Source organism: Eurosta solidaginis, chromosome 2 (genome assembly GCF_040869045.1).
Source record: "Eurosta solidaginis isolate ZX-2024a chromosome 2, ASM4086904v1, whole genome shotgun sequence".
Classification (NCBI taxonomy): Eukaryota; Metazoa; Arthropoda; class Insecta; order Diptera; family Tephritidae; genus Eurosta; species Eurosta solidaginis.
Window position 1 is genome coordinate 56,951,690 of NC_090320.1, and position 144,179 is coordinate 57,095,868.

The following is a 144,179-nucleotide window of genomic DNA, read 5'->3' on the forward strand; positions in this document are numbered from 1 at the left end:
ATGCTCCGACTACGAGCGATAAGTTGTGCTTCTGGATGGCTATGGTATTAGTTTTAACTTTTGCGATTGTCAACTAGATGTTCAATTCTATCGAGGAATATAACAATAATAACAATGTATATTTGGTGTTTGCTTGTCGCAAATAAAAGAATATGTTTTTATGCTGGTCCGGTGAGAACTGAACTAACTGGACTGACTGCTTTGCGTTTTCTTTTTACTAAGTCACGTCATATTTTTCAACGAATGGCGACGATGGAAAGCAAAAGCAATAAGTAAAGACAGAGCGCTCTCAACATCGTTTATTAAATTGTAACGGAGTGAATATTAAATGAGAAGTAAAACTAGTTCTTACAGTGGCCAAAGAAGATGAATTATAATTATAAAATAAATGTTTCGTTGTGATGCTGGAAGCACCACAGTACTCCCCGTTTAATGAAAACGTACGGGTTTGCTAATGAGGCGTCTTGGTCTCAACCTTTGGTGAGGCTGAGATTCTACTACGTGGGGTTGGACTGCTTCTTTTTCTATCGGCTGTTTATCTCCCTTTGTAGATGTCGGTGTCAACTGTGCTGGTTCGTCGTTTTCCCAAATATAGGCAGGTTTTAACCGGTCGATATTAATGTTGACTTTTCGTTGGTTGATCAAAATAGTAAAAAATTTTGTATTTCGTTGTATTACTTTGTGTGGCCCTTCGTAAGGCGTCGTTAGCGAAGGACGGATGGAATCGTTCCGAACTAAGACATGTGAGCATTTCATCATATCGGGATGAACGTAGCTTGTCGAAGTTGAGTGGAATTTTGTTTGCGTAGGACGAAGTTGAGTCATTAAATTTTTCAGATTTTGGAGAAATTCATAGGGAGTTTGCTCAGAATGAGCTTCCTCAACAAATTCTCCCGGTATCTTCAAAGTTGTACCGAACAGAAATTCTGCTGAAGATGTTTGCAAATCAGGCTTATACGCTGTTCGTAGAGAAAGCATGATTAATGGTAAATTATCTGTCCAAACCTCTTTTCCGGTTGCCAATATAGAAGCTTTGAATACTCTGTGCCACCTTTATATTATGCCATTAGACTGCGGGTGGTACGGCGTCGTTCTGATGTGTTTTGTTCCCAGAATTTTGAATAGCTCTTTCAATAGGTGAGACTCAAATTGACGCCCTTGATCGGTGGTAATGAACTGCGGACAACCATAGCGGGCTATCCACGTACTGACCAAAGCTCGTGCGACGTTATCCGCTGTCATGTCAGGGATAGGAACCGCCTCGGGCCAGCGTGTGAATCGGTCAATTAAGGTTAAACAATAGCGTTGTCCGTTGTGGATTGGCAGCGGCCCTATAATGTCAATGTTGACATGGTCCAGTCGTCGTGTAGGCGGTGTGTATTGTTGCAACTTCGATTTTGTATGCCGATTCACTTTCGACTTTTGGCATGGAATGCAACAGCGGGCAAAGTTTGAAGCGTCTTTTGGTACATTTAACCAAACAAAACGTTCAGTCACCATTTTTACGGTGGCTTTAATCCCTAGGTGTGAACTGTCGTGGACCTTCTTCAAAAGTAATGGTCGAAACCGCTTGGGTATGTAAGAACGTACCGTTCGAGATGATACATCGCACCATAATTCGTTAGTATCACCTGGAATTTTAAAGAGTTTAAAAATAAGCGAAGTTTTGTTACCTTTACGTAGCTCTTGAAGTTCTGAGTCCGTTTTTTGCGCTTTTGCTATTTCGCTGTAATCGATTGCGGAATTAATTTCGAAAATTCTAGAGAGAAGGTCAGGCAGGTGGTTGCTCGAACCGCTGATGTGCCGAAAGTCTGTTTTAAATTGACTGATATAGTCAAGTTATCGTGGTTGTCGTGGAGAAGCTTTATCACTGCTTTGTTGGTACGCATACGTAAGTGATTTGTGGTCGGTCAGAATGTGAAACGAACGACCCTCCAGCATACACTTAAAATGCTTAACCGCTTTATATATGGCGAGCAGCTCCCTGTCGTACGTGCTGTACTTTTGTTGCGTGGTCGTCAGTTTTTTAGAGTAATAACCAAGAGGTTGTGGACCTTTTTCTGTAAGCTGGGTCAATACGGCACCCACTGCACCGTCGGAGGCATCAGTGGCCAGAGACAGTTCGGCGTTTTGAAGAGGGTGCGCAAGTATGGCGGCGTTTGCCAGCTCCTGTTTGCACTTCTCGAATGCTGCAGATTGTTCGTCGCTCCAGGTTAGTGTTGTACGATCGTTGCGCTTATTACCTGGAATCATTGCTGGAAGTATCGATTGGTAAGCGGTTGCGCGCGGCAGAAACTTGCGGTAGAAGTTCACGGTTGCCAAGAACTTTTTTAGCTGATGCGCGAGTGTAGGTCTTTCGAATTTCGAAATTGCCTCGACTCGCTCTGGTAGGGGTTTAATACCGCTTTTTGTTATTAAGTGGCCGAGGAACTTAATCTCGTCTACGAAAAACTCGCACTTTGAAGGATTTATCGCTAAGCCGTACTTCCTTAGGCGCTCGAAAACCAACCGTAGATGGCATTGGTGCTCTCCGTGGTCAGTTGAGGCGATAAGGATATCGTCGATATAGGCGAAAGTGAAATGCAGTCCACGTAGAGCTTCGTGGATTAGTCTCTGAAACGACTGGGCAGCATTACGTAACCCAAAAGGCATGTACAGGTATTCGTAAAGGCCGAACGGGGTCGTTATGGCCGTCTTATGGATATCGTCTGGGTGTATTGGCAGTTGATGGTACGCCTTTTGTAGGTCTACTTTGCTAAAAATTTGTTTTCCTTCTAGTATGGAAGTGCAGTCTTGCAAATATGGTATGGGGTATCTGTCTGGCGTAGTTTGGGAGTTTAACTTACGGTAATCTCCGCATGGGCGCCATCCACCATCGGCCTTCCGAACCATATGCAGTGGGCTAGAATAATTACTATTTGACGGGCGAATAATACCTTGTCGTAATAATAACTCAAATTCTTCCTTCGCTATGCGTAGCTTCGCTGGATCGAGGCGTCGCGGTCGAGCAAAAACAGGCTGGCCGAATGTTTCGATTTTGTGTTGCGTTGCAAAGGTGTTTTTGCGGTCGGACGACAGGCTTGTAATATCTTGGAATTCTGCCAACAGATCAGCACATTTGGATGCCTTGTCGTAGGTTCTGATCACGATTTTTCTTACTTTTTGTACGGTGCACAGTGCGTATATCTTTGTCAGACTGTCGATCAGTTTATTATTTTTGAGGTCGATAAGTAAACCATAATGTCTTATAAGATCAGCTCCTATGATTGGCGTTCTTACGTTTGCAATGGTAAATGTCCAATCAAAGCATCTTCGAAGACCGAGATCGAGACAGAGACGTTGTTGACCGAATGTGTCAATTGTTGTACCATTAGCAGCGTAGAGCTTCACGGCGGATGGTGTCGTTGTATGTGCATACTGTCGTGGCAGAACTGATATGTCGGCGCCTGAGTCAATTAAAAAGGAAATAGTGGATTTTCGGTCGTTGATTGTGAGGCGGTTAACGCTGACATCCACTGGCAACTTTGCTCCAGCGACCGCTTCGATTCATTTTTGGCTGCGATCCCCTCTGCCCGACTCGTAGAGCTTGCACGGTGGTCTGCAGTTCTTGCTGCTGGTTCCAAATTTTTGGTGGTACCAACATTCATCTAAGTTAATGGCTGGGCTGTTTCTACGCCGGTCGCGGGATTGCTGGCGAGATCTTGGCCTTACACTTCTACGACCAGAATTCATGCGGTCAAAGCGTTGTCCAAGTTCGTTAATAGCACGTTGTAACTCACTATACTCGGTACTTGCGTTTGATTTTTCTGCGAACGTAGTGGGTTCAGGCGCGTGTCGATTTTTTCTGCGGAGCTGCTGTTTATCTGAACGCTGATAGTGTCGTTGATAGCGTCTGCAATTTTCAGGTACTCTTTCGGTGGGCCTGAACAGGCGGCTACCGCAGCTTGAGCGTAAATGGGCAAACGTTTTGCCCACAAGTTTTTTACTGCCGATTCGCTCATTGTGTCGCCGACCAGCCGCATCATTTCAGCAAACAATTGGCTTGGCCTTTGATCGCCCAACTGGGTTTCGTTGAGCGCTTGATTTAGGCGTCGTTGCTGACTGTCGGTGCAAAAAGTTATTAGTCGCTTTTTCACGTAGTCATACCTACCCTGGTCAGGGACTTCTCCTAACGTAGCTGAAAAATCCTGTAGCATGCGTGGCCCTAGTGCAGCCATCACCGTGTTGAATTTTTAACTGTCGCTTTTTATGTTCATAGCGGGAAACCAATAGTCGAGGCTTAGGAACCAGCTTTCGATGCTCCTGCGATCCATGGCAGGCATGTCGATTTTGATTGCTACGGCGTTGAGGTCTGTAGGTGCTGCAGACATTTTACCTGCAGGCATGCCGGTGTTGGATCTGTTTTCTCCGCAGGATCAACAGGATCCATATTTGATGATTAAGGTTTAAGTTGTTTTCGTGATCGTCTAAAAAAATTTTCTTACAGTTGTGCGCTAACTGTCGATGTAACGGATTTTGTCAGACGGGTCACCACTTTTGGTGTTTGCTTGTCGCAAATAAAAGAATATGTTTTTATGCTGGTCCGGTGAGAACTGAACTAACTGGACTGACTTCTTTGCGTTTTCTTTTTACTAAGTCACGTCATATTTTTCAACGAATGGCGACGATGGAAAGCAAAAGCAATAAGTAAACACAGAGCGCTCTCACCATCGTTTATTAAATTGTAACGGAGTGAATATTAAATGAGAAGTAAAACTAGTTCTTACAGTGGCCAAAGAAGATGAATTATAATTATAAAATAAATGTTTCGTTGTGATGCTGGAAGCACCACATATACATACGTCTAGGTTTAAACCAGTGGTCTCCAAAATGAAAACTGTGGTTGTATGAGTTTAAACCAGTGATCCTCAGCTAGTGAAATAAATATTGGCGCCACTTCACACGTATTATTTTTCTCTTTCGTCTTTATTCGTCTTTAGTTATCGCTGAACAAGCAGAGTAGCAACATTGGATGAGGCTATTGTTTATTTGCGCATTTCCGAAATAATATTTTGCAAACAAACGCTCATGCGCCATGAATGTTTTCATGGTTTAATGTTAACAATTTATTTTGTTCAAATTTTTCCTTAGGTTCAAGCAATAAAGTAGTATTTGTATGGCATATTTACGAATTCCTTTTTGTATGTTAACAAACTTGCGTGCATACGTCCTACCTCATTGATTTTTCATCTACAACTAAACCACTACCAATAAGATGATTTTAGTTTTACTCACACAGCCACAGTTTTCATTTTGGGGACCACTGGTTTAAACGTCCCGTTTATTCGTTAACCTCGTCTCGTTAATCGGCTGTTGTTTTACGTGAAAACACCCATAAGACATCGATAAAGATGTGGCAATAGATATGTAAAAATATATAGCTGCCACAGTTTTTATTAAGCTGCTTCATTGACTACGTATTGTAACGAATTTTGGGGAATTCCGCTTATTCCAAACCTTCTGCTAACGTTCGAATCGCTAAACTGTTGAATAAATAACTCCAATATTCAGTAATGCAAAATAGTCTTTATTAGACTACTTTGAGAGTACTTCACAATAACACTTATACTTCACAACCAATAGCGTGCTTAACTCAAAACTAATTAGTCATGCCTCAGCTTGCGCTTCTTTTATGCTCTCGGTTTCCACGTTCACCGATTTCTCCTAAGGTCTAGTAATTTCGCGGATTTCATGGGTTACCAGCCATATACATGTATATTTTTGGTTTGTAGCCATATGCGTTTGTATATGTGAGTACTACTTCCGCTGATGATTACATGTGTTCGTTGCCTTGTATGTATGTGTGTAAATGATGATTGATTTGCTTAGAGTGGCAGCTTGCTTTATTGTTGTTGTGCCTTTAGTTACTTAGTATCAGCATAGTAATGCTAACATTTGACACAGTATCTACATTTCTATATCCAAAACGTAAGTTGTTAAGTTAGTTTTCTTCGATTTAATTCTTAATTGTAGATACTGGGCTAAGGAAGAAACGGGAGGATATTTCACATCTCTTTGTTCATCATCATCATTAATTGGCGCTTAATCGCTCAAGTGATTTTGGTTGTTTCGTAAAAAGTCACGCCAGCTATCCTTGTTCCACGATAAATGACGCCAATTGGGAGTACCAAAGGAGGTCAAATATTCCTCCACCTGCCTCTCTCAACACAGTGGAAGTCTCCCCCTTCCTCTGCTGCCAAGCTGCGGTGTCAACTGAAATACTTTCTTGGCCGGAGGGCTTTCGTCCATTGTATAACAACCTAACAAGCGAAATATTTCGGTTTTTAATCATTGCACTATCTTGATATTTTCGTTAAGAACATACAGCTCATCATTATATCTTCTTTGATACTCGCCGTCGGCATCACATACCGGACCATAAATCTTCTGGAGAACTTTTCTGCCAACACTCCAAGAACCATCACATCTTCTCTCGCCACCGTCCATGGTTCCGAGCGATACATAAGGAGGACAGGCAGGATGAGCGTCTTGTAGAGCTTGGTTTTTGTACGTCGAGAGAGGATTTTTCTATTCAATTGCATGTTGCCTGTTTCATTTCTAAGCTGACATTTCTGTTGCTGTTAAAACTGCTCACCAAATACAAGAAGTGCAGTTTCGAATTTATAACCGTAACAGTGAGGTGGATGCCAAAGCGCGAATGCGCCGATTCTTTCTTGTATGACAGCTAGTAATTTATCTTGTCCACATTAACCGCAAGGCGTACTTTCTTTGCCTCTTTATTAATCCAGACAAGGCAGGTCTTATGACGCGTTTGTTAAGCTCAGCAATATCAATATTATCAGCATAGGTACGCCAGTACTTGTAGCTCTTATAATAGACTGTACCATCATGGATAAGTTCTGTTGTTAGAATTATCTTCTCCAACATTATGTTAAAGAAAACGCACGAAAAGAAGCGCCTTTGTCTGAAGCCTCGCTTGGTTTCGAATGGCTCGGAGAGGCCCTTCCCAATCTCTACGGAGCTAGGGGTGTTGCTCAACGTAATTTGGCAGAGCCTTATGAACTTTTAAAGAGAGCTTAAATTCAGACATAGCAGCAAACAACCAACTTCTTTTCGCGCGGTCTAAGGCTGCTTTCAACTTATCTAAAACTAAGTTTATTTGGTTAATTTCAATGGTTCAATAATAAATAAAAGTACCCAACACCGATAGATCCGAAGTAATGGACGGTGTAGGCTCTGCGGTATAATGCGCAGATCCGGAAATAAACAAATACTGCAAGCTTGGCATCAATCACTGTAACTTTTTTGCAGGCGGGTGTAGTAGACGTGATAGCCACGCAGCTATTAAGGCAATAATCTCTCATGTCAACATCTAATGTACTTATGCAATAGCTGGAAAGAATAGGAAGGAATATACATCTATAGTCAGTCCCTGGTCATATGGGAATAGTTCGAAATGAAAAAACGGATGAGCTAGCTTAACAGGACACATCGCTCGATGTTTCTACCGTAGACGTCGCAATCAGATTGGGCGAGATTAAAAGAAGAGAGAGCTGCACATGATCGACCAAGCAGTGAAGGCATGGAACCAAGCACGGAGCTGCAAATTATCGAAGATGATGAATAGGTATATCACTGAAAATATGGGACTGTAGGCTCATGATGGGGTTTTTGACTGGACACTTCCTCCTAGCGTGACATGCTTTTATATTTGGCATTGTCAGTGACAGCAGATGTAGGAAGTGCGGGTTGAAGGAGGAAACGATCGACCACGTTTTGTGCTTTTGTTGTTGTTGTTGTAGCGATAAGGTTGCTCCCCGAAGGCTTTGGGGAGTGTTATCGATGTGTTAAGGTGCTAGCCCGACCATCTCGGGAACGATTTATATGGCCACGTTAAACCTTCAGGCCATCCCTCCCTCGCCACCCCCAAGTTCCATGAGGAGCTTGGGGTCGCCAGAGCCTCGTCTGTTAGTGAAACAGGATTCGCCGCCGATAGGTAAGGTTGACAATTGGGTTTGGAGAAGCTATATATTGCGCTGGCAACCTGAAGGGTTGCGCTACACAGCCCCTTGAATTTGGTATTTTAGTCGCCTCTTAGGACAGGCATACCTACCCCGGGTATATTCTGACCCCCTAACCTGCAGGGGTACGTTTTGTGCTCATGCCCCGCGCTAGCCAGGCTAAGACTCCAGGTATTAGAAGTGATACAGCTATCACATCTAGAATTAGCAAATGGCATAAGTCCTAGAAAGCTTCTAGATTTTGCCAAGAGGACGGATATATTTTGCAACACAGGTTCTGGTTTTTGATAGGGATTTTCATTTTGGTCGTTAAACAAACTTCTGATAACACTATCGACTCATTCAGACTATGTGAGGTCCTTACGGACCGGGGAGTTCAACCTAACCTAACCAAGATAATCTGAGAACGTTTGCACCAAAACTAAAATAAATGTAATAATTCGGAATGGTATATTTTCAAGGAGATTAAGGGCTGATGATGCAAAAAAGTGCAGTTTTCTCAAACGCGCTCGGGGAATTTTTATAATTTTATTGCTTTGCTTATCTAGCTCACATCCTGTTATGTTAATACGCTAAAACTTCTGAGGTTGTATTATTTCCAGTTATAACATAGGTCAGACATCCAGTGGGGATTTTTCAGTGTGGTAGTTGAGCTAACTTCTAGTAACACTATGGAGTCATTCAGTCTATGTGAGGCTCGCATAAACCAGTTATTTCAAACAACCTTTACACAAACGAAAGCAGTAAAGCAAGTAGCTGTTTTTGCAGGCTGCTAAAAAATTTATTGTGGCACATATTTGCATCACTATGCTGTTAGTAAATAATCACAACAACAAAAACAGCAAGCAGCCCCACTTATGTACATATATATTCATTCATTTATTTAAGGGTTCGTTATTAGTACAGCAAGATAACAGAATCTTTTATCGTACAACCAAAGAGAGTAGATTATTAAGAGGGAGCATTGTAGAGTCGTTCATTCTCCACAAAGTGGGACGGCTGCACCAGGAATACACCATACGTTTTGCTCCTGCTTCGTTTTCACCATCTGGTTAAAAAAGTCATGAGCCTGGGCATTCGCGCAATTTTAGTGATGTAAATTGCATGGCGCCAGCGCCAATGAGGTTCCAGCTCAATCGTAGCTCATTGACGCAATGACTCCAAGCGAATTTTTGACGCTACTTAGTAGTGAGTGCGTAGTACATTTCACTTGCGCTATTGAGTGAAACGATTTTTGTGTGTCAGGCACGAGTTTGGTGTTATTGGCGCTACTGGCAATGATGACACTGAGCTGATGACGGTAGCGCTGGTAGTTCAGCTTTTGAATCAGAGAAAGAATTGACCGGTGTAAATTATATGGCTTTGGCTATTATTGGCTGTGACTTTGAACTAAATAAATGCTGCGAACAAAACAACCAGGGTCATTTTTGAGTTTTATATTTTAGATTTAATGTACAATTAATATGGGTGTGTTTCAGCAGCCAAATAATAACAGTAGTATTGCTAAAGTGCTGCTTAGTTGATGAAATGTCGCTAATTTCCTAGAGATGATCAATAGATTGTGAACATTTCGTTCAACGAACGCGCGAAATTGCCACATCTGCTCAAATGTTGCTGAAGAACGTTATCCGCTGTCATAAAAAGTAACAGTGCTGCAGCTCGAACACACCCTATATCGAGAAAGTAACAAATAGACAACTTAGCTTTTTTTTACAAATCGCTTGGCTGAGATTTTCATTTGTTGATTTAACTTAAGCTGTTATGCCAATATTTTTCATCCAGCTTATTTTCAAATAGGTAATTTTTCCAAAGGCAAAATAAATTACAGAGTTATACAGCCTTAAAAGTCAGCTATGTTGAGGCGGACAGCATAGCAAAAGGTATGGTGAATTCCTCGTACAGCCGTCCCACAATTTCCACAAAGCTTTAGAACTCTAAAATGTACCATCTTATATTTAGAGAGTCTTTGGCAACACTTAACTTGACTTAGAAGTCTGTTGAATTTTGATTTTCTATGTAAGTTCTAAGTGACGTTTACATTTTGAGATGCCATTTGTTTGTTTCCATTTCATTTTGACATTTTGTTATACAAATTGACATTTATTGATTATGATGCCAGATTGTATGCGCTAAGTGGAGTATAATCAAGGCTATGTTGCCAAGTTTACGCCAAGTCAAGTCAAGTCTATGCTAAGTATCAGTAATGGGGTCTAAACACGCACGCAAGTCATTTTCTGTCAAAAATGTCTCATGCACATACAACTTGTATGAGAGCAACCCAAATTGAATTTGCTGCGTGAAAACCTAACTCGATTTCCAATTTTTGTTCTGCGTGACATTTAGATTTGACGTTTGCACACATGCTTTACATTGTCGCAACGCATGCTTATTTGGGTTAGGGCAAAAACGCCGGTTGTTTGCGTGCGCTAAAAAAACGCAGTGCGGTTTTATTACACTAAGGTCGTAAACGTATCGTAATCAACCAATTGGTTTTTGGTTTTTCGCCATATCCATAACCTAAAAATATTTGAGTTGGTGAATTTAATAACTTTTTGTAGATTTTATTCTTTGTTTTGGATACGTTATGACTAAGAGACTTATTTTTTGTGGAATATGTTTGTAATTTTTTGCGTTTTCTTCATTTTTATGAAATTTTGACGATTTTTAGGTTAAGGCACCATTAATCGATAACAATGTATCGTATAGGGTTACGTTAGGGATACGACTACAGCGATACGACAAACGGCACCGATGACTCCGCTTTAACGAATAAAGTCACGATTTAACTGTTATTTCTGGACTCGAAAAATAAAAGCACTAACATAATGTTTTTTTATATAAAAAAGAAATAATAAATTTTGGCAAACAGGTTTTTTTAAATGCCTTTTATTTTAAAAGCATAAACTTTTAAGGCACCTATATTTCTTTTCAAATACATTTTTTCATATCTCTTATAATTTAAAATCATCACTTTTAATTATGCTAAAAAGACAGGTCCGTTTTGAAACACTCGGTTCAATAAAATATAGCAAAGCTTTGATTTAAGTTGTTCATTGTTCGGAAGGGTTCTTATTTCGTTTTGGTTTCGGTACCGGATTCCAATCAAGATTGGATGTTGTTGGCGATTGTTCTCTATAATCATATTGCACCTCCTTTTTTACTATACATTTCTTAAATACGTCATTATTGTTAAGCTTTTGTGGATCTTGCGCATACTCGCCGCCACCATCACCATTCATATTTACACTTTCATTCTTGGCTAAAGCTGCCGATGTTGACGGCAGTTCCTCATCATACACCGATGTGTCGACAAAGGCTGTGGCGTTGCCATTGTGCTCTTTGCGTTGCATTTCATCTAAATTGCGTTCAATCACTGTCGGACTACTAAACTTTCGGCGCATAATAGGCGTATCAGTAGCACTAGTTACAGTGCCTATCGACAGACTAGAATCATTATGCGCTTCATCTTTATGTGCTGCAGCATTTAGCAAACGTTGACTTCTATTGATAGATTCAATAATATCTTTAACCGATTTACGCTTTTCGGGTGGCACATTCATTTCGAGTGGTGCTAACGATGTTTGATTCCATTTCATATAGGATGTGTGTGGTTTCGGGCGATATAGCGACTCTAAAGCTTCTTCGCGCAATTCTATGGCTGGTTGCGTTTGTTGCGTCGTACTAGTAATATTTTTAGCTTTCGCAGCGTCAGCAGCGTTGACTGTCGTTTCAACTTTTTCTAACAAATTTTCATGTGACTCGGTGATTGTGAGCGCTGGGGCTGCATTTGTTGTGTTAAAAGTACTCGGTTTTGGTTTTATTGACTCATCCTCTAACTTAAGCTCAATCTCATTTGGTTGCGCGTTAAGTGTTTGTCTTAGTTTACTGCTGTGTCGTATAGGCGGCACTGGACTTAATGGCGCTTGTCGCATCTCTAACACAAGTGTGTCATCTCTAGCTACTCCGGCGGCTGCTGCTGCAGTTGTGCTTGTAATACCTCTAGCTGGTTTATGTATCTCAGCAATGTGTGGTTTAATTGGCACTGCGGGTTTCACTGTATCTGTTGTTATAGACGCCTTTGCTGCTGTGGCGTCTTCAGTAATTTTCAAGTCTTCCGTTTCGGGGAATTTCAGTGTCTCGGCATTTGGTAGTGCAACTCGCGCTTTTTTCGTAGAGCTTCGCCGTGTCGTTGGCGGTGTAGTAAGTGTAAATGAAGTTTTTGTGGTGATAACTTGCGGCACCGATGAGCGCGTTTGACTGCCTCGAAAACTTGCAAATTGACTAGGTTCGGCATGTTCAATGGGCGTGGTGCAAGTTCGAGCATTTTCCATGTGTACATGTATACATTCGACGTGGCCAACTTCCGTTTGATTGTCCTTTTTAGGGGCCAACACTCCGTTATCTGCAGATTTATTTGTATCTGCAACCGGATTCGTTTCAGTCACAACCGTTTGATCTATTTGAGGTTTTTGTGTTAAAGCTTTGTTGGTATTTGTTAGTTCACTCGAACTTGGTGACGTACTGGCGTGTTCTGAATGCGCATCACCATTTTGTTTCGGTGTAGCATGGTTTGAAGCTGCATCCTTCGCCGCGTGCTGCTTGACTGTGGTTATAGGATCCGACTCTGCTGCATCTGCGCTGGTCGTTTTTACAAAACTTTCAATAGCAGCTGTAAGATTTGCAATATCCATGCATTCCTCAATACGTAATTCAGGTAGCGGTTGTGGTTCTTGTGACGCATCGAGACTACAATCTGATAAGGTGATGGCCGAAGAGTTTGGCTATAAAAAGAAAGACATTTTGTTGAATCAAATTGTATTTCGCGTTTTCTTAAAAGATATTGCATGTACTACAAAAACTTGGTGCTCAGAAAGTTTCAAACAACTAAAATACGGCTTTTGATGGGTTCTTATTCCGCTATTTTGGTCCTAGCAAAGAGGAATACGGCTCGCTTTAATAGCCTTATTACACATGTAAGCCACTCTTAAGTACTTTCACGCATCGGGTGATATGAGGGACAAAGAGAGGACAGTTTGACCGAAAGTTTCAACTCCATGAGCGTCAGTTTAGACTGCCGCATACGCGACAAAGATGAAATTCTAAAATATCTGTAACACATATAGCTTTTCAGGGAAGAGATCTTTCTTCGCTTCTGTGGGTTGTCGTGACGAACGAGATTTTATTAGCACTCGTTAAATATTGTGACGAATATTAGCATCATTAAGTGATACTCACATCACTAAGGTTATTTAATAAAGGCACAACAACAATAAAGGAAGCTGCCACTCCTGTGTACGTAAACAAATCATTCATCATTTACTCACACACATACAAGGCAACGGAGAGATACGCACAAGCACATGTAATCATCAGCCGAAATAGTACTCACATATACACACGCATATGGTTACAAACTACAAGTATACCTGTATATGGCTGGTAACCAAGCATGAAGTTCGAATCAGTCAGAATCAGTTTCGATTTAAGCACGCTATTAGTTGCGAAGTAAAATTTAATTGTGAGGTACTCTCAAAGTAGTCTTAAAAAGACCATTTTGTAATACAGAATATTGGTGTGTTTTATTCAACAGTTTTGCTATACGAACGTTATCAGAAGGTTGCAAATAAGCAGGAATTCCCCTAAATTCGTTATAATATGAAGTGAATTTAGTTGCATATACAGATGATGTCGTCATCGCTGTATGACGTCAATTTCCTTCAGCATCAAGTGAATTACAGAGGAAGCGTTTTGTAGACTGCATGTCTGGCCTGTCAAAAGATGCTGATGCTGTTTAATAACAAAAACAAAATAACAAGGTTTCGGCCCCCTCCACGAGAGCTAAGATTCTGGGCGTCGATATAGGCAGCAAGCATAGTTGTTAAACTAACGTATATTAAGGAAGGGCTCAGCCTTAAATATATATATATATATTGGCCTGTATACTCTTGTCGGAAGACTGAGTGAGATGTCTTAAGGTATGGATATATTACGACAGTAAAGCAGCACTCATGGCGCCTAATTGACCCATCGCATCGTCCAAGGCCGGCAGTAACCGCAGAAGGATGCAGGGGAATTTCTGATGCGGTTGCCATGCATCATCCACTTACATCAACCAAAATAAGCATAAAAAGCAGATTCTACGAGATGACAGTTTCTAAATAGTAAGACAACCAAAGAGATATACGGATATGAAGCTTTTCAGCTGCCACTAATATTCTCCTGCTTTCCTGCACGTTAGGCCACAATAATGCCGGGCGGTTGGCGCAAGGGTACGGAAATGGTAGAACCAGAAACAATATAATATGGAGACATTGCATAGACGAAAAATCGTGTGAGGCAAGCTTCACAAAATTCTAGTAGGTAACATTCACCACTTACCACAGCAGAATTTGTTAAACTACCACTGTCTGTATTTGTTATTTAACAATTATTTGTACACTTTTTATTCAGCTAATGTGTTCAGAATTCACATTTTTACTCTCTAAAATTCCAATCAGTGTATTTCTGTGCTTAAATTATGTTAAAAATTGTGTTAAAGTTTTTGGTGTGGTGAAAGTGACCTACTAGAATTTTGTTACGCTCCGCTGCTTTTTTATATTCAAAAATTTTTGGTAGAACATACTATACAAGTATACACCGCTGGAAAGGGTTGCGTCTGCTGTTAACTGTATGGATCCAGAAATAAGTATATCTTACAGACTGTCAGATCACGGCAGCTTCTTTCAGGCGGAAAATGTAGCTGTGAAGAAAGCAGCAGAAAAGCAGCGTGCTGAACCAGCAGTCGCGTCAATATATACTCTCACGGATATTAGCATCACTAAGTTATCCCATCACTAAGGCGATGCTAAGGCCATGCCAAGCAGTATTTACGTTAATAATCAAATCAAGTATACTAGGCATGCTTAACCAACGAAACGATATCATTTCGTTACGATAATCAACGTTAATAAACGAAACGAAGTCATTTCGTTTCGTTTATTAACGTTAAGATCGTCAAATTAACGAAATGATTTCGTTTCGTTTTCTGCCATATCAAAACGAAATCAAATCGTTTATGTTGATTATTAATTTCAAACTATGCTGGCAAAGCTGATTGATGGCGGAGTCATTAAAGGTGAAAGCATTAGCCAAGCTGATTGCAACTTTTCTCATGAATTTTGACAGTACAAACATTTCTCAGAGTATTTTTGACATTACCACCAACGAATTACACAAACAAATTACATAGAGTTTGTGTGTGTATGTGCGCTCGTTGTTGCCACCTTACGGCTTCACCATGGCTATAGCATTGCCAGCACAATTCAAACATAAAGTATCACGTTTTTGTTAACGTTTTTAACGTTAACGAAAGCTTTTCGTTTCGGTTAAAAACGAGATACAATTTATCTTGATAATTTCTTTATCGATAATATTTCGAAGTGTTTCAACGGAAACGGTGGAAATTTTTTGATAAACGATTAGCTTAACGTTAAGGTGCATCCCTGAAGTATACACATATATAAGGCAGCCCAGAGAGATGTCACACACAGATGCATTTACTTATACGCCTATGTGCGCGCGAGAGACTGTAAACTACAAACATTCACATCAATAATTCAATCTTTATGTATCTACATAAACGAATAAATAATTGCGTCTACACATATGTACCATGTACGAATACGAGCAGCGGAGAGTCAATGCGCAAACACATGCATATATCTGAGAAGTTTGAAAGCTACTGGACTAGTAGATTCTGGAAGCGCCTAAAAGATGTATAAAATTGTGCAATTTTAGTTATAGCTGAGAAGTTTGAGAGCTCATGGACAATGCTAGTACATTCTGGAAAAATGCGAACGAGGAAACCAAAGGGTATAAAAGGCAACAGATGTAGAGGCGCTGCAATTCAGTTTGAGTTGAGCTATCAATCAGTTTGATTAAGCACGCGATCTGGCGGCCAATAGTAGAGTTTCATTTGAGTTATCAATCAGTTTGGTTATTAAGCCAGCGAGTAGCAAAGTATAAGTGTTATTGTGAAGTACTTAATAAAGGCCATTTTTCCATCATTCAATATTGGAGTTATTTATTCAACAGTTTAGTGATTCGAACTTAGCAGAGGATTGCAAATAAGAGGATTTGCAGCAAATTCGTTACAATTGGTGTCAGAAGAGGAATTTTTGAATAAATTCCAAAGGACAACAAGGACATGGCAAAGTTCAGTGAATTGAAGATCCAGCAACTAAAGAAGGAGTTGGAGACCCGTGGATTGAATACAAGCGGCGTTAAACTTGAACTTCAGGCACGGCTACGAGAGGCAATGGAAGCAGAAGGAATTGATGTGGAAGAGCATGTCTTTCATCTTGATGGCGAGGAGACAACAAAAATTGAAGAGAAAAACGAAACATCGCAAACGGTTACCAGCACAGACTTGAACGTGATATTGGCTGCAATATCTGCACAAACGTCGACAGTAACATCGAAAATTGAAGCACAAGAAACACGTATTTCAGAAATGTCGACACAGATTACATCCAAGATGGAAACGCAATTGGAAGAACAGAAGACATATATGGCATCCCAACTGGAATCGCAGGAGACACGCATAACATCAAAGATGGAAGAACAAGAAGAGCGCTTATCATTACAGGTGGCACAAATGTCTTCACAGTTAGAAGCACAGGAAGCAAGGGTAACATCAAAGCTGGAAGCGCAGGATGCAAAAATCGCTCAATTTCAGGCAGAAGTCGATGATTTGAAGGGTCGTATGGAGCAGTTACAATTAAATCGTCCAGCAGTTTCAGCGAGTAATCCAAAGGTAAAAACACCATCCTTTGACGGTTCTGTTCCTTTCCAGGTCTTTAAGCTACAGTTTGAGAAGACCGCAGCAGTGAACAACTGGAATGTGGAAGATAAAGTTGCCGCGCTCTTCGTAGCATTGAAAGGACCAGCTGCCGAAATCTTACAGACTATTCCAGAGTACGAACGGAATAGTTATGACGCATTGATGGCTGCTGTAGAACGGCGATACGGAAGCGAACACAGGAAACAGATATTTCAAATATAATTGCAAAACCGCTACCAAAAAGCTAACGAGACTTTGCAGGAGTTTGCTTCTGACATTGAAAGATTGGCTCATCTTGCAAATGCGGATGCACCCGTGGAATACACGGAAAGAGTGAAGATTCAGAGCTTTATAAATGGCATACGGGACGTCGAAACGAAGCGAGCCACATACGCGAACCCAAAGCAAACATTTTCTGAAACGGTATCCTATGCATTGACTCAGGAAACGGCGTCATTATTGAGTAAACCAGCATACAAAGCTCATCGTGTGGAAGTAGAAAGGCCAGAGTGGGTAGATACAATTTTGGAAGCTCTGAAGGGATCACAACAGAAAAATGCCGGAGTTATGAAATGTTTCAAGTGCGGTAACCCAGGTCACATTGCACGTCATTGCAGTAGCAATTCCAATAGTTCCAACAATGTGGGTGGCCGTAAACGCAGAGCTGAAGGAGACGAGCAAATCTCCAAATCCACTCAATCGTTAAACTAAAGCGAGTCAGCAGCAAGGGGCGACAGCTGACTCCCTCAATTGAATGCCCCATAATCTCTATCTCACAAATTGGAAGAAGGTCGAGCAATCTTACTGTCGGAGGACATGTGGATGGAAAGGAACGTTTACTGACTGTAGATACGGGTGCATCTCATTCCATCATTCGAGCGGATTTAGTCAACAAGAAGATAAGACCATTGCATGGAGCAATATTGCGTACAGCCACTGGAGAAGACACCCAGGTAATTGGAGAAGTAGAATGTGAAGTAGCAATTGGGAACGTCACGGTACTACACAATTTTATAGGGGCAGGTATTGTTGATGAAATCATAATTGGAGTGGACTTCTTAATCAACCAAGGCATCAAAATCGATATGCAAAGCAAGACGATGCGATATAAGAACATGGATGTGCCACTTAATTTCGGCTACGAGAGAGGCCACAGCAGTAAACGAGTGCTGGTGGAAGACAGTCAGCAAATACCACCAAAATCAGAAGCAGTCATCTGGGCAAAGGTTGATGGAGATTGTGGGACAAACAAATTGTGGGTTGTCGAAGCAGCAAATAAATCAGCACTGAACATACTTGTAGGAAAAACCCTGGCTATGACAAAACAAGATGGACGCATTCCGGTAAGAGTACTCAATGAGTTCAAGTCACCATTCAATTTGACCAAAGGAGCTATTTTGGGAAGATGCCAAGAGGCTGAAGTAGTTATTAACTGTGAACAGCTCCAGGAACACGTTTCATCTAGTAATACTGATCTTTCAAATGATATCACGGCATGGACGCATGGGCTAGAGGAAGCCTATCAGAGTAAGGCAAAACAACTGCTCATAAAATACGCGAACATATTTGACCAGGATGGTTCCAAACCAGGCCGCACCAATGTTGTGAAACATCAAATTGACACTGGAGATTCGAGGCCGATCCGTCAAGCTCCACGTAGTGTTTCACTGGCGAAGCGGGAAGTTGTGAGTCAAATCATACAAGAAATGAGTGACAGCGGCGTCATTGAACCATCAGCTAGTCCATGGAGCTCACCGGTAGTACTTGTAAAGAAGAAGGATGGAAAAATGAGGTTTTGCGTGGACTATCGAAAGTTGAATGACGTTACGAAAAAGGATAGCTACCCGTTGCCAAGAATTGACGACACTCTGGACTCGCTATCTGGTACGAAATGGTTTTCCACACTGGACTTGAAAAGCGGCTACTAGCAAGTTGAGGTGAAGGAGGAAGATAGAGAGAAAACAGCCTTCAGTGTCGGTGATGGTCTTTGGCAATTTACAGTGATGCCTTTTGGACTTTGTAATGCACCAGCTACTTTTGAGAGACTCATGGACTAGGTACTGAAAGGACTACATTGGAAAACATGCTTGGTGTACCTGGACGACATCATCGTATTGGGCAAGAGTTTTGATGAACATCTTAAAAACTTGGATGAAGTTTTCCAGAGAATAGCTGGCGCTGGTCTGAAGTTAAGTCCCAAAAAGTGTACGCTGTTTAAAAAGGAAGTAAATTATTTGGGCCACAAGGTAACGACAGAAGGTGTCTGTACAGCAAATGAAAAGATAGAGGCAGTAAAGGATTGGCCAAGACCACAGAATCTGCATGAATTGAGAAGTTTCCTTGGGCTGTGCACATATTACCGCCGATTTGTACCAAATTTTGCCAGCTTAGCCCATAGTCTCCACGAGCTAACAAGGAAAAATAAAGCTTTTGAATGGAAGAAGGAGCAAGAAGTAGCTTTCCAAACATTGAAAGAGCGGTTGTGCACTGCTCCAATGATGGCATACCCGATTCCAGGAGCAACGTTTATTCTAGATACAGATGCGAGCGGATATGCTATAGGAGGCGTTTTATCACAACTGGTCGATGGACAAGAGAAGGTAGTTGCATATTACAGCCGTTCAATTGGAAAACCAGAGAGGAACTATTGCGTTACACGGAGAGAGCTGTTGGCATTGGTAGAGTGCATTAAACATTTTCACAAATACCTCTACGGCCAGCGATTCCGTGTCAGGACAGATCACGCAGCGTTGAAATGGCTTCTGCAGTTCCGTAATCCGGAAGGACAATTGGAACGAAGACCATGTAGTTTGGAATGCAAGCACTGTTCAAAAGCCGAGGCTAAAGAAGACATTATAGATGTCCGGCTAATGAATATAACATGTACAGATGAATGGGACAAGGAACAGCTAAGAAAGTGCCAGCTAGAAGATGCAGATCTGTCACGTGTTATGCAAGGGCTCGAACGAAATGAAAGACCAAACAGAGAAGAGATGTCAGCAGAGAGTCCCATTGCGAAGTCATATTGGGCACAGTGGAACAGTTTAGAATTGATATCCGGTTGCCTTCATCGAGTATGGGAGAGTGAGGATGGTAAATACAAGAATAAACTGATAGTTGTTCCCAGAAAGAGGATTCCTGACGTGCTCAGCGAGCTGCATAATGCTCCAAGCGGAGGTCATCTTGGAATCACGAATACGCTCGAGAAGGTTAAACAGAGATTCTATTGGGTTGGTTGCCGTCAGTCGGTCACTGACTGGATTGCGAACTGCGAGGTTTGCAGCAGAGCGAAAGGGCCCAGAACACGAAGTCATGGCCAGATGAAGCAATATAACTCAGGTGCGCCATTTGAAAGGATCGCCATGGATGTTGCAGGTCCATTTCCTACTAGCAACCGCGGAAACAAATACGTACTGGTGGTTATGGATTATTTCGGTAAATGGCCAGAGGTATACCCAATCCCAAACCAAGAAGCAGAAACAGTAGCAGAAGTGGTTAAAAACGAATGGGTTGCAAGGTATGGTGTACCAATGGAGTTACATTCTGACCAAGGCAGGAATTTCGAATCAGCTGTGTTCCAGGAAATGTGTAAGTCATTGGTCATTCGAAAAACACGGACAACTGCATTGCATCCTCAATCCGATGGTTTGGTAGAACGATTCAATAGAACATTGGAGGAGCACTTAAGGAAAGTAGTAGACAAGTACCATAAAGAATGGGATACCCGCATACCATTATTCTTGATGGCTTACCGATCAGCAGTGCATGAGACAACGGGCCAAACCCCTGCAAAAGTAATTTTTGGCAATGACCTTAGACTGCCAGCTGATTTGAAGTTTGGGATAGATGCCAATGCGGAGAGAAATGTCAGGAAATCCACTAGTGATTTGGAAGAAGAGCTAAGAGAAATACATGATCTGATAAGGCAACGAACAAAGATTATGAGTGACAAGATGAAATCCAGATATGATAAAGCCATTAATTCAGAAGGTTTTCAGGAAGGAGATTTGGTGCTGTTATACAACCCACAACGTAAAAAAGGTTTGCCCCCGAAATTGCAGTGTAATTGGGAAGGCCCATACAAAGTTGTAAAACGGATCAACGATGTAGGGGACCGCATACAAACCATCGGTAAACCACGAACCAAAATGAAAGTGGTCCATTTGGAAAGGCTGGCAACGTTTAGATCTCGAGATTTGAGAGCTACTGGACTAGTAGATTCTGGAAGCGCCTAAAAGATGTATAAAATTGTGCAATTTTAGTTATAGCTGAGAAGTTTGAGAGCTCATGGACAATGCTAGTACATTCTGGAAAAATGCGAACGAGGAAACCAAAGGGTATAAAAGGCAACAGATGTAGAGGCGCTGCAATTCAGTTTGGCGGCCAATAGTAGAGTTTCATTTGAGTTATCAATCAGTTTGGTTATTAAGCCAGCGAGTAGCAAAGTATAAGTGTTATTGTGAAGTACTTAATAAAGGCCATTTTTCCATCATTCAACATTGGAGTTATTTATTCAACAGTTTAGTGATTCGAACTTAGCAGAGGATTGCAAATAAGAGGATTTGCAGCAAATTCGTTACAATACATTAGGGCGGGTCGATTTAAAAATCGTTCATTGCTCTGTGAAAATCGTATTCTAGGGATCAAAATAAGAAACCTTGCCGAAGGAACCATACCTCTAAAACGAATTCTGATGTCCCCCTCTTTGGGTCGAACTTTTGGGTAGGGGCAACTTCAATTCTACCTGCTGTGTCTTGTGGTGGCTTAAAAAAACGACACAAGCAATTTTACGATCTGCAATTGTGTCACAGTGATACCTTCATTTTTTAAAACGGTTGAATAAAAAACCCACACAACTATGTTAACGACATGCAAATGCATCACAGTGATGCCTTGGTTTTAAAAGGGGGTTGTAAAAACGCTAATTTCTAATAATTTTTTTAAATTTCTTTCCTATTACTAAGTTAAATTCATTTTTTCATTTACATATGTTCTGACTAAATAAATTTCTAAAGAGAAAAATAAACTCCAAAAATAAAAAACATAGGCATTTCTAAGTGGGATTTTTCAAAATTTGCCCCTACGACCCAAAGGGGGGGACATCAGAATTCGTTTTAGAGGTATGGTTGCTTGGGCAAAGTTTCTTATTTTGATCCTTAGAATATGATTTTCACAGAGCAATGGGCGATTTTTTTGCCTCCCCACAAATCGACCCGGCCTAATATACATATATTGATAGTGAGGCGGCGATAAAGGCAATAAGTGTTCTGGAATGCAGGCCGAATCATACATATATCAGTACAAGGTTCCCAGTCATAAAAAGATAGAAGGTAATGAAAAGGCCGATGAGTTGGCAAAGGAGGGTGCGGCACTCGTGGAATCGACGGCTCCTCATGGAACTTGAGGGTGGGGAGGGAGGTATAGCCTGAAGGTTTAATGTGGCCATATAAATCGTTCCCGAGATGGTCGGGCTAGCACCTTAAAGGTGCTGTGTTACCGGAGCGTACCGGATCTGTATCCGGCAAAGGACCGTCACATCGATAACACTCCCCAAAGCCTTCGGGGAGAAACCTTATCGCTACAACAACAACAACAACAATGGTAGTTGTATTATTAAGTTTGGGAGAAATCAAAATGAGACCAGAAACGCGGTGCTGTAAAATTTCTGAGATAATGTGCTAATTGGGCCCGGGCCCTTTAATAGCCCGGACAGCACATCAACCAACCAACCACATCTGTGCAGTTATAGATATCTCGATGATATCCTCTATATCGCGTCGGCGGAAGATAAGAAACACAATTATTATTTCTCTCTGATTGGTGCTTTTAAAGTTAGTGAGTTGAACTTGACCTTAGGTGGCACTGTTAGCTGCCTCATCTTTTGGACAACAAATAAAATGTGTAGGACTAAATATGTTGTACGACTTGAAGATACAGGATTTCAAACAAACTATTTCCGAAGAAGTCAGGGTAATAGTACCAGAGCGAATCGCATTAATTTCCGGAAAATCCTAAGCCAAATCCCTAGACAGGACAAAGTGTAATATTTTAACCAGCCTCTTACTGTGTTTCATTGGGTAGGACAATTACCTCACCGTTGTCTACAGTTAACCTCTTCTGGGGTGAGCTTACAACTTATCAGGTGTCTACGCACCACTTCTTCAGCAATAGTGTGCATTACGAAAGAGATGTAAACAACCGTTGGCGGCAGTAACTACGTCACTGAAGCAATAATCGCTTTGAATTGGGTAGAGCATCAAAGGTTCGTCCGGAGTTTATGTATTTCAAACAGTCAAAAGTCAATATAAGTGAGAATGTGAAAGTCTGAACTGTCGCTATAAGTATAAGATGTGTTGTCCCTCATGCCCATTTAATTTTTCATTTCATGAGCTTACTGTGTCGGAGAGACGATATGACAACACAGGCGGTGGATCAGCGTCGCTCGGAAAATGACATTCCACACTTCATTCGGCTGGTTCTCAGAGCATGAACAGCGCAAGGTGCTTGAAAACCTTGTACAGAACCCTCCTCTTCTGAACACGGTTGACAATGTTAGAGTATGACAGAGCCACAAACGCGCTATGAGTGGAATGTGAAAAAAACTGGTTAACTGAAGTTAACGTTATTGGGACGACCAGTTTGCTCCGAGGGCCAAAGGTTACAGGACCTTCTCTGGGAGAGAAAACTGCAGTTGACAGTGCTACTAAACGTCTACCATTCGTGGTACCATTCCAGAGTAGGTTAAGGCGAGGGTTACCGATTTGGACAGTATTTTGTGAGATGTGCGAACATTCTGTAGCTGACACGTAGCGGGTGTGAGTAATTTAACTATTCTTTAAGTTCTTTACGTTCTGCTCAAATGATTTTTGCAGTTAGAGTTACCACCAAACGCAAGGGAAAGCAGGATATTGATAGTGAGAAAGGTTTCATATTATTGGACAATCCATCGAGATAGTAGTCTCTACTCCTTGCTGCAGCAGTCACAGAGGCTGATATTGTCAAGCTGGAGCAGCATTGATGCAGAGTTCGACATGCAAATTCGAATTAGTTGCTTGAATTTAAACCTACCCCGCGCTCGTTAAAGAATCGAGCCATATTGGCGCGAAGTACTGGCTTGTAAAGGTACAGCATAAAGGGCTAGTTAATGGTGACTTATCCATAACCAGATAAAACACCTGATCGAACCAACCTTATGGAAATCAATGTAATCGATTAATGGTGCCATACCATAACGCTAAAGCCATAACCATAACATAGCCAACCAATTGATTTTTGGTTTCTCGCCGTATGCATAACCTAAAAATATTTGAGCTGGTGAATTTAATAACGTTTTGTTGATTTTATTTATTGTTTTGGATATGTTATGACTAAGAGACTTTTTGTAGAATATGTTTGTAATCTTTTGCGTTTCATTCATTTTTATGAAATTTTCACGATTTTAAGGTTAAGGCAACATTAATTGATCACATTGGAGATGATTATGAATATGGGTATGGTTACGACTATGACGTTAGGATTAAGGAAGTTTAATTGGCCCTTAAATGCTACTACTGCTGATTACACTTGCGTTACTTACCCCACGTACTGGTGGCGGTGGTGCACGTCTTTTTTTTCGGTGCATTTGTTTCTTAATGGGTGTTGAAGTTATCAGCTGTCTATCACCAGCTAATGAAACATCTTCATTATTTTCCTCATAATCGTCGTCGGTATCGAATGGATTTGTGCTTGCCATACTAATTTGCGATGATCTAATTGTGTGTTTGGCAAAAAAATAAAAAAGCGAATATAAAAAAAGAGAATTAAATGAAAATGTATAATTAACACTTTCACACAAATGCACATAAATATTAACATAGGTAAACTTAAACAAATATTTATTGTTGTGTGTGTAAAACATGTTTAGATATTTTTGTTGTTGTTGTAGTTTAGACACATTTGTTGGTGGGGTGAGATACACAAGTTGAGTAATATTTAACCATGAAGAATGCTTAGACGAATACAGTTAAACAATCACTATTACATATATAGGGTGTTCCACAATTTGATGGGATAAGCCGATTATTTTGATGTTTAAACATCTTTGCTGACTGCATGGGGGAATCCTGAACATTAGCGTAAAGTGTAAGTGTAAGTGAAGCGTAAGCGTAAAAGTAGTTTTTGTTGTTGTTGTTGTAGCGATAAGGTTGCTCCCCGAAGGCTTTGGGGAGTGTTATCGATGTGATGGTCCTTTGCCGGATACAAATCCGGTACGCTCCGGTACCATAGCACCATTAAGGTGCTAGCCCGACCATCTCGGGAACGATTTATGTGGCCACATTAAACCTTCAGGCTATTCCCTTCCTCCCTACCCCCAAGTTCTATGACAATTGGGTTTGGAGAAGCTATATATTGCGCTGGCAACCTGAAAGGTTGCGCTACACAGCCCCTTGATTCTGGTATTTTAGTCGCCTCTTACGACAGGCACACCTACCGCGGGTATATTCTGATCCCCTAACCCGCTGGGGGCGTAAAAGTAGTCCTTGTAAGTGGTATGCTATATGGGGATATATGAATGTAGAACAGTACCAGTACAATAGGCAGGAGAATTGCAATTGGATGGTTTACTTTGTTTAAGTATATAAAGTAGTATAAGTAAATAAATAATATAATGATTAATATTGCCACAAAATTTTTGTTTTCAAATTCAAAATTTTAGAACAAAAGAGAGCAAAGCTGTGCACGCCTATTATTTTATCCTTAAATGTACATACATTAAAGTCCCTGCGCATATACACTATATATGTGCATAGAAGTGCAAGAGATGTATACACTACTGTGATGATGAAAATGAAGTGCCGGGGATGTTATGACAAATATGTATGACCAAATGCGTGATTATAATTACTAATACACAAAATGTTTAGAAGTACTATGCACGTGGTTAGGTAATTAGGTTAAAGCTGAAATTTGTTTTTTATTAGGTTTTGTACATCCAACCAAAGGATTTATATGCAAAAAACAAAAAAAAAAAACAATATAAAATTTCATAAAATGAAATATATGAAAAGTAAAATAAAATATAATAAAATAAAGTAAGACAAAAAAAATAAAATGAAAAGAACAAAAATTTAATAAAGTAAAATAAAATAACAAATTATAAAATAAAGTAAAATAAAATAAAATAAATAAAAATTTAAAAAATTAAAATAAACTGTACTAAAGTAAATTAAATAAAATGAAATATATAAAAGGTAAAATAAAATATAATAACATAAAGTAAGATAATAAAATTAAATGAGAAGAATTGAATAAAGTAAAATAATCTGTATTTAATTAGTTATAAATATTGATATTCTCTAATATCAATAACAAAACAATTGTATAAAGCAATATGAGCAAGTCTCGCTAATTAAATATGCTGTAAACTCCATTGTTACTAAACTTTTAAATAAAGTAAAATAAACTTTACTAAGTAAAATAAATAAAATTAAATATGTATATAAAAGGTAAAATAATAAAAAAAAATAATAATAATACCATAAGGTAAGATAAAAAAATTAAATAAGAAGAACAAAAATATAATAAAGCAAAATAAAATAACACAGAATAAAATAAAATAAATAAAAATAAAAATTTAATAAAGTAAAACAAAATGACAGAATAAAATAATGTAAAGTAAAATAAAATATTAAAAAATAAATTGTAATAAAAAAAAATTTATTAAAATAAATTATAATAAAAAACAATTAATTAAAATAAACTGTACTAAAGTAAAATAAATTAAATGGAATATATATAAAAAAATATAAAATTTAATAACATAAAGTAAGATAAAAAAATTAAATGAAAAGAACAAAAATTTAATAAAGTAAAGTAAAATAAAATAACACCGAATAAAATAAAATAAAATAATTTAAAAAATGTAGGGTTTTGTGAGCTCGAGGCCTTGCTTTAAATAAAACACTGTGTTAGTATTCACACATTTATTTGGTCTCATTGTGCTGGCACTGGACATTACCCCGATTTCGAAAATGTTAGAATTCTCGATAAAGAAAAACACTACAATAAACGATATATTTTGGAGATGCTCCATATTATGAACACCCCTAATAGAATGAATTACAAGTCGGACGTAGACCAATGTACCTACGCATATAGGAATTTAGTTTCAAAGCAGCAACAACACACAGGGCAAATCACAAAAGGTTCATCGAGAGCGCCACAGCCCAGCAAATATCCCACTGCGAACGAGATTGGGGACAACAAGTAATGAAAGGGGGGAGGATATTATTCACATTTTGCTTTGTTGCATTTTGTCTTGTTTTTCTTAAAAATTTTTTTGTGTATGATTATTGTTGTGTAATTTTGTTTACTTATACGGTTCCTTAAAATTTGTTTATACTTGCGGTACTCTAATTGTTTACTTTCCTTTTTCCACCTTCTTCCTATTATTTTGTTAGAACACCTGATTAGTCGATCAGGCATTTACATGCAAGTAAGTCGATCTAGTGTTATAAATGTATATATGTATGTGATATAAATTATATATTTCTGTTTATTTTCTTTTCATGTTGTGTTTTTAAAAAAGTCTTGAACATGACTCCAGATTGAAGTCGAAATATCGACCAAATAAATGTGTGAATACTAACACAGTGTTTTATTTAAAGCAATGCCTCGAGCTCACAAAACCCTACATTTTTTAAATAAACAAGGCCATGTAAAATCAAAAATAAAATAATTTAAAATAAAGTAAAGTAAAATAAAATAATTAAAAATAAAATAAAATAATTGAAAAAGTTGAATAAAATAATATAAAATAAATTATAAAAAAAAATAAATTAAAATAAACTGTAGCAAAGTAAAATAAATTTAATCGAATATATTAAAAGTAAAATAAAATATAATAACATAAAGTAAGATAAAAAAATTTAATAAAGTAAAATAAAATAACACAGAATAAAATAAAATAAATTAAAATAAAGTAAAATAAAATAAAATAAAATAAATAAAAAAATTGTATAAAATAGAGTATAAAAAAGAGTATAAAATAATATAAAAAAATAAAAAAAAATAAAATAAACTGTAATACAGTACAATAAATAAAATGAAATACATAAAAAACAAAATAAAATATAATAACATAAAGTAAGATAAAAAAATTAAATGAAAAGAACAAAAATTTAATGAAGTAAAATAAAATAACACAGAATATAATAAAATAAATTAAAATAAAATAAAATAAATTAAAATAAAATAAATTAAAATAAACTAAAATGAAATTAATTAAAATACAGACCAATTCTAAATATTCTCGCGGAATTTTGTTCTGGCGGATTTTTTTATTCCCGCGGAAAAATTCCTCCAATTCTTTTCTCCTAGGGAGAAGAATAATTGGGGAATAGAAATTTCGAATTTTCGAAGTCAGCTGTTTTGTCAATTGAAATTTCGTTGCGCATTTCTTATTTTGTTTAAAAAATTGTAAAGTTTAATTATTGTTGCCAATTTGTTTGAAATTAAGAAATTAGGTATAAACAATGCACATTATTGCATTTCATGTGGTATTCACTGAAATGAGTAATGAATTGGTGCCACAGCAACATCAAGAGAGGAGCATAAGAAGAAGACCGGCGGGATAACACAAATCCGCCGGAGTTGCCTGCATTCATTCTGCAAAGCAATTTTCTGGCGGCCAAGTCGAGTTGAGTTCGCCTTTCGCCATATGCCAAAATTTATTTAAGCCTTCTGGATGGCTGCATCAAATATGCGAAGAGCTCTTCCGTTGCTTATGATATATTTTTCGACTTAAAATAAAGAATATTGTGGTTGTTGTTGTTGTATAAACAGTGAGAATATTGTGGTAGAATGTAAATACATATTTTAGCACAAATTTGTACAAATAAGTGTTCTTTCTTAAAATAACCAATTTCCTTTAACTATTTTGATGCATTCCCTTTAATTTAACTAGTGAAAAAACTCCTATGAAATGGCAGAGAAATCTCCCTCTCCCTCACATTCATAATACCTACTTTTCTCCCATAACCGGTTTCCGCTTTTTCGAACATTGTTCAGAATAGGAGGAAAGGGAGAAGTGAAAAAACTCACAAGGAATTTTTATTTAGAATACGAGGAATGGGAGAAGGGAAAAAACTCGCACGGAATTTTCGTTTAGAATTGGGCTGATAAAGTAAAGTAAAATAAAATAAATAAAAATAAAATAAAATAAAAAATTTAAAAAAAGTGGATTAAAATAATATAAAATAAATTAATATTAAAAAAAAAATAAAATATAATAAAATAAAATTAACCGTACTAAAGTAAACTAAATAAAATGAAATATATAAAAAACAAAATAAAATATAATAACATACAGTAAGATAAAAAAATTAAATAAAAAGAACAAACATTTAATGAAGTAAAATAAAATAACAGAATAAAATAAAATAAATTTAAATAAAATAAAAGAAAATAAAACAAAATAAATTAAAATAAAATAAATTAAAATAACATAAAATAAAATAAAATAAAATAAAATTAAACAAAATAAAATAAATTAAAATAAATTAAAATAAAATAAATTAAAATAAAGTTAAACAAATAAAAATTAAATAAATTGAAATAAAAAAAAATTAATAAATTAAAATAACATAAAATAAAAAATAAAATGTACTAAAATAAAATAATGTTGTTTGGTTTTACTGATCTGTAAATAATTAATTATTATATTATTCTGTTGTATTTTAAACAAATATTACAAATAACACTGGTTTACAGCCAAAATGCACTAGAGACGCCATTATGAAATTCCTATGTAAAATCACCCCCTGATTCCGAAAATCAAGATTATTATACCTTTATACTAAGTCGCTTTCATGTTTTTTAATTCTATGGTAATGTTTTTGAGAAATTTACGAATAACGTTTCTTCACAAAAAAAAAAAAATTTGGTCCACTTAACCATATATATATCTCAAGAACGAATTAAGCAATTCCAAAACGGTTTGAAGCTTTTAAAAGGTAATAAAATTTGCTATAAACCCTGCATACAACACTTTGTACCAGTAGGGTACTTAACTATTAAATGGATATATTTACTTGAATGCTTATAACTTTTGTATTAGTCAATCGATTTTGTAGAATGAAAGCTTATTTTTTTTTTGTAATAAAACAGGGCTTAGAGAGAAAAAAATAAAAAGTTTTCGACATCCTTCCTCGCAAAGAACACATTTTTTTATATTTTTACAATAAAATTTGAAAAAAATCAGTAATGATTGTTCGTTACCTTTGAATCTGCAGGGTGTAGCAAAAAGTGTTGTATGCACAGTTTATAGCAAATTTTATTACCTTTTCAAAGCTTCGAACCGTTTTGGAATTGGTCAATTCGTTCTTGAGATATACATATATGATTAAGTGGACCCAATTTTTATTTTTTTTTTAAACCCGATATTCGTAAATATCTTAAAAACGTTACCATAGAATTAAAAATAACCTTGGTTTTCGGAATCAGGGGGTGATTTTACATAGGAATTTCATAATGGCGTCTCTGGTACAGAAAAGAAATTGGAATTTGTGATTCAGTCTAATTATACACATAGAAAATGAGTAAATTAGAACAGAACAAAAATCCTAGAAAACACCTACGCTCTCGGCGACCTTTTTCAAAAATTTGTTTAGCAAAGTTGCCCTGATTTCGCCAAGAAATATATATATATATATATGTGCGTCTCGAACACAGTTGATCAAATAAGACGAATAACAGTGACTGTATTTACGAGTTTTTGAATGGAATTGGCGATTCTATTGTTTTTTAGTGTCTTCTGAATTCGGCTTTCGTGTCTTGCAGGAAATTGACGCCGCTTCATAAAACGATGAAGGAAATGTCAAAATTACTTGACTCCGACATTTTTTTATACAAGAAATAGATACGAAATTTTCCTTTAATTTTAAATTACTTTTTTTTGTGGAATCACCCCAGTATGTACTTGTACATATGTATATCCATACATACCCAGAAGGAATTGTAGATACAGATAACACATAAACATAAAAACATTTATTGGCTTTATTAAGATAATTATTTTCTCTTTGTATACGACCAAACCCGAAACCGAAACTCAACAAGAACTCACCCATGTGACATACCAACGCCTGCGCCGATATCAGTGTTACGGTATGGCTGTGGCGTCACAGATCCACCATAAACATACCTTCTTGATTGTTGCACCGGTGCTTTGAGTGAGTTAAAATTGTTGTTATTGTTGGATTTTGTGCCCATCACCTGTATTGTGCTGCGATACTGGTTATTTCGATTGAAATCCAAGCTTTTACTAGCATTATCCTGTAATATTAGATAAATCGTTAGGAAAAAATATATACATCTGCGGTCACAAGCGATAATAACCTAAGTCGACTTCAGACATACTTAAAATGCCTTATTTAAACTGAAGAATTTCATAGCAAAGATGTACGACAACTTATGACAAAGGAACAAAAAACTTGAACAAAAATATGAGAAGTAAAACTGTCGCCCCTTGAATCAATTTGGTATTTTAGTCGCCTCTTACGACAGGAATACCTACCGTGGGTATATTGTAAGCCCCCTAACCCGCTGGGGGTCAAATTTCCAACTTTATGGAAATTTCCTAAGTCGCCTTAGGTTGTTATCGCTTTTGACTACAGATATGTATATAGATGGATAGATAAGTTATGGAGGTTATTGTGGCTCATATTACTCCTAACTCGAAACCTGAAACTTTGAAACCGCATCTTACCTTAGCGGAAGCAACACTTTGTAGGGAACTTCTATACACCGCATTGCGCTGAAAACTTTCACTGCTCACAGGTGTAGAATAGCGCGTTCGATAGTCTGGAAAGCTAAGATTTGTGCCATTTTCCGTGTAATATTGATCGCGTCGCAATGGTGGTGGACTTTCCGATGTTTTGTTTATGCCCAGTGTGGATGATTTCTTTTTTAAACGAAATGACTTGAAAGCCCTGAAATTGTAAGAAGTAAAAATTTATGTAAGATTTGCATTCATCATAAGGAATTTCTGGTAGTTGAGTTGTCTCTTTGGGTCTCGGTGTTATCAGCGAAAAAATATCGGTCCAAATATTACACGATAAATTTTGAAGTAAGTTTATTTTGTTCCTCTAGTAAAAAGGTAATATCCTCCTTGGTGGGATTCGGATCTCTTCAGTGTTACAAGAGGAGAAAGGCAAAAGAAGAGTCACGAAGGGATTTACGCTCTTTTGAAATTTTCGCCAAAGGAAAAGCTGCTCCATAATTTATAAAACCATGGATCTTCGAGAAATAGTGAATATCCTTGTAAAATCACATTTCCGAACTGTAGATACAACAAAATAGGATCATAGAAATATATTGAGCGTATTGTAACGATTTTAGAGAAATTCCGCTTATTCCAAACCTGCTAACGTTCGAATCGCTAAACTGTTGAATAAATAACTCCAATATTCAATAATGCAAAATGGCCTTTATTAGACTACTTTGAGTCTACTTCACAATAACTCTTACTTCACAACAAATTGCGTGTTTAAATCAAACTGCTTAGTCATGCCTCAGCTTGCGCTGCTTTTTTACTCTCGGTTTCGCCGTTCACCCATTTCTAGAGATGGGAAAGGGGTAAATACCCAAAAATGGTAAATACCCGGTACAATCCCAACTCTACCCATTTCTCCTAAGGTCTAGTAATTTCGTGTACTTCATGCTTGGTTACCAATTAATTATTTTTACACATTATAACTTTACGTATACGGGCCTTCACCAATATTACAGACTCAATGGGTCTCCCCCTCTGGTGTAAAATCTATAAATTGTTAAAACTCAATATAAATTTTCTCCTAAATCAATAGTTTTTGGTATCTGGCACATACAGATCGTGATCTAGACAATTTTGGAAAAATGAGCAGCGGTACTTTTCCTCCCGCCATCCGCCCTCCATCAATTGTTTTTATTAGCACGCTTTTATTAGCTTTACCAACGTGCCTGCTGCCTTATTAACATGGTTTTATAATTAGCTTCACCTTATTTGTAATCCCGTTAGGGTCATATCGAGACCCTTCCGGGATCATTTCTGGATGGTTTTCGGGATCCGTCCGGGATCCCGCCGGGTTCATTTCGGGACTTATTCGGGACTATTTCGGGATCATTTTGGGACCCTTCCGGCATAATTTCTTTATATTTTTCGGGATCCGTCCGGGATCCCGTCGGGATTATTTTGGAACATTTTCGGGACTATTCTGGGATAATTTCGGAACTATTTATCGATCAATTGTGGACCCTTCCGGCATCATTTGTGGATGGGTTTCGGGATCCGTCCGACATCCCGTCGGGGTATTTTCGGGATAATTTGCGTACCTTTGAGAGATAAATTCTTTACGGTTTCCGGGATCACTATGGGACTTTTTCGGGGTCATTTTGGGTCCTTTCCGTAATCATTCCTGGATGGTTTTAGGGATCCGTCCAGGATCCCGTCAGAGCCATTTAGGGGCTATTTCGGGATCATTAGGGGTATCTTCCGGCATCATTTCTGGATGGTTTTCGAGATCCGTCCGGGATCCCGTCGGGATCATTTTCGGACTTTTTCTCGACTAATACGGGATCCTTTGGGGACCCTTTCGGCATCATTTCTGGATGGTTTTCGGGATCCATCCGCGATCCCGTCAGGGTCATTTCGGGACTATTTCGGGATAATTTGGGGTACCTACCGGCATCATTTCTGGATGGTTTTTGGAACCCGTCCGGGGTCGGGACTATTTGGGGATCATTTGGGAACCTTTCCGGCAGCATTTCTGAATAGTTTCCGGGATCCGTCGGGTCATTTCGGGACTATTAGGTGATCATTTGAGGACCTTTCCGGCATCACTTCTGGATGATTTTCGGTATCCGTTCGGGATCCCGTCGGAATCAATGCGGGACTTTTTCGGAATCATTTGGGATTCCTTCCGGCATCATTTCTGGATGGTTTTCGGGATTTGTCCGGTATCCCGTCGGGGTTATTTCGGGACCTTTTCGGGGCTAATACGGGATCATTTGGGGATCCTCTAGGGGTCGTTTCGTGACTTTCTGTATTATTTCGGGATCATTTTGGGACCCTTTCGGCATAATTTCTTGATGGTTTGCCGGATCCATCAGGGTCATTTCGGGACCATTTTGGGATTATTTGGGGACCCTTCCGAGATCATTTCTGGATCCGTCCGGGATGCCGTAGGGGCCATTTCGGGATTTTTTGTTACTTTTCCGGAATAGTTTTTGCACCCTTCCGGGATCATTTCTGTATGGTTTTCGCGATCCGTCGTGGATCCCCTCGGAGCCATTTCGGAACTTTTTCTGGAGTATGTCGGGATAATTTAGGGACCCTTCCTGGATATTTTCTGGATGGTTTTTGAGATCCGCCCGGGAGCCCATCAGGGTCATTTCGGAACCTTTTCGGGATCATTTTGGAACACCTTCAGGGATCATTTCTGTGTGGTTCTCTGGATACGTCTAGAATCATGTCGCTGTCATTTCGGGTTTTTTTGGGGCTATTCGGGGAACTTTTGGAGACCCTTTCGGGGCATTTCTGGATGGTTTTCGGGATCCCTCCGCAATAGCGTGGAGGTCATTTCGTAGCTTTTTCTGGATAATTTCGGGATCATTTGGGTTCCTATCAGGTTATCAGCTCATTTAGTTCTTTTTTTTACTCAATTACAAAAATAAAATGCATTAGACAGAAAACAAAATTTTAAACAGATAATAAGCAGGCTAACGCGAATAGCCCATATATTTAAATTTCTCCTTGCGGACGGGGCCGCGGGTAAAGGCTAGTATATTATAAATGGGAAAGTTTGGATGTTTGGATGTTTGTCCAGACGTTTGTCTTTGTGACTCAATCACGCAAGAACGGCTGCACGGATTTGGATGAAATTTGACACACATATAGCCAATAGTCTAGAAGGATCTACTAGCTATATTTTTTTGAAAAGGGGGGAGGTCACCGCCCCCTAGGAACAGTTATAATTTAAATATTGTATTTTTTCGTCTTTCTTTTTTTGCATAGTTTCTGGGATCCGTCGGGGATCTCGACGGGATAATTTAGGGACTACTTCGGGATCATTTCTACATAGTTTCCGGGGTTCGTCCGAGATACCGTCGGGGTCATTTCGGGACTTTTTCTCGACTACTACGGGATCATTTGGGGACCCTTTCGGCATCATTTCTGGATGGATTTCGGTATCCGTCCGGGATCCCGTCAGGGTAATTTCGGGACAATTAGGGGATCATTTGAAGACCTTTCCAGCATCATTTCTGCATAGTTTCCGGGATCCGTCTGGGATCTCGACGGGGTCATTTCGGGACTATTTCAGGATCATTTCTGCATAGTTTCCGGGGTTCGTCCGAGATACCGTCAGGGTCATTTCGGGACTTTTTCTCGACTAATACGGTAAGTAAGTAAGTAAGTAATACGGGATCATTTGGGGTCCCTTCCAGCATCATTTCTGGATGGATTTCGGTATCCGTCGGGGTCATTTCGGGACTTTTTCTCTACTAATACGGGATTATTTGGGGAGCCTTTCGGCATCGTTACTAGGTGGTTTTCAGGATCCGTCCGGGATCATTTCCGGACTGTTAGGGGATCATTTGAGGACCTCTCCGGCATCATTTCTGCATAGTTTCCTGGATCCGTCGGGGCTTTCGACGGGGTAATTTCGGGACTATTTCCGGATCATTTGGGGTACCTACCGGGATCACATCTGGATGGTTTTTGGTATCCGTCCGGGATCCCGTCGCGATCATTTCGGAATTGTGTGAACTGGCATTTGATACTATTTTAAAAATTTAATATAAAAAATGTCATGTACTTTTCTTATGCTATAGAGTAATAGAATGTGCTCTTTCAATATTGTAATTTATTTAAAATATGCACTAAGAAATGTTTAATAAATAAAAAAAAAAAAAAAAAATAAAATAAAAACTTTTTCGGGTCCCTTCCGGCATCTTTCTGGATGGTTTTCGGGATCCGTCCGAGATCCCGTCGGGGTCATTTTGGGACTTTTTCGGGATTATTTGGGTTCCCTTGCGGCATCATTTCTGGATGGTTTTCGGGATTCGTCCGGGATCCCGTCGGGGTCATTTTGGGACTTTTTCGGGATCATTTGGGGTACCTACCTGCATCATTTCTGGATGGTTTTAGGGATTCTTCCGGGAACCGTCGGGGTCATTTTAGGACTTTTTCCGGATCATTCGGGGTACCTTCCGGCATCATTTCTAGATGCTATTCGGGATCCCGCCGGGGTAATTTCGGGACTTTTTCTGGATCATTTGGGGTATTTTTCGGCATCATTTCTACATTGTATTCGGGATGCGTTCGGAATCCCGTCGGGGTCATTTAGGGACTTTTTCTCTACTAATACGGGATCATTTGGGGTCCCTTTCGGCATCATTTCTGGATGGTTTTCGGGATCCGTCCGTGATCCCGCCGGGGTAATTTCGGGACTTTTTCGGGATCATTTGGGGTACCTACCTGCATCATTTCTGTATGGTTTTCGGGATTCGTCCGGGAACCGTCGGGGTCATTTTAGGAATTTTTCCGGATCATTCGGGGTACCTTCCGGCATCATTTCTAGATGCTTTTCTGGATCCCGTCGGGGTAATTTCGGGACTTTTTCTGGTTCATTTGGGGTATTTTTCGGCATTATTTCTACATGGTATTCGGGATGCGTCCGGGATCCCGTCGGGGTCATTTCGGGACTTTTTCTCGACTAATTCGGGATCATTTGGAGACCCTTTCGGCATCATTTCTGGATGGTTTTCGGGATCCCAGCAGGGTAATTTCGGGACTATTAGGGGATCAAATGTGGACCTTTCCGGCATCAAATCTGGATAGTTTTCGCTATCCGTTCGGGATCCCGTAGGGGTCATTTCGGGACTATTTCGGGATCATTTTGGGGGTACCTTCCGGCATCATCTCTATATAGTTTTCGGGATCCCGTCGGGGTCACTTCGGGACTTTTTCTCGACTGATATGGGCTCAAATGGGGACCCTTTCGGCATCATTTCTGGATAGTCTGCGGGATCCGTCCGGGATCCGTCGGGGTCATTTTAGGGCTTTTCCCGGATCATTTGGGGTACCTTCCGGCATCATTTCTAGATGGTTTTCGGGATCCCGTCGGGGTCTTTTCGGGACTTTTTCGGGATCATTTGGGGTATTTTTCAACATCATTTCTACATGGTATTCGGGATGCGTCCGGGATCCCGTCGGGGTCATTTCGGGACCTTTTCTCGACTAATTCGGGATCATTTGGAGACTCTTTCGGCATCATTTCTAGATGGTTTTCGGGATCCATTTGGGACCCCAGCAGGTTCATTTCGGGACTATTAGAGGATCATTTGAGGACCGTTCCGGCATCATTTCTGGATAGTTTTCGGGATCCGTCCCGGATTCCGTCGAGATTATTTCAGGACTTTTTCGGGGCTATTTCGCGATCATTTGGGGTATTTTCCGACATCATTTCAGTATGTTTTCGGGACTAATAGGATGATTTGGGGAACCTTTCGGTATCATTTCTAGATGGTTTTCGGGATCTGTACGGGAACCCATAAGGGTAATTTCGGGACTTTTTCGGCTATTTCTGAATCATTTTGGGACCCCACCTGGTTAATTTCTGGATGATTTTCGGGATCTGTCCTGGAATTTTAGTATCATCTTGGAAACCTTCCGGGATCATTTTAGGTCTCTTCGCAACCGGTAGTTCGGCACACATGCCTTTTTGAATTATGAGCTTTTATGGCCGTGGATTTGCTGCTAATTATTCGTAATTAAAATTCGGTATGTTTTATCTTCAATTTAACACAGCTTTTTCGTTCTATAATCGTGTAAGGAACTGTTATAACTATAATTACACTTTTTGTAATATTTTAACCAACTAAATACCCGAAAAAGCAACACTATTTTCATCTAAAAAATTCTTTTTGGTTTTAGCTGATTGTAGTTTCACTCCTTTGTTCTATGAGTAGTATTTCTTTAAACTTTTTCATATCAGTTAATTTAATTTAAAAACAAAATGTATTTTTTTAATTCGAAAAAAATGTATTGTACTATTCATGAAAGCGTGCCTTTCAGCTTATCTTCTCATTTAGTTCTTTTTTTTTACTAAATTACAAAAATAAAATACATTAGACACAAATTATTTTTAAACAGATAACTTGATAAGCAGGCTAACGGGAATAGCACATATATTTTATTTTCTCCCTGCGGACGGGGCCGCGGGTAAAGGCTAGTATATATTATAAATGGGAAAGTTTGGATGTGTGTATGTTTGTCCAGACGTTTGTCTTTGTGACTCAATCACGCAAGAACGGCTGCACGGATTTGGATGAAATTTGAAACACATATAGCCAATAGTCTAGAAGGATCTACTAGCTATATTTTTTTGAAAAGGGAGGAGGTCCCCGCCCCTAGGAACAGTTATATTTTAATTATTGTATTTTTTCGTATATGTGACTGAATCACCCCAGAACGGCTTCACGGATTTTGATGAAATTTGGAACACAGACAATACTCTACTGGCGAAATTTTTTTCGAACATGGAAAGGGGGGCGGAGGCCCCACGACCCCTTCGAATAATTACTTTTTAATAATTTTTACACAGTATAACTTAACGTATACTGAGCTTCACCAATATTACAAACTCAATGGGTCAAATAAGTCGAGGGCTTACAAAATGAGCAGACCCTTCCGGCATCGTTTCTGGATGGCTTTCGGGATCCGTTCGGCATCCATTCGGGGCATTTTCGGGATCATTTGCGTACCTTTGAGAGATAAATTCTTTATGGTTTCTGGGATCACTCGGGGTCATTTTGGGTCCCTTGCGGCATTATTTCTAAATGGTTTTCGGGATCCGTCCGGCGTCCCGTCAGGGCCATTTCGGGACTATTAGGGGATCATTTGAGATCTTTCCGGCATCATTTCTGGATAGTTTTCGGGATCCGGACGGTGTCATTTCAGGACTTTTTCGGGATCATTGGGGGTACCTACCGGCATCATTTCTGGATGGTTTTTGGGACCCGTCCGGGGTCGGGACTATTTGGGGATCATTTGGGAACCTTTCCGGCAGCATTTCTGAATAGTTTCCGGGATCCGTCGGGTCATTTCGGGATTATTAGGGGATCATTTGAGGACCTTTCCGGCATCATTTCTGGATAGTTTTCGGGATCCGTCCGGGATCCCGTCGGGGTCTTTTGAGGACCTTTTCGGGATCATTTGGGGTCCCTTCCGGCATCAGTTCTGGATGGTTTTCGGGATTCGACCGGGATCCCGTCGGGGTCATTTCGGAACTTTTTCTCAACTAATACGGGATCATTAGGAGACCCTTTCGGTGTCATTTCTGGATGGTTTTCGGGATCCGTCCGGGATCCCGTCAGGGTCATTTCGGGACTATTAGGGAATTATTTGGTGTACCTTTCGGCATTATTTCTTGATGGATTTCAGGATCCGTTCGGGATACCGTCGGGGTCATTTCGGGACTTTTTCTCAACTAATACGGGATCATTTGGGGACCCTTTCGGCATCATTTCTGGATGGTTTTCGAAATCCGTCCGGGATCCCGTCAGAGTTATTTCGGGGCGATTAAGGGATTATTTGAAGACCTTTCCAGCATCATATCTGGATAGTTTTCAGGATTCGTCTGGGATCCCGACGGGGTCATGTCGGGACTATTTCGGGATCATTTGGGGTATTTTCCGACAACATTTCTAGATGGTTTTCGAGATCCGTCCGGGATCCCGTCGGGGTTATTTCGGGACTTTTTCTCGACTAATACGGGATCATTGGGGACCCTTTCGGCATCATTTCTGGATGGTTTTCGGGATCCGTCCGGGATCCCATCAGGGTCATTTCGGGACTACTAGCCGATCATTTGGGGACCTTTCCGGCAACATTTCTGGATAGTTTTCGGGATCCCGTCGGGGTCATTTCGGGACTATTTCGGATCATTTGGGGACCCTTTCGGCATCATTTCTGGATGGTTTTCGGGATCTTGTCTGGAACCCATCGGGGTAATTTCGGAACTATTTCGGGACTATTTCGGGATCATTTGGGAATCCTTTAGGGCCATTTCATGACTTTTTCTGTATTATTTCGGGATCATTTGGGGACCCTTCCGGCATCATTTGTTGATGGTTTGCCGGGTCCATCAGGGTCATTTCGGGACCATTTTGGGATAATTTGGGGACCTTTCCGAGATTTATGGAGCCGTCCGTGATGCCGTAGGAGTCGTTTCGAGATATTTTTGTTAATTTTTCGGGATAGTTTTGGGACCCTTCAGGGATCATTTCTGTATGGTTTTCGCGATCCGTCGTGGATCCCCTCGGGGTCATTTCGGAACTTTTTCTGGACTATGTCGGGATAATTTAGGAACCCTTCCTGGATGGTTTTTGAGATCCGTCATTTTGGTACCCTTCAGGGATCATTTCTGTGTGGTTCTCTTGATAAGTCTAGAATCGTGTCGTTGTCATTTAGGGTTTTTTGGGACTATTTCGGGAACTTTTGGAGACCCTTCCGGGGCATTTCTGGATGGTTTTCGGGATCCGTCCGCGATATCGTCGGGGTTATTTCGTGGCTTTTTCTGTATAGTTTGGGGATCATTTTGGGATCCAATCAGGCTATAAGCTCATTTAGATCTTTTTTTACCCAAGTACAAAAGTAAAATGCATTAGACAGAAAAATTTTTTTAAACAGTTAACTTGAAGAGCAGGCTAACGTGAATAGCCCATATATTTCATTTTCTCCTTGCGGACGGGGCCGCGGGTAAAGGCTAGTCTAATCTAATATATATTATAAATGGGAAAGTTTGGATGTTAAGATGTTTGGATGTTTGGATGTTTAGATGTTTGGATGTTTGGATGTTTGGATGTTTGGATGTTTGGATGTTTGTCCAGACGTTTGTCTTTGTGACTCAATAACGCAAGAACGGCTGGACCGATTTGGATGAAATTTTGCACACATATAGCCAATAGTCTAGAAGGATCTACTAGCTATATATTTTTCAAAAGGGGCGTGGTCCCCGCCCCCTAGGAACAGTTATAATTTAATTATTATATTTTTTCGTCTTTGCGTCTGAATCACGCCAGAATGGCTACACGGATTTTGATGAAATTTGGGACACAGACAGTAGTCTACTAGCGAAATTTTTTTCGAACATGGAAAGAGGGGTGGGGGTCCCACGACCCTTCGAGAAATTATTTTTCATAATTTTTACACATTATAACTTTACGTATACTGGCCTTCACCAATATCACAGACTCAAGGGGTCAAATAAGTCGAGGGCTTACAAAGTAAGCAGTGATACCTTCCGCCCGCCTCCCCTCCTTTATCTCCCCCTCTGGTGTAAAATCTATAAATTGTTATAACTCAATATAAATTTTCTCCTAAATCAATAGTTTTTGGTATCTGGTACATACAGAACGAGATCTAGACAATTTTGGAGGAACGATCAGTGGTCCTCTCCTCTACTCCCGCCATCCGCCCTCCATCAATTGTTTTTATTAGCACGCTTTTATTAGCTTTACCTGTATGTTTCTATGTAACTTTTTATTCGCTCCAATGCGCCTGCTGCCTTATTAACATGGTTTTATAATTAGCTTCACCTTATTTGTAATCCCGTAAGGGTCATATCGAGACCCTCCGGGATCATTTCTGAATGGTTTTCGGGATCGGTCCAGGATTACGCCGGAGTAATTTCGGGACTTTTTCGGGGCTATTTCGGGATCATTAGGGGTATCTTCCGGCATCATTTCTGCATGGTTTTCGAGATCCGTCCGCGATCCCGTCAGGGTCATTTCGGGACTATTTCGGGATAATTTGGGGTACCTGCCTGCATCATTTCTGGATGGTTTTCGGTATCCGTCCGGGATCCCGTCGGTGTCATTTCGGGACCATTTGGGGTCCATTCCGGCATCATTTCTGGATGGTTTTCGGGATCCGTCCGGGATCCTGTCGGGGTCATTTTGGGACTTTTGCGGGATCATTTGGGGTCTCTTCCGGCATCATTTCTGGATGGTTTTCGGGATCCGTCCGGGATCCCGTCGATGTCATTTCGGGACTATTACGGCATCATTTGGGGTGCCTTCCGGCATCATTTCTAGATAGTTTTCGGGATCCATCCGGGATCCCGTCGGGGTCATTTCGGAACTTTTTCTCGACTAATACAGGATCATTTGGGGAACCTTTCGGCATCATTTCTGGATGGTTTACGGGATCCGTCCGGGATCCTGTCGGGGTCATTTTGGGACTTTTGCGGGATCATTTGGGGTCTCTTCCAGCATCATTTCTGGATGGTTTTCGGGATCCGTCCGGGATCCTGTCGGGGTCATTTTGAGACTTTTGCGGGATCATTTGGGGTCTCCTCCGGCATCATTTCTGGATGGTTTACGGGATCCGTCCGGGATCCTGTCGGGGTCATTTTGGGACTTTTGCGGGATCATTTGGGGTCTCTTCCGGCATCATTTCTGGATGGTTTACGGGATCCGTCCAGGATCCTGTCGGGGTCATTTTGGGACTTTTGCGGGATCATTTGGGGTCTCTTCCGGCATCATTTCTGGATGGTTTACGGGATCCGTCCGGGATCCTGTCGGGGTCATTTTGGGACTTTTGCGGGATTATTTGGGGTCTCTTCCGGCATCATTTCTGGATGGTTTACGGGATCCGTCCGGCATCCTGTCGGGGTCATTTTGGGACTTTTGCGGGATCATTTGGGGTCTCTTCCGACATCATTTCTGGATGTTTTACGGGATCCGTCCGGGATCCTGTCGGGGTCATTTTGGGACTTTTGCGGGATCATTTGGGGTCTCTTCCGACATCATTTCTGGATGTTTTACGGGATCCGTCCGGGATCCTGTCGGGGTCATTTTGGGACTTTTGCGGGATCATTTGGGGTCTCTTCCGGCACCATTTCTGGATGGTTTACGGGATCCGTCCGGGATCCTGTCGGGGTCATTTTGGGACTTTTGCGGGATCATTTGGGGTCTCTTCCGACATCATTTCTGGATGTTTTACGGGATCCGTCCGGGATCCTGTCGGGGTCATTTTGGGACTTTTGCGGAATCATTTGGGGTATCTTCCGGCATCATTTCTGGATGGTTTATGGGATCCGTCCGGGACCCTGTCGGGGTCAATTTGGGACTTTAGCGGGATCATTTGGGGTCTCCTCCGGCATCATTTCTGGATGGTTTTCGGGATTCGTCCGGGATCCCGTCGATGTCATTTCGGGACTATTTCGGCATCATTTGGGGTACCTTCCGCTATCAATTCTAGATGGTTTTCGGGATCCGTCCGGGATCCCGTCGGAGTCATTTCGGAATTTTTTCTCGACTAATACAGGATCATTTGGGGACCCTATCGGCATCATTTCTGTGTGGTTTTCGGGATCCGTTCGGGATCCCTTCATGGTCATTTTGGGACTTTTTCTCGATTAATACGGGTTCCTTTGAGGTACCTTGCGGCATCATTTCTAGATGGTTTTCGGGATCCATCAGGGATCCCGTCGGGGTTATTTCTGGACTTTTTCTCGACTAATACGGGATCATTTGGGGTAGCTTCCGGCATCATTGCTAGATGGTTTTAGGGATCCGTCCGGGCTCCCTTCTTGGTCATTTCGGGACTTTTTCTCGACTTATACGGGATCATTTGGGGACCCTTTCGGCATCATTTCTCGATGGTTTTCGGGATCCGTCCGGGATCCCGTGGGGGTCATTTCGGGACTTTTTCTCGACTAATACGGGGTCATTTGGGGACGCTTTCGGCATCATTTCTGGATGGTTTTCGGGATCCGTCCGGGATCCCGTCTTGGTCATTTCGGGACTTTTTCTCGACTTATACGGGATCATTTGGGGACCTTTTCGGCATCATTTCTGTATGGTTTTCGGGATCCGTTCGGGATACCTTCAGGGTAATTTTGGGACTTTTTCTCGACTAATACGGGTTCATTTGAGGTACCTTCCGGCATCATTGCTAGATGGTTTTCGGAATCCGTCCAGGATCCAATCAGGGTCATTTCGGGACTTTTTCTCAACTAATACGGGATCATTTGGGGACGCTTTCGGCATCATTTCTGGATGGTTTTCGGGATCCGTCCGGGATCCCGTCGGGGTCATTTCGGGACTATTTCGGGATCATTTGGGGTACCTTCCGGCATCATTTCTAGATGGTTTTCGGGATCCGTCCAGGATCCAATCAGGGTCATTTCGGGACTATTTTGGGATCATTTGGGTTACCTTCCGGCACCATTTCTATATGATTTTGAGGATCCGTCCGGGATCCCGTCGGGGTTATTTCGGGACTTTTTCTCGACTAATACGGGATCATTTGGCGACCCTTTTGGCATCATATCTGGATGCTTTTCGGGATCCGTCCGGGAACCCGTTGGGGTCATTTCGGGACTTTTTCTCGACTAATACGGGATCATTTGCGGACGCTTTCGGCGTCATTTGTGGATGGTTTTCGGGATCCGTCCGGGATCCCGTCTTGGTCATTTCGGGACTTTTTCTCGACTTATACGGGATCATTTGGGGACCCTTTCGGCATCATATCTGGATGCTTTTCGGGATCCGTCCGGGAACCAGTCGGGTTCATTTCGAGACTTTCTCGACTAATACGGGATCATTTGGGGACGCTTTCGGCATCATTTCTGTATGGTTTTCGGGATCCGTGCGGGATCCCGTCGGGGTCATTTCGGGACTATTTCGGGATCATTTGGGGTACCTTCCGGCATCATTTCTAGATGGTTTTCGGGATCCGTCCGGGATCCTGTCAGGTTCATTACGGAACTATTTCGGGATCCTTTGGGGTACCTTCCGGCATCATTTCTATATGGTTTTGAGGATCCGTCCGGGATTCCGTCGGGGTCATTTCGGGAATTTTTCTCGACGAATACGGGATCATTTGGGACGCTTTCGGCATCATTTCTGGATGGTTTTCGGGATCCGTCCGGTATCCCGTCGGGGTCATTTCGGGACTATTTCGGGATCATTTGGGGTACCTTCCGGCATCATTTCTAGATGGTTTTCGGGATCCTTCCGGGATCCCGTCGGGGTCATTTCGGTACTATTTCGGGATCATTTGAGGTACCTTCCGGCACCATTTCTAGATGGTTTCAGGGATCCGTCCGGGTTCCCGTCAGGGTCATTTCGGGACTATTTCGGGATACCTTCCGGCATCATTTCTGGATAGTTTTCGGGATCCATCCGGGATCCCGACGGGGTCAATTCAGGACTTTTTCTTGACTAATACGGGATGATTTGGGGACCTTTTCGGTATTATTTCTGGATGCTTTTCGGGATCCGCCAGGAATCCCGTCGGGGTCATTTCGGGACTTTTTCGGGACTAATACGGGATAATTAGGGGAGCCTTTCGGCATCATTTCTGGATGGTTTTCGGGATCCGTACGCGATCCTGCCAGGGTCATTTCGGGACTATTTCGGGATCACTTGGGGTACCTTCCGGCATCATTTCTATATGATTTTGAGGATCCGTCCGGCATCCCGTCGGGGTTATTTCGGGACTTTTTATCGACTGGTATCGGATCATTAGGGGACCGTTTCGGCATAATTTCTGGATGGTTTTCTGGATCCGTCCGGGATCCCTTCCGGGTCATTTCGGAACTTTTTTGGGACTATTTGGGGATCATTTGGGGTATTTTCCGGCATCATTTCTGTATGGTATTCGGGATCATTTGGGGTCCCTTCCGGCATAATTTCTGGATGGTTTTCGGTCATTTCGGGACTATTAGGGGACCTTTTGAGGAAATTCCGGCATCATTTCTGGATAGTTTTTGGGATCCGTGAGGGATCCCTTCGGGGTAATTTCTGAACTTTTCAGATATTGTTACGGGATTATTTTGGGTTTCCAAGATCATTTCTGGATGTATTTCGAGATCTGTCCGGGATCCCGTCAGGATCATTTAGGAGTCCGTTCGAGATCCCGTCAGGGTCATTTCGGGACTATTAGGGGATAATTTGAGGACCTTTCCGGCATCATTTCTGGATAGTTTTCGGAATCCGTCTGGGATCCCGTCGGGGTCATTTCAGCACTTTTTCGGGACTAATACGGGATCATTTTGGGACCCTTCCGGAATCATTTCTGTATGGTTTTCGCGATCCGTCGTGGATCCCCTAAGGACCCTTCCTGGATATTTTCTGGATGGTTTTTGAGAACCGTCCGGGAGCCCGTCAGGGTCATTTCGGAACTTTTTCGGGACTATTTCGGGATCATTTTGGTACCCTTCAGGCATCATTTCTTTGTGGTTCTCTGGATAAGTCTAGAATCGTGTCGTTGTCATTTCGGGTTTTTTGGGACTATTCCGGGAACTTTTGGAGACCCTTCCGTGGCATTTCTAAATGGTTTTCGGGATCTGTCCGCGATAGCGTCGGGGTCATTTCGTGGATTTTTCTGGATAATTTCGGGATCATTTGGGGATCCTGTCAGGTTATCAGCTCATTTAGTTCTTTTTTTACTCAATTACAAAAATAAAATGTATTGGACAGAAACATCTTTTTAAACAGATAACTTGATAAGCAGGCTAACGTGAATATCCCATATATTTAATTTGCTCCTTGCGGACGGGGCCGCGGGTAAAGGCTAGTATATTATAAATGGGAAAGTTTGGATGTTTGTATGTTTGTCCAGACGTTTGTCTTTGTGACTCAATCACGCAAGAACGGCTGAACCGATTTGGATGAAATTTGGCACGCATATAGCCAATAGTCTAGAAGGATCTACTAGCTATATTTTTTGAAAAGTGGGGAGGTCCCCGCCCCCTAGGAACAGTTATAATTTAATTATTGTATTTTTTCGTCTTTGTGACTGAATCACGCCAGAACGCCTACACGGATTTTGATGAAATTTGGGACACAGACAATTGTCTACTAGCGAAATTTTTTTTGAACACGGAAAGGGGGGGGGGGGTAGGGTTCCCACGACCCCTTCGAACAATTACTTTTTAATAATTTTGACACATTATAACTTTACGTATACTGGCCTTCATCAATATCACAGACTCAAGGGGTCAAATAAGTCGAGGGCTTACAAAGTGAGCAGAGACACCCTCCGCCCCCATCCCCCTTCTAGCCACTGTGATTTACATAGATAACATAGATTGTTATAATTCAATATAAATTTTCTCCTAAATCAATAGTTTTTGGTATCTGGCACATACAGATCGAGATCTAAACAATTTTGGAAAAACGAGCAGTGGTCCTCTCCTTCTCCTCCCGCCATCCGCCATCCATCCTCCTTCAATTGTTTTTATTAGCACGCTTTTATTAGCTTTACCTGTATGTTTCTTTGTAACTCTTCATTCGCCTCAACGCGCTTGCTGCCTTATTAACATGGTTTTATAATCAGCTTCAAGTTATTTGTAATCCCGTTAGGGCCATATCGAGGACCTTCCGGGATCATTTCCGGATGGTTTTCGGGATCCCGCCGGGGTCATTTCGGGACTTTTTCGGGACTACTTCGGGATCATTTCTGTATAGTTTTCGGGATCCGTCCGGGATCCCGTCGGGGTTATTTTGGGACATTTTCGAGACTATTTCGCGATCATTTGGGGACCTTTCCGGCATCATTTCTGGATGGGTTTCGGGATCCGTCCGGCATCCCGTCGGAGTAATTTCTGGATCATTTGGGGTCCCTTCCGGCATCATTCCTAGATGGTTTTCGGGATCCGTCCGGCATCCCGTCGGGGTCATTTCAGGCCTTTTTCGGGATCATTTGGGGTACCTTCCGCCTTCATTTCTAGATGGTTTACGGGATCCTTCCGGGATCCCGTCGGGAAATTTCGGGACTTTTTCGCAACTAATACGGGATTATTTGGTGACCCTCTCGCCATCATTTCTGGATGGTTTTCGGGATTCCAGGAGCCCGTCAAGGTCATTCCGGGACTATTTGGGGATCATTTGGGAACTTTTCCGGCATCATTTCTAGATAGTTTTCGGGATCCGTCCGAGATCCCGACGGGGTAATTTCGGGACTATTAGGGGATTATTTTGGGGCCTTTCCGACATAATTTCTGGATGGTTTTAGGGATCCGTCCGTGATCCCGTCGGGGTAATTTCGGGATTTTTTGGAGTCCCTTGGGGCCTCCGGGATCCCGTCAAGATCATTTGGGGGCTATTAGGGGATTATTTGGTGTTCCGGGATCCCCTCAGGGTAATTTCGGAACTATTAGGGGATCATTTGGGGCCTTTCGGGCATCATTTCTGGAGAGTTTTCAGGATCCGTCCGGGATCCCGACGGGGTCATTTCGGGATCATTTGGGGTATTTTCCGGCATCATTTCTAGATGGTTTTCGGGATCCAACCGAGATCCCGTCGGGGTCATTTCGGGAATTTTCTAGACTAATACGGGATCATTTTGGGACCCTTTTGGCATCATTTCTGGATGGTTTTCGGGATCCGTCGGAGATCCCATCAGGGGCATTTCGGGACTATTAGGGGATCATTTGGGGACCTTTCCGACATCATTTCTGGATGGTTTTCGGGATCCGTCCGGGATCTCGTCGGGGTCATTTCAGGACTTTTTCCCGACTGATACGGGATCATTTCTGAATAGTTTTCGGGATCCGTGCGGGATCACGGCGGGGTCATTTCGGGATCATTTGGGGTACCTACCGGCATCATTTCTGGATGGTTTTCGGGATCCATCCGGGAGCCCGTCGGAGTCATTTCGGAAATTTTTCGGGACTATTTCGGGATCATTTGGGGAGCCTTTCAGTATCATTTTTGGATAGTTTTCGGGATCCGTCCGGGAACACGACGGGGTCATTTCAGCATCATTTGGGGACCTTTTTGGCACCATTTCTGGATGGTTTTCGAGATCCGTCCGGGATCCCATCAGGGTCATTTCAGGACTATTAGGGGATCATTTGGGGACCTTTCCAGCATCATTTCTGGACAGTTTTCGGGATTCCTCTGGGATCCCGTTGGGGTCGTTTCGGGACTATTTCGGGATAATTTGGGGTACCTACCGGGATCATTTCTGAATGGCCTTCGGGATCCCGTCGGGGTCATTTCGTGACCTTCGGGATCATTTGGGGTCCATTCCGGCATAATTTCTGGATGGATTTCGGGATCTGTCCGGGATCCCGTCAATGGTCTTTTAAGGATCCGTTCGAGATCCCGTCAGGGTCATTTCGGGACTCCTTCGGGACTATTTCGGTATCATTTGGCGCCCCTCAGGGGTAATTTCGTGACTTTTTCTGTGTTATTTCGGGATCATTTGGGGACCCTTCCGGCATCACTTCTTGATGGTTTGCCGGATCCATCAGGGCCATTTCGGGACCATTTTGGGATCATTTGGGGACCCTTCCGAGATCATTTCTGGATCCGTCCGGGATACCGTAGGAGTTATTTCGGGATTTTGTTGTTACTTTTTCGGGATAGTTTTGGGACACTTCTGCGATCATTTCTGGGTACGTGCGGGATCCCATCGGGTTCATTTCCGGACTATTTCGGGATTATTTTGGGACCCTTCCGGAATCATTTCTGTATGGTTTTCGCGATCCGTCGGGGATCCCCTCGGGGTCATTTCGGAACTTTTTCTGGACTATGTTGGGATAATTTAGGGACCATTCCGGATATTTTCTTGATGGTTTTTGAGATCCGTCCAAGAGCCCGTCAGGGTCATTTCGGAACTTTTTATGGACTGTTTCGGGATCATTTTAATACACTTCAGGGATCATTTCTGTGTGGTTCTCTGGATAAGTCTAGAATCGTGTCGTTGTCATGTCGGGTTTTTTAGGACTATTCCCGGAACTTTTGGAGACCCTTCCGGGGCATTTCTGGATAGTTTTCGGGATCCGTACGCGATAGCATCGGGGTCATTTCGTGGCTTTTTCTGGATAATTTCGGGATCATTTGGGGGACTTATCAGGTTATCAGCTCATTTACTTCTTTTTTTACTCCGTTACAAAAATAAAATGCATTATACAGAAACAAAATTTTAAACAGATAACTTGGTAAACAGGTTAACGTGAATAGCCCATATATTTAATTTTTTTCCTTGCGGACGGGGCCGCGGGTAAAGGCTAGTACATGTATATTTGTAGTTTGTAGCTATATGCGTGTGTATATGTGAGTACTACGTCGGTTGATGATGGCATGCGTTTGTGAGTATCTCTCCGCTGCCTTGTATGCATGTGTGTAAATGATGATTGATTTGTTTACGTACATACGAGGGGCTGCTTAGTATGGGCTTAGTGATGATATTATCGCTTTGTGGCGATAATATTCGTCACAGTATGATGCACAAAAGGACAATCAGCTGTTTTTAATTTTAAGTCCTGGGCCTGGATATAGTTTTCCAGCTTTGGTACGAAAAACCTGCTTCGTTGTGACTTCGTAGTTATAATTAATTTTTAAGGCATGCATTCTGCTAAATTAGGTTCCGTTAATTGAAGACTGACCATGGGAGTTATTATCACAAAGGTAAACAATAGGTGTCAAAAAAAATTTGACGGCTTCGACCCTCAGTCGTTCTATATCTGCTTTAACAATTCGCAGAAGGTTGCTGTACATGAATTCCTGCTCCCTTGAGAGCAAACAGTTTACCCTAGCTGCATCCCTGCTTTAAACATGTTCAACTAGATTCAAGGCTCGATTACTTCTATGTACTTCGTAAATAGCCTCTTTTAAACTAAAAAGGGGTTAACTCGGCGGTGTAAAATTGTTAGCGCCAATTTAGTAGATAGTGGGGTCACGTAGTTATATTTGTTTTTGTTTTGCGCTCCGACGTTTGTCGTGGAGCTCAGCAGGAACCTCTGCAAAGACACCACTAGAACGAAAATCCCAACGTTCAACTTACAAAATAATGAGCTAAATGATACTACGGAGCTCTGTACGATCTGTATAGCAAAAAAAAAATGAGTTGAGAAACTCACGGAAACGCTGCACAAAGCGGTTGTTTCATCTTAAACTACCGTACATAAATAGCAGTGCTGGAAGGCACTGGGCTACCTTGGCTACAGCGGCTCTAGACGTGATACAATTTTTTTATGTAGCGGCAGGTCAGAGTACCATACGGATTTGGGAGTTGGTTATTTGGAAACAGCGGACACATAATCACATGGATATTCTGCTCAAGGCTGACGACTACTAAATCAACACAAAATCGTGCTACAACTAACTGTGCTATGACTTCAAACTATAGGATCGGAAATATAAGCAACCCAGTTTTCATGAGAGAAATCAGAAGACCTGTGGAATAGAAGGAATATTCTCTGCGTTATACTTCGCCACTACGCCTTTGCTCCTCTCGGTCTTTCAATTTACACTCGGCATCTTCGCTATAAACTGAGCATTTTCGTGCGCTGGGGCATCGGTTTATTCAGGAGAACTTGATAACCGGAGAGTTGTAAGGATCAACTCTCGATGAGATCCTTGCATTCCTGGTACTTATCAAGGGTCTCAGCATCTGCTGCACGAGGATAATAATAATTGGAGGTATTTGAAGTGCTGTACAGCTTATAGAGGATTTCGATCTTTATACAACGAAATACAACTTTCAAACATGCTTAACATAAATAGAACGGACAAATTCGGATAAGTTGCAGTATAAGTATGCCCGCTGGACTAGTTGGGAACTTGTGGTATGGATGGATGCGATTTTAACATAATACAGAAGAAACGATGGTGCACCACTGTGGGCTTGTTCACCGCACTGCCTTTGTAGTAGAATAGAATTTCCTGCAAAACCCTCGCTTGAGTGCCTCTCAGAACTCAAGGACGTTAGGTTTTGGGATTTCTAGCTTTTAAACAATCACCAGTTTTATTACAATAATTTTCCTAGGATTATTAATATCAAAGCTATGACACAGCCTAAAAAATTTCGCTACAAACAAGTCTTTTACCATGCCTGATAAATAGCGAAAGACTTTGGGCGTTTTTAACATCAGACAATATGGCCGTTGGGGTATACGAGAAAACAGTTCCTCTGAAGATTTAAATTATTTTTGACAAAGGCTGCTATTGAAAGGAGTTTAATAATGGTCTGCTTCAGCTTAAGGCAAAAATGAGCATAGAGCAGAAGTTCAAAGGATGCTCTGATGAAATCTTGTTGAAGGTATTGTGACGAATATTAGCATCACTAAGCTGATACTAAGTAAATAAAGGCAGAACAACAATAAAGCAAGCTGCCACTCTTGAATACATCAAATCAATCGCCATTTACACACATACATACAAGGCAACGAAAAGATAACTCACACACAGATGTAGTCATCAACCGAAGTGTTACTCAGACAAATACACACATATATGTAACTCAATTACCAAGCAGGAGGTACAACAGAAGGCGAAACGTCTAGACTTTAGTAGAAATATGCGAATGAAGCAACGGAGAGTACAAAAGAAGCGCAAGCTGAGTAATCACACACACACGCAATTGGTTGTGAAGTATAAGTGTTTTTGTGAAGTACTCTCAAAGTAGCCTAATAAAGCCCATTTTGCATTATTGAATATTGGAGTTATTTATTCGACAATTTAGCGATTCGAACGTTTGCAGAAGGTTTCAAGTAAGCGGAATTTCTCTAAATTCGTTACAGTATTAATAGCAATACATGGTATAGTTTAGAATTTGACCTCGTTTGGGGTTTTGAATTGGAGGATCAAAAGGATAAATGACATGACCTATGTACTCACCACACATCCTTGAGACCTCCTAGAGAAAAACTGTTTCTGCGACTTCCGCTGTCACCTGACTTTTTCAATTGCCAAAATCTTAAACGTTTGTGTTGATCCTCCTCGTAGAATGGATTGAGATGTTCTGGATAGTTATAAATGGATACTTGACTTGTGGAGCGTCCTTTGCGCATAACAAAAGCATCGCCATTCAAACTGGTCATATTTTTGGCACTATGATATTTGTTTTAAAATCTAAAATGAAACAAGAAATATTGATTCTGTAGCATATTGGTATGGCATTGTATTAAGACTGCGCGACAGCTGACCTAAATCTTAGTTAACTAAACTAATTTTACATGGAAATTTTCAACTTATTTCATTAAAGATGTTTTTTTTTTTTGAAATTTTTGATCAATCTGGAACAATTCGCAAACAAATTAAGCAGCACCAGTAGAGTAATAAAATTTGTTAAATTGAACTTTGGCAAGCTTAATTAAAGCCGTTCGCCCCAGCTCGTGGCTTTTTACTACATATATGTACATTAGACTGGGCCGATTTATTAACCGATATCGCGCCATCGATTTTTCGATAGGATTTGTGCTCAGGAAAAAAAGTTGCACTACGCATACCCAAAAAACAATTTTCGAGCCTACGAAATTTAATTTTTTTTGACTTTTTTTCGACTTTGATTTTTAAGGTTTTTTTCATGACCTGCTAAAAGAATTTGTCCCAACTATCCTGAATTGCGAGCTAAGAGTATTTTTTAGCATAGGAATATGCTTCCCTTTAGTGGATGTCTCTGAGACCGTTTTTGTGCTTCCTTTCTTAACACGGCATAGTGCTTACGGGTATGACTTCGAAAGTTCCTGGGGGGGGGGGGGGGGGGGAGGGTCTCCCCAATCAGAGATCTGTTGGGATGCCTAAGTTTCTGGGTATTCATTTCATTTCTCTCCTTTATGGAGAGTATTCTCGTCGCACTGTGTAGATGATGTTCTGGTGACTTAAGTAGATAACCCGTGGTAGTTCTGGGCGCGGTGTTTCGAGAGGCCTGCAGTTTCCTTCAGTGTGTTTTTTTAGGCTAAGCGATCATAACGGGGACGCGTTGCATACAAGCAACTGGTCAATTGCTTTATAAGTGGTTATGAACGTTTCTTTGTCTTTGCTCCAAATGCTACCAAAATTCAGGTCCTGATCAAACATCACACAGAGTATTTTTAGGTGTAGGACTGTCGGTAGCCTAATGTCATCAACGTGAATATCCAATACTGCTAAATGAGTTCGCCGAGACTTTGGTCGGCGACAGTGCCAAGTTTCGCGAGTTGAAAAAGTTGAAAAGACTAGGGAGATATTCGTTAATTATATGGCATACCTCATTAATGACGTTACTTGCAGTCCACCTTTTAGAACTGGAAGGAAGTGTAGATCCTTCCAAGTCTTGCGGTAAACATGCTGTCATTGACTGTATCAAAGGCTTTTGATAAGTCTAGCGCAACGAGTGCTGTTCTATGGTGGGGTCAGTTCTCAATATATTTGTGTATTGATGGCGTCGATTGATGTTTGGAAAGTCGCAGGTTTGCGTTGAAAGAAGGGACAAGGGCGGCTTCAAGTGTCTTGGCTATTGGCGATAGGAGATATCGCACGATATGAGTCTCCTACGTTATCTGCTCTTCATGTTAATATGTATTAGAGCACACTCAGATAAAGAATATGTGTGACGTGAAAAATGGAAAGGGAAGAAAAGAAAAGGAAACAAAGGCAAATACATTTTTGTATTTTTTTGTAAATTATTTTTTTATTTTTTTTTTGTTTACATTTTTCCTTGATTATATTAACAAAACTGCGCAAGTTTTGCTGTTTGCAATAGATATTCGCTTATGTAATTTAGCGGTTAGAGAGAGGTATAATTAATTAATATTTTCTTACAAGAGCAACAAAACTGAAATTAGCTATCGAAGAGCTTATTGATAACATTTCAAAACAAACACTTTAAAATAATCGAATCGCTGAACTGTCGAATGAATAACTCCATATTCAGTATTGCAAAATGGTCTTTATTTAGACTACTTTGGGAGTGGTACTTCACAATCACAATTATACTTCACTTAATAGCGTGTTTAAATCATACTGATTAGTTATTCCTCAGCTTGCGCTGATTTTATACTCTTTTATGCCTCGTTCGCATATTTCTCCTAAGATCTAGACTTTTCACGAACATGCCTTGTGGAACAGTTGTATCTCATTTTTGGTTATTTAGCTAGATGGGTGTGCATGTGTGAGTAACAACTTTTGCTCTTAGCCGAAGACTGCATATATGTATGAGAAATAATCTCTTCGCTTCGAGTTGCTGAAATATTCTTCGTTGCATTGTACATAAGTGTGGCCGCTTGCTTTAATACATGTACATAAGTGTGGCTGATTGCTTTTTTTGTTGTTGTGGTTATTTACTAACATCATAGTGATGCTAATATCTGCCACAATATTTTGAAATTGATATAAAGCAACAAATCGTCGATGCATTTGCAAAATAGCCTATCGAACAAATGTAAACTAGTTCAAATCGTCAAAGCGGTAAAGATGAGTATCTAAGATTTGTTGATTCAGAGGGTGAATAGTTTTTATTTTTTAAACGGTTTTAGTTGGGTTAACTTGACAGGCTGCACGGCCAGCCCGAATTTTGTAATAAAAATTTAAGTAACTTCCCGATAAGTACAAGCTTGAAACTTGGAATATAATTCAAAACCCGATGATAATGTAATAATAAGTAAAAAAATCGGCGCTAGGTGGCGCAAGGATCGAGATATTCACAAAAATCGTATTTGTGGTCCGATTTCGCTCATATTTGGAACACATAATACATACAAGAATCGAAAGCGACAAATGAAAAATAATCGCCGCTAGGTGGCGCATGGATCGAGATATTCACAAAAATCGTATTTGTTGTCCGATTTGGCTCATATTTGGAACACATAACATAGGAATAGAAAGCGACCTATGAAAAAAATCGCTGATACCCATATCATGCAAACAAATTCTAGAGTCATCCCTGGTCCACCTTTATGACGATATCTCGAAAAAGCGTCCACCCATAGAACTATGGCCTACTCCCTCTTAAAATACTCTTTAATACCTTCAATTTGATACACATGTCATACAAACACATTCCAGGGTTACCCTAGGTTCATTTTCCTACATGGTGATTTTCCCTTATTTTGCCTCTATAGCTCTCAGCTGAGTATGTAATGTTCGGTTACACCCGAACTTAGCCTTCCTTAATTGTTATTGTCTATCTTTTAGTATTATTACTACTTAATGTAAGTATTGCTTTCAATAAAACCGTTTAACTTAAAATTTTTTTAAAATTATTTTATTTATATATATAACTATATTATTTGTTATTTCAGGGGACGGTATGTTATTTCATATGTTTATTTTATTGATTTGTTCTTGTAGATGAACAGAGGTCGCTATGTGGCTCTGAGAAAAAACCTCCCTCATTTCGCTGTGAAAACTTCGCCATTCTACCGTTTATGTATTTATTGGGGGTAAGCACTTCGGCTCTAAGGTATTGGCTGCGTTTTGAGCCTTCTCATTTTACTATGAAAACCCCTGATTTGAGATAAAAATTTTAAGCTATATCTTCCGAATATTTTACTAACCAGTTGAGAATTACAACGCACTCAATAGCTAATGAAACAAACGGAAGAAAAATTTTCATAGTTTAAGTCACTTAAACAATGAGATTTGATAGCCCTGATAGGCATCGAGTTTACTAAGTCATCTGCATACCTTTTTTGTTAAAGCCATTGGATTTCAGTAACTGAAGGAGATCATATATCACTAGGATCCAAAATATAGTATAGAGTACGCTCTCTTGCGGGCTTCTCCTAGTGGCCACAATTGTCTCAGTTGTCCCTCCCAGCTTCAGACTAAAGGTCCAGTTAAACTTCCTTAACCCTAACACCATAGTCGTAACCATATTTTTACTTATCCATATCAAATTGGCATCAGTTATTGGTGCCTTAACCTAAAAATCGTGAAAATTTCATAAAAATGAAGAAAACGCAAAAAATTACAAATATATACCACAAAAAAAAGTCTCTTAGTTAAAACGTATTCAAAACAATAAATAAAATCTACAAGAAGTTAATAAATTCTCCAACTCAAATATTTTTAGGTTATGGATATGGCGAAAAACCAAAAACAAATTGGTTGGCTATGTTATGGTTATGGCTTTGGCGTTATGGTATGGCGCCATTAATCGATTACATTGATTTCCATAAGGTTGGTTCGATCACCTGTTTTATCTGGTTATGGATAAGCCACCCTTAACTGGCCCTTTACTTTTTCTTCTCTTTGGCATGAATAGCACTCAGCCAATAACCGTTGCATATACATAAATAATTGCCAATCAAAGCTTATTCCATGTCTTGTGTCCTGTTATCGAAAACCCCTAAAATGTCAACAAAAGCACAGAGTGCTATATTTTTTAGACTCCAAAGCCGTTTAAATTTTTCCCGTGAGACTGTGAATAGCGGTCTCCGTGAATTTTCCTGACTGATAGGCTTGAAGCAGATTTTATAAAGTCTATATTGGCAGGTAGTGAAGGAAAAGATACATTTTTTTTTGCTTCTTCTATACAACTTTGAAGTTGTTGGTTAGCGCATTGGTGAATTAAGCTAACGATATGCTTGCGGCGAATGTTGGCATCACTAGGCTGTTAGTAAAAAATCACGCAACAACAAAAACATGAAGCAAGCCACACTGCTGTGCATGAATACATCAGTCATCATTTACACACATGCATACAAGGCAACGAAGAGATATTTCACACACACAAATGTGGTCATCAGCCGAAGTAGTTACTCACACATACACACGCAGATGGCTATGCGAGAGGCTATAAACTACAAATACACACGCATATAGCTGGTAGCCAAGCAGAAGAAACGTCTAGACCTTTGGAGAAATATGCGGACAAGGCAACAGAGAGTATAAAAGCAGCGCAAGCTCAGGAATGACTAATCAGTTTGATTGAAGCATGCAATTAGTTGTGACGTGTAAATGTTATTGTGAAGTACTCTCAAAGTAGCCGAATAAAGACCATTTTGCATTACTGAATATTGCAGTTATTTATTCGACAATTTAGCGATTCGAACGTTTGCAGAAGGTGTAAAATAATCGGAATATCCCCAGAATTCGTTACAATATTTATATGGTACATTGGCGGCCAACCTAACATCTTTACTTAATCAGTTTCTGTGTGAAGTAGTTACGGTTTCATTCTTATCACCTAACCTAAATAATTTCACTGATAACAAACATACATACATACATGTACTGTGTTTGTGTATATGTACGCATTAGGCCGGGTCGATTTGTGGGGAAAATCATATTCTAGGGATCAAAATAAGAAACTTTGCCGAAGGAACCATACCTCTAAAATTCTAATTCTGATGTCCCCCCTTTGGGTCGTAGGGGCAAATTTTGAAAAATCCCACTTTGAAATGCCTATGTTTTTTCTTTTTGGAGTTTATTTTTCTCTTTAGAAATTTATTTAGTCAGAACATATGTAAATGAAAAAATGAATTTAACTTAGTAATAGAAAAGAAATTTAAAAAAATTATTAGAAATTAGCGTTTTTACAACCCACTTTTAAAACCAAGGCATCACTGTGATGCATTTGCATGTCGTAAACATAGTTGTGTGGGTTTTTTATTCAACCGTTTTAAAAAATGAAGGTATCACTGTGACACAATTGCAGATCGTAAAATTGCTTGTGTTGTTGTTTTTTAAGCCACCACAAGACACAGCAGGTAGAATTGAAATTGCCCCTACCCAAAAGTTCGACCCAAAGGGGGGGGGGGGGGGCATCAGAATTCGTTTTAGAGGTATGGTTCCTTCGGCAAAGTTTCTTATTTTGATCCCTAGAATATAATTTTCACAGAGCAATGAGCGATTTTTAAATCGACCCGCCCTAGAACGCATATAATTTTTGTTAAATAAATACGTTACATTGCAAATGCCATCAAAAAAAGTTGCACACCGGCCGTAACATGAAATTTCCAAAAGAAGAAACAAGCAGTGAATATTTTTCTAAAAAGGAAGCCGGGCAAATAAACTTTTTTCGGGCAAATTATATTTGTATGTAAATATATACATATGTACGAGTATGTATATAAATATATATTAAATGGGACGTTCCCAGGGCCGGATTAAAAATTTGATTGTCACAATGTAATTGCAATGTTCACGTTGGTTTGGTTGTAGACAAAATGGGGAGATTTTTATTATTCTTCTTCACATATACATATTACACACATATTAGCAAATGTCAATCAATAGGAAGTGTTCGGATAGTATATTACACGGTGTTCATGTTGTATGCAATTTGGTATTAATATCCAACAACCCCTTTCTTAAGCTTTGTATACCTACTTATTATACATTACATTTTGGAATTCATGAAATTTTTAAACTTGTATATATATATACTTATGTATATCCTTATATACTTAGTATTTTAAGTGAATGAAAAATAAAAGTATTAGATATCCATTTCAACTATACCAGATTGAATGTTACGTTAATGAATACAATAAAGAATATAATTTTGTTATTTTTTCGCATTGCCTCTATGGCTTTCTGCTTGCTACTTCTTATAGGCATTTGCCTAGCTGATACGGGTTCGCCATGATCCTCCATGCTGCCCGACTTAACTTGAGCAGGGCTAGCCGGTAATTCAACACCCGGTTCGTTGCGAGAAGCCTCTTCCCCACACACGAGGTCGGCATTGCGGATCTGGTCGAGGTGTCGTTTTATTGAGCGGTTTTCGTTCGCTAGCATTACTATGTAATTACGCGGACCTAACTTTTTCTGTACGGTGCCTGGTGACCAACCAGCCTTGTTAGGATTCGAGTAATTTCTCACTATTACGTTCTGGCCTACGGTGAACGTGGTATCACGTTTACCTCTACAGTTGTTAACAACGGTTTGTTGGTTCGTTTTTATGACGTCTCTTACCAATGGTGGTTTGAGAGCGCTAAATCTCGATTTTAGCTCCCTTCATAACATCAATTTTGCGGGGGACTCATTTGTTGTACAATGTTTAGAAATCCTATAGTCGAACAGAAACCTGTTCAATACATCATCAAGGCTAAAGTTAGCTTTGCCTGCAAAACTTGCTACTAAAGATTTTTTTAACGTTTTTACGAAGTTCTCCGCTTGCCGATTAGTGGCTAGGTGGCCAGGTGCCGTTAGCACATGTTTAATGTAGTTTTTACTCGTGAAGGTTTTAAACTCCAATGACGTAAACTGCGTTCCGTTATCGCTAACTAGCGTGTCCACCAAACCAAACCTACAAAACACTTCGCGCAATTTACTGATTGTGAAAGCACTAGTCATTTCTTTTGTTTTAAAAACCTCCACCCATTTCGAAAAGGAATCTACTATTATTAACAGCTGAAAGCCTCGCACTGGTCCCGCAAAATCCACGTGTATACGCTGCCATGCCGACTCCGCTGCCGCCCAGGGCATCAAACTACTTTTTTCAGGACTGGACAGTACTGATTGACACGATTGGCAAGACTTTATAAGAGCCTCCACGTCATTATCTATACGCGGCCACCATATATACGAGCGAACCAACGCTTTCGTCTTTACGATGCCAAGGTGTGATTGATGAAAGGATTCCAGAATTTGCTTCTGCAACTTTTTTGGTATTACCGTCCTGTAACCCCATAAAATGCACCCTGCCTCAACACTTAGCTCTATCCCTTTTGTCCGAAATGCCTCAAACTCTTTGCCTTTTAAACCTGAAACCGTACCCTCTTGAACACTTTGCATCACTTTTGACAGCACCGGGTCTCGCCGTGTCTCAATTGCCACCTGTTTGTAATTTAACTCCGCTGAACTACAATAATTAATAAAAGTCGACTCTGATGACACCGCTGAAACACTAGTTTGCGAAATTCGCGATAAATTATCTGCGTAATTAATAGACCCTTGACGTATTTGATTTTATAGTCAAATCCTGATAATATCAACGCCCAGCGCTGTATTCTGGCCGCAGCTATGGACGGAATACCCTTATTCTCGCCAAACAATGTAAGCAACGGTCTATGGTCTGTTTCCAACGTAAATGATACTCCCAACAAGTATTGTCTTAACTTGGTCACACTAAAAACAATAGCTAGGGCTTCCTTTTCCATAGCACTGTAGTTTAGTTCAGCCCTGTTTAAAGCCCGTGAAATAAAAGCTATGGGTCTCCTCACTCCGATGTCATATACGTGCGATAACACGCCTGCTACCGCGGTGTTACAGGCATCTGTGGTCAAAATAATTGGCAACTTAGGATTAAAATGCACCAGCACTTTATCTGACCCGATCTCTGTCTTTAGCGTATCGTACGCTTCTTGACACTTCTTGTTCCAAATAAAGGGAACGTTTTTCTGTAAAAGCTTATATAGCGGAACCATCTTCTGTGCGAAATTGGGTATAAATCTTGAATGGTAGTTCACTAAACCAATAAAAGCGCGTAATTGAGGCACCGAATTAGGTTTCGGGGCGTCGAGAACGCATTGCACGCGTTCTTTATTTTCTTTTAAACCGTCCGCGTCAATATCGAAACCTAAATATGAAATTTTACTTTTAAAAAACTCGCATTAGTCGCAATCCTGCCGCCTGAAGTTTCCCCAATACGCGTTTAAGAGTCAGAACATGTTCTGCGAAGTCTTTTCCTGTAACGGTAATATCGTCGAGGTAACAAAGTACATTCGGAATACCTCTTAACAGACCCTCTATAGTTTTCTGAAAAATGGCCGCCGCGGTTTTTATGCCAAACGGCAACCGCGTCATCTTAAAAATACCTTTATGTGTGCTCCAAGTACAAATCTTTTGTGACTCTTCATCCAGGACTAGCTGATTGTACGCATTAGACATATCTAGCTTAGTAAAAAGTTTCCCACCCTGCATTGACGCAAAAATTTGGTCTATCCGGGGTAATGGGTACTGAAAATCTTTAAGGAAACAGTTTACGGTAGTTTTGTAATCCCCACAAATTCTTATTTGACCGTTCTGCTTTAATATGGGGACCAACGGCGTACCCCAATCGGCACTATCAACTGGTATCAAAACACCATTTCCGACTAAATCTGCTAATTGCTTTTCAATGGACTCACGCCAAGCCAGTGGAACTGCTCTAGGCTTGCAAAATACCGAGTTGCACCCTCTTTCCACCTGTAACTTGACTACGGTTAAATTACACTTGCCCAACTCGCGACTGAAAACTTCAGCATATTCGCTTTTCAACTGGTCCAAAACTCTATTATACGGCTCTACATAATTAACGTTATTAGGCTCGGTAACCGAACTACGCACTTTCAACTCAAAACCAAAACTACGCAAAAAATCTCGTCCTAACAAGGTTGGTCGATTTGTGTTGGTCACTATAAATTTTCCGTTTACACTCCGCTCTCTATAACGAACTGTAGTAAGAAACTCACCGATAACATCGACCAATTCACCACTGTATCCCGTGTATGAGGTTGAGCATTTCCGCAGCCATTTGCGATCGAAAAATTTATCAAAAATTTTGATTGACATCAAGGAACACGGCGCACCCGTATCGCACAGGACGACAAGCTGATAACCACCTACTTCGATTGCAACTTCGTACTGGTTACCACCTTCTCTCCGATCTATATGTGAAATATTAAAAACAGAGTCGAAAGTATCATAATCTTCTTTTACATTTACAAATTGTACGTTATTTTTATTAACCTGGCATACATTCGCGAAATGGCCAACCTTGTTGCAGGAGTGGCACACGCTATTACGATATCTGCATTTGCTTGATTGGTGATTTTTCCAACCACAATGCGCACATGGTGTCTTCTTCATATTTCCAACGTTGTTGTTTTTGCTGTTGGAATTCGCACCGGTTCTTTTTCCGCTACGCCTGCCTGGACTGTTGCTGCTGCTGTCGTTGTTGTTGTTGTAGTTACGGGAATTTTGCACTTGTGACTTCACAAAATTAACCTCATTTTTTACAGCTAATTGCTGAGTAATCTTCGACTCCATCACCAACGCCTTCCTTAGCGCCTTTTCTATCGTTATCTCTTCGTCCTCTTCGCAAAATTTCTCGAAAATTTTTTCTGGCAGCTCAACGACAAATTTATTTAGAATGATTTTTTCTAGGGCAGCCCCGAATTTGCATTGCAACGCCAATTTTTTAACTTGTGCGTACCATGCTGCTACCGTTTCGGTGTCGGCTCTTCTTGCGGCGTAAAATTTACGTCTTTCATGAAATAAAATGACGGGAGGAGTAAAATGGCGCTCCAAAATTGTGCACAACTCTCGTACGTTTTTTCGCTGGGAAGCTTCGGGCTGCAAACGCTATGCAAAATTCCGTATACTTCCCTGCTAATATTTCTCAGTAGGGCCGAAATCTTCCCCGCTTCTTTCGTGCACTCAATTTCTAACAAGTGCAACTCCAACCTTTCCCGCCATATTCGCCAATTGTCTGCTACCGAGAACTCCACGATATTCGGAGCATAAATCATTTTGGTGGTGGTTGCCGTCATTGCTGCCCCTCCAGTCATATTTCAAACACTTGAATTGATTTTTCTCCCGTTTTCTTAGTTTAAATAAAATTTTAAGTCCAATTTTAGCTTTTTTTCTTTTTTCGTTTATTTCTCGTCGCCACTGCAATGTTCACGTTGGTTTGGTTGTAGACAAAATGGGGAGATTTTTATTATTCTTCTTCACATATACATATTACACACATATTAGCAAATGTCAATCAATAGGAAGTGTTCGGATAGTATATTACACGCTGTTCATATTGCATGCAATTTGGTATTAATATCCAACAGTAATAATATTAATAAAATTACTATCTACATTTTAAACATGTCGTTTCCTACATCTTTTTCCGGCAAATTCATTAATTATATCATCAATATCGATTGTCTTCAATAAATCTGACTCAATGCAAAGTATACCTAACATCTCGAGTCGCTCTTGTCGCGTTTTAGCTCTTTCAGCAGCTCTGATTCTTTTTAATTGCGACAAGGATCGTGCGGCAGAACAATTTGTGATCATTAATGTTAAAAAAATCCGAAGAGCTATTTCAGTGTTAGGAAATACATCGGCTAATTGATCTGCCATTAGAATCTTATACAAACGACCAATGCTGCTCAAAACTTTTTATATGGAAGTGCGAATCACAATACATGTACAAAATTGTATGTGCACTGAAACGTTTTTTGTATTTAAAAAATATACTTAAACAATTTTAATTGTTTGAGGTCGGAAAAAGTTGAATACTTATTTGGTTTCAAGTTATAAAATCTTTGCTTAACCATCATACAAGAGCCAATAAATTTAATTCTGAAAGTAGCGAAAAATTACATTGACCTCTAGCCTCAAGTTTTGTGGGAACACATTCTATATACATATATCGTCGGAATTTGGATTTCAATAATCATACTAAAAGTGAATGTAGAGATTTCTGCGAATGTTGCATTGGAAATTGAATTTGAAGACTTTTGAAATGCTTAATTAGAGGGTTCCGCGTGGTTTGTTTTAAATTTGTGTTCAAATTTACATACTTAACTATATTAGCAACAGAGATTACTAAGGTACTGAAATACCATTTGAATTTAATAATATGTTTAACAAGTAAATGAGAGGCATGGTTACTTTACGGTTTCCCCCACTTCCAGTAAAAAATGTCTCATAACCAAGAAAAATAATATACCGAATTGAAAGAAAAAGTCACAGAAACTACCCCGTAAGGAGAATCTCTAGTTCAAAATAAGTACTGCATTCTGAAATACTAATAGTTTGCCATCTATCTTTCTTACATGTTTTCAACTGGCGAATTTAACATGGCGATGTCCTAGGCGGTGGAAATTGTCCCCGCTGCTTTAACTTTTCCCTAGTTCCTAACTATATACAAATTTCTTTTTGGTACTTTTTCGATAGTTACATACTGGTGGAATAGTGTTGAGAAAGAGGCATACTCATATGTAGCCGCAGGTCATTAGCTGGTATCAATTTTTTGTTGATTTTATAACTGACAAAGGTGTCTAAGTTCGGGTGTAACCGAACATTGTATACTCAGCGTGAGCTTCAATTGCACATTTCATTTCAGATAAATCACTTTTCTACATAATACGTGGCACCGCCCGTTTAAAAAAATGTCTCCCCATTTCCTCCTACAATAAAACTTGATAGTTGTAATATCATTGTTTCAAAACTATTTTTTGCTAAGTTATAGCTTATTAAAGTTTCAAGTAGTTCCTACTTATTGTTATAAATCCACTTGGGAAATGAAATACCATTGATATAAAGCTCTCTTTTGCAAAGATATAGCTTACTTTATTCGTCCACGACCCTTTTAAAAATCTTTTATATAAAAGTGGGCGTGGTCCTTAACCGATTTCGTTAATTTTTCTTCAAGACATTCCTTATAGTAAAGGCAACCTCTCTGCCGAATTTTGTTACGATAGGTTTAACGATTTTTGATTTATTATTAATAATATTTGTAAAATTGATTTTATCGCAAGTGGGCGGTGCCACGCCCATTTAAAAATTTTTTTTTTCAAATTTTTATCAGGAGTCTCAATATCAGTCCACACGTCAAATTTCAACATTCTAGGTGTATTATTTACTAAATAATCAGGTTTTACGTGTTTTCCAAAATGTTATATATACAAAAAGTGGGCGTGGTTATCATCCGATTACGCTCATTTTCAATACCAATCTATTCTGGGTCCAGATAAGCTCGTGTATCAAATTTGGTGAAGATATCTCAATATTTGCTCAAGTTATCGTGTTATAGGACAGACGGACGGACGGACAGACATGGCTCAATCAAATTTTTTTTCCACACTGATGATTTTGATATATGCAAGTCTATATCTATCTCGATTCCTTTATACCTGTACAACCAACTGTTATCCAATCAAAGTTAATATACTCAGTGTGCAAAGCACGCTGAGTATAAAAATTTCAAGCACTTCCTTTATATAAATGGACAAAAATCAGCGAAAAATGTCTCCTTATATAAATCCATATTCTTGCTAAACTTTGATTTTTAAATTTTGACATAGAAATTGCAAAAATATTTATGAGAAGTAAAAATATAAAGTTGGAGCGCAATTGATTGACTAACAATATCTCCTTTCCTACTAACTTTTCAATCCAAGTAATGTGCGCTCCACTTTTATATTTTTACTTCTCATAAATATTTTTGCAATTTCTATTTCAAAATTTAAAAATTAGAGTTTAGCAAGAATATGTCTTTATATAAGGAGACATTTTTCGCTGGTTTTTGTCCATTTATATAAAGGAAGTGCTTAAATTTTTATTTCAAATAAAAAATTTATAGTTTTTCCTTCATAATATGAAATGAATGTAATGTAATTATTTTATGGCTTTAATAGTTTGTTTTCAGACTTAAAGTTAAAATTTATGGGTCATCGAGTGGAAAAAATATGTTAAATATGGGATGCCCTAGTGCATATGTCTGCAAGTGCTACCAAGTACAGAGGGTATGCTGTCAAAAATCTTCCACAAAAAACCAAATCAACAGAGCCATGCTGTTGATTCGAAATTGATCCAGATAGATATCAGGATGACAGCGTTGTTGTTGCATTTGCATGTTAAATTTCTATCCGTATCTGGATCACGTTTCATTGGAACGCAACTAATGTAGGTTATCAAAATATCTCCTGCGACATACATAAGTTTTATGTACTAAATTGGCGATGACGATGGCGTATGAGTAATTTTTTTTTCCTATTTTTGGGTAAATGCTACCTATCGGCTATTTGGGAACCCGACTGTTCTATCCGAATTTAGTGTATTTTGTATTTCAAAATGTTTGTACAAAAATACAACATGGATGTACTTATGCTTACAAACATAAGTATATGCAATATACATTTTTAAATAACATACGTAAGCAGCACAAAACTGAGAAAACATCAATATGTATACTTTTGTTTAGGCTAGGAGATAGGAATGTTAGCAAGTAGAAGAATAAGAAGAAAAATTGTATTGAATTTATATGAACCTAAAGTCTATTTTTAGCAAAATTACGTGTGCAACAAATACAAACAAATGGTATTACTGAATGCTATTTGCATTGTATTTTTATTTAGTTTTTTGTTTTTGTTGTGTCTAAGTTCATTTGTTGAATTTAGTATTGAAGCAACACGTTCCTCACTGGAGCACAAAGCCAATCAATAGTTTTCGAATTTCCTTTAGTTCATCTACATAAGTCAGTGATGAGCAAACACAAACATTTGCAAAATACGAAAGTAGTACACCCGAGAGACTTTAGAATACTTAATACCAAACAAGTAAGGAAGGCTAAGTTCGGGTGTAACCGAACATTACATACTCAGCTGAGAGCTGTGGAGACAAAATAAGGGAAAATAACCATTTAGCAAAATGAACCTAGGGTAACCCTGGAATGTGTTTGTATGACATTGGTTTCAAATGGAAGGTATTAAAGAGTATTTTAAAAGGAAGTGCGCCATAGCTCTATAGGTGGACGCAATTTCAGGATATCGCCATAAAGGTGGACCAGGGGTGACTCTAGAATGTGTGTTGTACGATATGGGTATCAAATGAAAGGTGCTAGTGATTATTTAAAAGGCAGTGGGCCTTAGTTCTATAGGTGGACGCTTTTTCGAGATATCGCCATAAAGGTGGACCAAGAGTGACTCTAGAATGTGTTTTTACGATATGGGTATGAAATGAAAGGTATTCATGAGGGCTTTAAAAGGGAGTGACTCTTAGTTGTATATGTGAAGGCGTTTTCGTTTTCATCTGTCGGGTACCGCTAATTTATTTATATATGTAATACCACGAACAGTATTCCTGCCAAGATTCCAATGGCTTTTGATTTCGCCCTGCAGAAATTTTTCATTTTCTTCTACTTAATATGGTAGGTGTCACACCCATTTTACAAAGTTTTTTCTAAAGTTATATTTTGCGTCAAAAAATCAATCCAATCACCATGTTTCATCCCTTTTTTCGTATTTGGTATAGAATTATGGAATTTTCTTCATTTTTGATATTGAAAAAATGGGCGTGGTCATAGTCGAATTTCGGCCATTGTTTATGCCAAGATAAAGTGAGTTCAGATAAGTACGTGAACTAAGTTTAGTAAAGATATATCGATTTTTGCTAAGTTATCGTATTAACGGGCGAGCGGAAGGACAGACGGACGACTGTGTATAAAAACCGGGCGTGGCTTCCACCGATTTCGCCCTGGTCTACAGCAAACAGTTATCGTCACAGAAGCTATGCCCTTACCAAATTTCACTAGGATTGGTAAATTTTTGTTCAACTTATGGCATTAAAAGTATTATAGACGAATTAAATGAAAAAGGGCGGAGCCACGCCCGTTTTGGAATTTTCTTTTATTTTTGTATTTTACTTATATACTGTTTTTTATAATTTACTTATATACTGTAAAGATATTAAATTTTGTGTTAAAATTTGACTTAAAAATTTTTTTTTTAAAGTGTGCGTGTTCGTCTTCCAATTTTACTAATTTTTATTTAGCACACATATAGTAATAGGAGTAACGTTCCTGCCAGATTTCATCATGATATCTTCAACGACTGCCAAATTACAGCTTGCAAACCTTTTAAATTACCTTCTTGTAAAAGTGGGCGGTGCCACGCCCATTGTTCAACATTTTACCAATTTTGTATTCTGTGTCATAAGGTCAACCCATCTACCAAGTTTCATCGCTTTATCCGTCTTTGGTAAGGAATTATCGCACTTTTTCGGTTTTTAGAAATTTTCGATATCGAAAAAGTGGGCGTGGTTATAGTCCGATTTCATTAATTTTAAATAGCGGTCTGAGATGAGTGCCCAGGAACTTACATACCAAATTTCATTAATTTCAAAATTTACTCAAGTTATCGTGTTTACGGATGGACGGACGGACGGACATGGCTATATGAATTTCTTTTTTCGCCCAGATCATTTTAATATATAGAAGTCTTTATCTATCTCGATTAGTTTATGCCGTCACGGATTACAGTTATGCGAACAAAATTAATATACTCTGGGAGCTCTGCTCAGCTGAGTATAAAAATATAGAACTTAGCTATGAAGAAACACAATAACATTCAGAAAAGTATTTCGGTATCAATATCGACGTAAACCCCGTACATCGACCGTCCGTCCTTCCGCTCGGCCGTTAACACGATAACTTTAGCAAAAATCGATATACCTTTACTAAACTTAGTTCACGTACTTATCTGAACTCACTTTATCTTCTTATTAAAAATGGGCGAAATCCGACTATAACCACGCCCACTTCTGCGATATCGAAAATTTCGAAAAATTAAAAAAATGCCATAATTCTATACCAAATACGAAAAAAGGGATGCAACCTGGTGATTGGATTGGCTTTTTGACGTAAAATATAACATTAGAAAAAACTTTGTAAAATGGGTAGCAACGCCTACCATATTGTAACGAATGTTAGCAGCACTGAGCGATGCTATCGTCTCTAAGCCGATGCCAAGCAGTGACGTGAATGCACATCAATAATTCAATCATTATGTATCTACATAAACGAAACAATAACTGCGTCTACATATATTTACCATGTACGTATACGAGCAGCGGAGAGTCAATGCACAAACACATGCATATATCTGGGATACTCCTATAAGTATGCAATGAGAAAAACTATAAAATTGTGCAATTGTAGTTACAGCTGAGAAGTTTGAGAGCTGCTGGACTAGTAGATTCTGGAAGCGCCTAGAAGATGCGAAGGTTGAAATCAAAGAGTATAAAAGGCGACAATTGTAGAGGCGCTGGAATTCAGTTTGATTTGAGTTGTCAATCAGTTTCGATTAAGACGATATATAGCGAGCAATAGCAGTATTATTTTGAAAGTCAGTTTCATTTAAGCTATCAGTTTGGTTATTAAGCCAGCTAATTGCAAAGTATAAGTGTTATTGTGAAGTACTTTAATAAAGGCCATTTTTCCATTATTCAATATTGGAGTTATTTATTCAACAGTTTAGTGATACGAACTTAGCAAAAAGGCAAATAAGAGGATTTGCAAGCAAATTCGTTACAATTGGTACCAGAAGAGCAATTGTTGAATAAATTCCGAAGATTGGGAATACAACTTGGACATGGCAAAGTTCAGTGAATTGGAGATCCAGCAACTGAAAAAGGAGTTGGAGAGCCGTGGATTGAATACAACCGGCATTAAAATCGAACTTCAAGCACGGCTACGAGAGGTAATGGAGTCGCAAGGAATTGATGTGGACGAGTTTGTCTTTTGTCCTGATGGGGACGAAACAACAACAAAAATTGAAGAGAAAAACGAAACATCGCAGACAGTTACGAGCACAGAATTGAACATGATATTGGCTGCAATATCTGCACAAACATCGACAGTAGCATCAATGTCGTCGCAATTGGCATCCCAACTGGAAGCGCAAAAGACATATATGACATCTCAGTTGGCTTAGCAGTTGAAAGCACAGGAGACCCGCATATCCTCGCAGCTGCAGGCACAGGAGATAAGGGTAACATCGAAGCTGGAGGCCTAGGATACAAAAATTTTACAGTTTGAGGAAAAAATCGAGGCCGAAGTGGATGCTTTGAGAGGACGTATCGAGCAGTTGCAACTTAATCGCCCAGCAGTTTCAGCAAGCAATCCAAAGGTAAAAACACCATCCTTTGACGGTTCTGTTCCTTTCCAGGTCTTTAAGCTTCAGTTTCAAAAGACCGCAGCAGTGAACAACTGGAGTGCTGAAGATAAAGTTGCTGCACTATTCATTGCGTTGAAAGGGCCTGCAGCTGAGATTTTACAAACCATTCCAGAGGGCGAACGGAACTGTTATGAAGCATTGATGGGCGCTCTAGAGAGACGATACGGAACTGAGCATAGGAGACAGATATACCAAATGGAGTTGCTGAACCGCTTCCAGAGGCCTGGTGAAACATTGCAAGATTTTGCGTCGGATATTGAAAGGCTAGCACATTTAGCGAATGCGGACGCACCCGTGGAGTACACTGAAAGGGCAAAGATTCAGAGCTTTATAAATAGCATACGGGACGTCGAAACAAAGCGAGCTACATACGCAAACCCAAAGCCAACATTCGCAGAAACGGTGTCACAAGCTCTGATTCAGGAAACAGCGTCGCTTTTGTGTAAACCAGTTTTCAAAGCACGCCGGATGGAGGTAGAAAGGCCAGAGTGGGTAGACGCAATATTGGAGGCGCTGAAAGGATCGCAAAAGCGGAGTGAAAAAGTTATCAAATGTTTCAAATGCGGGAAGTCCGGTCACATTGCCCGTCATTGCGATCTTGATCCTAGTAGTTCCAACAATGGGGGTGGCCGTAAACGCAAAGCTGGAGGAAATGAGTAAGAGCTTGTCGGATGTAAAGAACGAAAACTTGCCCCGGCTATTGAATGTCCTGTGATATCTGTGTCGCAAATTGGAAGGAAATCAAGCAGTCTTACCGTCAGAGGGAATGTGGATGGCAAGGAGCGTGTACTGACTGTAGATACGGGCGCATCTCATTCCTTGATCCAATCTGACTTGGTCAACAGGAGAGTAAAACCGTTACCTGGAGCGAGGTTGCGTACGGTCACTGGCGAGTATAACCAAGTCCGGGGAGAAGTGATCTGTGAAGTCTTAATTGGGAAGGTCATGGTTTTACACAAATTCGTTGTGGCGGAGATTGTTGATGAAGTTATATTGGGAGTGGATTTCTTGGTTGACCATGACATCAAGATCGATATGCAGAGAAGGGTGATGCATTATGAGAACCAAGATGTGCCACTTAAGTTCAGTTTGGAAAAAGGGTTCAGCAGTAAGCGAGTGCTGGTGGAGAAGACTCGACAAAGGCCACGAAAGTCAAAAGGAAAGCGAAATTAAAAGTACTTGCGAGAAAAAGGCCGGCATCGACAAACGCTAATGGATGCACTAAAATGACTGAAAGAATTTTTCAGAAAGAATGCAAGGATGGTTTCAAGCCAGTGCGCACTTCTGTTGGGAAACGTCGGAACGATACTGAGTATGTGAAGCCAATCCGTCAAGAACAAGCTCTACAAAGTAGTTCTTCATTGGCCACGCAACAGAGTGCGAGAGAACGATCCAGAATAATGAGTAGTAAGATGGAACACGGGTACGACAAGGAAAATAATTCGGAAGGTTTCCGGGAGGGAGATTTGGCACTGCTATACAACCCTCACCGGCGGAAAGGTGTTCCATCCAAACATCGGTGCAGTTGGGAAGGCCCGTACAGAGTTGTGAAGACGATCAGTGATGTCATCTACCGCATACAGGCAATTGGGAAATCACGAAATAGAAGAGTGGTACATTTGGCGACGCTAGCAGCGTTTAGATCGAGAGATTTGTCTGATCGGTACGATCAGACTTAGGTGGAGGGCAGTGCAACGAATGTTAGCAGCACTGAGCGATGCTATCGTCTCTAAGCCGATGCCAAGCAGTGACGTGAATGCACATCAATAATTCAATCATTATGTATCTACATAAACGAAGCAATAACTGCGTCTACATATATGTACCATGTACGTATACGAGCAGCGGAGAGTCAATGCACAAACATATGCATATAGCTGAGATACTCCTATAAGTATACAATGAGAAAAACTATAAAATTGTGCAATTGTAGTTACAGCTGAGAAGTTTGAGAGCTGCTGGACTAGTACATTCTGGAAGCGCCTAGAAGATGCGAAGGTTGAAATCAAAGAATATAAAAGGCGACAATTGTAGAGGCGCTGGAATTCAGTTTGATTTGAGTTGTCAATCAGTTTCGATTAAGACGATATCTAGCGAGCAATAACAGTATTATTTTGAAAGTCAGTTTCATTTAAGCTATCAGTTTGGTTATTAAGCCAGCTAATTGCAAAGTATAAGTGTTATTGTGAAGTACTTTAATAAAGGCCATTATTTCCATTATTCAATATTGGAGTTATTTATTCAACAGTTTAGTGATACGAACTTAGCAAAAAGGCAAATAAGAGGATTTGCAAGCAAATTCGTTACAATATTAAGTAAAAGAAAATGAAAAAGTTCTGCAGGGCGAAATCAAAAGCCCTTGGAATCATGACAGGAAAACTGTTCGGGGTATTACATATATAAATAAATTAGCGGTAACCGACAGATGATGTTCTGGGTCACCACTGGTGCACCTTTATGGCAATATCTCGAAAAGGCGCCCACGTATAGAACTAAGGCCCACTCCCTTTTAAAATACTCATTAACACCTTTCATTTGATACCTATGTATACAAACACACTCCAGGGTTACCCTAGGTTCATTTTCCTACCTGGTGACTTTCCCTTATTTTATCTCCAATGCTCTCAGCTGAGTATGTATTGTTCGGTTACACCCGAACTTAGCCTACCTTACTTGCTGATTTTTTTTTAAACGCCCTATCTCAGGATTTGGTTGAAAGACGCCCTATCTAAATTTTTTTTCATATAAATCTGTTAAATTTCTGCTCAGATAGGGCGTTATTCAAAAGTTTTCTGAGATAGGGCGTTTTCGAAACGGGAGGCGAGATATGTTGATATTGCACTCAGTAGTCGAAATGTAGACATGTGGTAAGTAATTAAAGGAGAAGTAACGGCGATATTTTATATCAAACTGTTTGTCATCTCGCCTTTGACATTTTTCATGAGCGTATTCAGATAAAAAAACATGATTATAAGGTCAAGGCTCCAGTAATTAAGCTGGGTCCTATAAAACTGCTAGTTATTGTCAAGAGGACGGAGTTATTCTATAACATATGCCCTGGCACCTGATTGTGGTTCTTCCGTTTGGTCGTCAAACAAATTCTGGTAACACTATGGACACATTCAGTATATATGTGGTCTTTATTTACCGCTCAGCTCATACTAACCTAACCTAGACATCCTATAAATAAATAATACCAAAGATTGTGAAATAACGAAAGGCCTTTGACCTCAACTCACCAGCTGGCCAGCTTGGGGCAGTTTTTGATGTCAGCAAGCATAAGAAATTTGCATGCTGAATCCACTGATACCTATTGGGCCCAAAAAAGCAGAACTTCATGCTCCATTTAAATAAAATCGAAAAAATATGACTATTTATGACTTTTTCGCTCTTATCTATAAATAAAAAGTTTTGGTTGTAAAGATGGAGATTCGGGCTATTAGCGAGCTTTGGGCAATTTTGGTCGTATAACTTTTGTTTAGCTATATTTTATTAAAATAATTTGTTAAAAATAAACGATTGTGAGCACACAAAGGAATCTATTTGTACTATGGAACTATTGTGAATGATTGCATTACTGGCAGTTGCTATCATACGCTAGATGGCAGCGCAAGCTGCAAGTTCTAATTGATTGATAGAACAGCTGATTTTTGTTGATATTTGATAAAGATATATTTATATTGGTTGCGCAAGATGCGCACTGGTCCGGCTCGTGTATTTCAAAAACAAAAACAAAAAAAATAACAAATCCACCATAAACCAAATCAAACGAATTTGGAAGGAATTAAAAGCTTTGTTGGTCCGGTCATAACTGGTAAAAATAATAGGAAATATTGTAGCGAATCGTAAAGATTCTCAATTATTCCATGTCTTCTGGTGCTTACTTGTGTACGTAGCTCTGTTTGTTTCTCATCTGCTTAGATTGCTGTCGGAAGCTTGCTATTTTATTCCTTGGCCAGGTACCTACATTTGGCAGCGGACTTCGCTCGCAGGTGTGTGCTTAGCAATGAATCTGTAGACGACGTTTTTAATGAAGTAATAACCAGATAATTGATTGTGCTTAGGAGCTTTGTGCCACTACTAATAAATATTTTATATTTGCTATAAGTTCATAAAATAAGCAAAGTCCTGGCTTTTGATAAAACTTACAATTTGCTACTGACTTTCAGGGCATTCCTAGTCTTGAAAACTTTAATGAATTTATAACACCTTGCATCAACTACTGCAGAAACGAGAAATAAGTAAGCAACTATTCGAAAAGCCTTTTCGCGAAAAGTCTAGGCCTTGAGAGAAAATAATGGCGAACCAACTGAGAGTATAAAAGCAGCGCAATTAAAGAAATATTCAATCAGTTTGGCTTTAACACGTTGTTAGTGAAGTACGCGAATTCATAAAATTCTGAAAATCAACTACCATAAAGGTCCCGTTAATAAAAAGGATTTTATATACAAAACGTTTGAGTGTATTTATTCGACAGTTCCGTGATTCGAAACCATAGCAGAAGGCGCAGAATAATCTAGAACTCAAGAGACTTGCAACAGACGTATTAAGAAAAGCAAGAGCGATTACAATTAGCTGACATTTTTTTTAAATCTCTTTACCATGATAGGCACCCTAAAGCTCTTACCAAAGTTTTTATTTTTATTAAACGGTTTTATTTAGCTTGACCTGACAGGCTGGCTGGCCGGCACGAATTTTGTAATTGAAATTTAAGTAACTTCCCGATAAGCTATAAGCTTGAAACTTGTATATAGTTCAGAACGCGATGAAAATGCAATAATAAGAAAAAAACTCCGATAGGTGGCGCATGGATCGAAATATTTCAAAAAATTGTATTTATGGTCTGATTTGGCTCATATTTGGAACACATAATACACACAGTCCGGTAGAAGTGACATCAAAATATTTTGGAGTTCGAGGAGGGCAAGCATACGTGGCGCAGAGTCGAGTAAAGTCTTTGGAAGCATTATGTATGAGGACTTAGATTGTAACAAATTGTCCGGAAAGAGTCCTTGTAACAATGAGTCACTAAATGAAATAAATATAATGAGAAATAATAGGCAATTAAATAAAGACTAAAAGCTTGAAAATAAAATAATTAAAAAAAATGTAAGTTAAACGGTTTTATTGAAAACAATACTTACATGAAGTAATACTAATAATAAAAGCTAGAAAATAATTAGGTAGGTCCTAGGTACTAGTCATCACACTCCTCATCAACCTATGGTGTTGATCAGAAAATTAAATAAAACCATTGGGCGCGTGAAATTTCTATTGATAGTCATATATAAGACCAACTGAACCTTAATCAGGTTATGCTACGCCTCACATTTTTAGAAATTTCACGCGCCCAACACTTTTATTTAATTGTCTGATCAACGCCCTAGATTGATGAGGAGTATGATGACTAGTGCCTAGGAACTACCTAATTATTTTCTAGCTTTTAGTATTAGTATTACTTCATGTAAGTATTATTTTAAATAAAATCGTTTAACTTAATCATTTTTTTTTTAATTATTTTATTATTTATTTGCTTCACTGTATCTTTTTGTAATTTTTGATGTTCTTTGCGTGCTTTGGTAATTAATTTCGCAAATTCTTTGTTTGCTAATTCTTTGGTGTTTTAATATTTTGGGCTTTTCCACTTTTTTTTTTCAAATTTTATTGTTGTCTTATTCAGTATTCATTTATGTATCTGTTTAATTTCTTTCAGAAATACAAAAAAAAAAACATTCATACATATGTATGAAAGTTGGTATATTTAAAAAAAATGCATAAAAGCACTAGTATAAGAAACAAGCTATTACCCGCTACTTCGTATGTACGGAACTTTGAACAAAGTATCTTAAGTTTTATTTTCGCAGAGAATTCGGGATTGTTTAAAATAACAATTAGGTTAGGTTGAACCGGTCGGTCAATAAAGACCTCACATATACTGAATGTGTCCATAGTGTTACCAGAATTTGTTTGACGACCAAACGGAAGAACTCCAATCAGGTGTTAGAACATATGTTATAGAATAACTCCGTCCTCTTGGCGAATACTAGAAGTTTTCTAGGACCCAGCTTAATTGCTGCCTTCAAATCTGGCAACTCTGCCGGCACTAATAGCTGGTGCCTTGAACTGCCGAGCGCAGGATACGTACACAGAACGTGCTCAACCTTTTCTTCCTGCAGCTCGCACTTTCTACATCTGCTGTTACTGACGAGGCCTAACTTATAAGCATGTGACGCCAGAAGGCAGTGTCCAATTATAATAACAATTAATTCATTTAGCATTTGTTTTCAATATATACGTTTTTTGATGTGCAAACACGGGGTGGTTACATTTTATTTATAGAGATGTGAACGAAATCGGCCAGAAAATTACATTTTCAGAAATATGTCGATGCAAGTGTCCCCTTTGGGTGGTCTGATCTTTCAATAATGAGCAATATGACTCCGCGATGAGGATATTGCTCTTAAAACAAACCCTTAGATCTTTCGTTTGATGCCTATAGAAATTGCACAAGGTTTCTTATCTGAACAATCGGTTGTATACGACCGGTCTCTTCGATTTTTTAGACAATAATATGTGCTATGTACGAAAGCACATCATGAAATTTGAAGCTTCAACCTGTCAAATTTGAAGAAGATATGACGAGAACCCTCTTTTCAAAAAAATAAGTTGAATAGGGATATATTAGTCAGATCCGGCCGCTTCCGAAAAATGTCTAATCAGACCCCTGAATACACCCGCTCATCAAATTTTGTCGAGAAGTTTTAAAAATTTAGGGGCTAATATGTGTGACAAACAGACAGACGGACAGACGGCAGACAGACATCATGTTCAGTAGACTTATTGATGGGTCTATCTATTCTCCTTTAAAGACTAACAATTTTGAGATACGTGACATATTTAATATACCCTTTCATTTTCATGAAAGGCATAAAAAGACACCCAGGGGGTCCACTTTTTGCTCTATATATCCTAAGCGCGGTTTAGATATCGCAATAAAGTTCACCTTGTGTTGAAGCTTTCAGCAGCAGCTTTAATTTAACAATGCTAATTATTGTACAAACATTTTCAAAACTTACCATAGTCCATTTATTTGGTATCAAAACCCCAGTTACCAAGCGGTATAAAATCTATCACAAAGTAATAAGTTAGAAACCTGACAAATAAAATGATGAAAGTTGTACTGAACTGTATGCAGTGCTTTTCGAATCATGGGAGCACAAACATACAGACGCAAATTCTAAAAAATGTTGTTTTGCGGTTGTTGTTGTTGGTGTAGTAATAAAGACGAAGGTTTTGGAGAGTGTTATTGGTGTTACGTTCCGGTAACAAGCACCATTAAAGTATAAGCGCGACTAACTCGGGAACGAACCAATATGGCCACATTGAACCTCTAGACTATCTCGCCCCCCATCCCTAGCTCCAGGTGCAGCTTGGGGTCGCCAGAGCCTCTAATGCTAAAGAAAAAGAAACCCCTTCAATAAATTGGCGGTTGTGTAGCGTTTTTACGACAGGCATACCTGGCGCGGGTATATTCTAAGACCCTAACCCGATAGGGGAAGTCCGCTGTTTAGGGGTCATTGGGTCTAAGAATAGCCTCTCCTATCAATTTTTCGAAAATATCTTCAATGTACAGACACCGAACTGTTTCAATTTATTATCATCATATATATTATTTCTAATTGCTGTTTTTATCTACGGGTCCCTTTTTCGCACTTATTTGGAATCCAAATCTATAAATAAAGTTTTGGTTGTAGAGATGGAGATTCGGGCTATTAGCGAGCTTGGGGCAATTTTGGTCGTAGCGCTTTTGTTTAGCTATATTTTATTAAAATAATTTGTTAAAAATAAGCGATTGTGAGCACACAAAGAAATCTATTTGCACTATGGCGCTATTGTGAATATTTGCACTGCATTAGCGGCAGTTGCTACCATACGCTAGATGGCAGCGCAAGCTGTAAATTTTAGTTGTTTTGCTGATTTCTGTTGATATTTGATAATAGACTTTTATATTGGTTGCGCAAGATGCGCACGGGTCCGGCTCCTATTATTATATGTAGACATTTTGTTGTTCTTACTGTTACGACACGGCGCTCATCGTTTATCATAATCACTATTATTGTTTAGCCAAGTCATTGGCTAGTTATAGCTTCACCACATAGCATAGCCTTTACCACTTTTAATTTGTATTTATGTCTGCATGTAAGTGTATGCATATGTACATACATATGTAGCTTCCGATCGATCAGCAAAGCAGTAGGGCAACAAAGTCCATTTATGAAATTTGCAATACGAAATTCTAGAAATAAATTAGGCTGGATCGGTTTCTAATATATTATGGACATTCCAATAACCTATCCAGCTCTGAATCACGCCAAACTCCCACTGGAACGATCCGAATCAGCTCTTGAGATTTGGCTGCACTTAACTCATAATGACCAGCCGGAATCTGATAATCATCGCAAATATTCTGCTTTCTGTACTATTACATCACCAGTCTATTCCGTGACGCTGTCCTTTGGTTTACGTGGTTTACGTAAATAAATATATAAATGCAAGGCGCGATAACTTCCGAACAGATTTCAGGCCGAGCTTCTCTTCGAATTTGCGTCGTGCTCCTTTTATGTTTTCCTGCAAATGTTCGGGACAAAATACACTCGGAGGCAGATATACACTCGGAGCTTTTGCCAAATCACTGTCCAGGGGCGACCCCGCTTACAAAAACGTTTTTGTACTTGAAAAAACTTGGTTTTAAATTTTTTATGCTGCTTTCTCCGGGAGTTGAGCCCTACATCTTCGGTGTGGTGGACGGAGCACGCTACCTCCACACCACGGTGGCCGCTGGTGTAACACGTAACCCTTAGCGTAAACAGCTACACATGGTGTCAGCAGGGGAATCCTATACCGTAATGTTAACACACTAAAAGTAATTTTTTACTGAATCACTATAAAACAAGTAAGGAAGGCTAAGTTCGGGTGTAGCCGAAACCGAGCTTTGGAGACAAAATTGTCTTTTTCATGGATACATATAAATGGTAATACTAAAAAGTGGAGCAACTTGCCTTTGCTATCTTTCTTCAGCTATCAATTCGTTTTATCTATAATATATAAAAATAAGTCGGGTTTTCCTTCCTGACGCTATAACTCCAGAACGCATAAACCGATTTCCACGATTTTGCATTCGTTGGAAAGGTATCGGGCTTCGTGAGGTTTATAGCAAAGAAAATTCAGAATCGACGCACAGGGTCTCGAGATATAGGCCAAAACGTGGGCCCGTGAACGCCAAGAATGTGTTTTTACATTATGGGTATCAAATTGAAGCTGTTGATGTGTGCTTTAGTACAGAGTAAGTTTTACATCGCTGGGTGACTAGGGTCTCGAGTTATAGGCCAAAACATGGACCCAGATACCCTAGAATGTGTGTGTATTATGGATATCAAATGGAACCTGCTGCTGAGAGCTTTAAAGTAATTTTCATTGTGATATTCGATTTAGTCATCAACCTGGCAAAACTGATAAATATACATGCGAAGCCGAAATAAAGACATGAATTAATAATACCCAAATACATATTTACCTACGTCCTATTCGATTTGCCTGAAATTCGGTATATATATTTGCGATGCTTTTTCCGGGAAGTATACCATAGACGGACTGGGACTTGGAATAGGACTAGGACTGGGACTGCGACTGAGACTCGAAATGGGACTGGAACAAAATACATACCACCCTCTGGGACTGGCAATAAGATATGAAGAAGACTGAGAAAAACTTGAGAGAAGAGAAAAGGAGAAGGAGACTGAGAAAGAGATAGAATGAGATGAAGATGGAGATGCATGATGAAGCGAAAAATACGGAGGGAGGAGTGAATACAAAGATTAGGAAAAAGTGTAGAGGGGCGAGGGCAGAGTTAGACGGGAAAAGCTTATGAAAATGTATGCAGATAGACCAAATTTTGGGCAAAACAACGTCTGCCGGGTCTGCTAGTTTGAATATAGTTTTTTTAAATATGAAATGTTGGTTAAATTTGAACGCATTTCTTTGTCATTTTTTTTAAATCACCCCTGAAATATTTTCGAAGCGCTCTTAATTATGAGTCCGATAAGAGTCCGAAATTGTAGACGTTTTATGGAACGATTTTCCTTCATCCTTTGCCAAATAAGGGAAAATCACCATGTAGGAAAATGAACCTAGGATAACCCTGGAATGTATTTGTATGACATGGGTATCAAATGATAGGTGTTAATGAGGGTTTTAAAAGGGAGTGGACCTTAGCTGTATATGTGAAGGCGTTTTCGAGATATCGACCAAAATGTGGACCAGGGTGACCCAGAACATCATTTGTCGTTGTTGTACCGCTAATTTATTTATATATGTAAAACCACGAACAGTATTCCTGCCATGATTCAAAGGGCTTTTGATTTCGCCCTGCAGAACTTTTTCATTTTCTTCTTCTTAATATGGTAGGTGTCACACCCATTTTACAAAGTTTTTTTCTAAAGTTATATTTTGCGTCAAAAAACCAATCCAATCACCATGTTTCATCCTTTTTTCGTATTTGGTATAGAATTATGGCATTTTTTCTCATTTTTCGAAATTTTCGATATCGAAAAAGTGAGCGTGTGGATTTCGCCTATTTTTAATACCAAGATAAAGTGAGTTCAGATAAGTACGTGAACTAAATTTAGTAAAGATATATCGATTTTTGCTCAAGTTATCGTGTTAAAGGCCGAGCGGAAGGACAGACGGTCGACTGGGTATAAAAACTGGGCGTGGCTTCGACTGATTTCGCCCATTTTCACAGAAAATAGTTATCATCATAGGCGCAATGCCCTTACCAAATTTCACAAGGATTGGTAAACTTTTTTCGACTTATGTCATTAAAAGTATATATACTGTAAATATATTAAATTTTTTGTTAAAATTTGACTTTTAAATTTTTTTTTAAAGTGGGCGTGTTCGTCATCCGATTTTACTAATTTTTATTTAGCACACATATAGTAGCGTTCCTGCCAAATTCCATCATGATATCTTCAACGACTGCCAAATTACAGGATGTAAAACTTTTAAATTACATTCTTTTAAAAGTGGGCGGTGCCACGCCCATTGTCCAAAATTTTGCTAATTTTCAATTCTGCGTCATAAGGTCAACCCGCCTACCAAGTTTTATCGCTTTATCCGTCTTTGGTAATGAATTATCGCACTTTTTCAATTTTTCGAAATTTGCGATATCGAAAAAGTGGGCGTGGTTATAGTCTGATTTCGTTCATTTTAAATAGCGATCTGAGATGAGTGCCCAGGAATCTAGATACCAAATTTCATTACGAAATTCCAAGGCAGTCGGTTCTATGTACCGGAGCGACTCGGGATTTTTCCCGACCAAGGACTGTCATTTCAGTGTGACCCCATTTAATTTGTTTCGTCCCTCCCACAAATTGTCATCCTCCCAGCAGCTCCTTGCAGCAGGACTGCTACATATTCTCTTACTCCGGGAAGGTATCGAACCCAATCCGGGTCCGTCTCCTGACCCCGGTCCTGAGAAATGGTTTTGCTGCATTTTCCAGAAAAGAATCTTTTTAGGACGGTCATACTCTGTTCAGTGTGTCTCGTGCAAGGGATGGTTGCATCGGACAGGTTTTTCTGGGCTTGATCCCAAAACCCGACGTCCACGTAACTTTTATAAATCTTTTGTGGCTCCTTGCTGCTCACGCCCAAGGGCGTCCCGTAGTCTACGCCTAAGCGTATCCCCACTACCTTCCAGCAGCTTCGCTGCTCAGCAAGCCACAACAAGTACCCGTTGCTGCTCGCGCCCCACGGCGCCAACAACTCAAACAGCTGATACCATTCATAACTACTACCTTCGTAGTAGAGCTGGTAGCAATGCTGAGCATCAGCCCCTGCCCCCGTCTTCTTCTCCCCCCCTCTTTTCTGGCAGCAATCGTGCAGGTCAGGGAAACCGACTCTTAGTCCCTGCCTCCGTTTGCACCGTCTGCCAGCACAGAATATATAGGTTTGCGACATCCGCTCAATGCAGCTCCTGCCTTGGGTGGTGCCACTTTCCTAGATGTTCTGGTCTCCGCGACGGCAACCCCTCGACGGGTTTCATCGCACCATGTTGCCAGGTCGCAAACCCAAATCATCCGGGTACCCCAATGCTTGCCCAAGGGCGCCCAGTCCCAAGGCCACAACAGCAATTGCGTCCTGGCCTTCCACAACCTAGGCGTAGTCACCCGTCACTTACCCCTAGAGTGGCGGCGTCACCCCTCATGCACTTCAAAATTCTGCAGTTCAACTGTAATGGACTAACTGGGAAGATTACGGAGATAGTCGATTTCATGAAGCGGCACAACATCCGCATTGCTGCGATTAAAGAGACTAAACTCACAGCAAGATCTGCATTGCAGACCTGCTCTGGTTATAATGTCCACAGGAAAGACCGCGAGAGCGGAAATGGAGGCGGCCTCGCGTTTATTATACACCACTCTGTGCAATATCATATATTTGATCCTGGCATCGACCGCAGGGACAATGTCTTAGAACGTCAAGGCCTATCTGTCCGGTCAGGCGATACAAATCTAGAAATCATCAACATCTACATCCCTCCTGTCAACTGTTGCCCCAGTGGATACCGCCCTAATATCGAGGCCTTACTCACTGGCAACAATCGCATTATCTTAGGCGATTTCAATGCCCATCACGACCTATGGCATTCAAACTTGCGGGCGGACAGTAGGGGTGAGATGTTGGCGGATCAAATAGACGAAACGACGTTCTGCACAATAAACGGAGACGCCCCCACACGTATGGTAGGAAGCTGTCATAGCTCGCCAGATATCTCAATCGTGAGCGCAGAACTCGTAAACTGCGTCAACTGGCAGCCGATGGTAACATTGGCATCCGACCACCTGCCCATACTTATTTCGTTCGAGCGTACCGCCGACTTCATCGTCACCGAAAAACGCACTTTCATAAACTTCAAAAAAGGAAAGTGGGAAGAATATAAATCTGCAACAGACAGCAGCTTTGCTGCCCTGCCTATCCCGACTGATGCCCGCCAAGGGGAGCGTGCCTTCCGTAAGGTAATTGAATCCGCCTCGGCACATTTCATTCCCGCCGGGAGAATTCCCGAAATCCGGCCCACTTCCCGGCGGAGGCCGCGAGTTTAGCGAGGGAACGCGACCTTATAAGACAGCTTGATCCAGGCGACCCCCAAATAAGGGATATAAACCAACGCATCAGATTGCTTGTGGACGAACACAAGCGGGCGAAATGGGAAGAGCACCTAAGAGGTTGTAACCTCTCTACCGGTGTAGGTAAACTTTGGTCCACCGTAAAGTCCCTATCGAATCCGACTAAGCACAAAGACAAAGTTTCCATCGCCTTTGGCGATAAGGTGCTGTCGGATGCGAAAAAATGCGCGAGCGCTTTCTGCCGACAATATATAATGCATCCTACGGTCGACAAAGATAGACGGAGAGCCAAGAGACACGCACATAAACACAAACTCAGCGCGTCACCAATTACCATCACCGCTAGAGAGGTTGAGGACGCCATTGGTCGCGCTAAACCATCCAAAGCAGCGGGCCCAGACGGCATAGCCATGCCGATGCTTAAAAACCTAGGGAAAGAGGGTTTCAAATATTTAGCGCATGTCTTCAACCTGTCTCTTTCCACCTTTGTCATACCCGAGAAATGGAAAATGGCCAAGGTGGTCCCGCTACTAAAGCCTGGGAAACCAGCTAACGAAGGTGAGTCATATCGTCCGATATCTCTCCTATCGCCAGTGGCAAAGACGCTTGAAGCCATTTTGCTCCCTTATTTCCAAGCACATTTGCAGCTAGCCCCTCATCAGCATGGCTTCAGAAAACTCCATAGCACTACCTCCGCGCTAAATGTCATTGGCACCCAGATAAATTGCGGTTTGAATCAATATCCCCACCATAGAACAGTACTCGTAGCGTTAGACCTATCAAAAGCTTTTGATACGGTCAATCATGGCTCGTTACTGCAAGACCTGGAAGGGTCTACCCTTCCCCCATGTCTTAAAAGGTGGACCGCAAATTATCTGGGTGGTCGGCAGGCATCGGTGCAATTCAGAAACGAAACATCAAAACAAAGGAGAATTAAACAAGGGGTGCCACAGGGTGGTGTCCTATCCCCGCTTTTGTTTAATTTCTACATATCTAAGCTACCTTCACCACCGGAAGGAGTCACAATCGTTTCCTACGCCGATGACTGCACAATAATGGCCACAGGCCCAGGCCCAGAGATCGATGAGCTATGCAATAAAATAAACAGCTATCTCCCTGATCTCTCCAGTTTTTTCGCCTCGCGAAACCTGGCATTGTCACCGACTAAATCTTCCGCGACCTTATTTACAACATGGACGCCCCAAATGTCGACCATATTGAACATCCACGTTGATGGCACTACGCTACCGACTGTCCTACACCCCAAAATCTTGGGTGTGACGTTTGATCAGGATCTACATTTTGGTGCACACGCAACCGCAATTGTTCCAAGAATTCAGAGCCGTAATAAAATCCTCAAATCCCTTGCTGGTAGTACCTGGGGAAAAGGTAAAGAAACGCTCTTGACCACATACAAAGCAATTAGCCAGCCGATTACGTGCTACGCGTCACCCATATGGTCGCCAAGCCTAAAAACCACCCACTGGAAGAAACTACAGGCCTGCCAAAATACTGCTCTCAGAATCGCCACGGGCTGTCTTCTTATGTCCCCAGAACACCATCTGCATAATGAGGCGAGAATACTCCCCATCAGGGAGAGAAATGAGATGCTGACCAAACAGTTTCTGTTGAATACCCAGAAACCTGGGCATCCCAACAGACATCTGATTGACGAACCAGCACCGCCTAGGGGCCTAAGGAGTCATCTCCGTAAGCATTTTGAGGAAATACGGCACCTGAGAACCCAGCCGTATGAAGCGAAAAAACACAAGCAGGTCCTTGGTGAACTCCATAGACAGGCGTCGGACCTTTATGTCGGGAATTGCCCGGTGAATCCAGTACTTGAAGAAAAATATCCAGAACTCGCAGAAGAGGAACGCATACTCCCCAGGGAAACGCGTGTCACTCTTGCTCAACTTCGTTCTGGATACTGTAACAGGTTAAACTCTTACCTATCCAGAATCAACCCCGACATACAAAATGTATGCCCTGCTTGCAATGTGTCCCCACATGACACCAACCATCTCTTTAATTGTAATGTGGAACCAACGCCTCTAATACCCCTTTCCTTATGGTCCACCCCTGTTGAAACGGCAAGTTTCCTTGGACTTCCGTTAGAGGATATTGATGACAATTTGTGATCGGTCGCGGCTATTAGGTGGGGCGAGCATTGCTACAACAACAACAACAACAACATTACGATACCTCAAAATTTACTCAAGTTATCGTGTTTACGGACAGACGGACGGACGGACGGACATGGCTAAACGAATTTCTTTTTCGCCCAGATCATTTTGATATATAGAAGTCTATATCTATCTCGATTAGTTTATGACGTTACGGGGTACTGTTATGCGAACAAAATTAATATACTCTGTGAGCTATGCTCAGCTGAGTATAAAAATATATAGGTGTGCATTAAGGTGTGGCTTATTTTATGAGTTAAATGTTTGTTTAACCACCAAAAAGCAAAATATACTCGAGGAATGTTTGCTAAGTAATAGTAACGAATTCTTAAAAAAATGTATGAAGCGCCAAGACGTGTTAACCAGAACTGGTCATGTTTGGAAAGTTCTACTCTCTATAAAATTTAGTAAGTTTAGTTTTGCTACTCTCTATTTTTGTATCGAAAAATAATACATTTCACAAATATTATGGTAACAGTACTTTCTAAAAATTTTCAAACAAATGTTTTTATAGAGCTCTAGATACCCGTGTAGTGAGCATTTTGCGAATACCTCACATAGACTGAATGTGTTCATAGTGTTACCAGAATTTATTTGACGACCAAACGGAAGAACCTCAGCTAGGTGCCAGGTCTTCTGTTATAGGATAACTCCGTTCTCTTGGCAAATATTAGAAGTTTTTTAGGACCTAAGACAGACGCGCCGTGAATTCTGCCTTCTCTAGATTAGATAAAGAGGTAAACAAATTTGATCTAGCGGACAAGACGAAAGAATCGGCGCATTCACGCCTAGGCAGCCACGTCACTGTTGGACTGTGAAGGACTTCATCTATTTGGGAACCAGTATTAAAGGCAAAAACAATGTCAGCTTAGAAATAAAAGGGAGGATAGCTCTTACTGACAAGTACTATTTTGGAATGAGTAGGCAACTGAAAAGTAAACTCCACTCGACGAACAGAAATAACGCTCTACAAAGCGCTCATCATACTTGTCCTGATGTATGGCTTGTAATCATGTATGGTGTCGAGAGAAGATGAGATGGCTCTTGGAGTATTAGAGAGAAAAGTTCTCGGGAAAATTAATGGCACTGTTCATGACACGGACGGCAAGTATCGAAGAAGGTAAAATGATGAGCTGTATGAGCTTTACGCAGACATGACGAAAGTGCAGTGAATAAAAACCCAAAGGCTTCTCTGTCTAGATCGACGAAGACGCTCCGGTCACTAAAGTATTTCAGTCGACACCGCAGTTTTAAAGCAGAGGAAGGTGGATACCTCCTCTGAGTTGGGAGAAGCAGGTGTAGGAAGACTTGACCTTCCTTGGTGCTCCCAATTGGCGTCAGTTACCGCAAAACAGCGATAGCTGGCGTGCTTTTTTGCGCAACAGCCAAAATAGCTTAGGTGATGATGACTAATGACGATATTGATCGAAAATGAATGACAAATCTATATGTGGCACGCCTTAACGGCCTCCAATAGCAAACAAAACTTATATTTTACATCCTTGAACTTGATATTGCCGTTTGAAGGGCTTAGAACTAAAAAAAAAACTTCATTTCATTTGTAAGAACCACCCTAATGTGATAGTCGGATTATTAGTTAGGTGACATTTCTACAGGCCGTAATTCATAGTTTATATTCATACCACTTTAAGTTGTCACATCATTTATTGCGATTATTTTTTATGTAGTTTGTATGTATGTGTCTCTAGACATATTTATACGTACCTGTGTAGGTACATATGTATATATGTTAGACTGGGTCGATGATTTATTAACCGATATCGCGCCATCGATTTTTCGATAGGATTTGGGCTCAGGCAAAAAAGCTCAACTACGCATACCCAAAAAAATAAATTTCGAGACTGCGAAATTTCATTTTTTTTACTTTGATTTTTAAGGTTTTTTTGCTTTTTTTTAAATGTATGAAAACATTTATTTGAAGCAATTTTTAATTTTATAATTTATTTAATAATTTGGGAAAAATTTAAACAACGTGACATCAGGACGGACAAGGCGACAGCTGTTTCGATTATACCTTGTAAATCTCTTTAAAGCCTTTTCTCCCGGGAGTGGGAGTCGAACCCGCACTCCTACGATAGTTGAAATGGTTACAAACGCATTCAGCTATGTCATGCCTTAGTTGTTGTAAAGTTTTTCCTTTGATTGTAAAATTTTCATGTATACCCTGTCCGACCCAAAAATGTCCGCTAAAAACGCTGGCGATAAAATATTTTTTTTTTATGATTTTTCCGGTTTATTTATTTTTGTAGATTTTTGTTGGTAATAGGCGTTTTTGACCAATCGCTTCTTAATTGCAAATAAGGATATTTTTTTCAAAAACCACGAAAATTTTAATAAAAAAAAATTTTTTTTTTTCAAAAAACTCTTATCGGACATTTTTGGGTCGGACAGGGTATGCATATAAAAATTTTTTTAGTGGGTCATGAAAAAATCTTAAAAATCAAAGTCGAAAAAAGTAAAAAATATGAAATTTTGCAGGCTCGAAAATTACACTACTCGACAAAAAAAATCTCCAAAAATAAAATAGGCCTTTCCTAAATTAAAATTTTCTCCTGATTCCGAATATGACTTCCATTTTCCTGTGGCAGATCTAGTTTACGAGATATCGGCGAAAATATGAAAATTCCCATTTTGCAGAACACTGCTTCATATAGGTAGGGCAAAAATTTGCAGTTTTCATTTTTTCGTTTTAAACTGTTGAATTATGCATTATACTAATTCCCATAAAATTTCTTGCCTTCGCCTCCCTTAAGTATCTTCAGTAGTTTGGCCACTATGCCAAAAAACGTTCCTAGATCTGCCACAGGAAAATGGAAGTCATATTCGGAATCAGGAGAAAATTTCACTTTTGGAAAGGCTATTTTATACTTGGAGACTACAGTTGATCAAAATTTGTTGAGTAGTGTTATTTTTTAGGTATGCGTAGTGGACATTTTTTTCGTGAGCCCAAATGCTATCGAAAAATCGGTGGCGCGATATCGGTTAACTTTCGTCCATACAAATCGACCCACCCTAACATACTTATATATGTACTTATGTGTATATAAAATTATATATGTTCATAAACGTACAAATATATCGTAGATATGAACACTTCTTAAAGATTTTTAGATTGCTGATTACGGCAAACACTCACGTGAACTCTTTTTTTTAGAGCAAAGTAAGAACAATACGAATTCGCTCAGTTAATTAATTGGCTGGCCACATAACTTTTAGAATTTCACGTATGAAGTAAATTTTCAATATATAACCGAAAGAAAGCAAACGTAGAGCATACATAGTTGCATATCAACCAGTTAAATGATATATATAATGATCAGGTTTCGTCAATCAACACCTTTCATTATTATTCCATTTGTATTGGATATAATGATAATGAAGTTTTCCTTTTTTTGAATTCGTTATTTCACAAACACACACACACACATCTACTACATACATCTATTTGCACATTCCTTTATTTGTATCTATGTATGTATGTATGTACCTGTTTATATATTACCTTTGTAAAAAAAAACAAAAAAAAGTTCAAACAAAATTTTTGCAACAATTTATTTTCGTACACGCATGCGATTTTTTGCAAAATCTCACTTGTTTCGTTGTTGTTGTTCGCACTCCTTAAGGTTAAATCCACTATCGTAAAAGTGGAGCGAGCACCGAAAGGCGTTATATACCGACTATTATTCGTTAAAGTGAACAATTTTTAAAAAATGAAAAAATTCAAACCGTCCGCCGTCATCGACGTCTACTTGTACTATTGTACACCGTTAAAGGTAGACTCATTCGCGCATTCAATTGACTTGAAAATTATTGAGGAATATGTTAAAGCGTAAAGTGATTTTTCGTTGTCTCATCGCGTCACGTCGGGAGTAGGCATACGTCTGCAGTGCATGGGCGGCTGTGCTGTGAAAATTTTAAGGGGACTGAACTTTGAGATCAGTCATATGCTTTCAAAGATTATGTTGATATCGATAACGGCGCTATCGCACTATGGCGCCTTTCGAGATTTTTCTTTGCAAAACTCATAACTTTTGTACAATTCTTCAATTTTTATAAATTTAAACTGAACCTGAAAGCTGATTGTTCAAACTTTCAATATTTGAAAACACAGACCAACGTTAATTTTAAATGATTAAACAACTTTGCTTACGATACGGGGGAAAAAATTGCAATAAAAAAATAAAATAAAACAAAAAAATTAAATAAAACGAAAAACAAAAAATAAAAACAATTAAAGTAAAAAAAAAAAATAAAAAAATTTATAAAATAAAATTACATAAAGAAAAAAAAACAAAGTAGTATAAAGTAAAATATTATTAAATAAAATAATTAAAATGAAATGAAAGAAAATAAAGTAAAATAAAATAAAATAAAACAAAATAAAATAAGAACAAGTGTTTTTTTGTTTTTAACGGCCTATTGAAGGATTCTTGGTTCGAATTTTTGTGATATACATTTTTTTTTATTAATTTTTCAATAAACGACAAATGATTTTTTAATTAGAAGAGAGTAATAACGCCATAGTCATAACCATATTTTTACTTATCCATATCAAATTGGCATCAGTTATTGGGCCATAACCCAAAAATCGGGAAATTTTCATAAAAATGAAGAAAACGCAAAAAATTACAAACGTGTACTAAAAAAAATAAGTCTCTTAGTCAAAACGTATCCAAAACAATAAATAAAATCTACAAAAAGTTAATAAATTTCACAAATAATCCAAGAGACTTATTTTTTGTGGTACATGTTTGTAATTTTTTGCATTTTCTTCTTTCTTATGAAATTTTCACATATTTTAGGTTAAGCACCAATAACTGATGCCAATTGATATGGATAAGTACAAATATGGCTGTGCCATAGTCATATTATGATTATGTCAACTTTGCCAGGCCCTTAATGTACCCCAACGAGCTACTCGTAACTCGATGAATTTCCCTATACCTATGAGCCAAGACGTGCTCATATAAAAAGCTACAACATGTAGATACCACCGTAATTGGCGGAAAATGGACATGTGAATGTGTGATAGTGTTACTCATACGCCCCGTCAAGCGACTAAATGTAAAACGAAACCTTAACCTCAATCGCAAGCCCTAAAAAACTTACGAAAACCAAGTTACAAAAAAACCACCATATTGGCATACTTCAAACTACAATCCCCTATTATTTATTAGCAAGTGGTGAGTTCTTGTTAAATCTAAATATATGTAGATTTGATTCATTCCAATGTTAGATAGGAATAGGGGATATTTTCCCCAAATTTTTCGCGGTTCGTACGCGACTGCTTCAGCGAGTGGGTATGAGCACGTCTAGTCTTCTGAGTAGCTTTTGCTCTTCTATAATTCAAATGCGCGTACACACAATAGAATTTGCATCAATTGAAAGTAGCAAAGTTATAGAGCTGTTGAACAACATTACCCACTCTCATACTTGTATATCTGTAGGTTAATATATATAAATACTTGTACAGACGTTTGTGTTTCTACTCTTCTTGCGGTTGACATCAGCAAGTTAGTCAACCAAGCATCCAAGTATTTAGTCAAAGTCAATCGGTATATCGCTGATGAGAGATACGCTCAGCCAACTTAAAGATTGCGATCAAACGAAGAAGCGGCTATTGAGATACGATGCGCTGGCGAAAACGAAGCACAGTGCTTTTTTGTTGAATTGTTTGTGAAAATATGTACTTCTCAATTAGTCGGTTGCGTAGGGTTAACAAATGATATCCAGATCAAGATTTTTTTTTTTTATTTTACCCTTGCTAGCCAGACTAGAAGTCTTTTGATGTGTAAATATGTATATTTACTCACGGTATGGGAGAGTCCTGAAATTGTAACTGTATGAAGTATTACAGAATGTGTTAGCGTGGACGTAGTGTGTGGTATAGACTTCAATGCATGGTCAGCTGTATGGGGTAGTAGTAGAACTATCGATAGAGGTAGAGTTCTTCTCGAAAGCCTTACACTCCTGAGGCTGGAACTTCTAAATGAGGCAGGGAAATATACATTCAACACTGGCAATAGACGCTCCATTATAGATCTCACTTTTGCTAGTAGCGAAATAACGAGACGAGCAAAATGGTCCATCAGTTACGTTGACGCACACAGCCACCACAAAGCTATTAGCCTAGAGCTAGTGAAAACCAAAGACAGATTCCAACCAACTGCAAAGAAGAAGATGGAAACAACACCTTTTTGAACCAGAAGCATTTGATGTTGTATGGAATGATGCCATAATACGAAGGACACATGTGAAAGATCTTTCGGTTCAAATATCTAAGTCATTAGGTATGGCGTGTGATGCTGCCATGCCCAGAAGTCGCGCAAAAGTAAATCGGACTCCGGCATATTGGTGGAACGAGGAAATAGCGGAGGAGCGTAGAAAATGCCACAAGGCACGGCGAAGGGCACAGAGGGCACGCTCGTCGCCACGATATGATGAGCTACACAATACCTACATAGCACAAAGAACGGCGCCTCAAAATGCTATAAAAAAGAGCAAGAGGGCGTGCTTCAAGGAACTGATGGATAGTGCCGATCTTGATCACTGCGGATTGGCTTACAGAACAGTGATGGCGAAAATTAAAGGGCGGGAATCAGAGCAGCCTACATGCCCGATACTAAAGAGAAGAATCATAGAAACTCTTTCTGACACAAGATTACTGGACCTATCAAAGTGAGCACATCGAAGGTATGGAAATCCCAGAAATAACAGAGCAGGAGGTACTAGATGCAACACAAAGAGTTGCGGACAGTAAGTTTCCAGGACAGGATGGAGTGCCAAATATAGCTCTTAAATCAGCGTTTAGGTCTAGAACATCGGTATTTACGGATCTCTTCAACGCCTGTTTCCAAGAAGGCGTCTTCCCCCGCTCATGGAAACGTCAAAGACTGGGTCTTTTGCTGAAACCTGGTAAGATGCCCGAACAGCTATCTTCATACAGGCCACTTTGTATGTTGGATTCAATCGGAAAGATTATCGAACGTATTATTAGTGAGCGTCTGCAGCATACCCTGGAAAGCCCAGGTGACTTGTCAAATAGTCAGTTTGGATTTCGAAAATCGAGATCCACGATAGAGACAATACAAACAGTTGTCAATATAGCCCGCGGAGCTATAACCGGAGGCCAAAGTAAAAGGAAGCTCTGTGCACTGATAACTCTGGATATTAGAAATGCTTTTAACACCGCGAATTGGATGCAGATAATGACAGTGCTACGAAACTTGGGCACACCTGCTTACCTGCGCCGAATAATTGGCAGCTATTTAAGCGACAGAGTACTACTTTTTGATACGGATTAGGGACCAAGAAAGCACAACATCGTGGGCGGTGTCCCTAAGGGATCTGTTCTAGGTCCAACTCTTTGGAATGCGATGTATGATGGCGTGTTACAAAACGACCTTCCCGGAAGCACGGAAATTGTCGGCTATGTAGATGATATTTTCGTAGTAGCAGTGGCCAATAAACCTGATCTGCTTCAAGCATTATGTAATTACGCCGCGGGAAGAATAAAGGAATGGCTGACGAACATGGGGCTGCAGATGGCTAGCAATAAGAAAGAAGTGGTCTTGGTGAGCTCAAAGCGGACTGTGGATGAGTTAGTCCTAACCATAGGAGATTATAAAATAAAATCAAAGCCTTCCTTCAAATATCTAGGAGTAATCATTGACTCAAAACTAACTTTTAAGGAGCACTTCAGGATGGTGGGGGAGAAAGTTTCTTGAGTTAGTGGAGCCCTAACGCGAATAATACCCAATATCGGCGGCCCAGGCGAAGCTACCCGTCAGCTATTATTCAACGAAACCAGCTCTATAATATTATATGCAGCACCAGTATGGCACGGGTCCAAAAAGGTCCACCAAAAATATATACTAGCAGCATACCGCGTTACTGCTATACGAATAGCATGTGCTTATCGGACGGTGTCCGACGATGCGATTCATGTTTTATCCAGGAAAATCCCAGTAGATCTACTCTCAGGTGAAATGGTCGATCTGTATGGCATTGGAATCAGCCGACCATCTGAAGATGCTAAGAAAAGATCAAGATCACGAACAATAGTTAGATGGCAAGAACGGTGGGAAGAATCGAGAAAAGGGCGCTGAACCTTCAGGCTAGTTCGGAATATAGCGGAATGGTACGAGCGAAAACACGGCGAACTAAATTACCATCTCACACAGATATTTTGCGGGCACGGCGGCTTCAAGGCATATCTACATAAGCGAGGGATAGAGGAGGATCCTTTCTGTCCACACTGTCCCTCCGAATTGGAAAGCGCAGAACATATAATGTTTCACTGCCCTCGTTTTTAGGGCGAAAGACTCACTGTACACAGAGTTTTTGGAGAGGAGCCTTCCATTAGGAGTTTAGCTCCACGAATGTGCGGACAAATAGATTGTTGGACTGCTGGGAGCAAGATGGCCTTTATAGTTATGACGAAATTGATGCATGCTGAAAGGGAGCGCAGAGAAATGCGCAGACGAAGTAGTGGCGACTAAATCGCCTTTCCCCCCGTGACGTTATGCCTAACGGCGGTTCCACGGAGTGTGGACACATGAACAGGATTAGCCTGGTTTCATTGACCACTTGAGGGTAGTGCGCTACCCCAACTTTCAATAAAAAAAAGGTATAGTTATACAGTACTAGAGAGAGGGAGTAGTAACTATACTGTAGCGTCATGTGTTAACACAACAACATACCGAACCATATATGAGGAGAGGTATTATAAGAGAGAGAATTAACTCAAATTGCTTAGTGAGAACAAAATAGCAATTTATTGGCAAGAACGATTTTTCTTTGAATTTCATTCATCGTTTTTGTTGGTTCCCCAATTAGATAAAGTTCTTCACAGTTTCGAGTTTATTACGCAACCTTGACGTAGCTTCCAAATGGCAACTGCGCTCCTTTATTCTTTCATATCCTAGAAAAAATGCAAGTGGTTTCGAAACTACAACCACTTCCGCTAGCTCAAGAGTAAAAATGTCACATTTTTAGAGAGGAAGTGTTGATATTTCATACTTAAGGGCCCATTACTGATACTTTGCATAGACTTGAGAACTGTTACTTACAGTTCTGTTAAATGATAATTTCATGTTAGTGATTACTCAAAACTTAGCAACACTTAACTTGACTTAGAAGCCTGTTGAATTTTGATTTTCTATGTAAGTTCTAAGTGACGTTTACATTTTGAGATGCCATTTGTTTGTTTCCATTTCATTTTGACATTTTGTCATACAAATTGACATTTATTGATTATGATGCCAGATTGTATGCGCTAAGTGGAGTATAATCGTGGCTAAGTTGCCAAGTTTACGCCAAGTCAAGTCTATGCTAAGTATCAGTAATGGGCCCTTTAAGTATACTGTTCTGCGCTACGTTGTAGTGAACAAGTCGAACTTGGCGCCGCCGCGGTGAAGAGGTAGTTGCTGTACTAACAGTGGCGGATCCAGGCTGCTTTTTGAAAGGGGGTCGATTTCAGTCAGTAATTGTTTCTCCCAATAGCTAATGTGTTTTGAACAAAGTTCACATCAAGATACTTTATACGTGAAACTGCAAGACAAAACAACAAGGGAAACGTATAGCAGACCGTTATTTTTTAGGGGTAAATTTATTAGTATTTTTTACATCTACTTTATATTTGTGAAAATATGTCTGTATGTATGTTTGGACTTGCAGCCTAAACCGCAGAATGGAATCGAACGAAATTTTGCCAGGACATACCCTGAGTGCGTCAATCTATGGTAGGCTATATAAAAAAAGTTTTCGACAAGGGGGCGTGGCACCTCCCATACAACTGCAATTTTTCGTAGTCAATATATCTGAAAGTATTATGGATAGACAACTGAAATTAGGTGAGTGGTTATATGAGACCAATCCCTACCCTCCAGAAAAACTGGGTATAACGAAAAAGGGGACGTGGCACCTCCCATCCAACTGGAAATTTTCGTTGTCAATATATCTGAAAGTATTAAAGCTAGACGACTGAAATTAGGTGAGGAGGTATATAAGACTAATCCCTACCCCCTCGGGAAAAATTGGCGATAGCAAAAAGGGGCGTGGCATCTCTTATACAAATAGGGGCTGGGATTAGTCTAATATATTAGTCTATATAGTACTGCTTTTATTTATACCCGAACGACGTCGGGTACTCTGCTAGTTGTTTAATAATTTCATACACATATTTGGTTTCATTTAGTTATTCAAATTAAGAATAGTACATCCAATTTTTTAACATCATTTTTATCTTCTGCATAGTTCACATTCACACAGTAAATTTAATTCTATGCTTCCCTTTTTTTTACATCTCTTTCAATTATATGATCAATATCAATCTCAATATCGAAATGGGTATTTAAAAGTGCAAGACCAGTGAGTCTGTTCTGGGACATTGTGGACCGTAACCACGTTTTCAACCGGCGAAGTGTTGAAAAACTCCTTTCAGCACAATCAATGCTAGCTGGAAGTGTGGCCAGAATTTTGATAAGAGCATTTATTAATGGAAACGACATTGCAATCATTTAAAACTTTTTCAGCTGATGGTGGAATTGATTTTTTGTGTTGCTTATCAGACCAGCGTTCTGACCACACTTCGTACTCTCCATCTAGATTAATTGTACTTCCTCCAATAAGAGATGCGTATCGTTTACCAAGATCTTGGACAAGCTCTTTAGACAAATTATTTTTTTGCAGTGTATTATCTTTGATGATTCGCGATGGGAGTAGGAAATTAAGATTAAAAACTTGCAATGTATCTTCAGGTAATCTACCTTGTAAATCAAGATTAATATGACCAAGAAGAGGTATATAAATTGCTTTTCGATAATACTCTTCAGCGTCTGATGAAGTGTAATTCGCTCGATGTATTTGCTTTTTGGCAATTCGTGGGAGAACAATATCAAACTTCAACTCATCTGCTAAAGCGACTATTTTTTTTTAACGTCCCGAAAAACGACTTCCTGCTTCAAGTCTATGGTTTTTTAATGTTCGCAAAGTGTCACTCAATGCTTCAGAAGCTTGATTAAAATCTATTGACGGTGTTTGCAAAAGTAAGTTTAAAGGTCGTGTAACAGAAAGTACATTGCTCAAACAAATCATTGAAATCACGAACTATGTCTCGCAAATAGATTTCAATATAGAACGGGCCTCAGAACTTGTTGTTGAATCTTGCCAAGTAGAAATTTCTTGAAACGAAGGAACAATTTTTGTGATGTTTTCTTCAAACTGCATTATACCATCATGTTTTTCAGACCAGCGCGTTTCACACAGTACACTTAATGATTCCTACAGCTGTTTTTTGAAAACTATGGTACGTTTCGGAGACTGATTTGGAAAACTGATAACACTGGTCGACGGCCAAAATTTACCAGAGACGCCGTTATGAAATTAGTATGTAAAACCACCCCCTGATTTCGAAAATCGAGTTCATTTTTGATTCTATGGTACCGTTTTTGAGATATTTGCAATTTACCGTTATTCGAAAAAACCAAAAAGGTGGCTCCTTTTAATTACGTATATCTCACGAACGGGTAAAGCAATTGCAATTGTTTACAGAATCGGAAAGACAATAAAATTTGCTATAAATGCATAATACATTGTTTTTTGCTCAACCAGATAGTTTTCGAGATATTTGCTTATAATTTCAGATTTTTTATGAAAAAATATGAAAAAAATTACTCTTTGCGAGGGCAGCATTCCAAAACCACAACTTTTTTTCCAGATGTTTTTTCTTTACGTAAAGCTCTGTCTAATTAAAAAAAATATAAGCTACCATCGAAGAAAATCGATGCAAAACTACGTAAGTTATAAGCGATCAAATAAAAATTTCAACGTATACCTCAAAACGTATGTATGGTATAAAGAAGAGTGAAATATCTAGATGTGCTCTGTTTCTATTTAGTTAAAAGTTCAATTTATGAATGAAATTTCCCATATTTTTAACTTTTTTTTTAATTTATTTATGTTTATACTATATTCTAACAATCTTTATCTTAATTTGATTTTACTATGTAGTCGAAATAACTATGTGTTCTACTTTGACGCTTATTCAGTTTAGGATCGGTTTCTCTTATGAGAAACCAGCAGTAATCACCCATCATTGCGACGTACCAGAATCCTTGATATCGATTCTCAATTAATTTAATTTGCTGATGAAACCTTTCGCCATGTTCGTCACTTTCTTCGCCAAGATTTGCCGGAAAAAAGCTCAAATGTGAGTGCAGAAAGCGAATTTTTAAGGACATATTTACGCCTGGAAAGAAAATATTAGTTAGGTAAACAAGTTATAGAATTTTGGGAAACTAATTTTAATAAGCCTTTAGGCCATTTTCGCATAATTATTGATTAAGTCGTTCACTATCCGCTCGTAGTTAGGGCTTTTGTGTCTACCGAGAAAAGAAGCAACGACCTTTTCAAAGGATTCCCACGCTGCTGCCTCAACTGATGAGAGTAGTCTTTTGAATTGATTACTGTTCATCAACTTTTTTATTTGTGCTCCAACAAAAATACCTTCCTTTATCTTGGCTTGAGAAATATCTGGAAAATTGTTTTCATATAGTCGAATGCTTCGCCTTCTTTGTCCAAAGCCTTAACCAAGTTTTTAATGAGACCGAGCTTGATGTGTAAGGGTGGAAGTATGATTTTCTCTTTCTTGTCAAGAGGGGTTTATTTGATGTTATCCACACCAACGGTAAACTCGACTCTTTCCGGCCAATCCTTTCTGACGTAGTGGTCCCTACGAGCTCGGCTATCCCACTTGCAAAGGAAGCAGCAGTGCTTGGTGTAGCCACTTTGTAGACCGCATAGCATTGCAACGACTTTGAGATCCGAACATATTTTCCAATCATGCTCTTCATATTTGATAAATTTGAGTAGTTTTTGCGTTTCCTCGTAGGTTTCCTTTGTATTTACTGCATGTACGATCGGGATAGAAGGCTTTTTGTTACAAATATGCAATAATACAGCCTTCAAACTCAGTTTATTGCTGTCTATGAACAATCGCCAGTCTTTTGAATCATATGTTTGACCAAACTCTTTGAATAAACCAGGAATGTCGTTGCAGTAGCATATACTGTCTTTCTTGGTATAGTGTTTGGAAAATTGTTCGTGACGAGTTCTACAATATATCACCTTAACATCGGATGACACAAATTTAAATTGTTGCATACGAGAAGCGTGGATCTCCGCCTTTTCCTTAGATAGTTCCAAATCTCTTATCCAATAATTAAGTTGTGCTTGTGACAGAACGTTTCTCTCGTTTCCCATGCGAAATTCAGTACAACTTGATTCCCCGCACTCAGATATTACTGTTGACAATGGAACTGGATTCGCAACTGCCGTTGAATGTAGTACTGGTAATGTCACTGTAGGTACGCTGGCATAGGTTACTCTTCTTGATCTTCCAATGCCAACTACTTTTGTTTGACAAATATAACGCTCTATTGAATGGCAAGTAGGTTCTCTCCATATCATTGGTGTATCAAATTTTATTTGTTGTCCTGATTCCGACTGAATCAATTCTACTCGACACGATGTACACAAAGTGTTCGGTGTCCATGGTTTTTCAGCATTTTTAGGCTCAATGCCAAAATACTTGGAGTATAAAGTTTTCATATGATCTGAGAATACTCGTCGTCGCCTTATGATAGTATATTGGCCACACATGAAACAGAACATATCTGGATCGTTATTACAAACAAATTCTCGCTTCCTTTTACTCATTTATTTTTTTTTTTTTTTAATAAATCACGGTTTTGAAATTTGACTTATGAACTGAACTATCTTCGGCGAGCCTTGCAGATGTTATGAAGTTTCAAGGCGCATTAACTCATATTTATACTCGGAACAAGAATAAAATTGAAAAAATCAAATCTTACCTAGACAGAAAGGTTCCTTTTTATACGAAGCCGGGAAAAGAAAATATTACCTGCTTTAGATGTAGGCTTTAAAAATTTTTTTGTGTCTTATAATTTTGAAAATCTACCTGCATACTTACCCATAAGTGACGGAAATACATGTTTATAACTACATGCCTACAGCAGGTTTCGAACCCAATCACTCATCCTTTCGATGCAACCTCTCTACCTAATATAAAACAATTCGAGTATTAAAAGTACTATTTGATTTATTTAAAGAAAAAGTATTATCATTGTTATGGTGTTATTCGTTTATCCGGATAATATCTCATTTGCACTTTATACCTTTAATATATGTATGTATACATACATTGAAGTTGCGCAACCTGGGTATTTTTATTTTATCGCTTATAACTTACGTAGTTTTGCATCGATTTTATTCGATGATAGCTTGTCTTTTTTCTAATTAAACAGAGCTTTACGCAAAGGAAAAATATCTGGATAAAAAGTTGTAGTTTTGGAATGTCGCCCTCGCAAAAAGTAATTTTTTTCATATTTTTTCATAAAAAAAACAAAATTCTGAAATGATAAGCTAATATCTCGAAAACTGTCTGGTTGAGCAAAAAACAATGTATGATGTATTCATAGAAAATTTTATCGTTTTTCCGATTCTGTAAACTTTTTTGCAATTGCTTCACCCGTTCGTGAGATATACGTAATTAAAGGGAGCCATCTTTTTGGTTTTTTCGAATAACGGTAAATTGCAAATATCTCAAAAACCGTACCATAGAATCAAAAATGAACTCAATTTTCGAAATCAGGGGGTGATTTTATATACGAATTTCATAGCGGCGTTTCTGGTAAAGAGAAAAAGTTGAAATTCGTGGTCCAGTGTAATTTTTTTCATGAACGCAATACAATCCTTTGTTTGAAGAACTTTCGACGTTTTCGCAAGCGAGTTATTAAGACAATGGTTGAAACACGGACAATGATTAGCATTGGTACATATTTTAAGAAGTTCCTGCACAGCTCCCTTAACTTCGGATGTCATTACAGAACATCCATCCGTTCCAATTCCAACGCAATCTTCGAAGGGCAGTCCTAAATTATTAGAAATATCGATCACTATGTGTGCCAAGGCTACACCTGTCAATTTTTTTCTCCATTTACACCATCTTCTTCTCGGATCGAATCGTGCGCATCAAGGAAAGTTACAAAATCTTCTCTTATATTGCCATCATATAAATACCGCAAACAAAGGCTGAGTTGCTCAGTATGACTACAATCAGTAGTTTCAGCGAAAATAATTGCAAAAAATCTAGCTTTTTTAACCCTCTCTGTCAAAATAGATTGAATTTCATCTTTGCAGCATTGAATAAGATCGTTTCGAGTCGTGTTGCTTATATAAGTAAAGTTGGATGTGTAGAATTTAAAAATTCTTCAAGCTCTATATGACCTGCAGCGAATCAAAATTTCAAAATTGCCCTAAAATTACCCTCGTTTGTTGCTGATTCAAAAAATTTAAGTTTACCGTCATCACTATGGCCTCTTAATGCTAAATTCTGTCGCCCACAAAGAATAATAGTTTTTATAATAATCTCCAACAATCTTCTATTTTTCTCAACTTGTTCCATGCGATGAGAAGAAAGCAAATTATTGATTTTCTTTCCTGAATTTTTATAAGTATTTATGAAATCTTGACTAAAAAGGGCTGACTTAGAGTGATATTTGTTAATAGCGTGGTTATTTAGTACACCTTCTTTACCGGACAACTTTGCAAACGATGTCACAGAAACTTTGACAAGTGCATTGAGAGGAACATTCGATTTCGAGTCACCAGTATCACTTGAAAATAAGAAACAATATTTACAAAAACATTTTTTTTTCGAATAAACAAGCCACTCATATTCAGTTAAAAAATGATGTTTAAAGTATCGATTTTCTATTTTTCCTTTTTTACTATGACTCGAAAAAGGGAAGATATAGTCGTTATAGTTCGGTGGTACCCAAGGATATTTTAATAAGTTGTACTTCGTATAATCATCTAATAAATGTTTTTTCCCCACAAAATTACTTATATCGTATTTTTCAATAATAGAATTTTGTGAAAGTGATATAGGTATATTCGAACCCGATTCAGTATCCATAGATGTTGAATGCAATGTTTTCTCATTATTATTACCAACCAACAATGTATTAGCGTCGCGATCAGTATGAGTTAAGAGTGGAACAGTACTTCCGTTTTCTACATTTGTAGCAGCACAGACCTGTTCTTGCAGTTTTGGCAGCTTACAAAAATATTCTTTGATGCTCTTAATAGCTCGTCGCTTCTTATTATCTTTTCCATAAGAGTTTCCGTCCTGTAAATATTTATTTCACGTTATTCAAGAATTCTCTTTGATTCACGTAGAAGCAGTGAGCAATATTTGCATGTTATGAAGTTTATCTACTTGAATTTTTATACTCAGCTGAGCAGAGCTCACAGAGTATATTAACTTTGTTCGCATAACGGTAATCCGTAACGGCATAAACTAATCGAGATAGATATAGACTTCTATATATCAAAATGATCTGGGTGAAAAAAGAAATTCATTTAGCCATGTCCGTCCGTCTGTAAACACGATAACTTGCGTACATTTTGAGGTATCTTGATGAAACTTGGTATGTAGGTTCCTGGGCGCTCATCTCAGATAGCTGTTTAAAATGAACAAAATCGGACTACAACCACGCCCACTTTTTCGATATCGAAAATTTCGAAAAACCGAAAAAGTGCGATAATTCATTACCAAAGACGGGTAAAGCGATGAAACTTGGTAGGTGCGTTGATCTTATGACGCAAAACAGAAAATTAGTAAATTTTTGGACAATGGGCGTGGCACCGCCCACTTTTAAAAGAAGGTAATATAAAGTTTTGCAAGCTGTAATTTCGCAGTCATTGAAGATATCATGATGAAATTTGGCAGGCACGTTGCTCCTATTACTATATGTGCGCTAAATAAAAATTAGCAAAATCGGATGGTTATTTGACGCAAAATGTAACTTTAGAAAAAAGTTTGTAAAATGGGTGTGACACCTACCATATTAAGTAGAAGAAAATGAAAAAGTTCTGCAGGGCGAAATCAAAAGCCCTTGGAATCTTGGCAGGAATACTGTTCGTGGTATTACATATATAAATAAATTTGCGATACCCGACAGATCACATATACAACTAAGGGCCACTCCCTTTTAAAACCCTCATTAATACCTTTAATTTGGTACCAATATCGTACAAACACATTATAAAGTCACCCCCGGTCCACCTTTATGGCGTTATCTCGAAAAGTCGTCCACCTATAGAACTAAGGCCCACTGCCTTTTAAATAATCATTAGCACCTTTCATTTGATACCCATATTGTACAACACACATTCTAGAGTCACCCCTGGTCCACCTTTATGGCGATATCCTGAAATTGCGTCCACCTATAGAGCTATGGCGCACTCCCTTTTAAAATACTCTTTAATACCTTCCATTTGAAACCAATGTCATACAAACACATTCCAGGGTTACCCTAGGTTCATTTTGCTAAATGGTTATTTTCCCTTATTTTGTCTCCAAAGTTCTCAGCTGAGTATGTAATGTTCGGTTATACCCGAACTTAATTTTCCTTACTTGTTTTTGATGCTGATTGATGTAGCGAATTAGAAATACGCAAACACAAGATTCTTCTTTTGATATTAAACAAAAAGCTATAAAAACAAGCTATATGCACTTGTTTTCTCGCCGCGACTTCAGTATATGCATAAACATACTATATCCGAGTGATCTCACGAAAAAAAGCTGGTTCAAATATATTGTTCGCTACTGTTATTTATACTCGACTGTTAATAAGCAGTCTGATTCATGAAATTTTATTAAATATTTAACGATTATATGAAAATAGTAATGTATGCTCGATGGAAAACCCCGAATCACACTTTAATGGAAAATTCGTACTTACCATTTTCGAGTTCCTCCGCCTTCGGTCTTTTATTTTGGTGGTTATCTGTCACTCGAACTTCCAATTGTCGATTAATTAAACAGATTTAATAGTTCGCGATGCCGAACGAGTCGGTAAATCGAATGAATTAGGTTAAATTTTTTAATATTCTAATGTTTATACAGTAGAATCGCGAAAAGGTTAACCAAAACACAAGCTTTAACACAAGTTAACACAAGTACACAACTCACAAGTTTAAATGCCCATGACTAACTACATTTGCGCCACGCGACACCGACAATAATTTTTCACACAGGAATTCGGGGAATACCCGCACTTTTTTTATTGCCAAACAAACGGTTAGATTTGAAAAAATTGATGAGCTCAGAAAAGTTAACCAATACATAGTTAACTTTTTAGAGCGGGACGTGGACGCTCATACTCGGTCAACTTAGCCGAGCGATTAACATTGTGCGGACTTTGAAATTTTGTTTAGTGGTAGATTTTTCAGGAAATAGTCGTAGATTTATGAAAAAAGTGGTAGCATTGGGTTGTATTTGAAATATTTTTAAGTAGTGAATATTACTCATTTCTTTACCTATATATACATTAGTAGGTGGAAGTGGCAGTTATGTACTAAAAACCTAAGGGAAAAGAGACTAAATGGTGATCAAAGCATCGCTAGATATTATTTTGAGTTTTATAAAACTATTTTTCTACAAATAATATTGTTTCTCTTCTCAAAAAATTGTGGAAAAGCAAAGGTTTCTTCAAAAAACTTCTATAAAAAAACTAGCACCTTTTTTCGAGCTTGCGTGGTAGAAGTTACAGAACTTCAAATAAAAGAAAAATAGTGGTAGATCTACCACTTTAATGGTAGAAGTCCGAACTCTGGTGATTAACTTTCTCGCGATTCTACTGTAATTGAATATGTGCATTGCAGTTTCTACAGAGGTCACAAATGCCCAGTAGAAAGTGGTGAAAAATGTGTAGAGTGAGAGTGAATATTCTCAATAAAATAAATGTAAGGCGCGATAACCTCCGAAGAGATTTTAGGCCGAGCCTATCTTCCAATTTGCGTCGTGCTCCTTTTTAATTTTTCCTACAAATTGGCCGAACGGGACCTACTTGTTTTATGCCGACTCCGAACTGCATCTGCAATTCAGATTTGATCCGAATAATTTTTGCATACTTTAACTTCGGTTGTGTCCCATCGGGAGACGGTTTAGAAGAACCAGCAGACATCACTCACACTTCGATCACGGAGCTAGTGGTGCCGGGCTTGGTGACCGATACCAAGATCGAGTGGGCAGTGAAGACGTTTTCTAAGTTTAAATCGCCGGGCCCAGATGGTATATTCCCGGCCATGCTACAAGTCTCAAGTAACTAACCTAAAAATACGTGTTCTTGGAATTGGTGTTGGGTGTTTTATGTGGAGTGCGTTGCGCGTGCAAGCGCACGTCCATTTTATCAAATTTACATCTTCTTCGGCAGTCCGACGATATATAAGTCTTTTTTCCCGAAAGTGTTAAAAACTCAACTTTAATAACAAAAGATATTAAAGTTCCTGATTAAAAAAATCAAGTTTTATTTATGGGAGTTTGGCGTAGGAGACCGCCCCGTAAGTTTATAAATTAGATACAAATGGCCACCATCTGGAGGCGGCGCCCTCCGAGGGATTAAACAACAAAACGCCACATGGCGTAGCAGCGTGGTCAGTGGTGTCTGTTGGGATGCTCAGGTTTCTGGGTATTCAACAGGAACTGTTTGGTTAGCATTCTTTTCTCTCCCTGATGGGGAGTATTCTCGCCTCATTATGTAGATGGTGTTCTGGGGCATAAGAAGGCAACCAGTGGCGGTTCTGAGGGCAGTATTTTGGCAGGCCTGTAGCTTCTTCCAGTGAGTAGTCTTTAGGTTTGGCGACCATATCGTGGACGCGTAGCATGCAATCGGCTGGCCAATTGCTTTGTAAGTGGTAATGAGCGTCTCTTTATCTTTTCCCCAAGTACTGCCAGCTAGAGATTTGAGGATTTTATTACGGCTCTGATTTTCGGTACAATTGCGGCTGCATGCTCACCAAATTGTAGATCCTGATCGAACGTCACACCCAATATTTTGGGGTGTAAGACAGTCGGTAGCGTAGTGCCATTGACGTGGATGCTCAAAATGGTCGACATTTGGGACGTCCATGTTGTAAATAAGGTCGCCGATGATTTAGTCGGTGATAATGTCAGGTTTCGCGGGTTGAAAAAACTGGAGAGATCAGGGAGGTAGCCGTTTATTTTGTTGCAAAGCTCATCGATCTGTGGGCCTGGGACTGTGGCTATTATTGTGCAGTCATCGGCGTAGGAAACGATAGTAACTCCTTCTGGTGGCGAAGGTAGCTTTGATATGTAGAAGTTAAACAAAAGTGGGGATAGGACATCACCCTGTGGCACCCCTTGTTTAATTGTTCTTGGTTTTGATGTTGCGTTTCTAAATTACACCAATGCCTGCCGGCCGCCCAGATAATTTGCGGTCCACCTTTTAAGACTTGGGGGAAGGGTAGACCCTTCCAGCTCTTGCCGTAACGTGCCATGGTTGGCCGTATCAAAAGCTTTTGATAGGTGTAGCGCAACGAGTACTGTTATATGGTAGGGGTTTGGATTTAAACCGCAATTTATCTGCGTGGTAATGGCATTTAGCGCGGTGGTTGTGCTATGAAGTTTTCTGAAGCCATGCTGATGACAGGCTAGTTGCAATTTTGCTTTGAAATAAGGGAGCAAAATGGCTTCAACTGCCTTGGCTACTGGCGATAGCAGAGATATCTGGCGATATGCTCTCCTATGTTAGCTGGTTTCCCAGGCTTTAGTAGCGTGACCACCTTGGCCATTTTCCATTTCTCGGGAATGACAAAGGTGGAAAGGGACAGGTTAAAGACATGTGCTAAATATTTGAAACCCTCTTTCCCTAAGCTTTTAAGCATCGGCATGGCTATGCCGTCTGGGCCCACTGCTTTAGATGGTTTAGCTTCACCGATGGCATCCTCATCCTCTTTGGCGGTGATGGTAATTGGGGACGCGCTGAATTAATGTTTATGTGCGTTACTGTTGGCCCTCCGTCTAACTTTGTCAACCGTAGAGCGCATCATATATTGTCGACAAGAAGCGCTCGCGCATTTTTTCGCATCTGAGAGCACTTTATCGCCAAAGGCGATGGAAATTTTGTCGTTGTGCTTGGACGGAGTGTAACATAGTTCAGCACTCATTTCTATCTTAAAAGATTGTGTTAGTCTGTCGTTGTGGAATTTATAGCCAGAGACAGCAGGCGGAAGCAGTAGGGAACATTTTGATTAGCTTCTGTAATACCTGAGAGCACGAGTCACTATCTGCGAACGTACGTACGCTGTTGATACTCAATATAAGATATTTGTGCACTTGCAGTACTTGAAGAATTACAATTTGGCGTGAATGTCACCATACAAATCTCGTATGTCACCAACTTCCTCATAATTCTCAGCAGTAGGTTAAGGGCGCAATAATTATGTGAGAAAGTTGTTCAAAAAACATCGATGAGAATATTATATTGGGCTTTTAATGAATGCTCAGTGAAATAAAAGTTTATTTCAAATTATTTCGATCTCGAGAAGAGTATGAGTCTTAAAAGGCACGTCTAGTCTTTTAATTCGGCAGCGCCTTAAAAACGCGGTAAGAAGACTTCAAACTTAAAACCCGATAGATTAGCGACGATGATGTTTCAAAGATTCAAATCCCAGTAGTTAAGCACTTAACTAAAAGACCACACACATAGAACAGCGTCATTTAAGAAACTGGCGTGTCCGCTTTCTAGAAGAACGTACAACGGGTTCGAGTCCACTTTCCGATTCGGGCTTACGTCTAAGATCCGGAGTCTCACAAAATGCATGCCCTCTAGTACAACTGATATACGGATATAACATAAACTAAAATTTTTTCTTCCAGACCGCGCCTGGGCACTTTAAAATAATCTCCCACCTAAGTTGTACCATGGATCATGCGTTAAGAATCATATCATTGTTGTTGTTGTTGTAGCGATAAGGTTGCTCCCCGTAGGCTTTGGGGAGTGTTATCGATGTGATGGTCCTTTGCCGGATACAGATCCGGTACGCTCCGGTAACACAGCACCATTAAGGTGCTAGCCCGACCATCTCGGGAACGATTTATATGGCCACATTAAACTTTCAGGCCATCCCTCCCTCCCCACACCCAAGTTCCATGAGGAGCTTGGGGTCGCCAGAGCCTCGTCTGTTAGTGATACAAGATTCGCCGCGGATAGGTGAGGTTGACAATTGGGTTTGGAGAAGCTATATATTGCGCTGGCAACCTGAAGGGTTGCGCTACACAGCCCCTTGAATCTGGTATTTTAGTCGCCTCTTCCGACAGGCAAAACTACCGCGGGTATATTCTGACCCCCTAACCCGTTGGGGGGGGGGGGGGGGGGGGAAGAATCATATCGTTACATACTTACTTAATTCGACACATTTGACCCTACAATGCCTTTGATCTACCGGAGAGGAAAAGATACCCACGCCGACAAAAAGCGGGTTCGGTTCACTGTTGATGTTAAAATAACATTCCTACACTTATTATGATTTAGACGAGGGGTCCGTCTTATGGCATACGCAGATGACGTTGCAGTTTTCAGAAGTGGAAATCAGATTAGGTGAGTATAAAGGAAAGGCGATAGTTGCTCATGATCGACCATGCAGGAAAGGAGTGAGCCCAAGCACGGAGATGTAAAGTCTCGAAGATCATGTGCAGGCCTTACAACCTTAGTTTAGACGCTGCCTGCTGGCGTCAAATGCTTTTAAATAAGGCTTAGTCAGTAACAGCAGATAAAGAAAGTGCAGGTTGGAGGAGGAAATCATCGAGCACGGCGCTCACTAGGATAAAACGGTTAGGAGTGATACACCTGTCAGATCTATGAAAAAGCAAGTGGCATAGGTCGTAGAAAGCTATTAGTATTTGCCAAAACGGCGGAGTTATTTTATAACATAGGTCCTTGTTTTTGATGGGTTTTCAGTTTGGTCGTAAAACAAACTGCTCGTAACACTGCAGACTCATTTAGTGAGTCATAAGCCACCTTTTCATAGACCGGGTCACATATATATATTGACGCGACTGCAGCTTAAGCACGCTCCCTCCCGAATTTCTGCTGCTTTCTTCAATGCTATAATTTCCGCCTGAGAAAGGCTGTCAAATCTGACAGCCTGTAAGATCTACTGGGTCGACACAGTAAACAGCAGACCCAACCCCTTCCATTAATTTGGAACCACCCGTATACACGTGTATAGTATGTCCTGTCATTTCTGCACCCCGGCACCAACCCTCCGGCTCAATTGTGGCCCCAATATCTCTTTCGAAGCTCAGGCACGGGACCATATTAGATGCCGCTATACTGCTGTGGCCATAAGGTCAAGCTGCCCCGAGGCCTTAAGCCTTTTTGAAGTTGCTAACACGATGTTTCTGGCCGTTAGGTCTGCAGGCGGGATGTGTAAAATGGCATGCAATGCTGCTGTCGGGGTAGTTTTAAAGACTCCCGCTATGCTATTCGTACATACTCTGCATACTCTCTCAAGTTTTTTGGTATACGTACTCTTTTGTGTGACTGTCCACCAAACAAGAACCACATAGTAAAGTATGGGTTTGACAAATGCCGTAAATACCCAATGTAAGAGTTTGGGTGAGAGGTCCCACGTGCATCCTAGCATTCTCTTGCAGCGGAGGCTTTCTTCGCTCTCTCTTCCGCATGGAGTTTCCACGACAACTTACTATCTAGTATAGCTCCTAGATACTTTGTACCATATTTTTCTTGCAGGGTTGCCCCTCCAACTTTAGGCTTAGTCCAGTTAGGGACCTTATACTTCCTAGTAAATAATACTAGATCGTTTTTTCCGCATTGGCGGTTAACCCGACTCCAGATGCCTAGGCATGTACATCTCGAAGAGCCTGGTCTATCAGAGAGCTAGGCATCTGCCGCTTATGATGGCTGAAACGTAATCTTCAAGAGGTAATGTCCGCCCAAAATTCGCTTAGCTGACTCGAGGTCCACTTAAAAAAGAGCAGACCAGAGATAGGGCAGCGGAACTCCGAATTCCAAACAGCTATCTACAACCGTTCTTAGGAATGAGAGAGGTGGAGCACAGTCGTTTATTAAAACAATCCGGAATAGAGGAACTAGATTGCGTTAAATGGCCGTTTCCGGCTTATAGGTAAGAGAGAGATCTCCACAACTGATATAGAGTTAGTTATATCTTTCCGCCTTTCAGGCTGCGCAAAGAAGAAAGGTTAACGAACAGTGAATCAATTGTCTATACTCACAGGCAGTCGTAATAAAAACCCTGAGGGAGATGGCTCAGTACCTCGGTATCAGTATTATTTGTATACCTGGACAGGTGAGGTAAGACTGTCCACGCACTTCCAGAATATGAATCAGTAGGTATATCAGTGGTATCATTAAAACTTCGTGCAAGCATGAGGACATACATGTTTACTTGGCCTTCTTGGATTTCATAATTTCAACATTCGCTGTTTGGAAACCGAATTTAAGCTCCTCGATTTTTCCAAGCTAATAAAAAAATTAAATATAGCGATTAGCTTGTAAAAGTGTATAATGTTTATATAATATATTTTATTCAATAACTCCTCTGGACTATCATAATAAATCTTTGTTTTAGCGCGCATACATAATTTGTACCTTCTTAGTGAACTTTGTAATCCTATATGCGTCAATAATATACTTGTGCATATGCTAGCGATGTGTGATGTCGATAATTTAAGGATCCGGGTCTGTCGAGTTCGACTTCAAGCGTACTCCGGTAAGTAAGCTACACATAACGCATTGTGACGCCCACAACTCTGGCTTTAAACGGCTAGGAAGTAAAAAGTGAAGTGCAGGGCGAGAAAAGAATTCCACCAAGCTCTAAATTGACGATGTCATGATTAACATTATGCATAATATCAGTGTCTTGAAAATGCCTACGCTCTAAAGTCTCAATAACGACTCGGGCCAACATCTTCTGGCTGCCTAGATTTGTGCACGCTTCTGTGCAACGAAGAAAGTGCACATAGTGTGCGAAGGAAAGTTTGTAATCAAAAAAGCTTATCTTGATCCGACAAGTCTTAAACCAGCTGTCTGAAAGCAATGTATTTCTCACACACTGTAATAACTACCCGTACGATGAAAAAATCGTTCCGCCTCAGAAAAGAAAGACGATGCCTAAAAAGCCAAGTTGCGTTCGGGCAAAAAAAAAATCAGCTCGAAGCCGAACAGAATGTGTGCCAGGAGCTTAAGACGCTGGCAGATAAAAAATGTTATAGGCAATGCTGGAAAAGTTATGAAGCATTATCGCAGCCGAAAATGATAAATCATATTTGTCGTAATGTATTGCATGGACTGATTCTGCTATATGGAGTGCTAGTCTGGTGGAAAGCACTGGACACGGCGAGCACCTCCAAAATATTAGTGTCTTTGCAACGGACGGCGCTGATCGGTATCAGTGGCGCTCTTAGAACAACACCTACCTTTGCACTGAACGTCATGCTGAGCATATATCCAGTAGATATTGCGGAAAAGGCGGCCGCGGCCCGGTCGTTGGCTAGGCTTCGTATATGGGCTATGGGCTTTCTGACTTCGGATACTCTAGCCTTCTTACCAGTTTCGACTTTATCCCGGACAGAACTGACTATTGTCAGAGGGGTGGGGAAAAGGAATTATCTGGGGAATGGGACCAGTTAACTTGTTCACGAATGGGTCGAAGTTGGACGGAAAGATTGGTGGGGGGTTCGTTTGTCAAGAGCTAAATGTAAGCCGCAAGTTTAAGTTGGCTGATCACTGCAGTGTATTCCAAGCTGAAGTTGCTGCGATTAAGGATTCGGTGAATGAAAGCTATCCAGTGCTACTACGGTTAGGGAATTTAACATCTCCTCCTGCATTCCGCTGGCCACCTGTAGATTGCTCCTCCATAGCTGGGCCTCGAGTCAGCTCAGCAAACGTTGGGCGGACACCATGTCTTGCAGGGTAGCAAGATCTTTCAGGTCGAAAGTGGATGGCAGGAGGTCTGCTGAAATAATTGGGTTCACTAAGGCTCACCTATCAATGGTCGTTGTGGTTTTGACAGGGCACTGTCCCACTGCGGTACGTCTCAATATACTGGAAACTCCATCCCGCTGCAGCTGTATGGAGGATGATAAGGTGGAATCACCAAATTACTTTATGCTTGGTTGCCCAGCTTTTGCCAGAACTAGGCGAAAGTACTTCGGTCGCGCCTCACTTGGATCTCCCGAGGATTTATCCAAAGTTGAGATCGGTATCATCGGAGCTTTATCGTTGCTACCCAACGATTCTCTAAGTAGCTAGATCTAAGTCACCGATGTTTTTGGTGTATGTGGTATCACAACGGACCTTCGTGTTGTCCAAGTGAGCTTTCCTTATCAGGGCGGCTACCACCTAACCTAACCTATTCCATGGAATCATTGAATGTATTAAAGAAGATGAGATGGCCAATGGAATATCGAGACAAAGGCTCTCCAGAAGATTAATGGTTTTGATTGTCTGTTTGAGCTTCACGCAGGTATGGACATAGTGCAGCGGTTAAAGCCGAATGGCTGCGTTGGTAAGGTTCCGTTATGTTAATAGGAAAAGACGTTCAATCTTTCGCTGTTCCCAATCGCAGTCAAACTTTAAGAAGAAATATTAATCTTTTGTAGCGCGTTTTAAGTCGCATACGCCTACTTTTGCGTGGTTTACAAAAGCTTACGGCTCTGTTGAAAAATGTTTGGGTCTCTGGAATGGTTCTTTGGCATCTGATCTTTTGAATCCGATTTTTGGAACTGCTTGTTGTTACAGTCCGTTGTCGTTTTGAATACGGTACACTCATGTACAAGCCCGATTTCCACGGAAGCATTTTATTTGACCCTCGTGCCTTTTGGACTGTAATTGCGCCGCTTTTTATGACAGGCATGCCTACCTCGGTTACGTTTCCAGCTTCGGATGCAGTACTTTCTTGTCTGGATACCTGATTCTACACATCAGTAGAATTCATTTGCAATGATCAAATATTCAAATAAAAAAATTTTAATTTTTTCTTATCTCTTGTTTACAAATGTTAATATAATAATTCAAATAAAAATCATAATCCGATTTACTGATCTTAGCACTTCATTAATACGTGTATACACAAAGAGGCCGACGGACGGTCAGCTTCACATCAGCATTTCATTCGATTACCGACGCAAATCATTTGCGAAGGTTTCTTTCTTTCAATTGCGAAAGCTATTCGTTTCCTCCACCAACCCGCACTTCCGCCGTCTGCTATCTGAGATGGACCAAGCTTAGGTTAAAGGTATGTGACGCCAGAAGGCTGTCCGTCATGAGTCTACAGTCCTCTATTTTTAATGATGGAGTAACGCTGTGAGTCTAACACCTACACATGATCTTCGACACTTTACAGCCCCGCCCTTATGTCTACGCCTTTTCTGCTTGGTCGATCATGTGTAAATCTCTTAATCTCGCCCAATTTAATAGGGACAAGCAAGCTACTAGGGATGCGCCCCTTTTAACTAGTTCATCCGCTTTTTCATTCAATATGCCCTGGGAGATGTTGGCTTCTCCCTATCCCGACTCTTTACAGGGATTGCTTATACTCTAACACACTTTTTGACTTTATACAACTGTTAAAATAACATATTTCCGTCAACATAAGAGTTACATTGGCTGTTGATATGAGAGAGATTTCTGAGGCACGATAATCATTAGAAGAAAGTTGTGAGCACCGTAAGCGTAGGTTGAACTGGCCGATCCATGAGGACCTCACATAGACTGAATGAGTCCGTAGTGTTAAGTAAGCGTAAGTTTTTCTTTAATATTAGGGCAATATTCGCATCAGTTCATTTAACAGAAAAATTTGTTAGATTGATCGAAAATCTGTCATTTTTACAGAATATTGCTAACTTGTGGCCAACAGTATTCTTCTGTTGAAATAACTACACAAATTTGTTTGCTTGGCATAAAACTCAGTTGAATTACCCATAATGTGGTCCATTTTACTAAATAACTGTTAGTTCAAGATTTTCTAGCTTAATTTCTGTCGGTGTACCTTCATCCGATGTTAAGCTACGTATCGCTAATAAGTACGCTTGCCGGGAAAAATTCAACACCAAGCACCACTTTGGCTGAAACTGTTTGCAAAGCTCCCAGAAAGCCGCGTCTCGCATAGAAATATGGATGCATCCCTATTGTCATAAATAAGAGGTCAAGCAACACGTTCAACAACCATTTGATTCGTCATTGTAGCGTAGGCTTATTTTACCAAAACTTACCATGAGTCAGGCAGTTTTCATCCAATTAATGGCGCCCAATCATTACAAGATAAAACTAACATTATCTTAAGGATTCTTAAACCATCCCCGTAGATAATCATGGTAGCAACTGATGTATGACCACAGTAACACTGGACTAACACTAAGAGTGGCCTATAAAAGTCGAGCTAAACAGTATTTAAGAATCAAACAAAAAGTGCCTCTGGCAGGGCGATGATTTTAAGAAAGGGTTTTCCCGACCAAGAATACTAGGGAACGCTGAAATTTCCAAAAAGATTAAAAACGTTAGAATTCAGACATTGGTTTCGTAATTAAAGTAATTTCCTTTCTGGATTTCTTTCGCTGAACTAAGTCGATGTTTGCCTTAAGCTCATAACGTGCATTTGCGAATCTTTATGATTATCAAAGACTATCTCAGCCGATATTGCTGTTTGTAACATCGTCGTACCTCGTTATAAGTTTATTACTGTGACGAATATTATCATCACTAAGCGATACTGCCATCACTAAGCCGAGACTAAGCAGCCACTCGTATGTACGTAAACAAATCAATCATCATGTACACACATACATACAAGGCAGCAGAGAGATACTCACAAACGCATGTCATCATCAGCCGAAGTAGTACTCACATATACACAGGAAACCGAGGACACCGAGAGTATAAAAGCAGCGGAAGCTGAGGTATGACTAATCAGTTTGATTTAAACACGCAATTAGTTGTGAAGTAAGTGTAATTGTGAAGTGCTCTCAAAGTAGTCTAATAAAGACCATTTTGCATTATTGGATATTGCAGTTATTTATCCAACAATTTAGCGATTCGAACGTTAGCAGAAGGTTTGGAATAAGAGGAATTTCACTAAATTCATTACAATACGTATTAAGTTGAGAAAAGATATTTTTTAAGAAGTTCTCATATTTGGTGTTTCGAACGGTCAGCCGCAAACAGAGCTATTAAGTTGATTATTGCGCGGTTGTACGAGGAGCGCATGGTTATGGATTTGGAAGGACACACCTAAAATTGAATCAGTGGTATGCATTCGTTCGATCATATAAAACGGTGGTAAGAAGTTCGTTCATTCCTGTACTATGTTCCTTTTGGGTTGGGACATTGCAAACTGTGCTTCGTTTTATTTAAGTTATAAACCGGTGGCCCAATATTCTACAATTTGGTTCTCGGCTTGATCATTTTCCCCTTCGGTATTTAACCATAAGGGAAATTCGCTCCTACTTAAGGTTAGAATGCTTTGAAATTCGGCTACCAGAAACATGCACCAAAAATGAGTACTTCAACCATCCATTAAGGTTTCAGTTTTAGTCACGAATTTTTCAATCATGAGAGATCAGGTGGGAGTCTTTGCGAATTAAATAATTCTCTTTTCCCCCTTGATATTAGAAAAACCCAGCCCGATTTTGATTGAGTCTCACTTCGAACTTGTGAGGGTATGCAGAGTATCTATGATTAGCATAACGGTAGCCTTAAAAACTACCCCGACAGCAATTGAGCCGGAGGGTTGGTGCTGGGGTACAGAAATGACAGAACATTCTATACACGTGTATACGGATGGTTCCAAATTAATGGAAGGGGTTGGGTCTGCTGTTTACTGTGCCGACTCAGAAATAAGTAGATCCTACAGGCTGCCAGATTAATGCAGCGTTTTGCAAGCGGAAATTATAGCAGCAGAAATTCTGGAGAAAGCGAGCTTAAGCTGAAGTCGCGTCAATACACATATGTATATATTGATAGTCAGGCTGCGTTTAAGGCAATAATCTAACACAGTACTTTATCTAGAAGTGTTCTGGAATGCAAAGAAGCATTGGAAAAACTTCGCTTAGGCCGGACCATACATCTTTACTGGGTTACCGATCATAAAGCGATAGAAGGTAACGAAAAGGTGGATGAGTTGGCAAAGGAGGGTGCAACACTCGCTGAGTCGACGATAGACATCCCAATCCGCTTGGGAGAAATCAAAAGGAGACGGGAGTTGCATATGATTCATTAAGCAGGAAAGGCGTGGGCAAAAGCGCGAGACTGCAAAATTTCTAAGATCATGGGCAAAGCCTACGATATTAGACTCACAAAGTGGCTCATATCTCTGAAGAGAGAAGACTTAAGTTAGGCCTCATCAGTAACAGCAAGTGCAGAAAGTGTGAGCTTCAGGAAGAAACGGTTGGGCACGTTCTGTGTTCATGTCCTGCGCTCTACAGGTCAAGGCTCCAGCTATTAGGGGCGGCAGAGTTGCCAGATCTAGAGGCAGCAATTGAGCCGGGCCCTAAAAAACTTCTAGTATTTGCCAAGAGGGCGGAGTTGTTCTATAACGTATGTCTTGGCACCTGATTGGGGTTCTTCCGTTTGGTCATCAAACACATTTTGGTAACACTATGGATACATTCAGTCTATGTGAGGTCTTTATTGACCGGTCAGTTCAACCTAACCTAACTTCAAACACATGTGGCAAGTAGATGCCGATCGTCCCCAAATACATCTTCTTCACTCCCGCTCAGCGGTTTTAATATAAAAAGTTATGGTTTCATCTGAAATATTGTTTTCCTTTTGATTGGTATTAATTTTTAGGTACCGACTTTGTCCAATATAGGAATTCATTTGCCGCTACGCCGCCTGACCGGCAGTCGCTTGGGATTCAAGAAGAAGTGAGACCCCACTCATAGCTATCCAATTCAAGTATCAACCTTATGCGACTTAATCCGCTTGGGATTCAAGAAGAAGTGAGACCCAACTCATAGCCTATCCAATTCAAGTATCAACCTTATGCGACCTAATCCTGTTCCAAGTTTTTAAAAATCATACTCAAAATTACAAATATTCTGATCTCATTTGCACTTTATTAATTTCTGAATTTAAAACTAAATTTTATACGAATTTTTTAAAAACCTTAAACACTAGAAGAATATAAGTAAATGCGAGTTTGCGTTCAGACAGATTCCAGTAATACAGCAATACCTTGCCCGCCTCCAATACAGGCTGAACCTATAGTGTACTTCAATTTTTTGCGTCTGTAAAGATCAGATGAATGGAATGCATTCAAAATAAACTTACGGTAAAAATTTGAATGGAAATACTCACTGCATCTCGTGCGCTAAATGGCCGGTGATTCTTGAGCCGCTAGCTCCTAATGGATGACCCAAAGCAATTGCACCACCATTAACATTCAGATTTGACATATCCAAACCAAGAGCATCAGCACAGGCAAGCGTTTGAGCAGCAAAAGCTTCGTTGATCTGGAAAAGAGATTGTAAACAGAGTCAAGTTTTAATCAGAGGAAGAGAAACAATATTTGTGTATGGAAGTGGTTATACTATTGTGGCATCCTCTCTTGTGATCAGAATCACATGGATAATAAAAAAGATCATTTATTGCATAATACTGTAACGAATTTACTTGCAATTCCCCTTATTTTTTTGCAAAGCCGCCATGGTGGAGCAATGAGCTGAGTCTTTTAAGAAGACAGGTAAAAGAAATGTTTGAGCTCGCAAAGACCGCGGAAAGCGAAGCGTGCCGGGACGAGTACAGGGATCTACTGAGGATCTACAAGCGTGAAATTACCAGGGCGATGAGAAACTCATGGAAAAGTTTCTGTACGGACATAGAGCGCTCCAGCGAAACAGCACGATTGAAAAAAGTCCTAGCAAAGGGAAACATAGTCCAGGGACTAATAAAGAAAGAGAACGGGGAATGGTCACGTAATAATGAGGAATCCCTTGAGGTGCTTCTCGATACACATTTCCCACCGGGAGACTGTTTAGAAGAGCCAGCAGACATCACTCACACTTCGATCACGGAGCTAGTAGTGCCGGGCTTGGTGACCGATACCAAGATCGAGTGGGCAGTGAAGACGTTTTCTAAGTTTAAATCGCCGGGCCCAGATGGTATATTCCCGGCCATGTTACAAGTCTCAAGTAGGGCGGTCGTGGAATGGCTTAAAATAATATTCGATGGGTGCATAAGACTGAATCATGTACCGCACTCTTGGAGAACTGCTCGTGTAGCTTTTCTACCAAAGGCGGGGAAGATCGGGCACGTGTATCCCAAAGACTATAGACCCATAAGCTTAACATCATTTCTGCTCAAAACCTTTGAGAGGCTGATAGATGTGTACATAAAGTCCAACGTGGATGAAAAGCTGATCTCCACAACACAGCATGTGTACACCAAAGGCAAGTCGGTAGACACCGCATTGCATAGGGTGGTAATAAGCATAGGGAAATCCCTGGAATATAAGGAGTATGCTCTAGGAGTCTTCTTGGACATTACCGGGGCTTTCAATAATGTTGCAAAATGGGCGATTATGGATGGTCTTAATTACATTAAAGTACATCCTGCCTTAATCAGATGGATCGGCTACATGTTAAATTGCAGAAAGATTACATCACAATGGGGATTGTACGAGGCCACAAAATCAGTGGACAGGGGCACGCCGCAGGGAGGGGTGCTATCACCTCTGCTGTGGACGCTGGTCATCAACCAACTGGTCAGGTAATTCGATGAGGGACCCGTAAAACTTACGGCTCACGCAGATGACGTTGCAATTGTCATAAGTGGAAAGTGCCTTCCAACGATTAGTTCTTTGATTGATCGGGCGCTTCGGGATATTCATACCTGGGCATCTAATGTCGGGTTGAAAGCCAATGCGGAGAAGACGGATATGGTCTTGTTTACAAAGAGGTACAAGGTCCCAAATTGGACCAGGCCTAAGTTAGGAGGGGTGACCTTACAGGAGAAACCTTGCACAAAATACCTAGGAATCATCCTAGACAGTAAGCTTTCATGGAAGCTCAACGTGGAGGAGAGGGTCAAGAAGGCCTCAACGGCACTCTATGCATGTAAAAGAATGCTGGGGTGTACGTGGGGCCTATCGCCCTCTCTACCTCATTGGGTTTTTACAGCGATTGTAAGCCCTATTCTATACTATGGAGGTCTTGTTTGGTGGAAAGCCACACAAAAAACAACATACCTCAAAAAATTAGAGGGGGTATGCAGACTATCGATGCTTAGCATTACGGGAGCCCTGAAAAAAACCCCGACGGCTGCACTGTATGCCATTCTGCACATCCCACCTGTAGACCTGGTAGCAAAGAACAAAGCGTTAACGACCGCAACCAGGCTCGGTGCTTCGGGGCAGCTTGAGCGCCGACCATATGGCCATAGTAGTATAGCGTCATCAATCACAAGACGAACAGACTACATGATTCCCTATCTACGCTTCGAGGGAGATCTTAAGGCCACAATAGAGGTGGACGCTTGGCGCAAGGGTGCGCAAATGGCGGACGAGGCGATACATGTGTACACCGATGGTTCCAAAGTAGTGGAAGGAGTAGGGTCTGCGGTATACTGCGCTGATAATAATAATACTGCGGAAATAATCAGATCCTACAGGCTGCCGGATTACTGTAGCGTTTTCCTAGCGGAAATATTAGCCGTAACCAAAGCAGTAGAAACCCTGGAAGAGAATAGCTTAAGCTGCAACCGTGTTAACTTTTATATTGACAGTAAAGCATCAATTAAGGCAATAATCTCGCATAGCACAGCACCTAAATGCGTGTTAGAGTGTAAGCAGTTTCTGGAGAGAATCGGGACAGGGGAAGCATACATCTATATTGAGTCCCAGGGCATATGGGAATAGATGGGAATGAAAAAGCGGACGATCTAGCTAAAAAGGGCGCATCCCTTGAAGCTTGCTCCCAATTAAATTGGGCGAGATTAAGCGAATGCGAGAGGTGCACATGATCGACCAAGCGGGAAAGGCGTGGGCTCAAGCGCGGGGCTTGGTCAGTGATAGCAGATGTAGGAAGTGCGGGTTGGAGGAGGAAACGATCGAGCACGTTCTGTGCTCGTGCCCTGCACTTGCCAGGCTAAGACTCCAGCTATTAGGAGTGATACAGCTGTCAGATCTAGAAGCAGCAAGTGGCTTAAGTCCTAGGAAGCTTCTAGTATTTGCCAAGAGGACGGAGTTATTTTATAACATATGTCCTGGTTTTTGATAGGGTTTTTCAGTTTGGTCGTTAAAACAAACTTCTGGTAACACCACGGACTCAATCAGTCTATGTGAGGTCCTCATGGACCGGCCAGTTCAACCTACCTACCCCTTATTTGCAATCTTCTACTAAGGTTCGAATCACTAAACTGTTGAATAAATAACTCCAATATTTAATAATGTAAAACGGCCTTTATTAAAGTACTTCACAATAAATAACACTACTATTGCCCGACAGATAGCGTACTTAATTCAAAACTGAATTATACCGCCTCTATTGTTGCTGCCTTTTATACTCTCTGATTTCCTCGTTCGCATCTTCGCATCTCTCGATCTAAACGCTGCCAGCCTTTCCAAATGAACCACTTTCATTTTGGTTCGTGGTTTGCCAATGGTTTGTATGCGGTACACTACATCGTTGATCCGTTTTACAACTTTGTATGGGCCTTCCCAATTACACTGCAATTTCGGGGACAAACCTTGTTTCGTTGTGGGTTGTATAACAGCACCAAATCTCCTTCCTGAAACCCTTCCGAATTAATTGCTATATCGTACCTCGCTTTCATCTTGTCACTCATAATCTTTGATCGTTGCCTTACAAGATCGTGTATCTCTCTCAGCTCTTCTTCCAAGACACCAGTGGATTTCTTGACATTTCTCTCCGCATCGGCATCTATCCCATACTTCAAATCAGCTGGCAGTCGAAGGTCATTGCCAAAAATTACCTTTGCGGGAGTTTTGCCCGTTGTCTGATGTACTGCCGATCGGTAGGCCATCAAGAATAATGGTATGTGGCTATCCCACTCCTTATGGTACTTGTCTACTACTTTCCTTAAATGCTCTTCCAATGTTCTATTGAATCGTTCCACCATACCATCGGACTGAGGATGCAATGCAGTTGTCCGTGTTTTTCGAATTCCCAATGATCTACAATTTCCCGGAACACTTCTGATTCGAAATTCCTGCCTTGGTCAGAATGTAACTCCATTGGTACACCATACCTTGCAACCCAATTGTTTATAAACACTTCTGCTAGTGTTTCCGCTTCTTGATTTGGGATTGGGTATACCTCTGGCCATTTGCTGAAGTAATCCATAACCACCAGTACATATTTGTTTCCGCAGTTGCTAGTAGGAAATGGACCTGCAACATCCATGGCGATCCCTTCAAATAGTGCACCTGAGTTATATTGCTTAAACTGGCCATGACTTCGGGTTTTGGGCCCTTTCGCTCTGCTGCAAACCTCGCAGTTCGCAATCCACTCAGTGACCGACTGACGGAAACGAACCCAATAGAATCTCTGTTTAATCTTCTCCAGCGTCTTCGTGATTCCAAGATGAGCTCCGCTTGGACCATTATGCAGCTCGCTGAGCACCTCAGAAATCCTCTTTCTGCGAACAACTATCAGTTTCTTCTTGCATTGACCATCCTCACTCTCCCATACTCGATGCAAGTAACCGGATATCAATTCTAAACTGTCCCACTGTGCCCAATATGACTTCGCAATGGGACTCTCTGCTGACATCTCCTCTCTATTTGGTTTTTCGTTTCGTTCGAGCCCTTGCAAACATGTGACAGATCTGTATCTTCTAGCTGACACTTCCTTAGTTGTTCCTTGTCCCATTCATCCGTCATTAGCCGGACATCTATAATGTTTTCTTTAGCCTTGGCCTTTCAACAGTGCTTGAATTCCAAACTACATGGTCTTCGTGACATTGCATCGGCATTTCCATGGGTACTACTTTTTCGATGCTCAATGGAAAAGTCATAGCATTGTAGCCGCTCGATCCACCGTGCCAATTGTCCTTCTGGATTACGGAACTGCAGAAGCCATTTCAACGCTGCGTGATCTGTCCTGACGCGGAATCGCTGGCCGTAGAGGTATTTGTGAAAATGTTTAATGCACTCTACCAATGCCAACAGCTGTCTCCGTGTAACGCAGTAGTTCCTTTCTGGTTTTCCAATTGACCGGCTGTAATATGCAACTACCTTCTCCTGTCCATCGACCAGTTGTGACAAAACGCCTCCTATAGCATATCCACTCGCATCTGTATCTAGAATAAATGTTGCTCCTGGAATCGGATATGCTAACATTGGGGCAGTGCACAAACGCTCCTTCAATGTTTGGAAATCCACTTCTTGCTCCTTCTTCCATTCAAAAGCTTTATTTTTTCTTGTAAGCTCATGGAGGCTATGGGCTACGCTGGAAAAATTTGGTACAAATCGGCGGTAATATGTGCACAGCCCAAGGAAACTTCTCAATTCATGTAGGTTCTGTGGTCTTGGCCAATCCTTTACAGCCTCTATCTTTTCGTTCGCAGTGCAGATGCCCTCTGTCGTTACCTTGTGACCCAAATAATTTACTTCCTTCTTAAACAGCTCACACTTTTTGGGACCTAACTTCAGACCAGCGCCAGCTATTCCCTGGAAAACTTCCTCCAAGTTCTTAAGATGTTCGTCAAAGTTCTTGCCAAATACGATGATGTCGTCCAGGTACACCAAGCATGTTTTCCAATGTAGTCCTTTCAGTACCTGGTCCATGAGTCTCTCAAAAATAGCTGGTGCATTACAAAGTCCAAAAGGCATCACTGTAAATTGCCAAAGACCATCACCGACACTGAAGGCTGTTTTCTCTTTATCTTCTTCCTTCACCTCAACTTGCCAGTAGCCGCTTTTCAAGTCCAGTGTGGAAAACCATTTCGTACCAGAGAGCGAGTCCAGAGTGGCGTCAATTCTCGGCAATGGGTAGCTAACCGTTTTCGTGACGTCGTTCAACTTGCGATAGTCCACGCAAAACCTCATTTTCCCATCCTTCTTCTTCACAAGTACCACCGGTCCATGGACTAGCTGATGGTTCGATGACGCCGGTGTCGCTCATTTCTTGTATGATTTGATTCACACCTTCCCGCTTCGCTAGTGGAACACTACGTGGAGCTTGACGGATTGGCCTCGCATCTCCAGTGTCAATTTTATGTTTCACAACGTTGGTGCGGCCTGGTTTGGAACCATCCTGGTCAAATATGTTCGCGTACTTTAGGAGCAGTTGTTTTGCCTTACTATGATAGGCTTCCTCTAGCCCCTGCGTCCATGCCGTGATGTTATTTGAAAGATCAGTATTACTAGATGAAACGTATTCCTGGAGCTGTTCACAGTTAATAACTACTTCAGCCTCTTGGCATCTTCCCAAAATAGCTTCTTTGGTTAGTCTGAGTGGTGACTTGAACTCATTGAGTACTCTTACCGGAATACGTCCATCTTGTTTTGTCATAGCCAGGGTTTTTCCTACAAGTATATTCAGTGCTGATGTGTTTGCTGCTTCTACAACCCACAATTTGTTTGTCCCACAATCTCCATCAACCTTTGCCCAGATGACTACTTCGGATTTTGGTGGTATTTGCTGACTCTCTTCCACCAGCACTCGTTTACTGCTGTAGCCTCTCTCGTAGCCGAAATTAAGTGGCACATCCATGTTCTTATATCGCATCGTCTTGCTTTGCATATCGATCTTGATGCCTTGGTCGATTAAGAAGTCCACTCCAATTATGATTTCATCAACAATCTCTGCCACTATAAAATTATGTAGTACCGTGACGTTCCCAATTGCTACTTCACATGCTACTTCTCCAATTACCTGGGTGTCCTCTCCCGTGGCTGTACGTAATCTTGCTCCAAGCAATGGCCTTATCTTCTTGTTGACTAAATCTGATCGAATGATGGAATGGGATGCACCCATATCTACAGTCAGCGCTAGACCTATTAAAAGCTTTTGATACGGTCAACCATGGCTCGTTACTGCAAGACCTGGAAGGGTCTACCCTTCCCCATGTCTTAAAAGGTGAACCGCAAATTATCTGGGTGGTCGGCAGGCATCGGTGCAATTTAGAAACGAAACATCAAAACCAAGGAGAATTAAACAAGGGGTGCCACAGGGTGGTGTCCTATCCCCACTTTTGTTTAATTTCTACATATCTAAGCTACCTTCACCACCGGAAGGAGTCACAATCGTTTCCTACGCCGATGACTGCACAATAATGGCCACAGATCGATGAGCTATGCAATAAAATAAACGGCTACCTTCCTGATCTCTCCAGTTTTTTCGCCTCGCGAAACCTGGCATTATCACCGACTAAATGTTGTTGTTGTTGTTGTTGTAGCGATAAGGTTGCTCCTCGAAGGCTTTGGGGAGTGTTATCTATGAGATGGTCCTTTGCCGGATACAGATCCGGTACGCTCCGGTACCTCAGCACCATTAAGGTGCTAGCCCGACCATCTCGGGAACGATTTATGTGGCCACATTAAACCTTCAGGCCATTCCCTCCCTCCCCACCCGCAAGTTCCATGAGGAGCTTGGGGTCACCAGAGCCTCGTCTGTTAGTGAAACAGGATTCGCCGCGGATAGGTGAGGTTGACAATTAGGTTTGGAGAAGCTATATATTGCGCTGGCAACCTGAAGGGTTGCGCTACACACCCCTTGAATCTGGTATTTTAGTCGCCTCTTACGACAGGCATACCTACCGCGGGTATATTTTTACCCCCTTACCCGCTGGGGGATCACCGACTAAATCTTCTGCGACCTTATTTACAACATGGACGTCCCAAATATCGACCATTTTGAACATCCACGTCGATGGCACTACGCTACCGACTGTCCTACACCCCAAAATCTTGGGTGTGACGTTTGATCAGGATCTACATTTTGGTGAGCACGCAGCCGCAATTGTTCCGAGAATTCAGAGCCGTAACAAAATCCTCAAATCCCTCGCTGGCAGTACCTGGGGAAAAGATAAAGAAACACTCATGACCACATACAAAACAATTAGCCAGCCGATTACGTGCTACGCGTCACCCATATGGTCGCCAAGCCTAAAAATTACCCACTGGAAGAAGCTACAGGCCTGCCAAAATACTGCTCTCAGAATTGCCACGGGCTGTCTTCTTATGTCCCCAGAACACCATCTGCATAATGAGGCGAGAATACTCCCCGTCAGGGAGAGAAATGAGATGCTGACCAAACATTTCCTGTTGAATACCCAGAAACCTGAGCATCCCAACAGACATCTGATTGATGAACCAGCACCGCCTAGGGGCTTAAGGAGTAATCTCCGTAAGCATTTTGAGGAAATACGGCACCTGAGCACCCAGCCGTATGAAGCGAAAAAACACAAGCAGGTCCTTGGTGAACTCCATAAACAGGCGTCGGACCTTTATGCCGGCAATTGCCCGGTGAATCCAGTACTCAAAGAAAAGTATCTAAAACTCGCGGAAGAGGAACGCATACTCCCCAGGGAAACGCGTGTCACTCTTGCTCAACTTCGTTCTGGATACTGTAACAGGTTAAACTCTTACCTATCTAGAATCAACCCCAACATACAAAATGTATGCCCCGCTTGCAATATGTCCCCACATGACACCAACCATCTCTTTAACTGTAATGTGGAACCAACGCCTCTAACACCCCTTTCCTTATGGGCCACCCCTGTTGAAACAGCAAGTTTCCTTGGACTCCCGTTAGAGGATATTGATGACAATTTGTGATCGGTCGCGGCTGTTAGGTGGGGAGAAGCATTGCTACAACAACAACAACACAGTCAGTAAACGTTCCTTTCCATCCACATGTCCTCAACCAGTAAGATTGTTTGACCTTCTTCCAATTTGTGAGATAGAGATTATGGGCATTCAATTGAGGGAGCCAGCTGTCGCCCCTTGCTGCTGACTCGCTTTAGTTTAACGATTGATTGGCCTTGGAGATATGATCATCTCCTTCAGCTCTGCGTTTACGACCACCCACATTGTTGGAACTGTTAGGGTTGGTGTTGCAATAACGCGCAATGAGCACTGGCTTTCCACACTTATAGCATTTGACTGCATCATTATTCTTCTGCTGCGTACCCTTCAATGCTTCTCTGGTTCTTTTACTTCCACACGATGAGCCTTATATGCTGGTTTACTCAATATGGAGGCAGTTTCCTGAGTCAATGCATGTGATACCGTTTCAGCAAATGTCAGCTTTGGGTTTGCGTATGTAGCTCGCTTTGTTTCCACGTCCCGTATGCCATTTATAAAACTCTGGATTTTTACCCTCTCGGTGTATTCCACGGGTGCGTCCGCATTTGCGAGATTAGCCAATCTTTCAACATCCGAGGCAAAGTCTCATTCGCTCTTTGGTGACGGTTTTGCAACTCAATTTGGAAATCTGTTTTCTATGCTCGCTTCCATAACGTCTCTCGTAGTCGTGCCTGAAGTTCGAGTTTAATGCCGGTTGTAGTCAATCCACGGCTCTCCAACTCCTTCTTCAGTTGCTGGATCTTCAATTTACTGAACTTTGCCATGTCCTTGTTGTCCTCTGGAATTTATTCAACAATTCCTCTTCTGACACCAATTGTAACGAATTTACTTGTAATTCCCCTTATTTGCAATCTTCTACTAAGGTTCGAATCACTAAACTGTTGAGTAAATAACTCCAATATTTAATAATGCAAAACGGCCTTTATTAAAGTACTTCACAATAAATAACAGTACTATTACCCGACAGATAGCGTACTTAATTCAAAACTGAATTATTCCGCCTCTGCTGTTGTTGCCTTTTATACTCTCTGATTTCCTCGGTCGCATCTTCTAGGCGCTTCCATTTCCAGAATCTACTAGTTGGCCATCAGCTATCAAATTTCTCAGCTGTAACTACAATTGCACGATTTTATAGCTTCTCTCATTGCATACTTTCGGAAGTATCTCGGATATATGCATCTGGTTGTGCGTTGCTTCTCAGCTCCGTGTACGTACATATGTGTAGACATAATGATTGATTCGTTTATGTAGATACAAATGACTGTCTGCTTCATTGTTGTTGTGACTTCATTTACTTAGCATCAGACTAGGGATGTGAGTATCACTTAGTGTCACTCATATTCGTCACAATATCTAAATCGAATCATCTAAAGGATGACCCTCCACTTACTCAAAGACCAAATACTGAGGCAAATACACCTCGTACCGTGCAGCAGTGCAGTGCAATCGTGTGTGGGACATTCCATGCGTTCTTCATGCAAACCCATCAAACAATTTCTCATTATTAGTCCAACCAGCAGGCTGTAGGGCAACCGATCTTAACGGATAGGCTCATGAATGCTAAACCAGATCTACCTACTCACTTTCCAGGTGTGTTCCTGGGAAAATCGAAAATGACCCGCGGGTCCCTCCGAAACCGGGGGTGGGATCTATAGCATTTTTGCGTAGAACACCTTTCTGCGTTGGCGACCTTCGGCCGCGCTTATAAAAAATTACCCTGGGTGGGTCCAACACCGGTTTGGAGCTCAAAACTATATCAACGCAAAACACTTATGTTCGCAATTTTTTGTGGGTACTACAACAACCACACGAAAATCGACATTTTCAACTGGACATATCTCCGGACAGAGATAAAATGTTTCTTTTCCGCCTTCTTTGACACCTCTCTCAATATTTTTGGTAGCGTATTAGCAGTCGACCCCTCAACTAGACTTTTACCATTTGCAGAAATATGCGGACAAAGCAACAGAGAGTATAAAAGCAGCACAAGCTGAGTAGTCAGTATTCAGTTTGATTTAAGCACGCTATTAGTTGTGAAGTATAAGTGTTATTGTGAAGTACTCTCAAAGCAGCCTAATAAAGCCCATTTTGCATTATTGAATATTGGAGTTATTTATTCAACAGTTTAGCGGAACGTTAGCATAAGGTTTCAAATAAGCGGAATTTCCCAAAATTTGTTACAATATTATTGACCTTTTGTGTAGTAAAATTTTTGAGTGACCGAAGCTTGAGCACCTCCAAGATAAGGTGTCGTTCTCCCTCCGGCTTAGAATTGTGAACCTATACTCTTGAAGGTGTTTCACAAACTTCATCAGGCGCCTTTTATGCATGGGAAAATTAGCAACGTATGATCTTTGAAGACGGGCCGCTTTTCAATAATATTTGCGATGATTTGATGAATACTTTTACATAGAGCAGTGGTTTTCAAATCTCTTGAAGTCCGAAAATCTGGCAACTTATCATGACTGATGATGAAGTACAAATCCCTAAAACTGGGATTACTTTACTCGTGGTAATATAGTGAAAGTTTATTGGCTTACCATGCTGAAAGCGCCCGATTCATACCCTGGGCCAAGTATCTAAAAAAAAGTTTTGAGGAAGTATGGTTGAAAAACGAAAGAGTAATTCTTCGTAATAGCAAGAGAAAAAATAAACAATAAGAATAAAAAATCTACAACATTTGTGCCGCCATTTAGATTCGAACCTGCGCATTTTGGGCTTAGAAATGTGAGCGGAACTTTGGACATGTTTTACCAGTCGTACGAGCCTGGCAAAAACGGTTTTGGTTTTGGTGGAAACGTAATAGTATAGAGCCTACGTACTAGCGATCTATTGAACTAGAGAACGAAAGAACTAGATTTTTTAATTGAACTAGTTCGCTGGTTCGTTCGGTAAAGTGAACTAAACTTTTATGTGGCAACTTTGCAAATTAAAATTTCAAAATGTATGGCAACTCACTTCTTTGTCAAAATTAAAACAGCTGATAGAATTTTATGTGATGTGTATGATGTGTAGAAGATTAATATATGCAAAAGAAGGCAATTGGGAAAAAACTTTACAACAACTAAGGCATGACGTAGCTGAATGCGTTTGTAACCATTTCAACTATCGTAGGAGTGCGGGTTCGAATCCCACTCCCGGGAGAAAAGGCTTTGAAGAGATTTACAAAGTATAATCGAAACAGCTGTCGCCTTGTCCTTCCTGATGTCACGTTGTTTAAATTTTTCGCAAATTATTAAACGAATTTCGCGATGTTTACCACCATATCGTCATTTTGTGAAGTTTTACAATTTATTTTAGAAGTTTAGCCTTTTAAATGTAATAGTAAGTGTTTCCATTTGGCTTTCATAAATTTAACTAGAAAAATGTGTGCTTAATAAATAATGACTTGTTTCAGATGCCAAAGCGAAGTGAAATATGGAAGCACTTTAAAGAAAGTCGTAAAGAAAACAAAATGAAATGCAAGTACTGCCGAATTTCCATAAGTGTTGCTGGCGGCATATATGATGTTTAAATCAGGGAGTGAGTGGATTTGACTTCCGAATTGAACTATTGAACTAGTTCAAATGGTTGAACAATAGTTCAATTAGGTGACCGAACTAAGAGCCAAAAGAACTAGTTCGATGGACTGAACGAATTAGAAGTGAACTAATCTTTTTCATTGAACTAAAAAATCCAACACTACTACGTAGGTATCTAATTTTTAATAAAAAAAATATTTTCATCCGAAACTATATTGGAAGCAGGTTAATTTTTGGGAGAAAGGGTCGTGACCAACAGTTTGAAAATCACTGCTTCAGAGCAAGCATGCTGTCGCTTTTAGGGAGCTTCGAATAGAGTAGACAACTTTATATGGTTCTATTGGCCAAAAAGAAAGAGAAAGGAAGTGAGCAATAAAGGCATGAATTCCATTAGAATGGTTAGCCTTAAGCTGAAGTGTCTGAAAAGAACTTTCGTCATGATTGAAAAATGGAAAATAGCGCTACTCATGATGTCTTCTTATACCACCAGCTTTGCGTTTACGACCACCCACATTGTTTGAACTGTTAGGGTTGGTGTTGCAATAACGCGCAATGTGCCCTGGCTTTCCACACTTAAAGCATTTGACTGCATCATTCTTCTGCTGCGTACTCTTCAATGCTTCTCTGGTTTTTTTACTTCCACACGATGAGCTTTATATGTTGGTTTACTCAATAGGGAGGCAGCTTCCTGAGTTAATGCATGTGATACCGTTTCAGCAAATGTCAGCTTTGGGTTTGCGTATGTAGCTCGCTTTGTTTCCACGTCCCGTATGCCATTTATAACACTGTGGATTTTTACCCTCTCGGTGTATTCCACGGGTGCGTCCGCATTTGCGAGATTAGCCAATCTTTCAACATCCGAGGCAAACTCCTGCAAAGTCTCATTCGCTCTTTGGTGACGGTTTTGCAACTCAATTTGGAATATCTGTTTTCTATGCTCGCTTCCACAACGTCTCTCGTAGTCGTGCCTGAAGTTCGAGTTTAATGCCGATTGTAGTCAATCCACGGCTCCCAACTCCTTCTTCAGTTGCTGGATCTTCTATTTACTGAACTTTGCCATGTCCTTGTTGTCCTCTGGAATTTATTCAACAATTCCTCTTCTGACACCAATTGTAACGAATTTACTTGTAATTCCCCTTATTTGCAATATTCTACTAAGGTTCGAATCACTAAACTGTTGAGTAAATAACTACAATATTTAATAATGCAAAATGGCCTTTATTAAAGTACTTCACAATAAATAACACTACTATTACCCGACAGATACCGTACTTAATTCAAAACTGAATTATTCCGCCTCTACTGTTGTTGCCTTTTATACTCTCTGATTTCCTCGGTCGCATCTTCTAGGCGCTTCCATTTCCAGAATCTACTAGTTGGCCATCATCTATCAAATTTCTCAGCTGTAACTACAATTGCACGATTTTATAGCTTCTCTCATTGCATACTTTCGGAAGCATCTCAGATATATGCATGTGGTTGTGCGTTGCTTCTCAGCTCCGTATACGTACATATGTGTAGACATAATGATTGATTCGTTTATGTAGATACAAGTGACTGTCTGCTTCATTGTTGTTGTGACTTCATTTACTTAGCATCAAACTAGGGATGTGAGTATCACTTAGTGTCACTCATATTCGTCACAATATCTAAATCGAATCATCTAAAGGATGACCCTCCACTTACTCAAAGACCAAATACTTTGTGTCACTCACATTCACATTCACCACTACAACGTCGAATCAGAATCGTTATCGTGTTTTGGTTAGGCTGAGGCAAATACACCTCGTCCCGTGCAGCAGTGCAGTGCAATCGTGTGTGGGACATTCCATGCGTTCTTCATGCAAACCCATCAAACAATTCCTCATTATTAGTCCAACCAGCAGGCTGTAGGGCAACCGATCTTAACGGATAGGCTCATAAATGCTAAACCAGATCTACCTACTCACTTTCCAGGTGTGTTCCTGGGAAAATCGAAAATGACCCGCGGGTCCCTCCGAAACCGGGGGTGGAATCTATAGTATTTTTGCGTAGAGCACCTTTCTGCGTTGGAGACCTTCGGCCGCGCTTATAAAAAATTACCCTGGGTGGGTCCAACACCGGTTTGGAGCCCAAAACTATATCCACGCAAAACATTTATGTTCGCAATTTTTTGTGGGTACTACAACAACCACATGAAAATCGTCAATTTCAACCGCACATATCTCCGGACAGAGATAAAATGTTTCTTTTCCGCCTTCGGATTATTGTTGTCGAGGTCAATACGCGTCTTTTGACACCGCTCTCGATATTTTTGGTAGCGTATTAGCAGTCGACCCTCAACTAGACTTTTACCATTTGCAGAAATATGCGGACAAAGCAACAGAGAGTATAAAAGCAGCACAAGCTGAGTAGTCAGTATTCAGTTTGATTTAAGCACGCTATTAGTTGTGAAGTATAAGTGTTATTGTGAAGTACTCTCAAAGCAGCCTAATAAAGCCCATTTTGCATTATTGAATGTTGGAGTTATTTATTTAACAGTTTAGCGGAACGTTAGCATAAGGTTTCAAATAAGCGGAATTTCCCAAAATTTGTTACAATATTATTGACCTTTTGTGTAGTAAAATTTTTGAGTGACCGAAGCTTGAGCACCTCCAAGATAAGGTGTCGTTCTCCGTCCGGCTTAGAATTGTGAACCTATACTCTTGAAGGTGTTTCACAAACTTCATTAGGCGCCTTTTATGCATGGGAAAATTAGCAACGTATGCTGTTTGAAGACGGGCCGCTTTTCAATAATATTTGCGATGATTTGATGAATACTTTTACATAGAGCAGTGGTTTTCAAATCTCTTGAAGTCCGAAAATCTGGCGACTTATCATGACTGATGATGAAGTACAATTCCCTAAAACTGGGATTACTTCACTCGTAGTAGTATAGTGAAAGTTTATTGGCTTACCATGCTGAAAGCGCCCGATTCACACCCTGGGCCAAGTATCTAAAAAAAGTTTTGAGGAAGTATGGTCGAAAAACGACCGAGTAATTCTTCGTAATAGCAAGAGAAAAAATAAACAATAAGAATAAAAAATCTACAACATTTGTGCCGCCATTTTGGGCTTAGAAATGTGAGCGGAACTTTGGACATGTTTTACCAGTCGTGCGAGCCTGGCAAAAACGGTTTTGGTTTTGGTGGAAACGTAATAGTATAAAGCCTACGTACTAGCGATCTATTGAACTAGAGAACGAAAGAACTAGATTTTTTAATTGAACTAGTTCGCTAGTTCGTTCGGTAAAGTGAACTAAACTTTTATGTGGCAACTTTGCAAATTAAAATTTCAAAATGTATGGCAACTCACTTCTTTGTCAAAATTCAAACAGCTGATAGAATTGTATGTGATGTGTATGATGTTTAGAAGATTAATATATGCAAAAGAAGGCAATTGGGAAAAAACTTTACAACAACTAAGGCATGACGTAGCTGAATGCGTTTGTAACCATTTCAACTATCGTAGGAGTGCGGGTTCGAATCCCACTCCCGGGAGAAAAGGCTTTGAAGAGATTTACAAAGTATAATCGAAACAGCTGTCGCCTTGTCCTACCTCATGTCACGTTGTTTAAATGTTTCCCAAATTATTAAACGAATTTCACGATGTTTACCACCATATCGTCATTTTGTGAAGTTTTACAATTTATTTTAGAAGTTTAGCCTTTTAAATGTAATAGTAACTGTTTCCATTTGGCTTTCATAAATTTAACTAGACAAATGTGTGCTTAATAAATAATGACTTGTTTCAGATGCCAAAGCGAAGTGAAATATGGAAGCACTTTAAATAAAGTCGTGAAGAAAATAAAATGAAATGCAAGTACTGCCGAATTTCCATAAGTGTTGCTGGCGGCATATATGATGTTTAAATCAGGGAGTGAGTGGATTTGACTTCCGAATTGAACTATTGAACTCGTTCAAATGGTTGAACAATAGTTCAATTAGGTGACCGAACTAAGAGCCAAAAGAACTAGTTCGATGGACTGAACGAATTAGAAGTGAACTAATCTTTTCATTGAACTAAAAAAACCAACTCTACTACGTAGGTACCTAATTTTTAATAAAAAAAAATATTTTCATCCGAAACTATATTGGAGGCAGGTTAATTTTTGGGAGAAAGGGTCGTGACCAACAGTTTGAAAATCACTGCTTCAGAGCAAGCATGCTGTCGCTGGAGCTTCGAATAGAGTAGACAACTTGATATGGTTCTATTGGCCAAAAAGAAAGAGAAAGGAAGTGGCAATAAAGGCATGAATTCCATTAGAATGGTTAGCCTTAAGCTGAAGTGTCTCAAAAGAACTTTCGTCATGATTGAAAAATGGAAAATAGCGCTACTTAATTCTGGGAAACCAGCAACGTAGTAGACTCATATCATCCGATATGTTTCTTATTGCCGGTGGCCAAAACACTTGAAACCGCACTGCTCCTCTATTTCACCGCAAACCTGCAACTTGCCAGCCACTAGCATGGCTTTAGCACATATCGAAACTCTCTCCCCAACCGGAAGGAGTTACCATTGTGTACTACACCGATGACTGCATGATAATTACAACAGCTCCTGGCCCTCCTTTTGATAAGCTCTGCTGTAAAATTAACAACTATCTCCTTAGTCTTTACAGACTTTCTCGTTGCGAAATTTGGCTCTATCACCAACCAAATCTTCGGTGACCTTATTTACAACGTGAACCCGCAAATGTCGACCATGTTGAATATTCACGTGGATGGCATTACGCTACCGTCTGTCCTACGCCCAAAAACTTTGGCTGTGACATTCGATCAGGACTTGCATTTCGGGAGGCATGCAGCCGCAATCGTACCCAAATTTCAGAACCGTAATAAAATCCTGAAGTCCCTCGCTGACTGCACTTGGGGCAAAGATAAAGACACCCTCATAGCTATATCTAAAGCAATTGGACAGCCTCTTGTATGCTACGCGTCTCCAATATGAGCTGCCACATGATGTTTTCTTATACCACCAGAGGATTATTTACACAGCGAGGCGGGAATGCTCCCGATAGAGGTGAGAAACGAAATGCTGAACAACCAGTTTCTGTTGACGTTAGGAGTCATTTCCGCAAACACTACGAAGAAAACTGGCACAAAAGTGCCGGAGGAAAAAAGCATATAGCGATATCACTATAAAACAAAGGAGTAGAAAATATCCGATTCGAGTGGAAAAGGTATCACTATGGCAAAATTTTTATTGGGAATTGATGGCCCCTGGTTAACCAAATCTTTACCCCCCAGCGGGTTAGGAGGTTAGAATATACCCGCGGTAGGTATGCCTGTCGTAAGAGGCGACTAAAATACCAAATAGATTCAAGGGGTTGTGTTCCGCAACCCTTTCAGGTTGCGAGCACAATATATAGCTACTCCAAACCCAATTGTCAACCTCACCTATCCGTGGCAAATCCTGCTACATTAACAACAGAGGCTCTGGCGACCCCGAACTCCCCATGGATCTAGGGGGTGGGAGGGCGGTTTGGCCTAGAAGGTCGCATGTGGCCATAACAAACCGTTCCCGAGATGGTCAGACCGTCCCGGATGTACCAGAACGTACCGGATCTGCAGCCGGCGAAGGATCATCAACATCGATAACACTCCCCAAGACCTTCGGAAAGTGTCCTTATCGTCCAACAACAACCAAATCTTTAGCCGTAAATTTATTTTTTTTCTGGAAATACAAATGAATTACCTCAATTCGGTCAATATCCTCCAATTTTTTGCCACTAACTTTTAGTACATTTTGTATGGCTGGCACAGGACCATAGCCCATAATTTCGGGTTTCACACCAACATATGAATACGCGACTAAACGCGCTAACGGTTTAAGGTTATACTCCTTGACCGCATCTTCCGATGCGACAATAACAGCACCAGCACCATCACAAATACCCTGTAAATAAAATATTGGTTATGGGTTCCAGCTCTATTACGATAGTCGACTTAAGTGACTGTCGGCTTTTCTGCAGATTCTACTTTAAACAATCAGCTTCTCGATTATCAGCTGGGTGATCTGTGTCTATTACATTAGTCGGATCACATTTATTGTTGGGACAGCTGATATTTGGATAAACGACTGTTTGAAGACGCTTCCACACAAATTTCGATTTTCATTTAAGTTTGTAAGTTTCTAATCTAGGTACTTACCGATGCTGTTCCGGCCGTAACGATACCATTTTTCTTAAACAACGGTAGCAACTTTGCTAGTCCTTCGATTGTTGTTTGTGGACGTGGATGTTCATCGACTGCAAAATCTACCTCTTTGCCCTTCACCTTCAGTTTTATTGGTGTGATTTCGGCATTGAATGCACCCTCCTTTTGTGCTTTCGCCCAATTTTGTTGTGATCGAAGTGAAAACTCATCAACACGTTCTCTTGAGATTTTCGATTGCTCAGCTAGATTTTCGGCTGTTAAAGCCATTGGCAATTTGCAATATGTGTCTGTGAGTCCCGCCCAAAGAGCATCTTCAAAATTGTAGTTAGCGCCCAACGTGGCGCCGAAACGAACATTACGCACGATAAAGGGGGCCTGGGACATATTTTCAACGCCGCCTGTTAGTGCAACTTTAGCACTTCCCACAAGAATATCTTGGGCGCCATTAACAATAGACTGAAAGCCAGAACCGCAGAGACGATTGATTCCAAGCGCGGGTTTTTCAATTGGCACACCACAATGAAGACCAACATGACGAGGTAGATAGATGCCATCTGTGGAGGAAGACTGTGAGAAAGAAATTTATAAGTCATTCTAGTGTAATTTTCATATAAAAAAAACGAGGTCAAGTTGCCGCGCACCACATGCAGCCCACACCGAGGGATGAAATGACTAGGGTTTAGTAAAGAGGAATATCACATTTCCTGAACTCCCAATAGGAAGAAGTGACATATTTTTAAAAATTGGCATTCATCTTCTCTCAACACTCTCCATCATTCAGTCCGATCCACACCAGGACACAGCGAAAGCAAGTTAATGCTGGTTCCCAGGTAGACAGTCTCGAATTTATGCCTCTCAATAATGCGGGACTGCCCACGCCCAAAGGCGCCGATTTTTTCTTGGATGACATCAAGTACTTCGTCTTGTCCTCATTTACCGCAAGAATCAAATCACTTTTTTCATCCTTATCCCATCCAGAGAAGTCAACAGTTGTTGTCTAGATCTCCTCCTAGAATTACCGTTTTCAGCATTAAGGTTAAGAAATCGCTCAAAGCGAGTTACCTTGTATGAAGCCTCGATTGGTTTCGAATGCATCGAATGTTCCCTCCCAATCCTTACGAAGTTGGTTGTGTTGCTCAACATCATTTAGCAAAGCCTTATTAGCTTTGTAGGGAACTTAAATTCAGACATAGAAGTATAGAAGATACTCATTTTCGCGCTGTCAAATGCTGATTTGATGTCGACAAAAATATGGTGGGTGCAGATTATCTTATAGCGGGAAGATTTATCGGGCCCAACCCCGCACTGATAAGGTCCAATCAGTTCGTTGACTTTGCAATTCAGTCTTTCGCATATTAAGATGACTGATTGCGCGGTAATTAGCTTGGTTTGCGGGATAGCTTTTGTCGTGGATTGAGCAAAGCACACTTTAATTCCAAACTGAAAGCATGTGCTCGTCCGACTAGGTCATGGAGTTGGTTAATGGTCTTTACCAGATTTAAGCCTCCGTGTTTAAACAACACGGCACTCCGTCGCTTCCTGCGTCTTGTTAATCTCCAGCTGTGAATTTGGAATTTTCCCATCGGTTTAGTCGCGTGCCGGAACATGTTTTCCGCCATCAGCAAATGGGGTGTCGAGTTCGTCTTGTGCCTCCTTGTCTAGAAAAGAGGAGAAGTGCTCTTTCCATACCTTCAGCACACTCTGAACATGCTACCAAGTTGCGAGTATCATTCCTTTAAGAAATTGCCCCGGTCTTCAAGCTTCCCATCTTCAGGCGAATTTTTAGATTTGAGACTACTTAGGTAAGGGTATTCATGCAGTCCACTAAACAATTATAAATTTACTAATATGTACGCTTCACTGAATCATAATTTATCTTTCTCTAAAAACTCATATCACAAGGAACAACTACTCGATGAAGATGGAATGATATCTGTAGGCGAGTTGAAGCGATGTACGGTATCCGTACTGTAAATGACGACTTGAAACACTTCAAAGTGCAAAACGCGAAATTTTTTGTTGTAACAACTAAAATAAGAATAAAAGTCCCGTGGCTTTTTTGTCTGTCTCTGAGAAAACCTGACATTAAAAGTATCTAAACGAAAACATATGAAAAACTAAGCTATTACTTTTCAGGCCACTTACCGCAATTACATTGCCAATAATCACAGTATCAACTTGCTCACCACGCAAACCAGCAGAGTCCAATGCAGCCTTGGCAACGGTCGCTTGCAATTGAGTTTGGCTAATATTCTTTAAAGATCCACCGAAAGTACCAAAAGCAGTACGCTTAGCGGCAACAATGTAAATACCTGCAACAAATTGGAAAGAGAAATAATAATTGATTTGTTAATTTATGTTGCTCAAAGTTCATATCCCACTCAGTAGTATATGTACATATTGTAACAAATTTTGGGGAATTCCGCTTATTCCAAACCTTCTGCTAACGTTCGAATCGCTAAACTGATGAATAAATAACTCCAATATTCAATAATGCAAAATGGTCTTTATTAGACTACTTTGAGAGTACTTCACAATAACACGTCTACTTCACAACCAATAGCGTGCTTAAATCAAAACAGATTCGTCATGCCTCAGCTTGCGCTGCTTTTATACTCTCGGTTTCCTCGTTCACCCATTTCTCCTAAGGTCTAGTAATTTCGCGAACTTCATGCTTGGTTACCAGCCATATACATGTATATTTGTAGTTTGTAGCCATATGCGTGTGTATATGTGAGTACTACTTCGGCTGATGATTACATGTGTTTGTGAGTATCTCTCCGTTGCATTGTATGTATGTGTGTAAATGATGGTTGATTTGTTTACGTACATACGAGTGGCTGCTTAGTATCAGCTTAGTGCTGCTAATATTCATCACAATATGTATATGTGTTTTAGTCATTCTTTTGGTCTTTAGGAGATCTATAGATGCATCTTATGTCCTTCGGAGCTACTACTTTTACTCGTAGCGATCGGGACACTCAACGTAGGTTTTTGGCGAGTTTGATCGATGTTGATTGTCGTTTGCCAGATTTTAATCAAGCACGCTCCGGAAACTAGCACCATTAGGGTGGCCTTCCAAGCATCTCGGGAATGATTCGGTATGACCACATTCATTCCTCCAATTTTTTCTTGAGCAGCTAGAGGTCGCCAGAGCCTTGATTGCTAAATATATGTATAAATTTCATTTAACAGCCGCTTGAATCCCTCATTGGTACGTTTTAGCTGTGCTATCGTTTCCGACATAGCGATTTCTTCAAAACAAAAGGATACTTTGAGGGGCTACAGCTCGATTAGCAGACAACTTTATAGATAAAATATTAGGGCATTTTTAGGTTATGTTTCGTATATCGATGAGTATAATTTTGAAATTATTTTCGAGTAAATTTTCGATATAATTATATATATCTAATATATATTATAAATGGGAAAGTTTGGATGTTAAGATGTTTGGATGTTTGGATGTTTAGATGTTTGGATGTTTGGATGTTTGGATGTTTGGATGTTTGTCCAGACGTTTGTCTTTGTGACTCAATAACGCAAGAACGGCTGGACCGATTTGGATGAAATTTTGCACACATATAGCCAATAGTCTAGAAGGATCTACTAGCTATATATTTTTCAAAAGGGGCGTGGTCCCCGCCCCCTAGGAACAGTTATAATTTAATTATTATATTTTTTCGTCTTTGCGACTGAATCACGCCAGAATGGCTACACGGATTTTGATGAAATTTGGGACACAGACAGTAGTCTACTAGCGAAATTTTTTTCGAACATGGAAAGAGGGGTGGCGGTCCCACGAGCCTTCGAGAAATTATTTTTCATAATTTTTACACATTATAACTTTACGTATACTGGCCTTCACCAATATCACAGACTCAAGGGGTCAAATAAGTCGAGGGCTTACAAAGTAAGCAATGACACCCTCCGCCCGCCCCCCTTTATCTCCCCCTCTGGTGTAAAATCCATAAATTGTTATAACTCAATCTAAATTTTCTCCTAAATCAATAGTTTTTGGTATCTGGTACATACAGAACGAGATCTAGACAATTTTGGAGGAACGATCACTGGTCCTCTCCTCTACTCCCGCCATCCGCCCTCCATCAATTGTTTTTATTAGCACGCTTTTATTAGCTTTACCTGTATGTTTCTATCAAACTTTTTGTTCGCTCCAATGCGCCTGCTGCCTTATTAACATGGTTTTATAATTAGCTTCACCTTATTTGTGATCCCGTAAGGGTCATATCGAGACCCTTCCGGGATCATTTCTGGATGGTTTTCGGGATCGGTCCGGGATTACGCCGGGGTAATTTCGGGACTTTTTCGGGACTATTTCGGGATCATTTTGGGACCCTTCCGGGATCATTTCTGTATAGTTTACGGGATCAGTCCGGGATCCCGTCGGGGTTATTTTGGAACATTTTCGGGACTATTCCGGAATCATTTCGGGACTATTTCGCGATCATTTGGGGACCCTTCCGGCATCATTTCTGGATGGTTTTCGGGATCCGTGCGGGATCTCGTCGGGGTCATATGGGGACTTTTTCGGGATCATTTGTGGGCTCTTCCGGCATCATTTCTGGATGGTTTTCGGGATCCGTCCGGGATATCGTCGGGGTCATTTGGGGACTTTTTCGGGATCATTTGGGGGCTCTTCCGGCATCATTTCTGGATGGTTTTCGGGATCCGTCCGGGATCTCGTCGGGGTCATTTGGGGACTTTTTCCGGATCATTTTGGGGCTCATCCGGCATCATTTCTGGATGGTTTTCGGGATCCGTCCGGGATCCCGTCGGGGTCATTTCGGGACTTTTTCGCGACTAATACGGGATCATTTGGGAACCCTTTCGGCATCATTTCTGGATGGTTTTCGGGATCCGTCCGGGATCCCGTCGGGGTCATTTCGGGACTTTTTCGCGACTAATACGGGATCATTTGGGAACCCTTTCGGCATCATTTCTGGATAGTTGTCGGGATCCTTTCGGGATCCCGTCAGTGTCATTTTGGGACTTTTTTGGGGCTAATACGGGATCATTTGGGGATCATCTAGGGGTCGTTTCGTGACTTTTTCTGTTTTATTTCGGGATCATTTGGGGACCATTCCGGCATAATTTCTTGATGGTTTGCCGGATCCATCAGGGTCATTTCGGGACCATTTTGGGATCATTTGGAGACCCTTCCGAGATCATTTCTGGATCCGTCCGGGATGCCGTAGGAGCCATTTCGGGATTTTTTGTTACTTTTCCGGGATAGTTTTTGGACCCTTCCGGGATCATTTCTGGATCTGTGCGGGATCCCATCTGGGTCATTTCCGGATCCGGGATCATTTTGGTATCCTTCCGGAATCATTTCTGTATGGTTTTCGCGATCCGTCGTTGATTCCCTCGGAGCCATTTCGGAACCTTTTCTGGAGTATGTCGGGGTCATTTGAGGACTTTTTCGGGATCATTTGGGGCTCTTCCGGCATCATTTCTGGATGGTTTTCGGGATCCGTGCGGGATCTCGTCGGGGTCATTTGGGGACTTTTTCGGGATCATTTGGGGGCTCTTCCGGCATCATTTCTGGATGGTTTTCGGGATCCGTCCGGGATATCGTCGGGGTCATTTGGGGACTTTTTCGGGATCATTTGGGGGCTCTTCCGGCATCATTTCTGGATGGTTTTCGGGATCCGTCCGGGATCCCATCAGGGTAATTTCGGGACTATTAGGGGATCATTTGAGGACCTTTCCGGCATTGCCGACGAGGTCATTTCGGGATTATTTCGGGATCATTTGGGATACCTACCGGCATCATTTCTGGATGGTTTTTGGGATTCGTCCGGGATCCCGTCGGGGTCATTTCGGGACTTTTTCTCGACTAATACGGGATCATTTGCGGACCCTTTCGGCATAATTTCTGGATAGTTGTCGGGATCCGTTCGGGATCCCGTCACGGTCATTTCGGAACTATTAGGGGATCATTTGAGGACCTTTCCGGCATCATTTCTGTATTGTTTTCGGAATCCTTTCGGGATCCCGTCAGTGTCATTTTGGGACTTTTTTGGGGCTAATACGGGATCATTTGGGGATCCTCTAGGGGTCGTTTCGTGACTTTTTCTGTTTTATTTCGGGATCATTTGGGGACCATTCCGGCATAATTTCTTGATGGTTTGCCGGATCCATCAGGGTCATTTCGGGACCATTTTGGGATCATTTGGGGACCCTTCCGAGATCATTCCTGGATCCGTCCGGGATGCCGTAGGAGCCATTTCGGGATTTTTTGTTACTTTTCCGGGATAGTTTTTGGACCCTTCCGGGATCATTTCTGGATCTGTGCGGGATCCCATCTGGGTCATTTCCGGATCCGGGATCATTTTGGGATCCTTCCGGAATCATTTCTGTATGGTTTTCGCGATCCGTCGTTGATTCCCTCGGAGCCATTTCGGAACCTTTTCTGGAGTATGTCGGGGTCATTTGAGGACTTTTTCGGGATCATTTGGGGCTCTTCCGGCATCATTTCTGGATGGTTTTCGGGATCCGTGCGGGATCTCGTCGGGGTCATTTGGGGACTTTTTCGGGATCATTTGGGGGCTCTTCCGGCATCATTTCTGGATTGTTTTCAGGATCCGTCCGGGATATCGTCGGGGTCATTTGGGGACTTTTTCGGGATCATTTGGGGGCTCTTCCGGCATCATTTCTGGATGGTTTTCGGGATCCGTCCGGGATCCCATCAGGGTAATTTCGGGACTATTAGGGGATCATTTGAGGACCTTTCCGGCATTGCCGGCGAGGTCATTTCGGGATTATTTCGGGATCATTTGGGATACCTACCGGCATCATTTCTGGATGGTTTTTGGGATTCGTCCGGGATCCCGTCGGGGTTATTTCGGGACTTTTTCTCGACTAATACGGGATCATTTGCGGACCCTTTCGGCATAATTTCTGGATAGTTGTCGGGATCCGTTCGGGATCCCGTCACGGTCATTTCGGAACTATTAGGGGATCATTTGAGGACCTTTCCGGCATCATTTCTGGATAGTTTTTGGAATCCTTTCGGGATCCCGTCAGGGTCATTTCGGGGCTTTTTCGGGATCATTTAAGGATGGCTTTCAGGATTCGTCCGGGAACCCGTCAGGGTAATTTCTGGACTTTTCCGAGACTATTTCGGGATCATTTTGGGACCTTCCCAAGATCATTTCTGGATGGATTTCGGGATTTGTCCGGGATGCCCTCAGGGTCATTTTGGGATTATTAGGTGAGCATTTGAGGACCGTTCCGGCTTCACTTCTGGATGGTTTTCGGTATCCGTTCAGATTCCCGTCGGAATAATTGCGGGACTTTTTCGGGATCATTGGGGTCCCTTCCAAAATCATTTCTGGATGGTTTTTGGGATTCGTCCGGCATCCCGTCGGGGTCATTTCGGGACTTTTTCTCGACTAATACGGGATCATTTGCGGGCCCTTTCGGTATCATTTCTGGATAGTTGTCGGGATCCGTTCGGGATCCCGTCAGGGTCTTTTCGGAACTATTGGGAGATCATTTGAGGACCTTTCCGGCATCATTTCTGGTTAGTTTTCGGGATCCTTGCCGGGTCCCATCAGGGTCATTTCGGGACTTTTTCGGCATCATTTAAGATTGGTTTTCAGGATTCGTCCGGTATCCGTCAGGGTAATTTCTGGACTTTTCCCAGACTATTTCGGGATAATTTTGGGACCCTCCTAAGATCATTTCTGGATGGATTTCGGGATCTGTCCGGGATGCCTTCAGGGTCATTTTGGGACTATTAGGTGATCATTTGAGGACCTTTTCGGCATCACGACTTTTTCTCGACTAATACGGGATCATTTGCGGGCCCTTTCGGCATCATTTCTAGATAGTTGTCGGGATCCGTTCGGGATCCCGTCAGGGTCTTTTCGGAACGATTAGGTGATCATTTGAGGACATTTCCGGCATCATTTCTGGATAGTTTTCGGGATCCTTTCGGGGTCCAATCAGGGTCATTTCGGGACTTTTTCGGGATCATTTAGAGATGGCTTTCAGGATCCGTCCGGGAACCCGTCAGGGTAATTTCTGAACTTTTCCGAGACTATTTCGGGATAATTTTGGGACCTTCCCAAGATCATTTCTGGATGGATTTTGGGATCAGTCCGGGATGCCGTCAGGGTCATTTTGGTATTAGGTGATCATTTGAGGACCTTTCCGGCATCACTTCTGGATGGTTATCGGTATCCGATCAGGATCCCCTCGGAATCATTGCGGGACTTTTTCGGGATCATTTGGGGTCCCTCCCAAGATCATTTCTGGATGGATTTCGGGATCTGTCCGGGATCCCGTCAGGGTCATTTAGGGGTGCGTTCGAGATCCCGTCAGGGTCATTTCGGGACTTCTTCGGGAATATATCGGGATCATTTCTGGATGGTTTATGGGATTCGTCCATGACCCATTAAGGGTCATTTCGGGACTATTAGGTGATCATTTGAGGACCTTTCCGGCGTCACTTCTGGATGATTTTCGGTATCCGTTCGGAATCCCGTCGGAATCAATGCGGGACTTTTACGGAATCATTTGGGATTCCTTCCGGCATCATTTCTGGATGGTTTTCGGGATTTGTCCGGGATCCCGTCGGGGTTATTTCGGGACCTTTTCGGGGCTAATACGGGATCATTTGGGGATCCTCTAGGGGTCGTTTCGTGACTTTTTCTGTATTATTTCGGGATCATTTTGGGACCCTTTCGGCATAATTTCTGGATGGTTTGCCGGATCCATCAGGGTCATTTCGGGACCATTTTGGGATCATTTGGGGACCCTTCCGAGATCATTTCTGGATCCGTCCGGGATGCCGTAGTAGCCATTTCGGGATTTTTTGTTACTTTTCCGGGATAGTTTTTGCACCCTTCCGGGATCATTTCTGGATCTGTGCGGGATCCCATCTGGGTCAATTCCGGACTATTTCGGGATCATTTTGGAATCCTTCCGGAATCATTTCTGTATGGTTTTCGCGATCCATCGTGGATCCCCTCGGAGCCATTTCGGAACTTTTTCTGGAGTTAGTCGGGATAATTTAGGGACCCTTCCTGGATATTTTCTGGATGGTTTCTGAGATCCGTCCGGGAGCCCGTCAGGGTAATTTCGGAACTTTTTCGGGACTATTTCGGGA

General features: G+C 40.5%; 2 protein-coding genes across 8 annotated transcripts in view; both read right to left on the bottom strand.

The window, feature by feature from the left end:
- Positions 1-10,942: 10,942 nt before the first annotated feature.
- LOC137239778 (uncharacterized) lies at positions 10,943-89,432 on the bottom strand. 7 transcript variants are annotated; one of them, XM_067765430.1, is made up of 8 exons: positions 89,236-89,432; positions 62,263-63,186; positions 61,986-62,180; positions 52,504-52,737; positions 31,589-31,811; positions 30,947-31,155; positions 24,419-24,590; positions 10,943-12,802 (listed from the first exon to the last, which is right to left on the bottom strand). In XM_067765430.1, exons 4-8 carry the CDS (start codon positions 52,704-52,706, stop codon positions 11,072-11,074), a joined length of 2,538 nt encoding a protein of 845 aa, XP_067621531.1. In that variant the 5' UTR covers positions 52,707-52,737; positions 61,986-62,180; positions 62,263-63,186; positions 89,236-89,432; the 3' UTR covers positions 10,943-11,071. The 7 variants fall into 7 exon arrangements, with proteins under 7 accessions (XP_067621531.1, XP_067621528.1, XP_067621530.1 ...); XM_067765427.1 differs by having other exon boundaries at positions 89,147-89,432; XM_067765429.1 differs by lacking the exons at positions 61,986-62,180; positions 62,263-63,186.
- Positions 89,433-116,615: 27,183 nt separating this feature from the next.
- yip2 (yippee interacting protein 2) overlaps positions 116,616-144,179 on the bottom strand; it is a 30,852-nt gene continuing 3,288 nt past the window's right edge. Inside the window, exons 2-6 of the mRNA XM_067765433.1 lie at positions 137,192-137,358; positions 135,041-135,613; positions 134,586-134,786; positions 116,877-117,031; positions 116,616-116,806 (exon numbers count right to left, since the gene is read on the bottom strand). Coding sequence (XP_067621534.1) covers positions 116,725-116,806; positions 116,877-117,031; positions 134,586-134,786; positions 135,041-135,613; positions 137,192-137,358 — 1,178 coding nt within the window. The 3' untranslated portion in view covers positions 116,616-116,724. The remainder of the gene's footprint in view (positions 116,807-116,876; positions 117,032-134,585; positions 134,787-135,040; positions 135,614-137,191; positions 137,359-144,179) is intronic.

Bases quoted from the DNA above. Each gene is read 5' to 3' on its own strand.
- LOC137239778 (XM_067765429.1), bottom strand. From the start codon at position 52,706: ATGACCAGTTTGAATGGCGATGCTTTTGTTATGCGCAAAGGACGCTCC. The intron at 31,812-52,503 runs GTGAGTACATAG...TTACAATTTCAG, and splicing joins GGAGGTCTCAAGGATGTGTG to GGCTTTCAAGTCATTTCGTT. The intron at 24,591-30,946 runs GTGAGTTCTTGT...ACACACAATTAG, and splicing joins GGCGTTGGTATGTCACATGG to ATCATCGCAAATTAGTATGG.